Source organism: Sceloporus occidentalis, unplaced genomic scaffold (assembly GCF_023333645.1).
Source record: "Sceloporus occidentalis isolate IW3139 unplaced genomic scaffold, rSceOcc1.0.p SCAF_308, whole genome shotgun sequence".
In the NCBI taxonomy this organism is placed as follows: Eukaryota; Metazoa; Chordata; class Lepidosauria; order Squamata; family Phrynosomatidae; genus Sceloporus; species Sceloporus occidentalis.
Window position 1 is genome coordinate 50,874 of NW_028317288.1, and position 144,179 is coordinate 195,052.

The window sequence follows — 144,179 nt, forward strand, 5'->3', positions numbered from 1 at the left end:
ACGTTCTGCTTTTACATTCCGGCTTTATTACCACATCTGCCCCCCTCACCAAAAACATCTGGGCTTCATGTGAATGTATGCGTGCATTCTTATTTATTCAGCGCTTTACATGATAATAAAAGGCAGGTGCGATAAGGACTGTAGATATAAATCGGCCCCATCCGGCCCCCCTCTAGTCGCCCGTTTCTTTTGCTGTAAAGACTCAACTTGTCGTTGGTCTTGTCTTAGATTCAGGAGCCGTATGTCTATCCCATGCATGTTTAATAACCTCACTGTATTACCCTCTACCACTTCTGCCGGGAGGCTATTCCACACATCTACCACCCTCTTGGTAAAGTAAAACGACTAGATCGAACTAAATGGTTCTAATTTGCCAGCAGGTTTCTAGGCTCAACAAAATGTATCAACCTCATATATCTGTGCAAAGTGACACACGGCTCGGTAACATGTTCACTGCGGTTACCGTGTAACACATAAGGAATATGTTACAATGTCCCGGACACCGATACAGCCGTAGTTTCTAGAAATAGTTACGTAGTTATATAGGCTGAGAAAAGACCTGCGTCCATCAAAGTTCAGCCTTTCCTATATCTGTTAATTTGTTGCTGTTGATCCAAAATAACCCGGTTAAGGGGGTATCAGACACTCCATGGGTTGGAGATAGTTACACTCCGATTGTATTTTAACGTGAATTAGTCAAAGCTCTCTTTTATTTTTGTTCAGGGTAAGTGAATGGAAGGGGTTAATAGAGCTTTATCTCGTATTCCTCCCGTGTATAAAATCTTTTCATTGTGCATTTTTGGGGCTGAATCGTTCCTTTGCCCTTCAGCAACGTCTTCAGAGGTCTTCTGTGCCTTCAAAGCCTAAATGCCCCCGGCCGGGGTCCGGGCAGGTGGCCGTCGGTGTAACGAGGTCACCAGGATTGATAGGACCTCGCGAAGCCTCTCAGATGCCACCATCTCTACAGTGCAAATCAGAATTGATTTCCTCGCTCCGGCTTTTCTTCTCGTCCTCTGGATTTTCTTTACAAGTCCGGCTCAATTCCTTCTCATTAACGGCCTCCATGCAAATGGCGCCGGCGCCTGTCGATACCCATAATTAATCCTGCAGGAAATAACCCGACCCGTCCGATGAGGTTTAGCCGCGGTTAGATACACGGCCGCGAAGGGTCGATACTCCGTGTTACACAAAGCCAGGTGGATCAGTCGATGGCTTCTTTTTTTTTTTTTAGCGCATTCGTTAGGTGAAAAGGGCAGGAAAACATCATTTAATGCGCCGACTGCAACAATTTGATGGTTTAACCCTTTGATTCCATCCATAAGAACAGGAGATGTCGGCACTTTACCTTTCCACAGGGAGCAGAATGAGGAGCGGCCGCCGCGCGGCCCGGAGCGCTTTTGTATTTCGCTTCTTTAGGCAACAAATATAAATTGTTCGCTTTTTGGATATAAAAGGAAGAGCGCGGTCGGCATTCTGTCTGCCCGCCGGATTCTGATGTAAATACTTTGTATCCTACTCTTGCCATCTGATTTTGTAACCCATATGTTGCCATTGCAGAGGTTTAACAGTGTCATATATTTGCCGCAGGAGACAGGGTTCTGGGTCTGTGCCCCGGGCCGTGGATTAAAGTGGCACAGCAGCGCCAACGTAGCGTGTCAGAGCGCCAGCCTGGGGTCTATTCACTAAAAGGGAGAGCTGCCAGGAGAGTTCTGGTTTTAACTCTTTTACTATTCATTATGAAGGCCGTCACTAGCAAAAAGGGTTGAGCAGGCCCTGCATAATGCATACTTCAAATCACTGATTTACCTACACATTATACAGGGGGGCAGCTCGCTGATTTAACTATACATTTTACAGGAGCCCGCTCACTGATTTACCTATACATTATACAGGGAGCCGGCTCACTGATTTATCTATACATTATACAGGGCTGGCCAAGCACTTCCTGCTAGAGAAGGTCATTGGGGCTGAACATAATGAAGCATTCCTAACATCTCTCCCTTTAGTGAATAGACCCCTGTCTGGTTTTTGTGGCAGGAAAATGCTCTCCTTTAGATCAATGGAAGCGCTTTTTGAACAGGTGTGGGGGGGAGGGGGGAGTCACTGGTGGTGAGTGAAGTGCACACTCGCAAGCAGGGAGTGTGTTCAGCCAATGCATTTGTGTATGAAGAAGAAGCTGAGAGACAGAGGGCAATCTAAAAATGGGGGGATTAATTACTCCCTTCATGCGTTTGCAAAGGGGAAATGTTTATTTAAAGGGGCACAGCTGACCCTGACCTACAGAGTCCTTTAATAATCGCACCCCCTATATCTCTACCCTCCTATGCAAATACCCCCTAACTGCCCTCTTCGGTCCTCTCACGACCTGCGCCTCTCTGCTACCTTCATTACCCCTTCTCACTCCCGTATTCAGGATTTGCCCCGTGCTGCACCCCTTCTCACTCCCGTATTCAGGATTTGCCCCGTGCTGCACCCCTTCTCTTGAATTCCCTTCCCCATCAGACCTTCTCCCTCGTACCCAAACTTCAAAAGCTCTCTGAGAAGCATACACCCTTTCTTCCTATCACTCGCAGCCAGCATCCTGTCTAAACCATCTGAACCTCGACAGCTCATCCCCATCCAAGCCATCCTTCCTGCTGTTTAACTTCACCCTCATCAGACTAGGCCATCTCTCCCCCCTCACCTCTGCTCTCCCGCCATGGCCATCTCTCCCCCCTCACCTCTGCTCTCCCGCCATGGCCATCTCTCCCCCCTCACCTCTGCTCTCCCGCCATGGCCATCTCTCCCCCCTCACCTCTGCTCTCCCGCCATGGCCATCTCTCACCCCTCACCTCTGCTCTCCCGCCATGGCCATCTCTCCCCCCTCACCTCTGCTCTCCCGCCATGGCCATCTCTCCCCCCTCACCTCTGCTCTCCCGCCATGGCCATCTCTCCCCCCTCACCTCTGCTCTCCCGCCATGGCCATCTCTCCCCCCTCACCTCTGCTCTTCCGCCATGGCCATCTCTCCCCCCCTCACCTCTGCTCTCCCGCCATGGCCATCTCTCCCCCCCTCACCTCTGCTCTCCCGCCATGGCCATCTCTCCCCCCTCACCTCTGCTCTCCCGCCATGGCCATCTCTCCCCCCTCACCTCTGCTCTCCCGCCATGGCCATCTCTCCCCCTCACCTCTGCTCTCCCGCCATGGCCATCTCTCCCCCCTCACCTCTGCTCTCCCGCCATGGCCATCTCTCCCCCCTCACCTCTGCTCTCCCGCCATGGCCATCTCTCCCACCTCACCTCTGCTCTCCCCCCATGGCCATCTCTCCCCCCTCACCTCTACTCTCCCGCCATGGTCATCTCTTCCCTCCCACAGCTCCCGTCTCCCACCACGGGCATCATCACAATTCTCTTTTGTAAACACGGGGAGCACTAACTGTACTTATGATTGGTCCATGGGAATTGTCAGTCATTTTGGGTGGGGCTTAACGCCAAGGTGCAATGTGACTGCACTAGCAGCATTAGGCTCCGCCCAGCGACTCCTGCAGTCACAAATGAGAGATCTATGAGAGCTGCGGCTTTAGAAACATCTTACATACAACAGCTAAACACCCTGAAAAATCTAGTAAAAGGTGTTTTTGTGATTAAACTTTCAGAGGAAATAATAAAATGACACCAGCCGGGGTTTGTTTGTAGTGAATGCAGTGGAACCGCTGCTTTAACTAGGAGCTGTTGCCGTAGTTTGGCGCATGTACCGCGGCCCCCCGAATAAAACGCGCGTCGCCGTCCGATAGGCGATTAAATACGCGGCGGGTCCTGCAATTTGTTTCTGTAACAAAATGTCTCTTTTATAAAGTGCTGCTGTCTCCGAGCGAACGGGTTTCGCGTTAGTCAATAGAGTTTAGTCTTTTGTAACCAAACGCTGCGTTCTATCGACAGGAGTGGGGGGCTCCCGGGATGACAAATGAAAGACCCCGCGTGAATAACGATGGCTTTTCTGCAGAGCGGGATGGCGGACGCCGAATGCTAAATGAACACAGATTAAAAGCCATCGATTTCTCCTACTCATTAAGAGCTCTTCTTCAGACCCAGGAGGGTTCAGGACGCTCACCTGAGTCAACCCTGAGAAGCGAGAGGATACTCATCCCGTCCGTAATTACTGCAAGTGTCAGCGACCTAGAACCTCGCTCTGCTCTAGAACCTAGAACCCTGCTCCTTCCACAACAATCATCATGAGCATAACCCCCAGCGCTGTATACAGTAATATAACCCCCCAGCACTGTATACAGTAATATAACACCCAGCGCTGTATACAGTAATATAACCCCAACGCTGTATACAGTAATATAACCCCAACGCTGTATACAGTAATATAACCCCCAGCACTGTATACAGTAATATAACCCCCAGCGCTGTATACAGTAATATAACCCCCAGCGCTGTATACAGTAATATAACCTCCAGTGCTGTATACAGTAATATAACCCCCAGTGCTGTATACAGTAATATAACCCCCCCAGCGCTGTATACAGTAATATAACCCCCCAGCGCTGTATACAGTAATATAACCCCCAGCGCTGTATACAGTAATATAACCCCCAGTGCTGTATACAGTAATATAACCCCCAGCGCTGTATACAGTAATATAACCCCCAGCGCTGTATACAGTAATATAACCCCCAGTGCTGTATACAGTAATATAACCCCCAGCGCTGTATACAGTAATATAACCCCCAGCGCTGTATACAGTAATATAACCCCCAGTGCTGTATACAGTCATATAACCCCCAGTGCTGTATACAGTAATATAACCCCCAGCGCTGTATACAGTAATATAACCCCCAGTGCTGTATACAGTCATATAACCCCCAGTGCTGTATACAGTCATATAACCCCCAGTGCTGTATACAGTAATATAATAAATGGCTGATATGCAGCTGTTTGAAAACTTTATATTATGGGGCAAAAACTACAACTGGGGTTAAAAAGCCATCAGTGGAATATTTATGAAAAGGTATTTTTAATCTGATAGGAGGAATAAAATAATTTGATGGGATATATAGTATGAGACGGACCTCAGTCGCATCTTCCATCTTTTTCTCCTTTAACCTTTTGTCTTCTAAGTGTGTTGGAGAATCAGATACTCTACTTGTTTCTTCCAAGCCTTATATAAGTATCGGTGCTCAGGGTACAGGTAATCCAGGCCTCTTGAGGTACAAAGATACCCCCCAGGTCCCAAGGGGCACCCAGGGCTCTTTGGTGGACGTGTTGGCCCTGCGAAGCTGCGTTAATGCCGTGGGGTTCTAATTATTTAGGGTATTTTATTGTGGAAGCTGCGCCTCGTCTTTATATCTGCCAGTTTCCTACATGCGCGGTTACAATATACAGCGGAGAAGAGGCCCCTGTACGTCCTTCGGGGGCCGCCATGTATCACTAAACAGTTTCATTGTCCCCAAAAATTGAATAACACCCGAGAGACCCCCAAAAGACCCCCCCCCCCCCCCCCCAGCGATCAGTCCAGACTCCGAAGACGCTCTGCGGTGCCGCATGGGGGCCGCGTACATTCTGTGTCCGGAAAGCAGTTCATTTCGGTGCAAACCCATAACACAAATCTCCAAACGAGAATGAAAGTAACAGCGATCGGCACGACGACAGAATAGAGTCTTTTCAGAGCTTTAATTACCAACCGACACTTAGAGAAAAGGTGATTTATAAAACGCTGGCTCGGCAATGGAGCCGAACGAATGGTTAATTGATCCGGGGGGCGAGCCGTGGGGAACATTATTCACTCGCGCTGATTTATCAAAGTATTTAAGAGACCCGCAGAGACAATGTTCTGCTCCCCCGGGGGCCGGGACCGCCGTGTGCGCAATGCGTTTAGGGTTTAGTGATAAACTGCGAGTTCTGGCAGCTTCAGTAACAATAATCTTTATATCTCCGCACAGCGCCGAGTACATCCCTGTCAGGCAAGGCAGATGTTGCTGTGAAAGCCGTGGATTGTGGAGGGATATCGAAAACGCGAGGGTCCTCACCACTCGGGGCCGCAAGGGTAAAGCCGAAAGCTTGTGTGGGAGCTGGGAGACACGGGGTTACTACTCCCTCCGTTCACCCCTCCTTTTGTTTCAATTACCCCTACTACTCCTTTAGATTGTAAGCTCACCGCTCCCAACAGGAACTTTGTATAAAAGTACCATAAGGCTAGATTGTAAGCTCACGGGCCCAAGTGCGTAATACATAAAAGATAATAATAATAATGATTGCACCCAGTTAAAAGCGGCCAAGGAAGGAGAGTTCAGGTCAGGACGAGAAACGCGTTAAAGTTTCATGGGATGTTTGCGAGATTTGAGTCCTCGGCGGATGTGACTTCCGGTTCCTGTCACGTGACAGTCGAGCCGTTTCAGCCGCAGCAGGACAGCCGCGTTCGAGCTTCAGCTTTTCAGGGGCGGATGGCACACGGCGGACCTTCTGTGGAGAGAAGACTTTAATCGGCGGATGGTTCCCCTTGGCTTGCGCAAGTCTCAACGAGCCACATCTGCCGTCTGACTCGGTCATTTTGGTTTGTCCTTTGCCACGTTCTGGCAGAAAGGAACCGGTGGAACTCAACTGTCAGAATGTGAGGATCAGAGAACAGTGAAACGTCAGCCGTCTAACATCAACTGTCAGATCAGATCGTGAGACGGCTGATGTTTCACTAATTCCCTGATCCTCACAATCTGACAGTTGATGTTAGACGGCTGATGTTTCACTATTGCCTGAGCCTAACATCAACTGTCAGATCGTGAGGATCAGGGAACAGTGAAACACCAACTGTCCGAGTCACAGGAGTAGACAGTGGTGCCTGTGTGTTCCTGACACATGTGTGTTGCGTGTTTGTTACACGGGTTTGTTCACCGTGTGTGACACGCGGGATTTGGGAAAGTGATGTTTAGAGAAGGTGTCTGCGAGTGACAGACTTCAGGGATTATTCGCCGTGAGACAGACGGCCTCTCGGTTTTATTCCCGGCCGGGGAGAGAGAGCGTCTCTCACATTCAATCACATTTCCTCTCCGAGAGATTAGAGAGACAGAGCGAGCGGCCATTGAGCGAGAGCTCGTGTCTCTCAGCCAGCACCCCTGGGGTCTCCATCGGAGGCCACGTCCCAGGCCCCCTAATTACTCCGCGAGAGAGACGTGTAGCCGTCCGCCGGACACGTGAGCGCGGCCACCATCGCTGGAGAGAGACAGGCGCTGGCTTCTGTGTATAAATCCTGCTGGGAGGTTTATTGACAGTGATGGGCAGGAAGGTGAGACCCAATTACAGCGGGATCAATGCCCGGGGGGGGGGGCCGGAGTGGACAGCTTCCACGCGCCTCTCCCCAACGAGAACGCTCAATAACCCGCCAATGCGCCACGCCGCTTTATTAACCCCGTCTGGTCTGCATCACAGCAAAAAAAAAGCACAAGAGGCTCTGAATTGAGAAAATGCAATATGTTTGTGTCGTCGACAAAGTGTCAGCTCTTGTGGCCGAGACACGATGTGTCTCCGATCACAAGTTACCCCGGGCACGCAAAAACCCTGGGGATGGATCAATCACACACAGAGCCTGCAAGAGTAGTGCAGCCAGGCTCCTTATACCTGCAGTGGCGGTACTATTGAAACACGCACATATTTGTGCCCCGGGCAGGCAAGTTGGCCACCCTTTCCTGACCTCTTAATGTCTTTGCCACCTTCTGTCTGTTAATCTGTTGCAGTGTTTCTGTTGCCCTGCAGGTGGCAGCACCTTTACACACTTACCCCCTGTTACCCCTCTGGTTCGGGCATCCCCTGTTCTTACACCACGTGGATTGCACATAATGCGGCCGGTCATTGCTGGCCGGCGGATCGGGAGGCGACTACAACCTAGTCTGATAATTTCACGAGCATTGGGAATGAGTCCTGCCCCGATCCACATCTGCCCTGTCTACCCCTCCTTGTGGCAAGCGGCCTGCTGACAAGGATTCTGGGCAATCATACGTGGCCCCCATAGCTTACTGCCGCCGGACTGCACCGGCCCTTGGGGCCCTCCACATTATATTATTTGACTAATCCCTGAGGGCCACCTTGGGGCATTAGGGTCTGTTCTGATTCTGGAGTGTGGCCCGTGGCCCTTGCAGAGGTGGAAACCTCTGTCACGCTCTGCCTCCTGAGAGACATTTCCACCTGAAGAAAGGACCTCTGAGGCCTCGAAACGGACCATAAATTTATATAGTTGTTTTACATTCACTTTATTAAAGCCGTTACGTGGCAACGTGTCCCCTGAAGCCCCCCAGCCTCAGACCCCACAACCTCTGCAGCAAGAACCATGGGAATAACGGGTCTCACAACATCACATCTCATTACAGTCCTGAGCCTCACTATAGATACACAATAACCTCTACCGCCCGGTGACCAGACACAGTACAGACTACGCCAGCCTCTCACACGCGGCTCAGTAATACGATACCTGGGTACAGCGTGGTGAGCGGGGCAGATCCAATAATATATCCAGCAACGGGCGACCCATAATCCCCGGCCTCATGTGGCCCCTGGTATGCTCTGTACCCCGTAAACAGAACTGGCTGCGTGGCACAGGGGAGGGGCTGCTGGTGGAATCGATAATGTGGCTGCTGGAAGTGGAACGAGTTTTATACAAAAACAGGGACAGACTGGCCCCCGGGGGCCGTGGGTGGACATCCATGAACCGGGGCACGGATATCCAGAACCAGGCAACATCGCACAGAACCGGGCCACGGACAGGAAACAAACCCCTATTAAAGTGGCCCCCTATGACCATCCTATATGTAGGGTCCGGGCAGTGGACACGGAGCGCCGGGGCCCCCGGGAGCCGTCACCGCGCAGGCAGATGATTTCCCGCCCATTGTTTTATATGCTTTGTGACGGCCGCTGCTGACACCGATTAACGGCCACGGCTGCCGCTCCCACGCGCCACAAATCTTCACCGCTGATAATTACGACGTCTTTCTGCTTTTAATGAAGTTGTTTTTTTCTTTCCTCCACACATTTTTTATGCCTCCTCCACGTTGCGCGTAACTGGGGGGGGGGGGGGGGCTTTTATACATCAAACACAAATACCCCTGAAAATACCTTCATTTGAGAACGGATCAGGATGGTGATGGTGGTACAGCATAACTCCCATCCTACTGAGTCAGACATTGACATGGTACAGCATAACTCCCATCCTACTTAGCCAGACATTGACATGGTACAGCATAACTCCCATCCTACTGAGCCAGACATTGACATGGTACAGCATAACTCCCATCCTACTGAGCCAGACATTGACATGGTACAGCATAACTCCCATCACTATACACTGAGCCAAACATTGATGGTTTAGGCCACTGCCCCCCACCCCGGTACTGCGTTGTGGGGTTCAGGGTCACTCTGGGTTACTGCTGCAGGCCGTGCATGGGGGGGCAGGAGAGATTAACCCTTTAGTTACTGGCATACCTGAGAACTTTCTGAATGAGCTGTCACTGAGTTTGAAATATTAACCCTTTTTTATCCCATTGTGACTCTCCATATGTGTTACCCAAAGGGCACTAATACCGGTCGTCATGGAAACCTTGACTTGTCTTATTTAAAGATACACTTAATTGAGTTACCTGCATTAAAGCAGGGATATCACCCATAACATAATGGGAGCCAAATCACTGATCCCAGCGAGGAGGAATAGGAAGGGGTCAAACTGTGTGAGAACCTGCCCCGAGACCCAAAGACTGGGGCAAAACCCCCAAACTCCAGGGTAAACCCTGACAGTTCCCAGGTACGGTTACTTGGCTGGGTTTTACTTCTATTTGGACTCCCTGGAATAAGTGAAGGTCCCACGGCAGGTAAATAAAGCAGCCAATCGTAACAGCCCTTTCCTCACCGGCCGGTCACCGCCTGGAGGGTTCCAGGAGCCCAGACCATCCAGATACTCTCATTGGTCAGGACGGTGCTGGGAAGCTGAGGTTACTGGGTGTTAAATCCACGCAATGAACGCACTCGACACATGGAGGGCAGAGTGTGTACGGGGAGGAAAGAGGATTCCATCTGAAGAAGAGACCTCTGAGCTTCCGAAAGCATATTTACATCTATTTTTTTATTGGCTCAAAAACTTTAGGATGGCTGAGCATATAGGAGTTGGTGTGCCAGAAGGTGGTGAGGAGGGTGAACAGCCACCTGTAGGGTAAAGTATTGCCCTGATAATACCCCCTGCTGCCCCCGGGGCCCCCAACCAGCAGGAAGAAATACTATTCATATAATTCCTTTTATTTCACATAAAAAGAGACAAAACAGTGAAAAACAAACAATATTTAATCTTTTTATTATCATCATATTTTTGGTTTCTTTTTTTTAACCCCTGAGCACCACAATCCGGCTTCACCTAATGCCCCGGATCAATCATAAAGAAAAAATAAATTTAACAGACGGGTGGCGTGGCGGGTTCCACGGTGCGGGCCGGACGCGGCTTTCTAACCGTATTCCGGGGAAATTCCTGCCTTTTTTAACAGATTATCCACAGATTATATTTGAAACCTTTAGCTAGAAGCAGATGATGAAAGTCTCCTCGGCCAATCAGGGCGAGGATTACTGCGGGGTCCGCGTGCATGCGCTGGAAAAGAATTCATGACCGATATTTTTTTTAAAAAACGGACTTACTGTTAAAAGTCATAAATCATTTTTTTTCCTCACTCCCTAATCTAACGATTTTTGGTAAAATTGAAAAAATTTTGATTTAATAGCAAAAAAAAAAAAAAATGAATCTAAGAATTCAAAGTTCTGAGGAAAAATATTTGTATATTTTTTGGACTCTCCGATAGAGAGTTTGGAATTAACACCGTTAGATTTTTCTTGGAAACGGCCAATCAGACAATGCGTACGAGGACCGCGCGGGACGCCATCTTGTGATTTCTATTCGCCGCGGAGGCGCACAGTCCGGGACCTGCGACGCGGCATAAAAAAAAAATAAAGAAACGAAGCCCAAAATGGCGCTAAATTCTACAAGCAAAGCCCAGCAAAAGAAAAAGTCTATAGAAGGGTTAAAAAATACAAATAATAATAATTACACCATTTATAAGTCTTTTTTCCCCGTAATTTCGTGAAGTAACCGCATCTTTAAGCTCAAAAGCAAAAGACGTCTTCATTCGTGGAACCGGCCAACATTACGTGGTAAGCGCCCATTTTGTGCCAGTTTATGCCCCAGGTCTGTGATTGGCTGGCTCCTTGCCCTTATGTGGTAAGTTCATGAGAAGTCCGGGGCAGGGGGAGGGGAAATGAGGTAAAATGGTTGAAGTCCACACTTTATATCCGTCGGGGCACACGGGGGGGGCATGAAGGGAGATGCCCACCGTGCAATCGGGTTTTCTTACAGGTCCAAATGGGTTCCGCCCCCATCCGTGGTCCAAAAACCCACCCCAAGTGTCACAAAGTTACACAATCAGCTCACGGTCGGCGGATCTTTCACCCTGCGGGGAACGCGAGGCCCCCGAACACTGTATGAAAATAGAATGTATGTTTTTATCTTTATGTTTAGATATGTGGGATGTTTCCGTACATTGGGGGAAGACATTCTCCATCGCGATGTTCACTTCCTGTCTTGCTGCAGCCTCCTCGCTCATAGAGTGTGCATTAAACGCGACAGGAAATGCCTTCCCCCTGTGCTTTTCAGAGATCTTCATGCTCTGGTGAGGTAGAGAAACGTGTACATGGTTCCGCTGCGATCGATGACCGGATTCCGGTGACACCGGAGGAGGCTGGAGAGTCACGATCACAGCTCAGAGGGAGCGATGGATTTCATTTTGTCATTACAGCAGATGCAGACCTTCCAACTGTCCCGCTTTGCGCAGGACAGTCCCAATTTTGCCACGTTATCTCGCTGAGCTCTCTGTCCCACTTTTCAGGAGAGAGGTACGGCTTGGCGGGATTGAGTGACAGTTTGAGTGACACTTAACCTCCCAAGCTCCGCCCCCCCCAACATCTCGATTTGCTGAGGGGTAGAGGTCAAAATGCTAGAGTATGAAGCAGATTAACTTTGGCAGTTCTGTCATTTTAGTCTTTTCTCTGAAGATTGAATCACCTAAAAAAACAAAACCTTTGAGAAGTTTTTTGTTGTTGTTTCTATAGCAACAGCCTATCAGTGACTGCTTTTGTGTCACATGGCAATTAGGTGTTCCTGGCAAAAATTTTGAATGAGGCAAAATCTTACATAATTAAAGAACTATTTCTGGGAAGGGTCAGCATGAGGAACGCGGCAGAGGAGGTGAATTATAACTGGTGCAGGACTCCAGTACACGGTTCAGACCAAAATGTTCATGACATCATCTTCCGCCTCTTGGAATAAAATTACTCTCCGGTTTACAGAATTTGATATAATTATAAATATATGCTAATGAGGTAGACGTAACCTTAAATATTCTCTAAACTCTGAACCAACCGGGCGACCCTTTCGTTTCCGTTACCGAGCGAGATACGGGCAGAGGGACCCGATGGGGACGCGTGAGGTAAATCCAGGCTCTGGAAGATGCAGCAGGATCCTTTGGCAATGAGAGGGCTAAAAACAGAATTTATGTTTAAAAAAATAAGTATTTTGGGGTGGATTGGGGTTAATTCTAAAAATAGAATTTCCTGTTATTTTGGGAGCGCTGTTTCTTTGTCCAGCCCCCAACAGCGTACCTCAGTACACTTCCTGCACACGCTCAGTACGACTCCCATTCTAGTCAAAGGGCGCTGAGCTCCTATGAACTCAAAGGGGGCAACAGCAGCAGCCAATCACACGGCAGAACGCTACGTGACTTAAATAGGAGTCGTACTGATCGTGTGCAGGAAGTGTACTGAGGTATGCTCCTCGCATTCAGTAGCGGCAGCCGGGGGAGGAGTTACATCAGACGGAAGTCTTATTTTCTATAGAAGTTTGGGGACTAAACAGCTCTTTTACTCATTTCCGAGGTATTTAGGCATTGCCGTTAATTTCCTGTCATGATAACCCGTTTTGGTGCGGGGAGTGCGGTCGCCTCCCTCCAGCTCCGTTTAAGGCTGGCGCGATTCTTTGGTAACTTCCACCAACTCTCAACACGATAAACCAAAGTCACAAGATGAATCCTGCTTGAGAAGAGGTGACTTTGAAACAAAAAGAACGCGTTTCGATCTCCCCAACACGGTTCAATAAATTAACTCTTTGGTAAATAGCTACATATTGTGAGCCCCCCAGTTTGGTAGACGGGTGGGAGACGGTGGGGAACGCGGGGGTCCCAACACCCCCTCCCTTTAGAAAGCATGCTGGGGTGACTGTGCGCTGGGCAGAGGTATTTGCCCCCGGGGTACGCCCCAGACGGCTGGTGTAGAGGTAGGATGGCGTGGATTTACGTGGATTGCGATGAGCAGGCAGTCCGCCCTCCTAGCCCCTGCGCGGCTTCTCATTCTACATTCAATGGCTGCTCTCAGGGTGCCCTCCAAGAAGAACTGGACCCGCTCTGTCTGAAGGAGGCTGCGGAGGGGCCGGTAAGTCTCAACCCCCCCCTGCCGGTGGGAGCGGAGGCCGCGCATGTTCACGGGGAGGAGCTGGGGGAAGTGTGCGCTCGCGGTGATGAGGAGAGCGGCTGGTTCGCTGTTGAAGGCGGAGTGGACCGGCCCGGGTTGCTGCTGGATCCGGTGGGTCTGCGAGCGACCAGAACGCCTGCAAAATAAAGGGGGGGCACATTAAATGGCGGCCGTCACCATCACGGCACTACAGATAAATCTAGCGGGCACCAGGGGCACTCCTGCCGGCCAGCGCCGTATTCTATTCAGAGACAGTCCTGCGCGCCCGGGGGCCACAGCCCCGTCGGAATTATATTATTTCTTCATGAAATAGTTCTGCGCTTTCTACCATTTTCTTGACTTTTGAGTCTTACGCCAATAACCCCGCGAGTGCGGGGGGAGGGGGCGAGAGTCGTTCCGGCCCCCCGGACGGTTAACGACCGAGTCCTAATTACCAGATAGATAAAGAACAGAAAAAAGCCAAATGAAGGAATATCGACGAATCGGCCGCAATCCGAACACAGAGAAGATTAGCTAAAGATCCGCAGAGCTACCCGTTACCATGGCAACACGGCAAAGAGAAGTTTAACAAATAAACCCACCCGGTTATTATTTAAGGGGTTCCACGGGTGACGCGATCTGCCCCCCGAGTACTCAGCAGAGTTTTCTAGGGCCCGGGACGCGGTCCAATCATAATGCAGCAGCCGCGCTGTAATAGGATGGAAGCTTTAAGCCCCTCCCAGCAGGAGCGACAAACCCTCCTCGGCGACTTATCTTTAGCAACAGCCGTGTAACTGCGCCTGGGGGTCCCGGGACGGACACCTTAATCAGTCGTTGGTCTCGTCTTAGATTCAGGAGCCGTATGTCTATCCCATGCATGTTTAATACCCTCACTGTATTACCCTCTACCACCTCTGCTGGGAGGCTGTTTCACTTATCCACCACCCTCTCAGTCTGCCTCACCCTCTCTGGGTTACTTATAATGGGTATTTTTCTTTTAAAACCGGTGCAGATGGAGCTGCTGGCGGCGGGAGGGTCTGTACCTGCGTAGACGACTCCATTAATCTCGATGGACATGTTGATGCTGCTGATGTCGGTGGCTGACAGGCTCATCGCTGCATCTGGTCTGTCATCTGTAGAGAGAGACGGGAAACCATCACCCAGACTGTCTCTACGCGACCCGCCGCTCTGTCTCTACGCGACCCGCCGCTCTATCTCTACCCGCCCCGCCGCTCTGTCTCTACGCGACCCGCCGCTCTATCTCTACCCGCCCCGCCGCTCTGTCTCTACGCGACCCGCCGCTCTGTCTCTACGCGACCCGCCGCTCTGTCTCTACGCGACCCGCCGCTCTGTCTCTACCCGACCCCCCCGTCTGTCTCTACCCGACCCGCCGCTCTGTCTCTACCCGACCCCCCCGTCTGTCTCTACCCGACCCGCCGCTCTGTCTCTACCCGACCCCCCGTCTGTCTCTACCCGACCCCCCCGTCTGTCTCTACCCGACCCGCCGCTCTGTCTCTACCCGACCCCCCCGTCTGTCTCTACCCGACCCGCCGCTCTGTCTCTACCCGACCCGCCGCTCTGTCTCTACCCGACCCGCCGCTCTGTCTCTACCCGACCACCCGTCTGTCTCTACCCGACCCCCCGTCTGTCTCTACCTGACCCCCCCTTCTGTCTCTACCCGACCTGCCGCTCTGTCTCTACCCGCCCCGCCGCTCTGTCTCTACGCGACCCGCCGCTCTGTCTCTACCCGACCCGCCGCTCTGTCTCTACCCGACCCGCCGCTCTGTCTCTACCCGACCACCCGTCTGTCTCTACCCGACCCCCCGTCTGTCTCTACCTGACCCCCCCTTCTGTCTCTACCCGACCTGCCGCTCTGTCTCTACCCGCCCCGCCGCTCTGTCTCTACGCGACCCGCCGCTCTGTCTCTACCCGACCCCCCGTCTGTCTCTACCCGACCTGCCGCTCTGTCTCTACCCGACCCCCCGTCTGTCTCTACCTGACCCCCCCTTCTGTCTCTACCCGACCTGCCGCTCTGTCTCTACCCGACCCGCCGCTCTGTCTCTACCCGACCCCCCGTCTGTCTCTACCCGACCCCCCCGTCTGTCTCTACCTGACCCCCCCTTCTGTCTCTACCCGACCTGCCGCTCTGTCTCTACCCGACCCGCCGCTCTGTCTCTACCCGACCCCCCCATCTGTCTCTACCCGACCCGCCGCTCTGTCTCTACCCTACGCCCCCCGTCTGTCTCTACCTGACCCCCCGTCTGTCTCTACCCGACCCCCCCATCTGTCTCTACCCGACCCCCCGTCTGTCTCTACCCGACCCCCCCCGTCTCTACCCGACCCCCCCCCCGTCTCTACCCGACCCCCCCGTCTGTCTCTACCCGACCCCCCCGTCTGTCTCTCTACCTCGGCCGTTGATCTTGATGTTCATGGGCAGCTGGGCAGCCATGGTGAGCAGGTTCTGCTGCAGCGCATGTTGCATGAGCCGTTGCTGCTCCTCCGCCATCAGCGCCATCTTCTTCTCCGGAGGCTCACCGGACTCCAGCTTTTCCCGAAGCTGCTCCAGGGCCGCGGCCTGCATGGCGTGAACCGCTTGGGCCGCCGCCGCGTGGGGGCCGGGGAGACTCACCGGGACGCCTATCCTGTGCGGGTTGGCGGCCGGCAGGAGACCGTCCTCTGCGAGAGAAAAACGAGACTCAGAACTGTTATTATTAGGATTATTACTCTGTTATTATTAGAACTATTACTCTATTAGAATTATTACTCTGTTATTATTGGAATTATTACTCTATTAGAATTATTACTCTGTTATCATTAGAATTATTATTGTTATTATTATTAGGATTATTACTCTGTTATTAGAATTATTACTGTTTTTATTATTAGTTCTAATAGTAATTACAGAGTAATAATCCTAATAATAAAAACAGTAATAATTCTAATAACAGAGTAATAGCCCTAATAATAACAATAATAATTCTAATAATAACATAGTAATAATTCTAATAATTATAACAGAGTAATAATTCTAATAGAGTAATAATTCTAATAACAGAGTAATAATTCTAATAGAGTAATAATTCCAAAAGGTAAATTAAAACTCCTTTCCAGCTGTTTTTTTTGCTCTGTTAACCCGGGGGGCACCGAGTGGCAGCCGGTGCTGTACCCTCCACAGGGCTGGAGTGAGACAGAGCCAGTTACCACTTCTGCCGGTTAGCGGGTCGCTGTCTCCTGTACAGATACTTACTGCGTGCGGAGCGTGAAGGCCGCGCTGGTTATGGACGTGTTTTTATTACTGTTATTATTATTACTGTTAGAATTATTACTCTGTTATTAGAATTATTAGTTATAATTATTACTGTTATTAATATTACTGTTATTAGAATTATTACTCGGTTATTATTACTCTGTTGTTATTATTATTATTGGAATTATTACTCTGTTATTCGAATTATTACTCTGTTATTATTATTAGAATTATTACTCTGTTATTATTATTATTAGAATTATTACTCTGTTATTATTATTAGAATTATTACTCTGTTATTATTATTAGAATTATTACTCTGTTATTATTATTAGAATTATTACTCTGTTGTTATTATTATTATTGGAATTATTACTGTATTAGAATTATTACTCCGTTATTATTATTACTGTTATTAGAATAATTACTCTGTTGTTACTCCGTGACACTCACCCTTCTTGATGGCGAGGATGTGGCTGATCTGCCCCCCGTTGTGTGTTGAGGCCGAGAGGGAGGCCATGTTGATTTTGGGGGACGTCAGGACGCTCGGGGTCCCCACCGGGGAGTAACTGAAGAGCCCGGAGCCAAAGCTCTGCCTCCTGCCTTCCCGCCGGTTGCTGTCGATGGCGGCCTGGAGCTCTCCGGGGGAGCTGAGACCCCGCTTTTCACACTCGTAGGGGTAGAGATACTTCATATATCTGCAGGGGGAGGCGTGATGACATCAGAGGGGTCTCAGGCTGTATGATGACATCATATCTACACACGTAAACAGTGACGGCTGCCCATCTGGTCTGCCGTGGAGGGTTTTTTGCCTGATTAATCGAATCCCTCACATGTCGTGTTACCTCCACTAGTCGGCCGTTCCAGGTATCTACTACCCTTCCTCCCATTACCCCTCTTTGGGCTCCTTTATTTAAAATTAAAACTCCTTTCCTCCTGTTTTTTTGCTCCGTTGACATATTTGCGCAGAATACCCCGTCTGCATTTAAAAGACGAGCCCCCTGAGCAGTGGACCCTCCCTGGAGCCCGTTAACCCTCTGACCCGGGGGGCACCGCGTGGCAGCCGGCGCTGTACCCTCCACACAAAGGGCTGGTCGTGGAGTGAGACAGAGCCAGTTACCACTTCTGCCGGTAAGCGGGTCGCTGTCTCCTGTACAGATACTTACTGCGTGCGGAGCGTGAAGGCCGCGCTGGTTATGGACGTGGGAAGACTGAGGCCTTTGGTGATCTCCCGCCAGATCTTCTTGTTGATCACCTCCACCAGGCCGCCCTTCTCCGTCACCAGCCGGTACAGCGAGTAAAGGTCCAGGACCTGCTTGGCCATGATGGGGATTCGGTTCACCGGCGTCCCTGGAAGACATAACGGCCGGAAGCGGTCAGCGCGGAGAGTAACCGGGGACGGGCAAACATGGCGGCGTCTCTATGGCAACCACACAACGAGCTCCACGGAACATCACCCCCCCCCGTATCCGGGGGCATCTACAGCGGGGTCGCGCTGCCATGTTTTGGGGTACATGGAGAACTCCCACAATCCTCAGCATCCCCAGCGGAGTCTGCTAGGTCTGGGCCTTGTGTACTCAGCGATGCGGGGATCTCCCGGGACTCACGCGGAACTTGGCTGCTGGGGGGTCCGTCGGGAAACAGGGTTCATGTACAAGACCCCAAACCCGAGGCTCTCGGGATAATATTACGGGCACCGGACCCCCAAACCCGAGGCTCTCGGGAGAATATTACGGGCACCGGACCCCCAAACCCGAGGCTCTCGGGAGAATATTACGGGCACCGGACCCCGAGACCCTCACTGCGAGTTTTCCTCTGTCTCCCGTCACATTCTGTGTTTTTATATTTTCAGCACCCTGGGGGGCCGGTTTCTCCGGTGGTTTAATTTTTAACCCTGTGACGTGCGGGGGGGGTTGGTTCAGGGCCCGGGGTTAAACGACCCGTCAGCCTCTGACCTCTCGAGAAATAACGAGACGCCGATTAATTCCTTTCGCTCTCTCGATGCTTACACCACGAAACAACCCCCCCCTCCTCATGTTTTATGTGTCAATTAACCCGGATAATCTCTGCCGGAAGGCGGATCCCTGTCTGTCTTCATAAAGCTCTCTGACCCCAGATAATTAACCTCTGTTTTGCCTTTCGAGTTTTATTTTGTCGGGCTGGATTTATGAGGACGGAAGATCAATACCCTGCGGGATTTACACGTCTAGAAGGAGAACGGACAACCCTAAGTACTGTGTTTTCAGAGGGTGGTAGATAAGTGGAACAGTCTCCCGGCAGAGGTGGTAGAGGGTAATACAGTGAGGGTATTAAACATGCATGGGATAGGCATACGGCTCCTGAATCTAGGTATCCCATAATAATCACAGATCATCCTCCTGATTCTGGAAGTTGTGGCCCCGGGGGGAGGGGGGGCTCCCAGGAGCCGCTCATGAAGGGGCCGGGAATGAGACATAATGGATACTCCGGCCCTGGAGAGAAGGGAAGCTGCAGCCTTGCGGGTCTGTAATCGCCGCCCCGTTACCGGCCCTCCGGGGCAGAAAGCTCGCCCGCGTTATCTGATCGTCCCTACTGGGTCATGGGAAGAATGCGAAGAAATGGAATATTCCGCCCCCCCCCGCGCATGGAGCAGATGGTCCGGTCCTTTCATCCCTTTTATTGGCCAACATTGAAAAAGGTCTCGGAGGTCTCCTCTTCACACGGAACGCCGGTTACAGCCCAATAAAGTGGATCAACTTCAAAGAGCACAAACTGACAACACCGAGCGGCAAACCGTTTCCACAGCTGGCCGGGGAATTTTCTCATCGGTTTTTTATACTTTTTATAGCCTTTTTTGTCCCCCCCCCAAAAAAAAACCCCAACTCAATACAGACATTTTACTGTAAATCAGACAGCAGAGGAGAGACGGAGAGAAGAGCGGGACTGGGAGAGGAGGGAATACAGAGGAAGTCAGAGAAACCCAGAAACCGCCGGCAGATCGGCCCCCATCCGGCCCCCGTCCAGCCTCCTTAATCAGTCGTTTGTCTCGTCTTAGATTCAGGAGCCGTCTGTCTATCCCATGCATGTTTAATACCCTCGCTGTATTACCCTCTACCACCTCTGCTGGGAGGCTGCTCCACTTATCCACCACCCTCTCAGTAAAGGCATTTTTAAGGTATAGAAACGTACGGATAGAGGCGGACGGGGATTTTACATCCTGCAGATATGAAGCCATGAAACAGAAATCCTTTGGCTTCCAGTTCGTTGGTGTAAACAGACAGATTGCAAGCTCTTGGGTACGTTTTTGAGAGCCTAGCCCAGGAAGCCCCTTTGCTCCCCCGTTTTCGGCTGGACGTCGTCCTTTAACTTCGTGAAGGGAGGATTTATGTGGCTTCAGGCGGAGATAAAGGAGATGAAAGCCCCGGCTTTGTTTAAAGAGAATGCGAAGCCGTTAATAACCGGCGGGGGCCGATCTGCTAAGGACTGCGCTGGATCCGCGCGCCCCCCCCCCGCTCATCGATCCCTTTTGTTAGCGTGATTTATAGGAAGCGCCGACAGCGACCAATCAAACGAAGCAGATTATTTGATACAAAAACCTCGCTGAGAGCAGCAGGTGGGGGCAAAACACTTACCCCGCGAACAAAAGCCCCGCTCGGGGGTACTGGGGGTATTGACAGGACATTCATTACCACCCCCCCCAGGTGATGGATGGAGGCAAATTAAACCTGTTTAACAACCACGAGCCTCCAATGGCTGCTTCTTCTTACACCCTTCAGCCGCCAGAGTGACCGCAGGGCATTAAGGGGTTAAAAGAGCGGATTAACCCCTCTACTGCCAGCTGTAGCCTCCACCATGAAACTCCTACAATCCTCAGCCGGCCCTTACGAGTGACGGATGGGCCGCTGAGACTGGATTAACATGCGCGGAATCACATTCGGGTTACAGACCGTTTACCAAAACCAAGACCCCCAAACTGAGTGCTGCGCCCGTAATAAATCCCCGACTCACCGCTAGGCGTTTATCGGCAGCGACGTCACAACGAGAGACCGTAACCCCAAAACTAGAGCGTCGGAGGCTGAGATGGGATGGAAGGAGGTTTCACGGTACTGAGAGGGTGGTGGATAAGTGGAACAGCCTCCCAGCAGAGGTGGTAGAGGGTAATACAGTGAGGGGATTAAACATGCATGGGATAGACATACGGCTCCTGAATCTAAGACGAGATGAGATCGCTCTGCGCATGAACAAGGAAACTTTCTAACGTGCTGCAGGGGCCACAGCTTTGCCCTCATTACAGGAGTCACGTTGATAGATTGCGAGCTCCTGTGCGCAGGGTCCTCCTCACCTATTGTTATGTTATATACTACTTGTTCTGTCCTGTGCCCCCATTGTACGGCGCTGCGGAGTATGATGGCGATATATAAACAATAAATCCTAATAATAGCTGTATTGGCTGACCGAGGAGCTGTAGAGTGCAAGCTTTTGGGACCTCTCCGGTCTCTTGCTCAGGCATTCCCGCCCAGCCTCAGGGTAGTTGGCGGGTTCTCCATTTCGAGGGTCTCGGAGTGGATCTAGCGCGTGGTCACATGATGAACGCACCAATCACGCGTCTCGTCCTGACGGCCATGTCTAAGGAGCCATTCTGGTGCAAAGAGGGAAAAGTGCTGTTGTCATAGCAACCCCCTGGGGTATTCCCGTCTAGGATTCCGCTTTCCACGGGCACCGAGGTTTGCGGGTGAGGAGCCGGCCGTTTAACCCCTTGGCTGCCCACGGTTTCCGTGCACGCCATCGCTGGACGCACCCCCGCGCTCCGGACCCCCGCGCTCCGTGCGCACAGTGGGCGAGATGCGCGTCCCGTGTTATTACCGGTGTGTAATGGCCACTAATCCAAAGAGGGGCCGCCGGACCCCCGGTCGATGCCTGCTAATAGCCTGCAGCCCGGCATTAATCTCGCCTGACAGGCGGCTCAGACAGATGGGAGTTGGGAGGATGAAATCATTTAGTGTCTGCGGCAGTGCCCCGTATTAACTCCTTCATCGCTGAGCGTCCTCTGCCCGGCCCCCAGGGGCCTAATTGTGAAGCAGCGCCCTCTATAACACAGAGAGCAGCGGCCGGATCTGCGTCTCTCCCTCGCTTTACGACCTCGCGCAGACCCCGGGGCTCAATAATCCGGAGTCAGGACCCCCAATATCTCCCTCTCTCAGGCATTTACTCCACTTCTCAGATATACTTTACTGACAGGGTAGTTGATTTGTGGAACAGCCTCCCAGCAGAGGTGGTAGAGGGTATTAAACACGCATGGGATAGACATCCGGCTCCTGAATCTAAGACGAGACCAACGACTGATTAAGGAGGAGAAACAGGCGACTAGCCGGGGGCCGGATGGGGCCGATCTGCCAGCGGGTGGAGATTTGCCCCGGTTTCTTATTCCCGGAGAGATTTGGTAACAAAGATTTCCCCCAAATTACCGAATCCTCAGGAATATTATTATCAGGGAACGAATCGTAAAATATTTAGAAAAACTCCGATACAAAACGTCAAATTTCCGGGTTTTTTATGAAAAGAACCCCTTTAAAGTTAAAATAATTGCTACATTTCTGTTTGAAGGGAGTTGGTAATTCCTGATACGGTTATTCCTCCCCGTCAGAGCAAAGCGTATGTCTGGCTGCCCACCCACTCCTCCTATGGGCTCTTGACAAGCCGTGATTAATGTATCGGAAGGTCGGAGGTCAGTCGTGGGATGTTGACCCCTCCACCCACCTAACCGGCCGAGGTGACCCCTGACAGCGAGGAGGAGGCCGCCACGAGACCCCCCCCCCCCCCCGTGAGACCCCCGTCACGCCACGAGACCCCCCTTCAAATCCTCCTCTCAACGTGTTAATCCTGCAATATGTGGGGCTGTTTAACCTGTTCATTGCCAGAGTCCCCTATCAGCACGTAACCCGCTGTGGCTTCCCAGGAACCGCGGTCACAAGAGCTGACACTCATATCCAAAAGAAATGAAATCATTCTGGATGATTCTCAATAAGCCGCATCCGCTACAACGTTTAACCCTTCAGCTGCCAACGCAGCGATTATATATATATATATTTATATAGCGACCCGCCGCCCCCCCGCGGGCAGCCAGATCCGGCCAATCACACAACTCCTGCGTGAAATTAGTGAATCGGTTATCGGGGGTACTTCATACCCTTATGCACAGTGCTCAGTGTGGAGTTATCACCATGGAAACCATTGGAATGCTCCTGCTGATTAGCCGCGCTGGTTAATAGTGAGTGTGGATGCGCTACACCCGATGCGGGCGCCATCTCTGCCAGTCCCACCTGCCGGGGCCTCGGACGTACGCAGACATGTCTGCTCTGATACCGGGCCCCGGGGACAGAAGGAATGCATCAGCTTCCCGAAAACACCGGAAGGCCCCCCCCTCCCCAGTACCGGCGAGTAACAGCGGGACTGCCCCTCGAACAAACCTTCATTAACCCTTTCAGCCGCTGCAAGTGCGGCTACCGACCAGCCTCCCTCCTGTGCCTGTGCGACTGGGCAGCCAATTACTACCCCTAAGTGACACCCATCTGAACTATAAGAAACCAGAACCGCATGCAGATCGGCCCCATCCGGCCCCCGTCTAGTCGCCCGTTTCTCCCGCTGTAACGATTCAAACCTTAATCAGTCGTTGGTCTCGTCTTAGATTCAGGAGCCGTATGTCTACCCCATGCATGTTTACAACCCTCACTGTATTACCCTCTACCACCTCTGCTGGGAGGCTGCTCCACTTATCTATTACCCTCTCAGTGAAGTAAAGCTGTGAAAACAAACATCACATCGTCTCCAGCTGTTTGAATGTCTGCAGCTTGGGGTTTAGAAATGCCCCCCCCCCAGTTGCTGGTCCAAAGTCACGGCGTCTGTGTAAGTCCCGGGGGCCGGGGGGCTCCTCGCAGGGTGGTGACACATTCCGGGGTGATCATTTCGCACGGCCCGGCAGTTTGGCCCCCGGGGGTAACACCAACGCTCCAGTTTGCTCACAAAGCCTCCTTTTTGGTCTCGCGGGGAGGTGCTATTCCCCCCCCCCCCCCGGGTCTCTGGGGCAATAAACGGGCCACAGGGGAGGGTATCAGAGTCTGGCAGCCGAGGCGCAGAGAGAACGTCAGCTCTGCGGCCCAGTATCACATAACAGAGCCACACCACAACGTGCCCGCTAAACCAGCGCAGCTCCACGCGGTGGGGGCCCCGCGACTTAACGGACGCCATTACCGGGGAGTGGGGGGGTATTAGGGGGGTCAGTGAGGCATTTAGTGAGACACAGTACCCCATTGTACAGCGCTGCGGAATATGATGGCGCTATAAAAACAATCAACAATAATACAATCAGCGGGGTAACAGAACAGCCCTGAAAGCGACTGGGGAGGAATAACTTAGGTTAAAAGATAAACCCTGTTTAACCCTTAGAAGGACAGCAGTGGGAGAGGGTTAAGTTGGCATTGGCCCGTATACGTGACAGCCGTCCGCTAACACAGAGACTGGCGCTTCCTGAGCGCTCGCCCGGTAACTTCCTCCCGAATCAATGCTATCGGCGGGGCCGGAGTCTGTAATATCGCGGCTCTCCAGCATTATCGTCCGCCGATTGCCGTCCCCTCCATTGACTCTCTGCCTGGAGGGCCGGGGGGGCCGGTGATTTATATCGTGGAGCTGAGACAGAGAGGAAAATTAGACAGCTTGGCTTAATTAGTGCCCTTATCTGGGAGCGCAAGACAGAGACGACTTAATTAGCTCTGGATTGAGAGATAATGAAGTGAATCCTCCCGCTGCCCCCCCATTAACCCCTTCGCCCTAAAAGCCCCGGCGCACACATACCCCCTAGTCAAAGAGCTGGATTATCTCCAACATATAGTGTAGCACAGTACACGGGCCACAGACGGACAGCGAGCGTTACATGATCTCACAGGAGCCGGCATTCCAGCACACATTGTACAGCGCTGCGGAGTATGACGGCGATATATAAATAATAACACACATTGTACAGCGCTGCGGAGTATGACGGCGATATATAAATAATAACACACATTGTACAGCGCTGCGGAGTATGACGGCGATATATAAATAATAACACACATTGTACAGCGCTGCGGAGTATGACGGCGATATATAAATAATAATAACACACATTGTACAGCGCTGCGGAGTATGACTGCGATATATAAATAACACACATTGTACAGCGCTGCGGAGTATGACGGCGATATATAAATAATAATAACACACATTGTACAGCGCTGCGGAGTATGACGGTGATATATAAATAATAATAACACATTGTACAGCGCTGGGGAGTATGACTGCGATATATAAATAACACACATTGTACAGCGCTGCGGAGTATGACGGCGATATATAAATAATAATAACACACATTGTACAGCGCTGCGGAGTATGACGGCGATATATAAATAATAATAACACACATTGTACAGCGCTGCGGAGTATGACGGTGATATATAAATAATAATAACACATTGTACAGCGCTGCGGAGTATGATGGCGATATATAAATAATAATAACACACATTGTACAGCGCTGCGGAGTATGACGGCGATATATAAATAATAATAACACACATTGTACAGCGCTGCGGAGTATGATGGCGATATATAAATAATAATAACACACATTGTACAACGCTGCGGAATATGACGGCGATATATAAATAATAATAATAACACACATTGTACAGCGCTGCGGAGTATGATGGCGATATATAATAATAATTACACATTGTACAGCGCTGCAGAGTATGATGGCGATATATAATAATAATTACACATTGTACAGCGCTGCGGAGTATGATGGCGATATATAAATAATAATAACACACATTGTACAGCGCTGCGGAGTATGATGGCGATATATAATAATAATTACACATTGTACAGCGCTGCGGAGTATGATGGCGATATATATAATAATAATTACACATTGTACAGCGCTGCGGAGTATGATGGCGATATATAATAATTACACATTGTACAGCGCTATGGTATAGGTGTTGCAGTGCAATGCTTTTGCTGGTTGATCCACTATTGGCATTCGGTCAAGAGCCGAATCCTCTGGGTCACGGGGGCGGGGTCTTGACACGCCCCGCTCCCCGCCCATTTTCCCTGTAAATAGGGGTGTGTCCCGCTGCCGTCAGTGGGCAGTCCTGGCCGCGTCCTGCAAGGGAAGGCTCTGGGTAGATGGAGCCCAGAAGTTCCCAGGTATGACTATTGGTTTGCGCAAGAATTTACCTTTTCCCGTAATCCCCTGCGCCCACACGGTGCCCACAACCCCCCCCCGTTCTCCGAGGGGCAGATGACACCCGAAGGGCCGTCTGCCCCCCAGCTTTATTCCTCTTGACATTAAATGACAGGCAGTGGCGGCTGCGGAGTGCAGAAAAGCTGATTTGGGCCAAATAAGAAGACAGAGTGGAAATCGATGAGCGATTGATTTTCCTGCGGATGGAGCGGCGATCGTTACTTCTGTCAATTGGCTTCATTAGAGCTTTTTGGCACCCCAGAGACATGTAAAAAGTGGGGGGGTGCAGAGGGGGTTAATGCCACGTAACCGGGGCAACTGCCTTACGTCACCGGAACCCATTGGCAGATCGGCCCCATCCGGCCCCCGTCTAGTTGCCCGTTTCTCCTGCTGTAACGACTCAAACCTTAATCAGTCGTCGGTCTTGTCTTAGATTCAGGAGCCGTATGTCTATCCCACGCATGTTTAATTCCCTCACTGTATTACCCTCTACCACCTCTGCTGGGAGACTGTTCCACCTATCCACTACACTCTCAGTAAAGTAAAACTTCCTTACATTCCATCTCAGTCTCTGACCCTCTAGTGTTAGATTCGGGACTCTTGTAACTTTTCTCCTCCTTGGATATAAACCCCCCTCCTGTCTTTTGTTAGACCCCTTTGCGTGTTTGCGGGGTGGGTGTTGTGCGGACAGTGCCCCGACACCCAGCGGACCCCCGACACCCCAAGCAATCAAAGTTCATTTTAATTTAACATCATGAAGGACCCCCCCAAAGAGTTTAGTGATTAAACGCCATGTGAGGTGCTACTCCTTCTACACCCCCAGATGATGACATATCTGCCAAGAGTCCCTGTTAAGTTTTCACAGTCCCTCTTTCTGCCCCAAACGCCCGTCCCACTTTTTCCTCCCCGATGCCTCCCTTTCCTCCCAGATGCCTCCCTTTCCTCCTAGATGCCCCCCTTTCCTCACCGATGACCCCCCGATGCCCCTCTTTCCTCCCCAATGCCCCCCTTTCCTCCCCGGTGCCCCTCTTTCCTCCCCGGTGCCCCTCTTTTCTCAGATCTCTGAATGGCGTGTGCTGAGTATATGAGCCTCGGCTCCCGGCCTCCGTCTTTCTGTTAATTAGCAGAACGTTAACCTCTGGCCGCGGTTGATCTGGTTATCGAGCCGCGCGTTCATTAATCCGGACGGCGGGGCCGTAATGAATGAGCTCTGCAGCATGCGCGCATCTCACCGACTTTCTAATTGTTCCAGGCAGCTAGTGGAGAGGGGGGAGAAGCACGGACTCCACGGGGAGGTCAGAGGTTAAAGTGTTTATCGAGTGCTGGATCCGCCTAATCATTCGCCGGCAGCTCGTTACACAAACCGTCAGGCTAATCGCTCTGCACTCGGCTCGTATTACCCCCAACGGGCAAGAGGGCAAAACTCGCTTTACCAGAACACCATGCGCAGCATTACAAGGGGCAACAATTCGTAACTGCCCCAGGATGTGCACCAAGGAACACCAGGATGCATTTTTATTGGACAGCCGTAAGAGGTGCCAATAACATGCAGCCAATAGACAGTGCCAGCCGCCCGCTCTGCACCTCCTCCTCCTTCTGGGCGCCAGGATATGATGTCATATGGTGCTCTGGCTTATAGGGAAGTTGGCGCCTGGGGATTAGCCAGTAGACAGGAAGTTCTCCAACCAGGGGCCGTGTAGGGACACCAAGCACCTGCCGGGGGCACGGAGCTGGAACGGGTTCTCCCTCCATCCTTCCTCCTCTATGTCAGCAAACAAGCGCATGCAGCAGAGATATGGTTCCTCTGGGGCCGGCTCAGTCTCTGATTGGATGGGAAGTGGCGGCCAATAGGCAACAAGGGCATTCTGGGACTTTGGGTGGCATCTATTTAATGGACATTGGTGACAGCTCTAGGAAAATTCCACTAACGAATGCGGGAGGGGGGTACGATATCAAACCATTTCATGTCTCAAAGGGACATTTTCAGGGTGCCTGTGAGGCCCAAACTACGTTACGTTCATATAGCGCCGGCAGATTCCGTAGCGCTGTTACATTACATTTATTTATATGGCGCCGGCAGATTCCGTAGCGCTGTTACATTACATTTATTTATATAGCGCCGGCATATTCCGTAGCGATGTTACATTACATTTATTTATATAGCGCCGGCAGATTCCGTAGCGCCGTTACATTACATTTATTTATATAGCGCCGGCAGATTCCGTAGCGCTGTTACATTACATTTATTTATATAGCGCCGGCAGATTCCGTAGCGCTGTTACATTACATTTATTTATATGGCACCGGCAGATTCCGTAGCGATGTTACATTACATTTATTTATATGGCGCCGGCAGATTCCGTAGCGCTGTTACATTACATTTATTTATATGGCGCCGGCAGATTCCGTAGCGCTGTTACATTACATTTATTTATATGGCGCCGGCATATTCCGTAGCGCGGTTACAACAGGGGAGGCTGAATATGAACAAAAATTAAAACTGACAATATCCAATTAAAAGATTAACACCCGGTAAGCCAGAGCGGGGGAAGAAGGAGACGAGGTCTCTGATCCTAGGAGCTTACAATCAATTAATTCGGGTTTCCTGCCTACAATGGGTGTTGCCGTCCTCATCCCTTAAAGGGACAGTAATGCCAATATTTCTCCATTTTTGTCCCTTTTAATAACCTTTTTACCCCTTGTTGTTGCTGTCTAGTCGGGAAAGGGTTAACGGTGATACCTGCGCTGTTTTATCTCCTTTATGTTTGATGATCTCGAGGCCAATCGGAAGTTTGATCAAAGTCCAATAATTATGATATCACCAGTTCCACCATCCAATCAGCTTCCAGCAGCTGAAGATAAAGCGCTGTGTATGGCTGGAAGCCCCGAGGCGCGCATGTCCTCAACGTGCGAAAACACTCAAATACAATGAAAACGAGTAAAAAATCCCTTCGCAGATCTAAAGAAATAAATATACACGAGACAAACATCAGGGGGCTGTCCTGGTGACCCATTCTCAGGGTCTCGGGGTAAATGGGCCGATTGTCGGGGTTTTTACCCCAGTCTCGGGGTGAATGGGGCAGAATCTCAGGATTCCCGGTCTGGAGCCGACTCCTTTATATTCTCCTCGGATTTAATGATGTCTGAGCGTCCCGATTGGGCCTTTTCTCCCTGCTATATCACAGCTGGAATCCCTGCTTGAACACAGGTGACTCCATTCCGAGTATCTTGTCGGCCGCCATTAGCGAGTCGCTGCAATAGGGTCTGTGTGATGGGCCATTGAAGGGTTAATATGAGGAGTCTGGGGGTCCTAGGATCTGGACCCCATGTCCGGTGTGAGGAGCGGTGGCTGCCCCATAAACGCTTAACCCTTTGTGTCCCAGCTCTGTTTCCTTTTCCATTCACAGAATAGAGAATGGACGGGAAACAGTAAATAGAAACCCCCCGCGGGGCAATAAAGCGCAGCTCGCCGTGAGAATCAGGAAATACCCCTGTATTCACAATGCGCAGGGGGCAGATAGTGATCTGGAGCCAATCATATAGCCCCCCCCCGTTACACCCTAACCCCAGGGGTGTATTCTGTGGGGCACATTGGGGGATTTGCCGGGTGTTGCTCCTCACGGTGTCTGTAAGGGTTAATAGAATGGAATGCTATTAGTTCAGCATGTACAGGGTTAAACGCGGCCTTTGGGAATTATCTTCCGTTTCCTGGTTTTCGGGGTCCGTCTCCCCTCCCCCGCGCTGATCGGTACCCGGCCCGAGTCCCCCTTCTTTGTCAGGGATCAGTCTGTTAGAAACCTTCAAATATCTACATGGGGCTTTTTCTACTTTACAGAAAGGGTAGTAGATACCTGGAATAGACTTCCAGGGGAGGTAGTAAAGGGAAGTGTTACCCCCGCGATGTGTCTTATTTTGTTGCCTCGTTCCTCCTGAATTTGATTTCTTTATTTTTTTTTATCCGGGTGAATGCGCCCCCCCCCCCCCCCGCAGAGACCACGGCGGGCTCCAGCAGGCACCTTGTTGAGTAGGCTGTAATCAGACTCCCATTACTCTCAACCAGCAGGTAAAAGCCGCAGCCAAAGGGGCCCGAGTGTGAGAAGGCTGCGACGCGTGATGGCTCCTGTTACACGGGATGAGAAGCCCCGCGCGCGGTACACGGGATGAGAAGCCGCGCATGTTACATGTGATGACGCGGGATCCTTTGCATGGCTGTTTGCTAAACAAATACGTTCAAGAAAAAGTCAACACAGAGCTTACGAGGCGGGATTAGGCGGCTGGTATGGGGGGGATCCCGGCCGGTATGGGGGGGATCCTGGCCGGTATGGGGGGGATCCTCCGGCTGGTGTGGGGGGGATCCTCCGGCTGATATGGGGGGTATCCCGGCCGGTATTGGGGGGATCCTCCGGCTGGTATGGGGGGGTATCCCGGCTGGTATGGGGGGGATCCTCCGGCTGGTGTGGGGGGTATCCTCCGGCTGGTATGGGGGGATCCTGGCCGGTATGGGGGGGATCCTCCGGCTGGTATGGGGGGGATCCTGGCCGGTATGGGGGGGATCCTCCGGCTGGTGTGGGGGGGATCCTCCGGCTGATATGGGGGGTATCCCGGCCGGTATTGGGGGGATCCTCCGGCTGGTATGGGGGGGATCCCGGCCGGTATGGGGGGATCCTGGCCGGTATGGGGGGGATCCTGGCCGGTATGGGGGGGATCCTCCGGCTGGTGTGGGGGGGGGATCCTCCGGCTGGTATGGGGGGTATCCCGGCCGGTATGGGGGGTATCCTCCGGCTGGTATGGGGGGGTATCCCGGCTGGTATGGGGGGGATCCTCCGGCTGGTGTGGGGGGTATCCTCCGGCTGGTATGGGGGGTATCCCGGCTGGTATGGGGGGTATCCCGGCTGGTATGGGGGGGTATCCCGGCCGGTATGGGGGGGATCCTCCGGCTGGTATGGGGTATCCCGTGGTGTAAACTCCCCCGGGGCAAAAGCGACTGTTAGTGACACAATACAAAGGGAAACAATGGTCGTTATGGAAACAAACACATTGGAAACGTTCCCTTACTCTCCAATACCTGCCAAGCGTCCCTGTTATCGTGGCTAGTGCCTCTCCCAACATCCTGATGCCCCCCTCTCCCCCCTGATGCCCCTCTCTCCTCCCCTGATGCCCCTCTTTTCTAGGAGGTCAGAGTGTTTGCTGGGTATGAGGGTCGCCCCGATAATGTGTATAGAATCTACAGCGTTATACATTAAATGCCACGTGGTATATTCATGGGTTGGGCTGTACGGGGTGTACTGGGCTGTATTGGGGTGTACTGGGGTGTACTGGGGTGTACTGGGCTGTACGGGGTGTACTGGGCTGTACGGGGTGTATTGGGGTGTACTGGGCTGTACGGGGTGTACTGGGGTGTACGGGGTGTACTGGGCTGTACGGGGTGTATTGGGGTGTACTGGGCTGTACGGGGTGTACTGGGGTGTACTGGGCTGTACGGGGTGTACTGGGCTGTATGGGGTGTATTGGGGTGTACTGGGCTGTATTGGGGTGTACTGGGGTGTACTGGGCTGTACGGGGTGTACTGGGCTGTACGGGGTGTATTGGGGTGTACTGGGCTGTACGGGGTGTACTGGGGTGTACGGGGTGTACTGGGCTGTACGGGGTGTATTGGGGTGTACTGGGCTGTACGGGGTGTACTGGGGTGTACTGGGCTGTACGGGGTGTACTGGGCTGTATGGGGTGTATTGGGGTGTACTGGGCTGTATTGGGGTGTACTGGGCTGTACTGGTATCCAGACGCTGGGTGTAGTAGGTTTCCCAGTCTGTCGGCCGTCAGATCTCCGGAGTGTCAATCACAGGGAAACGATACATTAACTAGAAACGGCCCCAGACAGAGCCGAGGGGCCGAGGTTGGTCCTCTTCACTTCCCATTCTGTTTCCTCTCTGTGGGGGATTAGAGGGGAGGAATAACCCACCGTGTCACTCAGAATCCACGTTTCCATCTTGAAAAGGAATTTGCTTTTCTTTAGATATCTCAGGGAATTTTCTATTTTCTGGGTCATTACATTTTTAGATCATATATATTTTTTTTTCTAATTTTATATTTAAATTTATATTTTATTTTATGTTTTTTTATATTATTTATATTTTATTTTATGTTTTTTTATATTATTTATATTTGTTTTATTTTTATGTTCTATATATTATTTATTTTCATATTATATAATACCGTATTTTAGATTATTTTATATATTTTTTTATTTTAGATTATAAAAGTACATACAGGTTAGGTGCCATGGTTCCTTTAAATCCTAACAGCCCATCGGAAGCTCTCGCTGTATCAGCCTCCCAGCAGAGGTGGTAGAGAGTATTAAACATGCACGGAACAGACATACGGCTCCTGAATCTAAGACGAGAGCAATGCGGAGATGGGGGGGGGGTGCGGAGATGGGGTTGTGGGGGTCTCCATCACAATTAAGTGACATGAGATACAGATTTAGGCAGAATTGTAAAAATGTGTAAATTACAGAAAAGATTCATTCCTTGTCTTTAATCAGATTATATCGGGTTTCGTCGGCCACTCACAGCACAAAGAAGTGTTCACTGCGCCCGCCATGTGCCCCAGACCCCGGGCAGGGGGGCTTCCGGAGGTCAATCAGCACCAGGTGTAGGGGGGGGGCGAAGGGGCCACTCCTTGTATAGAACATTAGAGATCTGCACCCACCGGGGGTTAAAGCAGCGGTGCACGGTATATATATATATATATATATATATATATATATATAAATAGGGGGGCGGGGGGGAGGGGTCAGACGAGGACATCACCCCACGCTGCACATCGCAATATCTCCGGGGGGGTAAGAGAGAGACGTTAAAATCCAGAAAGAGATAAAGGCAGGAGGGACCAGTTACCCAGCAGAGGTGGTAGAGGCTAATACAACCTGGGAGGATGCGCCTTGCAACAACAACTCTCCTCAAAGCAATTATTATACTCAGATCAGATGCTCACGAGCACCTTCCCTTACCCCGTACGGGGGTGATTATACCCCGAGGCACCTCCTCTCACGGCGCAGCGGCCCCCGCGTGGCCCGGCAATCTAACCTCTTGTTATAGTGAGTGACCCCGGACCCTGTATAAAGAGGCCCTGTTAAATGTCCGTGGCTGACCGTTGGACCGTGCGGAGCGTATCGGTGAGACGCACAAACAGTGTGTGTCGGGGGGGGGGTGATGACACACGGGGGGGGGGGGGGGTTGTGTTATTGGGACAGGTGTGTGGCCCCGATTGTGCACACAATACAACAACACTAACATCCGACTGCACATCCTGGTCCCCGGCGGCTTGTGCAAACAGCCCCGAGAGAAGGGCCGCGCACGCCCGCGATGACAGAACTGCCCCACGTCTCCCGCGTCCATCCAGCAAACGGCAGCCATTAACCCCCGCAGGGCACCAGCGGGCTTAACTGCCCCCCAAACCAAAGGAGGTTTCCAGTGCAGGCAGATACTGACAACCTGGCTCCTGTTAGGGCAAACCTGGCAAGGGCCACGAGGGTATCTCCCAGCCAGAGAGTCCTGTGTGGCCCCCCTGAGCAGGGGGAGCCCCCGGCCGAGACCCCCGTTATCCTGTGACTGGGATCTGATGTACAGCGGGGTAAGGGTTAAAAGCGCCGAATGCGATGGGTTAGAAAGGAATTCAATCTGTCGGCGGAATATAAACGATCTCCGAACGTTCTATTTCTTTACTGAGAGAGTGGTGAATGCGTGGAACGGCCTTCCGGCAGAGGTTAATCCAGGGAGGGGAACACTGTAGGAGACACTCACCCCTCTTCTGCATGAAGCTGAAGAGATCGTCCAGGAACTCCTTGCGTTTGGGGTCATCGTCGAGCTCGTAAAGCTGCGAAATAAAGGAGAAAAATGCAATTTACTTTTCAGGCAAAACATCTCAAAAAAAGGGGCAAAAAAGCGGCACCATCGAGAAAACAGAAATCTCTAATAAACGGAACTCTCGCATTTTTAGAATCACTAACCGCACTGATGATCCAACTACCCGCACAGGTGGTTTTATTAAAATGCCCATCACTCGGGGTTCCCACAACATGCTGATGAATTCATCTTTTTTTTTGGTAAAAGTACAAAAATAAAGGGTTTTATTAACAGAGAGAATGATGATGAATAATGAGGCTCTAGAACTGATATAAACAGCAGGGAGGAGGTTGGCGGAGGGCGCGGGGTGTAAGCGGCAGGGAGGCGGTTGGCGGAGGGCGCGGGGTGTAAGCGGCAGGGAGGTTGGCGGAGGGTGCGGGGTGTAAGCGGCAGGGAGGTTGGCGGAGGGCGCGGGGTGTAAGCGGCAGGGAGGTTGGCGGAGGGTGCGGGGTGTAAGCGGCAGGGAGGCGGTTGGCGGAGGGCGCGGGGTGTAAGCGGCAGGGAGGTTGGCGGAGGGCGCGGGGTGTAAGCGGCAGGGAGGCGGTTGGCGGAGGGCGCGGGGTGTAAGCGGCAGGGAGGCGGAGGGCGGAGGGCGCGGGGTGTAAGCGGCAGGGAGGCGGTTGGCGGAGGGCGTGGGGTGTAAGCGGCAGGGAGGTTGGCGGAGGGCGCGGGGTGTAAGCGGCAGGGAAGCGGTTGGCGGAGGGCGCGGGGTGTAAGCGGCAGGGAGGTTGGCGGAGGGCGCGGGGTGTAAGCGGCAGGGAAGCGGTTGGCGGAGGGCGCGGGGTGTAAGCGGCAGGGAGGTTGGCGGAGGGCGCGGGGTGTAAGCGGCAGGGAAGCGGTTGGCGGAGGGCGCGGGTGTGTAAGCGGCAGGGAGGTTGGCGGAGGGCGCGGGGTGTAAGCGGCAGGGAAGCGGTTGGCGGAGGGCGCGGGGTGTAAGCGGCAGGGAGGTTGGCGGAGGGCGCGGGGTGTAAGCGGCAGGGAGGTTGGCGGAGGGCGCGGGGTGTAAGCGGCAGGGAAGTGGTTGGCGGAGGGCGCGGGGTGTAAGCGGCAGGGAGGTTGGCGGAGGGCGCGGGGTGTAAGCGGCAGGGAGGTTGGCGGAGGGCGCGGGGTGTAAGCGGCAGGGAGGTTGGCGGAGGGCGCGGGGTGTAAGCGGCAGGGAGGTTGGCGGAGGGCGCGGGGTGTAAGCGGCAGGGAGGTTGGCGGAGGGCGCGGGGTGTAAGCGGCAGGGAAGTGGTTGGCGGAGGGCGCGGGGTGTAAGCGGCAGGGAGGCGGTTGGCGGAGGGCGCGGGGTGTAAGCGGCAGGGAGGTTGGCGGAGGGTGCGGGGTGTAAGCGGCAGGGAGGTTGGCGGAGGGCGCGGGGTGTAAGCGGCAGGGAGGTTGGCGGAGGGCGCGGGGTGTAAGCGGCAGGGAGGTTGGCGGAGGGTGCGGGGTGTAAGCGGCAGGGAGGCGGTTGGCGGAGGGCGTGGGGTGTAAGCGGCAGGGAGGTTGGCGGAGGGCGCGGGGTGTAAGCGGCAGGGAAGTGGTTGGCGGAGGGCGCGGGGTGTAAGCGGCAGGGAGGTTGGCGGAGGGCGCGGGGTGTAAGCGGCAGGGAAGTGGTTGGCGGAGGGCGCGGGGTGTAAGCGGCAGGGAAGTGGTTGGCGGAGGGCGCGGGGTGTAAGCGGCAGGGAGGCGGTTGGCGGAGGGTGCGGGGTGTAAGCGGCAGGGAGGTTGGCGGAGGGTGCGGGGTGTAAGCGGCAGGGAGGTTGGCGGAGGGTGCGGGGTGTAAGCGGCAGGGAAGCGGTTGGCGGAGGGCGCGGGGTGTAAGCGGCAGGGAGGTTGGCGGAGGGCGCGGGGTGTAAGCGGCAGGGAGGCGGTTGGCGGAGGGCGCGGGGTGTAAGCGGCAGGGAGGTTGGCGGAGGGCGCGGGGTGTAAGCGGCAGGGAGGTTGGCGGAGGGCGCGGGGTGTAAGCGGCAGGGAGGTTGGCGGAGGGCGCGGGGTGTAAGCGGCAGGGAGGTTGGCGGAGGGCGCGGGGTGTAAGCGGCAGGGAGGCGGTTGGCGGAGGGCGCGGGGTGTAAGCGGCAGGGAGGTTGGCGGAGGGTGCGCCGCAGTAATTATCAGGCCGCAGACGGTAACGATGTTATGAAACACGGAGCGGAACAATAATTTCTGGGTCAAGAGGCCCTTCGATCGCCACGACAACCGAGACGCCGAGATCAATGGATTCAGAGGAAGCCGAGGTGCGAAAAGGGGGGGGGCAACACCACATTAACCCTTCAGAGCCGGCTGCATTCTGACTCCGTTCCTCCATAGACTTTCATTAGTCAGAGAGTCTGCCTAGGTGATTAAGACTGAGTCATTCTATTGCCCCCCCAGGCAGTATGATAAGGAGTCGGGGGGTTTAGTAGATTGGGGTCAGATAACAGAGCGAGAATCATACAAACGGCTGATCTGCAGCTGCCTGAAAACTTTATATTATGGGGCAAAAACCACAACTGGGGTAAAAGAGAGAAAAGGTATATTTTTGCTGCGAGGAATGAGATAATTTGGGGAGATTAACGCAGATTGGGGGGGGGGGGCATTAAAATGATGATTTGATGACCCCGCTGTTATAATGCAGGGTATCTGGCGGGTATGAAGTGCAAGCTCCCGGGGGCAGATCACGGATAACGCTTCATATATGTGACACCTGTCACCGGCTGGGGGGGGGGATTAACCCGTTCAGCGCCGGGGCTCCCGCCGACGTCCAATTAGATCAGAAAATCGAAGGTTTCTCTCGGCAAACGTTTCATAAAACACTCGGCGGGAGAAATCCGATGCAGCGAAGCGATCATTACGGCGATCAGATATTTATTCCGCTCTCTTACCCCACCGCAGGGGAGGACCGGGGGAAGCGTCAGCTCTGCGGAACACGGGGGGGAGGGGGGTCAAACTTTATAGGGGAAAATTGATGAATTATGTAATGTTCTCAGCAGGAAGGATCAGTAACCCCTTCAGTGCCGGATCTCAGCTGTATTGTGTTTATTCCATTTTGCAACAATGTAACAAGTTAATAACTATTGTTATTATAAAGTTTTACTTTACTGAGAGGGTAGTAGATTAGTGGAACAGCCTCCCAGCAGAAGTGGTAGAGGGTAATACAGTGAGGGGATTAAACATGCATGGGATAGACATATGAGACCAACGACTGATTAAGGTTTGAGTCGTTAGAGCAGGAGTAATGGGGGCCGGATGGGGCCGATCTGCCGGCGGGTGGGATGTATAGCGGAGGAGAACGCGTTGAAGCCTCCTCTGCCGTGAAACGGTTAAAGCTGAGGCCGTCTTCCTGCTTTGAATGCAGGCAAATTGCCCCAACATCCAGAACCAGAGAAAAGCCCCCCCCCCCCCCCCCCCCCCGCCGGGCGCCCCGGGATTTGCAAATCAAATCTTATCGTCCAAGAGAAAGAAGCTGCGTAACAGGAATGCCTGTGGAGTCACGGGGGAGTCGGCACCAGGGCACCTGCCACTGATTTCATATTCAAATAAGGTGGGGGGGCATCGCACGATCCCGCCGTGATCTCAGAGACTCGTTATTACGGGATCATCCAGTGATCGGGGTGAACGCGGCAGATTCTCGGGGCTTTTACCCCAATCTCAGCATCTGCCTATCCGAGCGCCCCGATTGGGGCTTTTCTCCCTGCTTTATCACAGCTGGAATCCCTGCTTGAATACAGGTGACTCCATTTGGAATCTCTCTACCTCCTGACCAGCAATACTGCCCCTGCCGGCCCGAGGGGCCAAACGCAGCCTGTCTCAGGGCTGACGCTAATATATAATAAGACTAAGCAGCTGCTTTGGCCCCGGGGGGCCCTTATTGGAAGACGCGGCACAAATCCCTTAGAAGTAACGCTTATTCTTTGGAACAGGCGGGGCCCTTGGATATCTTCAGGGCCCCTAAAGACATAGAGCTGCCCTTTCTGGTCCATATATTATTGAGTCTATGTCTCCGCAGTGCGGCAGCTCCATGTATTTAGCACTCCTGTAAAACCCCCATTAGATCCAGGCTGGGGGAGGGGGGTTTATGATGCCCAGACAGGGCAGTCTCTCCAGCCCCAGCCCCCCATTTATAGCCCTCTTTGGGGGATAAAACAGGGTATTTACAGCCGGTCCTGTCAGTGTTGGGACAGCTGTTAAAATTCCTTCCTGATACCCCCTCCCCTCCCCCACCACTGGGATTCTCATACTGGGATCCATTAAACTGATGATGGCAGGGAGCAGGCTTATTCCTCCCCGAGGTGCCACCGGCTTAATATTCTGGGGTGTTCCCTCTGCGCCCCAACGTCCTGTAAAATGCTGTCAATGACCGCTGAACGGAGGCTCAGTAGTCGGGGGAGGCCACTGTTGTATTAGCCGCCGACAGCTTCATCAATTGAGTCTGGACCATCTCTCCTGGGAGGATAGCTCACGTGTGGACTAACTCTCCCACCCAAAACTTTACACATTTTAAAAGCTTTACAGGTAAAATGCTGCACGCTGTACACCTCACCTCCTGTAAGGAAACAGGAAGTGCTCATCTGAGCACGTGCAACAAAGAACTGCTTCCCCCGTGATGCTGAAAAACGCTTTCTTATTTATTACATAGAAAGCAGTTATTCTGTAAATACCGGGGCGGAAAACCATTAGAGGTTTCTGCAGCAGACTTCAAAACTGCCCTGTATGGTCCTACCCAACCCAGCAGTAATTACCCTGCAGTGAAGGGGTTAAAGACTTCATTATATATTAAACATATTAAAAGGCCGCGCCGGCACGTATGTTCAGGAAATGACACGACATTAATTATTCACGGGGAGAGGAGAGCATCACGTGGAGGGAGCTTCGCGGTCTCGTGGGGCAGGGAGAGCGAGGGGGGTTACAGGAAGGGGGTAAATTAGAGGATGGGGCATGTGAGAGGGTAGAAGCAGAGAACAGGTGAGGAGGAAATATAGTTCTGGTAATTCCCGCTTTGGGTCTCACCCCTTAATCTAACCCCACACTCGCCCGTCTGCCCCTTCTCCCCACACTCGCCCATCTGCCCCTTCACACCACCCTAACCCCACACTCGCCCGTCTGCCCCTTCTCCCCACACTCGCCCGTCTGCCCCTTCTCCCCACACTCGCCCGTCTGCCCCTTCTCCCCACACTCGCCCGTCTGCCCCTTCACACCACCCTAACCCCACACTCACCCCTCTGCCCCTTCTCCCCACCCTAACCCCACACTCGCCCGTCTGCCCCTTCTCCCCACACTCGCCCGTCTGCCCCTTCTCCCCACACTCGCCCGTCTGCCCCTTCTCCCCACACTCGCCCGTCTGCCCCTTCTCCCCACACTCGCCCGTCTTCCCCTTCACACCACCCTAACCCCACCCTCGCCCCTCTGCCCCTTCTCCCCACCCTAACCCCACACTCGCCCGTCTGCCCCTTCTCCCCACCCTAACCCCACACTCGCCCATCTGCCCCTTCTCATCACCCTAACCCACCTGCCCCTTTCCCTGCCTCCAAGTCAAGTGATGCCCCAGCAGGAGTCACTGGCAGACTCCCAGAACCCTCCAGCAGATCAGCCCCACTGTATTAGCCTCTACCTCTTCTGCTGGGAGGCTGTTCCATACATCTACCAACTTCTTAGTAATGTAAAAGTGCACGCTGGGAAATGGGGTGAAAACAGCAAAACCCGCTAATTTCATTTCATTACAAGGACCAGCCCGTGTCCCACATCTCAGCAGCCTGCAAAGCCTGACCCCCCCCTGAAGCTGTAAGGGTTAAGCCGGCTGTGTGGGTGCCGGGGTGGCAGGGCGGCTGTGCCGGGTAGTAGTAGTAGTGTGTGTGTGTGGCAGGTTATGTAACAACGAGGCAGCGCATGCAGCTTGCGGAGTCGCATTGTCCCCGGCGTGAACCTTGGACGAGCTCCAGGCCCGGCGTGTGCGAGGGATTCCCCCTCCTGTGCAATCTCATGGCGGAGATCCAGCCGACGGGAAAGTGACGAGTGCGTGCGCGGCATCGCCACCAAGCCGCCGCCGCTGCCTGCCAACTCTGCAGAGTCTTACTCAATGTGCCAGAGCAATCCGGGGAAGACTCAGAATGTGCAAAGAATTACACTGCATTATTCCCGCGCACGCTCATCACTAACTCACTGCATAATTCCCGCGCACACTCATCGCTAACTCACTGCATAATTCCCGCACACGCTCATCACTAACTCACTGCATAATTCCCGCGCACACTCATCGCTAACTCACTGCATAATTCCAGCGCACACTCATCGCTAACTCACTGCATAATTCCCGCGCACACTCATCGCTAACTCACTGCATAATTCCCGCGCACGCTCATCACTAACTCACTGCATAATTCCAGCGCACACTCATCGTTAACTCACTGTGAATTCCTGCGCACACTCATCGCTAACTCACTGCATAATTCCCGCGCACACTCATCGCTAACTCACTGCATAATTCCCGCGCACGCTCATCACTAACTCACTGCATAATTCCCGCGCACGCTTATCACTAACTCACTGCATAATTCCCGCGCACACTCATCGCTAACTCACTGCATAATTCCAGCGCACACTCATCGCTAACTCACTGCATAATTCCAGCGCACACTCATCGCTAACTCACTGCATAATTCCAGCGCACACTCATCGCTAACTCACTGCATAATTCCCGCGCACGCTCATCACTAACTCACTGCATAATTCCCGCGCACGCTCATCACTAACTCACTGCATAATTCCAGCGCACACTCATCGCTAACTCACTGCATAATTCCAGCGCACACTCATCGCTAACTCACTGCATAATTCCCGCGCACGCTCATCACTAACTCACTGCATAATTCCCGCACACACTCATCGCTAACTCACTGCATAATTCCCGCGCACACTCATATCTAACTCACTGCATAATTCCAGCGCACACTCATCGCTAACTCACTGCATAATTCCAGCGCACACTCATCGCTAACTCACTGCATTATTCCAGCGCACACTCATCGCTAACTCACTGCATAATTCCCGCGCACACTCATATCTAACTCACTGCATAATTCCAGCGCACGCTCATCACTAACTCACTGCATAATTCCCGCGCACACTCATCGCTAACTCACTGCATAATTCCCGCGCACACTCATATCTAACTCACTGCATAATTCCAGCGCACACTCATCGCTAACTCACTGCATAATTCCAGCGCACACTCATCGCTAACTCACTGCATAATTCCCGCGCACGCTCATCACTAACTCACTGCATAATTCCCGCGCACACTCATCGCTAACTCACTGCATAATTCCCGCGCACACTCATATCTAACTCACTGCATAATTCCAGCGCACACTCATCGCTAACTCACTGCATAATTCCAGCGCACACTCATCGCTAACTCACTGCATTATTCCAGCGCACACTCATCGCTAACTCACTGCATAATTCCCGCGCACACTCATATCTAACTCACTGCATAATTCCAGCGCACGCTCATCACTAACTCACTGCATAATTCCCGCGCACACTCATCGCTAACTCACTGCATAATTCCAGCGCACACTCATCGCTAACTCACTGCATAATTCCAGCGCACACTCATCGCTAACTCACTGCATAATTCCCGCGCACGCTCATCACTAACTCACTGCATAATTCCCGCGCACACTCATCGCTAACTCACTGCATAATTCCCGCGCACACTCATATCTAACTCACTGCATAATTCCAGCGCACACTCATCGCTAACTCACTGCATAATTCCAGCGCACACTCATCGCTAACTCACTGCATAATTCCCGCGCACACTCATCACTAACTCACTGCATAATTCCAGCGCACACTCATCGCTAACTCACTGCATAATTCCCGCGCACACTCATCACTAACTCACTGCATAATTCCAGCGCACACTCATCGCTAACTCACTGCATAATTCCCGCGCACGCTCATCACTAACTCACTGCATAATTCCCGCGCACACTCATCGCTAACTCACTGCATAATTCCCGCGCACACTCATATCTAACTCACTGCATAATTCCAGCGCACACTCATCGCTAACTCACTGCATAATTCCAGCGCACACTCATCGCTAACTCACTGCATTATTCCAGCGCACACTCATCGCTAACTCACTGCATAATTCCCGCGCACACTCATATCTAACTCACTGCATAATTCCAGCGCACGCTCATCACTAACTCACTGCATAATTCCCGCGCACACTCATCGCTAACTCACTGCATAATTCCAGCGCACACTCATCGCTAACTCACTGCATAATTCCAGCGCACACTCATCGCTAACTCACTGCATAATTCCCGCGCACGCTCATCACTAACTCACTGCATAATTCCCGCGCACACTCATCGCTAACTCACTGCATAATTCCCGCGCACACTCATATCTAACTCACTGCATAATTCCAGCGCACACTCATCGCTAACTCACTGCATAATTCCAGCGCACACTCATCGCTAACTCACTGCATAATTCCCGCGCACACTCATCACTAACTCACTGCATAATTCCAGCGCACACTCATCGCTAACTCACTGCATAATTCCCGCGCACACTCATCGCTAACTCACTGCATAATTCCCGCGCACACTCATCACTAACTCACTGCATAATTCCCGCGCACACTCATATCTAACTCACTGCATAATTCCAGCGCACGCTCATCACTAACTCACTGCATAATTCCCGCGCACACTCATCGCTAACTCACTGCATAATTCCCGCGCACACTCATATCTAACTCACTGCATAATTCCAGCGCACACTCATCGCTAACTCACTGCATAATTCCAGCGCACACTCATCGCTAACTCACTGCATAATTCCCGCGCACACTCATCACTAACTCACTGCATAATTCCAGCGCACACTCATCGCTAACTCACTGCATAATTCCCGCGCACACTCATCGCTAACTCACTGCATAATTCCCGCGCACACTCATCACTAACTCACTGCATAATTCCAGCGCACACTCATCGCTAACTCACTGCATAATTCCAGCGCACACTCATCGCTAACTCACTGCATAATTCCCGCGCACACTCATCACTAACTCACTGCATAATTCCAGCGCACACTCATCGCTAACTCACTGCATAATTCCCGCGCACACTCATCGCTAACTCACTGCATAATTCCCGCGCACACTCATCACTAACTCACTGCATAATTCCAGCGCACACTCATCGCTAACTCACTGCATAATTCCAGCGCACACTCATCGCTAACTCACTGCATAATTCCCGCGCACACTCATCACTAACTCACTGCATAATTCCCGCGCACACTCATCGCTAACTCACTGCATAATTCCCGCGCACACTCATATCTAACTCACTGCATAATTCCAGCGCACACTCATCGCTAACTCACTGCATAATTCCAGCGCACACTCATCGCTAACTCACTGCATTATTCCAGCGCACACTCATCGCTAACTCACTGCATAATTCCCGCGCACACTCATATCTAACTCACTGCATAATTCCAGCGCACGCTCATCACTAACTCACTGCATAATTCCCGCGCACACTCATCGCTAACTCACTGCATAATTCCCGCGCACACTCATATCTAACTCACTGCATAATTCCAGCGCACACTCATCGCTAACTCACTGCATAATTCCAGCGCACACTCATCGCTAACTCACTGCATAATTCCCGCGCACGCTCATCACTAACTCACTGCATAATTCCCGCGCACACTCATCGCTAACTCACTGCATAATTCCCGCGCACACTCATATCTAACTCACTGCATAATTCCAGCGCACACTCATCGCTAACTCACTGCATAATTCCAGCGCACACTCATCGCTAACTCACTGCATTATTCCAGCGCACACTCATCGCTAACTCACTGCATAATTCCCGCGCACACTCATATCTAACTCACTGCATAATTCCAGCGCACGCTCATCACTAACTCACTGCATAATTCCCGCGCACACTCATCGCTAACTCACTGCATAATTCCAGCGCACACTCATCGCTAACTCACTGCATAATTCCAGCGCACACTCATCGCTAACTCACTGCATAATTCCCGCGCACGCTCATCACTAACTCACTGCATAATTCCCGCGCACACTCATCGCTAACTCACTGCATAATTCCCGCGCACACTCATATCTAACTCACTGCATAATTCCAGCGCACACTCATCGCTAACTCACTGCATAATTCCAGCGCACACTCATCGCTAACTCACTGCATAATTCCCGCGCACACTCATCACTAACTCACTGCATAATTCCAGCGCACACTCATCGCTAACTCACTGCATAATTCCCGCGCACACTCATCGCTAACTCACTGCATAATTCCCGCGCACACTCATCACTAACTCACTGCATAATTCCAGCGCACACTCATCGCTAACTCACTGCATAATTCCCGCGCACACTCATATCTAACTCACTGCATAATTCCCGCGCACACTCATATCTAACTCACTGCATAATTCCAGCGCACGCTCATCACTAACTCACTGCATAATTCCCGCGCACGCTCATCACTAACTCACTGCATAATTCCAGCGCACACTCATCGCTAACTCACTGCATAATTCCAGCGCACACTCATCGCTAACTCACTGCATAATTCCCGCGCACGCTCATCACTAACTCACTGCATAATTCCCGCGCACACTCATCGCTAACTCACTGCATAATTCCCGCGCACACTCATATCTAACTCACTGCATAATTCCAGCGCACACTCATCGCTAACTCACTGCATAATTCCAGCGCACACTCATCGCTAACTCACTGCATAATTCCCGCGCACACTCATATCTAACTCACTGCATAATTCCAGCGCACACTCATCGCTAACTCACTGCATAATTCCAGCGCACACTCATCGCTAACTCACTGCATTATTCCAGCGCACACTCATCGCTAACTCACTGCATAATTCCCGCGCACACTCATATCTAACTCACTGCATAATTCCAGCGCACGCTCATCACTAACTCACTGCATAATTCCCGCGCACACTCATCGCTAACTCACTGCATAATTCCCGCGCACACTCATATCTAACTCACTGCATAATTCCAGCGCACACTCATCGCTAACTCACTGCATAATTCCAGCGCACACTCATCGCTAACTCACTGCATAATTCCCGCGCACGCTCATCACTAACTCACTGCATAATTCCCGCGCACACTCATCGCTAACTCACTGCATAATTCCCGCGCACACTCATATCTAACTCACTGCATAATTCCAGCGCACACTCATCGCTAACTCACTGCATAATTCCAGCGCACACTCATCGCTAACTCACTGCATTATTCCAGCGCACACTCATCGCTAACTCACTGCATAATTCCCGCGCACACTCATATCTAACTCACTGCATAATTCCAGCGCACGCTCATCACTAACTCACTGCATAATTCCCGCGCACACTCATCGCTAACTCACTGCATAATTCCAGCGCACACTCATCGCTAACTCACTGCATAATTCCAGCGCACACTCATCGCTAACTCACTGCATAATTCCCGCGCACGCTCATCACTAACTCACTGCATAATTCCCGCGCACACTCATCGCTAACTCACTGCATAATTCCCGCGCACACTCATATCTAACTCACTGCATAATTCCAGCGCACACTCATCGCTAACTCACTGCATAATTCCAGCGCACACTCATCGCTAACTCACTGCATAATTCCCGCGCACACTCATCACTAACTCACTGCATAATTCCAGCGCACACTCATCGCTAACTCACTGCATAATTCCCGCGCACACTCATCACTAACTCACTGCATAATTCCAGCGCACACTCATCGCTAACTCACTGCATAATTCCCGCGCACGCTCATCACTAACTCACTGCATAATTCCCGCGCACACTCATCGCTAACTCACTGCATAATTCCCGCGCACACTCATATCTAACTCACTGCATAATTCCAGCGCACACTCATCGCTAACTCACTGCATAATTCCAGCGCACACTCATCGCTAACTCACTGCATTATTCCAGCGCACACTCATCGCTAACTCACTGCATAATTCCCGCGCACACTCATATCTAACTCACTGCATAATTCCAGCGCACGCTCATCACTAACTCACTGCATAATTCCCGCGCACACTCATCGCTAACTCACTGCATAATTCCAGCGCACACTCATCGCTAACTCACTGCATAATTCCAGCGCACACTCATCGCTAACTCACTGCATAATTCCCGCGCACGCTCATCACTAACTCACTGCATAATTCCAGCGCACACTCATCGCTAACTCACTGCATAATTCCAGCGCACACTCATCGCTAACTCACTGCATAATTCCCGCGCACACTCATCACTAACTCACTGCATAATTCCAGCGCACACTCATCGCTAACTCACTGCATAATTCCCGCGCACACTCATCGCTAACTCACTGCATAATTCCCGCGCACACTCATCACTAACTCACTGCATAATTCCCGCGCACACTCATATCTAACTCACTGCATAATTCCAGCGCACGCTCATCACTAACTCACTGCATAATTCCCGCGCACACTCATCGCTAACTCACTGCATAATTCCCGCGCACACTCATATCTAACTCACTGCATAATTCCAGCGCACACTCATCGCTAACTCACTGCATAATTCCAGCGCACACTCATCGCTAACTCACTGCATAATTCCCGCGCACACTCATCACTAACTCACTGCATAATTCCAGCGCACACTCATCGCTAACTCACTGCATAATTCCCGCGCACACTCATCGCTAACTCACTGCATAATTCCCGCGCACACTCATCACTAACTCACTGCATAATTCCAGCGCACACTCATCGCTAACTCACTGCATAATTCCAGCGCACACTCATCGCTAACTCACTGCATAATTCCCGCGCACACTCATCACTAACTCACTGCATAATTCCAGCGCACACTCATCGCTAACTCACTGCATAATTCCCGCGCACACTCATCGCTAACTCACTGCATAATTCCCGCGCACACTCATCACTAACTCACTGCATAATTCCAGCGCACACTCATCGCTGACTCACTGCATAATTCCAGCGCACACTCATCGCTAACTCACTGCATAATTCCCGCGCACACTCATCACTAACTCACTGCATAATTCCCGCGCACACTCATCGCTAACTCACTGCATAATTCCCGCGCACACTCATCGCTAACTCACTGCATAATTCCAGCGCACACTCATCGCTAACTCACTGCATAATTCCAGCGCACACTCATCGCTAACTCACTGCATAATTCCTGCGCACACTCATCACTAACTCACTGCATAATTCCCGGCGCACGCTCATCACTAACTCACTGCATAATTCCCGCGCACACTCATCGCTAACTCACTGCATAATTCCCGCGCACACTCATCGCTAACTCACTGCATAATTCCAGCGCACACTCATCGCTAACTCACTGCATAATTCCAGCGCACACTCATCGCTAACTCACTGCATAATTCCCGCGCACACTCATCACTAACTCACTGCATAATTCCCGCGCATGCATGTAACACACACCAGGTTCCCAGAACACGGAGCTGTCGGCAGAACTGTCTGCGGTGACCTCACCAGCTGTGAAATCTGAAATAAATCACTAAACAAACTTGCACTTTTTGGCCAAGCGCTGCGGAAACGTTTACACGCGATATCCCGGGACTATCACGCTGCAAGCTGCCGGCCGGCTGCCCCCCCGTCTGCAGATATTCTGCCCCCCCCTGTCTGCGGATATTCTGCCCCCCCCTGTCTGCGGATATTCTGCCCCCCCCCGTCTGCGGATATTCTGCCCCCCCCGTCTGCGGATATTCTGCCCCCCCCCGTCTGCAGATATTCTGCCCCCCCCGTCTGCGGATATTCTGCCCCCCCCTGTCTGCGGATATTCTGCCCCCCCCCGTCTGCGGATATTTCTCCCTGCTGCCCCGGAGAGGGATGACGAGGCAGAATGTTTTGACAGAGGATCTGAAGCGTGCGGAGTCTGCAGAGCCGTTGCTGTCTGCGGGGTTTCCGGGGCAGGGAGCCGGCGAGCGCGCGACATTCGGCAGGAGCCCGTACACCGCAAGGGGCAATAACTTCGGGGCAAACGATCGGAGGGGCTTACACTGAACTCAGAAGCTCCTCCGCCCCCTGTTTAATGCCGCGCTCCTCTGTTCTCCCCCATTTAATGCCGCGCTCCTCCGCTCTCCTTCCATTTATTGCCGCGTTCCACCGCTCTCCCCATTTAATGCCGCGCTCCTCCGCTCTCCCCCGTTTAATGCTGCGCTCCTCCGCTCTCCCCTGTTTAATGCCGCGCTCCTCCGCTCTCCCCGTTTAATGCCGTGCTCCTCCTCTCTCCCCGTTTAATACCGCACTCCGCCACTCTCCCCGTTTAATTCCGCACTCCTCCGCTCTCCCCGTTTAATCCCGCGCTCCTCCGCTCTCCCCGTTTAATTCCGCGCTCCTCCGCTCTCCCCGTTTAATCCCGCGCTCCTCCGCTCTCCCCGTTTAATCCCGCGCTCCTCCGCTCTCCCCGTTTTCTCCTCCAAGAAACGCGTCGGCGATTCACGCATAAATCACAGCGATTGGTCGGATATTATTACAGACATCGAAAAACTTCTTTACAAAAGAAAACTTTTGGGGCGGCCCCCATCCAGCATTTAAAGGGTTAACACACACATTTAAAAGGGGCAATAAATGCGGGAGGGCGAGTGCAGAGATTATTCACTAAACCTCCCCGGAAATGGAATTTAAGCAACAAAGATCCCAACCCCCCCCCCCCCCCCGCCGAGAGAAATGAGAGAGAACGGGTGTTTGATTTGGAGGGAGTCTTGCAATTGCCCCTTTAGCCCCCAGGGGCAGAGAGCGCGGCTTCCGGGAAGCCCTTCCCTGTGATGTATGTGAGAGCCCCCCGGGGGCATCGGGGCGACACCGGCTGAGTCACGGCAGCACCATCTGCTCTCCCCGCCGCGCTTCCTCTTATTACCCCCCTGATATCACCTGCAAACATTTACAGGGGCAAGACCGGGCGGCGCAGGTGCAATTACCGTCCCGTCACATTCTACCCTTTGTTAAGCACAACAGACCCCCCCCAGGGCAAAAGAGCCACCCTGTGTGTGCAGGACTCATCAAAAGAAACCCCTTGGGGAGGCAGCTACTGAGCCCACCGGGTCACTTCGCTACAAGTCACCTCACAGGGGCATCATGGGGGGGGGGGCTCATTGTACTGCGCTGCAGAATATGATAGCGATACATCCACCAATAAATAATAATTCCTCCCCGTTTCTCCTGCTGTAACGACTCAAACCTTAATCAGTCGTTGGTCTCGTCTTAGATTCAGGAGCCGTATGTCTATCCCATGCATGTTTAATACCCTCGCTGTATTTCCCTCTACCACCTCTGCTGGGAGGCTGTTCCACTTATCTACCACCCTCTCAGTAAAGTACAATTTCCTTCCATCCCATCTCAGCCTCCAGTCCTCCAATTATTATTCCAGGTATTTAAATGTCAGGATTACCCTTCGGAGTATCAGATATTTTGTATCTCCTGCTGGAAATGAACGGGTTAATTGATGCCCCCCCCACATTTAAAGTACATGAAGCAACAAGAAATGCAGAGAATTATAAAGTTTATGGGAGATGTTTATCGGTCAGACATTCCTGGAAGGATCAATTAGTCCTCCCCAGTGTCCTGAGCAAGAAACAACAAGAGACCCCCCATCACAACCCCCCCCCCCGAGTGGAGCGCCCAGGAATTCGGAAAAAGGGAATCATCCGCTTCATGCGTCTGAGTGTTCGATGGATCCGGGGTACGCTGCGTTACGGGGGCCGAACGGGTGAAAGGCCCTTTAGGTAAGAGCCCCGGGGCCACACGCTTACCAAAAGGGTCTTTGAACGTTTCCCCTCGGGGTCATCTCCCTGTCACCCTCCCCGTTACCCCGTCACTTCACTGTTACCCCGTCACCTCCCTGTCACCCTCCCCGTTACCTCCCTGTCACCCTCCCCGTTACCCCGTCACTTCACTGTTACCCCATCATCTCCCTGTCACCCTCCCCGTTACCCTGTCACTTCACTGTTACCCCGTCACCTCCCTGTCACCCTCCCCGTTACCCAGTCACTTCACTGTTACCCCGTCACCTCCCTGTCACCCTCCCCGTTACCCCGTCACTTCACTGTTACCCCGTCATCTCCCTGTCACCCTCCCCGTTACCCCGTCACTTCACTGTTACCCCGTCACCTCCCTGTCACCCTCCCCGTTACCCAGTCACTTCACTGTTACCCCGTCACCTCCCTGTCACCCTCCCCGTTACCTCCCTGTCACCCTCCCCGTTACCCCGTCACTTCACTGTTACCCCGTCATCTCCCTGTCACCCTCCCCGTTACCCCGTCACTTCACTGTTACCCCGTTACCTCCCTGTCACCCTCCCCGTTACCCCGTCACTTCACTGTTACCCCGTCATCTCCCTGTCACCCTCCCCGTTACCCCGTCACTTCACTGTTACCCTGTCACCTCCCTGTCACCCTCCCCGTTACCCAGTCACTTCACTGTTACCCCGTCACCTCCCTGTCACCCTCCCCGTTACCCCGTCACTTCACTGTTACCCCGTCATCTCCCTGTCACCCTCCCCGTTACCCCGTCACTTCACTGTTACCCCGTCACCTCCCTGTCACCCTCCCCGTTACCTCCCTGTCACCCTCCCCGTTACCCCGTCACTTCACTGTTACCCCGTCATCTCCCTGTCACCCTCCCCGTTACCCCCGTCACTTCACTGTTACCCCGTCACCTCCCTGTCACCCTCCCCGTTACCCCGTCACTTCACTGTTACCCCGTCATCTCCCTGTCACCCTCCCCGTTACCCCGTCACTTCACTGTTACCCCGTCACCTCCCTGTCACCCTCCCCGTTACCCAGTCACTTCACTGTTACCCCGTCATCTCCCTGTCACCCTCCCCGTTACCTCCCTGTCACCCTCCCCGTTACCCCGTCACTTCACTGTTACCCCGTCATCTCCCTGTCACCCTCCCCGTTACCCCGTCACTTCACTGTTACCCCCGTTACCTCCCTGTCACCCTCCCCGTTACCCCGTCACTTCACTGTTACCCCGTCATCTCCCTGTCACCCTCCCCGTTACCCCGTCACTTCACTGTTACCCTGTCACCCTCCCCGTTACCCAGTCACTTCACTGTTACCCCGTCACCTCCCTGTCACCCTCCCCGTTACCCCGTCACTTCACTGTTACCCCGTCATCTCCCTGTCACCCTCCCCGTTACCCCGTCACTTCACTGTTACCCCGTCACCTCCCTGTCACCCTCCCCGTTACCTCCCTGTCACCCTCCCCGTTACCCCGTCACTTCACTGTTACCCCGTCATCTCCCTGTCACCCTCCCCGTTACCCCGTCACTTCACTGTTACCCCGTCATCTCCCTGTCACCCTCCCCGTTACTTCACTGTTACCCCGTCATCTCCCTGTCACCCTCCCCGTTACCCCGTCACTTCACTGTTACCCTGTCACCTCCCTGTCACCCTCCCCGTTACCCAGTCACTTCACTGTTACCCCGTCACCTCCCTGTCACCCTCCCCGTTACCCCGTCACTTCACTGTTACCCCCGTCATCTCCCTGTCACCCTCCCCGTTACCCCGTCACTTCACTGTTACCCCCGTCACCTCCCTGTCACCCTCCCCGTTACCTCCCTGTCACCCTCCCCGTTACCCCGTCACTTCACTGTTACCCCATCATCTCCCTGTCACCCTCCCCGTTACCCCGTCACTTCACTGTTACCCCGTCATCTCCCTGTCACCCTCCCCGTTACCCCGTCACTTCACTGTTACCCCGTCACTTCCCTGTCACCCTCCCCGTTACCTCCCTGTCACCCTCCCCGTTACCCCGTCACTTCACTGTTACCCCGTCATCTCCCTGTCACCCTCCCCGTTACCCCGTCACTTCACTGTTACCCCCGTTACCTCCCTGTCACCCTCCCCGTTACCCCCGTCACTTCACTGTTACCCCGTCATCTCCCTGTCACCCTCCCCGTTACCCCGTCACTTCACTGTTACCCTGTCACCTCCCTGTCACCCTCCCCGTTACCCAGTCACTTCACTGTTACCCCGTCACCTCCCTGTCACCCTCCCCGTTACCCCGTCACTTCACTGTTACCCCGTCATCTCCCTGTCACCCTCCCCGTTACCCCGTCACTTCACTGTTACCCCGTCACCTCCCTGTCACCCTCCCCGTTACCTCCCTGTCACCCTCCCCGTTACCCCGTCACTTCACTGTTACCCCGTCATCTCCCTGTCACCCTCCCCGTTACCCCGTCACTTCACTGTTACCCCGTCATCTCCCTGTCACCCTCCCCGTTACCCCGTCACTTCACTGTTACCCCGTCATCTCCCTGTCACCCTCCCCGTTACCCCGTCACTTCACTGTTACCCTGTCACCCTCCCCGTTACCCAGTCACTTCACTGTTACCCCGTCACCTCCCTGTCACCCTCCCCGTTACCCCGTCACTTCACTGTTACCCCGTCATCTCCCTGTCACCCTCCCCGTTACCCCGTCACTTCACTGTTACCCCGTCATCTCCCTGTCACCCTCCCCGTTACCCCGTCACTTCACTGTTACCCCGTCACCTCCCTGTCACCTCCCCGTCACCTCACCACCTTGTCAGATCTGGGACTGAACGCGGCCGGGAATAACGTCCGGTTAGAGTGTAAACTCTGAGTGCCAAACATACAGTAACAGAGGGTTGGGCCCATGAGCTTACAATCTATCATATGGAGGCCTCAGACGTGCGCTCTGCCCCTTAATGCATGCATACAGCGCAGGCGGCCATCAGAGACCCCGGGGGGGGGGGGGGGTCTTTATTACCATCTGTTTCTTACATTCTTTTACCCCCCCCCCCCCCCGTCTGCCCCGAGGCAACAACTTCCCATAAACACAGAGAACAGGAGGAGCGACTCGTTCCCGGCCACTGAGGGTTAAAGCGGCCATGAACAGGTGTGAGCCCCTCATCTATTACCCCTGACCTAAAATAACAAGGTCCCCTGACAGTGCAGGGAGGGGTCAGAGGTCGTCTTTCAAGTGGTGGCCTGATGAGGCCTGTTATTTAAATTCAAAACCCGGACATTCTCTTTAATTACCCCGAGGGGGAGGGGCAAGAGGGGCATCACACTGCAGCCAGCGACATATTTACCCTCCGCGCCGCCCATGGAGTGACAGGATATGACATCATCACGCAGCGCCTTCCAATGCAGTCTGTGCTGAGCCTGCGCAACCTCCATGGCGGCCCCTAACCTGCTCTGTCAGCTCTGGGCCCCGTAATCTCACTGTATTAGCTTCTACCACTTCTGCTGGGAGGCTGCTCCACTCATCTACCACCCACTCAGCAAAGTCACATTTATACCTTATGTGAAGTTTTGTTTTTGGTGAAATCTCCTCTTAAATTGATGGCCTATTTTACCCCTGCAGGGCTGTGGTCTGGGGCAGATGCAAAACCCGCGGAAAGAATAACTGCCCCTGCCCTAAACTCCCCGGAGCAAATCAGCCCCAACAGCAATGGGGAGGAATAATCACGCCGATCCTGAGAACAGGAAGTTAATCTGACTGCTGCTCCCGCGCCGTTTGCTTATCTTCATATGTAAACAGGTCCCAACGTAACAGCCCCACGGCGGGCGATGCAGCGGGGTACGTGGTGCTGCGGCGGGGTAGCTGGTGTAGCCCCCCGGGGTATCGGGTGCTGTGGCGGGGTATCTGGTGCTGTGGCGGGGTATCTGGTGTAGCCCCCCGGGGTATCTGGTGCTGTGGCGGGGTATCTGGTGTAGCCCCCCGGGGTATCTGGTGCTGTGGCGGGGTATCTGGTGTAGCCCCCCGGGGTATCTGGTGCTGTGGCGGGGTATCTGGTGTAGCCCCCCTGGGGTATCTGGTGCTGTGGCGGGGTATCTGGCGCTGTGGCGGGGTATCTGGTGCTGTGGCGGGGTATCTGGTGTAGCCCCCCGGGGTATCTGGTGCTGTGGCGGGGTATCTGGTGCTGTGGCGGGGGTATCTGGTGTAGCCCCCCGGGGTATCTGGTGCTGTGGCGGGGTATCTGGTGCTGTGGCGGGGTATCTGGTGTAGCCCCCCAGGGTATCTGGTGCTGTGGCGGGGTATCTGGTGCTGTGGCGGGGTATCTGGTGTAGCCCCCCAGGGTATCTGGTGCTGTGGCGGGGTATCTGGTGTAGCCCCCCGGGCCGCGCTCCATATCCTAACCTTATAAACACGGGATTAACCCTCTCCTGGCCATGCTGCTTGATATCAAACCCGTCCCCAGAGACGGAGGATCCCAAGGGCAAAGTCATCGAGCTTTTATTGCCCCTATCTGCCCCAATTAGTAAATCCAGCTTTTATAGAGTACATTGTGTACAGAGCGGGGCAAAGTCTACCCGCCGCCGCCGCAATCCGCTCCCTAATCAGCCGGATCACAAATAGCGTCCATAGATCCGCTCGGGTTTAACCCTTCCAGCTACACTCAGCACCAAGCACATCATCGGCACATTCCTTATAGAATGTCTGCATTCACACCAACATTCTACGGGGCTCAACACAAAGAGAGGGGGAGAGGAGAGAGAGGGGGGAGTAAAGAGAGAGAGGATGGAGAGAGACTGGGAGAGAAGAGAGAGGGGGGAGAGAAGAGAGAGATGATGGAGAGAGACTGGGAGAGAAGAGAGAGATGATGGAGAGAGAAAAGAAGGGATGAGAGAGAGAGACGGGGATGGGAGAGAGGAGAGGGGGTGGGAGAAAGAGGAGAGAGGGGATGAGGTAGAGATGGGGAGAAAAGAGAGGGGATGGGTGAGAGAAAGGGGAGAGAGGAGAGACGGGGAGAGAGGAGAGAGAATCTGCCACCCGCTCAGTAACTCTGCTCTACCCCTTGTTTTGAAACATTGACTTTTCGCCAACACCCTAAGAAACTCTCGAATCCGTCAGTAACCATGGAAACTCGGCGTCCGGATTGTCTCCTCGGAAGATTCCGTAGTTTCCGGTAACTTCTCCGCCGGTGCCCCGTCTGCTCGGCAGAAACGGTTAACTGGGCATTTTTACAGATTTTACGGGATTTTATTTTATATATTTGACCGGGAGGTTTAACCCCTTCCTGCCCTGACTCCTGCCCGGGGGGGGGGGGATTTTCTGACCTTGTAAAGCTGTAAGTGTCAGAATTCCAATTTAACGAAATTCCACGTTAATAAAGTTAATGTTTACTTTATCCGCTGCTATTAACCCCTCGTTACACCGGCGGAGAGCCGGGAGAAGACAGAGAGGAGAACAGAGAGAGAAGGGCACAGGCTGCTGACTGGGCCTGAACAACACACCTAACACTGATTGCAAGCTCTTCCGCCCACTGACTGTCTCCTACTGACGTATCAGAGATATCGGGGGAGGGAGCTCCTCGGTTCCGTGGCTGTACGGGCCGCTCCCCTAAAAGACCAGCTCTTTTGGCACAAATGAGTGTAAGACGCATGGACTGACTTACCAGAAGAGGTGGTCAACAAGCAAGGAAAGATGAGGGGGGGTAACAAATTCCACGTACCAACCAAACGTACGAGAGGCTGAAACCCCCAACTCCCACAATCCCCAGGCAGCCAGGGCAGCTGCAGTTCATAGGTACGCTGCCCATATTCTGGCTTTTCTGCACTTCCTGGGATCACCTGATACATCATCTGCCCCGGAGCTCACCCCCCCACCCTGATTAAATACCCCCCCCCCACTGCAGCGCTTAATATTTAACATCATTTATAGACCCCTCATTAATAAACGCTGATCTCTCCATCCCTGCAGATCATTAAACCCACAGCCCGGGGGCAGCGGGGCAACTGGGGGGGCAGCGGGGCAACTGGGGGCGTTCTGTTACTTACTGCTGGGGGTACAGTCTGCGATTTGATCCTCACATTGGCAGGGCAGACAGTACAGAGACCCAGAACCCACCAGCAGATCGGCCCAATCCGGCCCCCGTCTAGTCGCCCGTTTCTCCTGCTGTAAAGACTCAAACCTTAATCAGTCGTTGAACTTCTGCTGGGAGGCTGCTCCACTTATCTACCACCCTCTCAGTAAAGTAAAGGTTACTACGTGTGGCTTTTGAACGCGTAACAGAAATCCTAGAGACGCTGCTTCAGGACTAACAACAGGGGCCAAAAAAAGAGGATTTGGGGCAAAATCAGTCCTATCACCATAGCAAACCAACCGAACCATGATGGTGACAGCATAAACCTGCACCAAACCACTTTTTTGTGCTCAAGCAACTTTTGGTGGCCCCCGGGGGCCATTGGCTGGAGAGCTCAGATATGGCCTTTCCGTGTCCATGCGCCGTCAGTGCTCGCTTAGGGGCATCCCTCCTGAAGTGACGGCGTATGCTGGCGATATACAAATCAACACACTGAGCCGTGAGGAAAATTAATGGGGAATCTATGGGTTTTGGGGCCAGAGTGGCCGGGGGTGTCGGGAGGGGGGGTGTCGGGGCCCCCGGGGGGTGATCGGGGCGGCTTCTGTTATCGGACTGGTAGCGGTGCTGCAGGGGCTGCGCATGCGCGCGATCCGTCTCCGGCAGCGCTGGGTTACTGTCGGCCGCTCTCCAGCGTTGGCCGCTTTCCACGCAGTTCTGGCAAAACACCAAAAGCTTTGACTTTCTAGGAAATCCCTCGGCGGCTGCCAGAGACGGCAACGCGGCGGTAACCCCCGGCAACCGGGCCGCTCCGAGGATCCCCCCATACTCATTCCATCCCAACAAGAGACTTCTGAGGTCTCCGAGGGTTGCGTAACTTTACACCTCTGTCAAAGTAAAGGTTTTAACGGAAGACTTTATTATTCCGGGGGAAGTGCCGATAGCACCGGCATATACCGGCTCTGTGTAACTGCCCCAGCGCCTCGCACCGGCATATACCGGCTCTGTGTAACTGCCCCAGCGCCTCGCACCGGCATATACCGGCTCTGTGTAACTGCCCCAGCGCCTCGCACCGGCATATACCGGCTCTGTGTAACTGCCCCAGCGCCTCGCACCGGCATATACCGGCTCTGTGTAACTGCCCCAGTGACTCGCACCGGCCGTTACCCCCGGTGCCCCCCCCGCACCCCCCTATATAAAAAGGGTCTAAAAGTGGTCTTGTCTCCATGGCAACTAAGGGAAGGGCGGGCAGACGGGCACCAGAGCAGCTGCCCATACATTGTGCCCATTAAGCTGACGGGTGACACGCACATGAGTAACGTCACGCGTGTTGCGGACACGTGGCAGCTGTTTTCGTGGCAGCTGTGCGGCGGATGCATGCGTGGCGCGTCTCATGTGATCAGAAGTAAAGTGAGGACCTGCTCGCCCTGCACAGGCCCCCGTCAGATGAGAAAGATTCCACCCCTGCCGGAGGGCCGCTCCACGCACCCACTGCCTGCATTAGTGTGCACGCGCGGCTGCGTTTAAAGGAACTGATGCGGTTTTGGGGGATTTTGTTTCACTTTGGGCTCCGGGGAGACATTTGCTGGAAGACGCAGCCCCCCCGGATAAACAGAGAGAAGGGGATTCAGGACCCCCCCCCCGAGTTACCCCCGACCCCCCAAAAGTGACACAAAGAGATGACCCCAAACAAAGAGTCACTTCCCAGACTCCAGGGCCTTATTTACTAAACTCGCTCACCCTGCCTCAACCTTTAACCTCCGCCTGACTCTTCCTCAGGTAGAAAATGCCCCGGGGGCAAAAAGAGCTTCCAGTAACAACCAGTAATTTAACAACAGCAGGGGGGGATTAATGGGGAGGAATAATCCAGCATAATGCTGAGAACAAGACGTTGATAGTCCAGCCGCAGTGCTCTCGCGTGTGACAGTCCGGCGGCTGCGCTCTCGCGTGTGACAGTCCGGCGGCTGCGCTCTCGCGTGTGACAGTCCGGCGGCTGCGCTCTCGCGTGTGACAGTCACTGCTGCTGCGCTCTCGTGTGTGACAGTCCGGCGGCTGCGCTCTCGCGTGTGACAGTCCGGCGGCTGCGCTCCTCGCGTGTGACAGTCCGGCGGCTGCGCTCTCGCGTGTGACAGTCCGGCTGCTGCGCTCTCGCGTGTGACAGTCCGGCTGCTGCGCTCTCGTGTGTGACAGTCCGGCGGCTGCGCTCTCGCGTGTGACAGTCCGGCTGCTGCGCTCTCGCGTGTGACAGTCCGGAGAGGGACCCCTGTGGCGCCTGCGCGACTCACAACCAGCAGCAATGGGTTAATGCATTCACTCTGGACATGAATTCTGGCCATTCTGGGGTTAAAGGGTAATATGGGGTGGTATGGAGGGGTAATTATACCCTGTCGGTGGGGGCAGGGAATTTAATACCCCCCATCCGTGGCACACTTGACGTCAGATGACCAAATCTTGATATTTGGGGTGTTCTGGTGATGAACAGGTTAATTGTGGTAACCCCCCTGGGGCAGATTGAGGAGGCGCGCGGGGAATGCCCCCCGGGGTTATCGGCGGGGGGCCGTGGGCAGGTGTCGCGCTGCGTGCGTCGGGGAGGAAATCCTCGCACGCTTCCTCTGTGCTGGACGGGGGCCAGAAAAACACATGGAGAGCAGGAGCCGCCGAGTCACAGCGCGGCTCCACAGACCACGAGATCGCAGCGTCTCGTAGAGTGTAAGCTCACGTGTGCAGGGCAGGAACTTTGTATAAAAGTGCCATAAGGCTAGAGTGCAAGCTCACGTGTGCAAAGCGTGTATTCACAAACAGATCAAACACGCTTCCCCTTATTTCACAGGAAAAAAAGAGACCGGAATCTAACACGAGAGCGTCAGAGACGGAACGGGAGGAAATTACTTTACTGAGAGGGTGGTGGACTAGTGGAACAGTCTCCCAGCAGAGGGGGTAGAGGTAATACAGTGAGGGGGGTTTAAACGAGTTATTATTCCAGGAGTCAGTTATAATGAGTGAATCTGATGGGATCTTGTGGTCTGGCTCAACACAACTAAAAGCAAAATAAACCAGCTGGACAGCCAACATTTTTACGACTTTCAGTATATTTCATCATTTCTGTCGTTATTATTTTTATTATATTATTATTACCGTATATATTATTATATATTATTATTAAATTATTACATATTATTTTTATTATATTATTATCTTATTATTACCGTATATATTATTATTATTATATTATTATATATTATTATTATATATTATTTTTATTATATTATATATTATTATTATTATCACGACGGATACGTTCCCATCACCCGCATCCGAGAGGAAATACAAAGTACCCAAAAAACGGGGAGGTTGGCACGTAATCTGTGTAAGACACATGCTAGGTGTAGAGTGTCAGCTCTTCAGGTTCAAATGATCCATGCCATGTCTGACTTTCCGGGTCCTTTGGGGAGACACCCCCCCCCCCCCGAAGTGGGCTTTATTCTAGTTAACCCGTTCTGTGCCAGAGCCAAGGCGTGTCCGGACTGAAGGGGTTAAACAGGAATGTCGGTGGGGAGGGGGTGGCGTGACATCATGGGATTTAATAGAGAATGCGTGCAGGGGGGGTGGGGAATGCGGCTCATATGCTGAGGGAATTATTTATGGTTTAGCTGATACTTGTCAGCTACCAGTTAAATTCTTCACATTGCCCACAGCAGGAGGGCCGGTGGGGGGAAGGGCAGCAGATAGCCCAGGTGGGGTAAATGCAGGTCGGGGCCCCGGAGCCCCTATGGCACGGTATAGACAGCAAAGCGTTTACTTGCCAATTAGGGGTTTTTGGGTTTTAAAAAAAAAAAGTCAATTTTGTCAAATAATTATAAAATTTAGGAACTGAGCCGTTTTAAGTGAAATCCCCAGAATTCTATATAAAACAAGCAAAAGAAAGTTTAGAATTTCTGGTATTTTAAGGGTTAATCTGCAGATTATTCTAAATAATAATTACATTTAAAAAAAAAAAAGAATAAATTATCCTCCAAAAATTCACATTTTCTTCCCAATTTTGTTCATTATATAAATAAAGGGAAATTTCAAAAGCTTTCATTTTTTGCTTTTTCGTACATTGGAGAACCGCGCTGACTTCTGATGTCACTTCCTGTATCATGTCTGCGTTTCGATGCATCATCTCGGAGAACTGTGCTATCTGATGTCACTTCCTGTATCGTGGATGATTTCTATACATCATAGCCGAGATCCATGCTGATATCTGATGTCACTTCCTGTATTGTGGATGTGTTTCGATACATCATATCCGAGATCCGCGCTGATTTCTGATGTCACTTCCTGTATGGTGGATGTGTTTTGATACATCATATCCCAGATCCTGCTCAACTGACCTCTTCTACTGGGAGGCGGGGCCGGGGCGTCTCGCTGGTATCTCAGATAACTCCTCAAGGGGGCAATCAGACAGCTGTCCTCTTTAAATTATAACCCAGAACCCGGGCGGCAGATCGGCCCCATCCGGCCCCCGTCTAGTCGCCCGTTTCTCCTGCTGTAAAGACTCAAACCTTAATCAGTCGTTGGTCTCGTCTTAGATTCAGGAGCCGGATGTCTATCCCATGCATGTTTAATACGGGGAGGTCTCGGAGGTCTCTGTGGTCTCGGGGGGGGGGGGGGGGGGGGGGCACTCATTTGCTGTCACATTAAAGGCTTTTATCAGGTTCATTCGGCCTCTTCCTAGAGACATTTCCTTTCTGCACCTCGGCTAACGGCAGAGGAAGCGAATAATCCACGTTTACGGCTCCCAATAAAGCGAAGGCGTGAGACGGGGGCCACGGGTGGGGGTCGTCAGGGTGATAGGCGTGAGCTGGGAGGGCACGGGTGGGGGTCGTCAGGGTGATAGGCGTGAGATGGGGGGGCGTGAGGGTGATACGCGAGACTGGGGGCTGAGGGTGATAGGTGTGGGGGCTTAGAGTGATGGGTGTGGGCAGGGGGGCCCGGGTGGGGAGGTGATAGGCGTGAGACGGGGGGCCGCGGGTGGGGGCTGAGGGTGATAGGTGTGGGCAGGGGGCCGCGGTGGCCGAACACATGTCCAGATCAGTCACGCGGTGTCCCCCCCCGGCAGAGCTGATCCCTCCTCTCTGTTACATACAGGAATGTGTACAGCGCTACGCAATCTGCAGGCGCTACATAAATAAATCTTCCTCCCAGAACGCAGCCCGGATCATCCGGGGAATCCGCTGAACGCGGCCGAGAACGTTATTTATTCATCCGTATATCGCCGTCATATCCTGCGGCGCCGTACAACGGGATTTCACATTGTAACGACGATATACGCATTTATCTATACATTATACAGAGGCAGGTCACTGATTTATCTATACATTATACAGGGGCCGGTCACTGATTTATCTATACATTATACAGGGGCCGGTCACTGATTTATCTATACATTATACAGGGGCCGGTCACTGATTTATCTATACATTATACAGGGGCCGGTCACTGATTTATCTATACATTATACAGGGGCCGGTCACTGATTTATCTATACATTATACAGGGGCCGGTCACTGATTTATCTGTACATTATACAGGGGCCGGTCACTGATTTATCTGTACATTATACAGGGGCCGGTCACTGATTTATCTATACATTATACAGGGGCCGGTCACTGATTTATCTATACATTATACAGGGGGCCGGTCACTGATTTATCTATACATTATACAGGGGCCGGTCACTGATTTATCTATACATTATACAGGGGCCGGTCACTGATTTATCTATACATTATACAGGGGCCGGTCACTGATTTATCTGTACATTATACAGGGGCCGGTCACTGATTTATCTGTACATTATACAGGGGCCGGTCACTGATTTATCTATACATTATACAGGGGGCCGGTCACTGATTTATCTATACATTATACAGGGGCCGGTCACTGATTTATCTATACATTATACAGGGGCCGGTCACTGATTTATCTATACATTATACAGGGCCGGTCACTGATTTATCTATACATTATACAGGGGCCGGTCACTGATTTATCTATACATTATACAGGGGCCGGTCACTGATTTATCTATACATTATACAGGGGCCGGTCACTGATTTATCTATACATTACACAGGGGGCCGGTCACTGATTTATCTATACATTACACAGGGGCCGGTCACTGATTTATCTATACATTATACAGGGGGCCGGTCACTGATTTATCTATACATTATACAGGGGCCGGTCACTGATTTATCTGTACATTATACAGGGGCCGGTCACTGATTTATCTATACATTATACAGGGGCCGGTCACTGATTTATCTATACATTACACAGGGGGCCGGTCACTGATTTATCTATACATTACACAGGGGCCGGTCACTGATTTATCTATACATTATACAGGGGCCGGTCACTGATTTATCTATACATTATACAGGGGCCGGTCACTGATTTATCTATACATTATACAGGGGCCGGTCACTGATTTATCTATACATTATACAGGGGCCGGTCACTGATTTATCTATACATTATACAGGGGCCGGTCACTGATTTATCTATACATTATACAGGGGGGCCGGCTCACTGATTTAACTATACATTATACAGGGGGCCGGACACTGATTTATCTATACATTATACAGGGGGCCGGTCACTGATTTATCTATACATTATACAGGGGCCGGTCACTGATTTATCTATACATTATACAGAGGCAGGTCACTGATTTATCTATACATTATACAGGGGCCGGTCACTGATTTATCTGTACATTATACAGGGGCCGGTCACTGATTTATCTGTACATTATACAGGGGCCGGTCACTGATTTATCTATACATTATACAGGGGCCGGTCACTGATTTATCTATACATTATACAGAGGCAGGTCACTGATTTATCTATACATTACACAGGGGCCGGTCACTGATTATCTATACATTATACAGGGGCCGGTCACTGATTTATCTATACATTATACAGAGGCAGGTCACTGATTATCTATACATTATACAGGGGGCAGGTCACTGATTTATCTGTACATTATACAGGGGGCCGGTCACTGATTTATCTATACATTATACAGGGGGGCCGGTCACTGATTTATCTATACCGTCTGACCATTACTAACGCTCCTCTCTGTTGTCTCTTGCACAGGAACATACTTTGAATTCTTTGTTTTTCCTCCCCTTTGTGAGCAGGTTTAGTAAACATGCAGGTCCTGCTCCAAACAATGACCTTTGGTGACCTTTCAGGCCACAGAGCCACCCACGGCAACGCCTTAACCCTTTCAGGTTACTACAACCTTATTAACAGCTTTAAACAGACAGACACTATATCCGGTACATATACTGCCCCGAGAGCTCCGTATACTGCCCCGAGCGCTCCGTATACTGCCCCGAGAGCTCCGTATACTGCCCCGAGCGCTCCGTATACTGCCCCGAGCGCTCCGTATACTGCCCCGAGCGCGTCCGTATACTGCCCCCGAGCGCTCCGTATACTGCCCCGAGCGCTCCGTATACTGCCCCGAGCGCTCCGTATACTGCCCCGAGCGCTCCGTATACTGCCCCGAGCGCTCCGTATACTTGATATAAGCTTGGCACGTGGTGCAGATTTTTGTCGCCATGTCCTCAGCAAGTGAAGAGTTAACAATGCAGGTTTACTTTTCTTCCATCATAAGAGTTCATTTTAAAACTATTACCCCCCCATCCTGCCCCTGCCCACCCCGGCCCACCACCGACACCTGTAACAACAGCAGCACCGGGGGGGGACACACGCCGCCAACCCATGCACTGGCAGCACACGCTTCCCACGCGGCATCACTCTTATCATTGTTAGTTTATAGTATAGTTCTGACACAGTCCGTGGCGCTGCACAACAGAGTGACCCCCGCGGCCGAGACAGACAAGGAGAGCCAAACCCGAGACTGCTGCAAACCGTAATCATCTCGTCTTAGATTCAGGAGCCGTATGTCTACCCATGCATGTTTAATACCCTCACTGTATTACCTCTACCACTTCTGCTGGGAGGCTGTTCTACTTATCCACTACCCTCTCAGTAAAGTAAAACTTCCTTCCATCTCAGTCTCTGTGCTTTGAAGGATTCATCTCCTTCTCCTCCGAATCTGCGCTGTTTGCCCTTTAGTGTTTTAGGATAAAACAGATTTCCAAGACTAAAATCCTCATCATCCCTCATCCATCTAATGATCTCTCTCTGGGGCAATAAAGACAGGAGGGGGGGGTCTGGTCTGGACAAGATCCACAAATGGTTACCCCCGCCATGTAATGCCACCCTCAGGCACCCACAAGGGTAAAAAGAATGTCAGTGCGATTTGGGTCCCCTATAAAGCTCATTTGTTGAGGGTTAGAGATACCGTCTCTGCGGGGTGTGGGATTTACCAGAAAGCCCTTAACCACATCCCTTTAAACCCCTCTAATTGCTCCGTAACGCGGCTGCAGCCCCCCGAGACACTCGGGGGATTAGGGGCCCGCAGGTGCCAAACAAGCAGAGCCATCTAGCTGCAGCAACTCGGCCCTCCGGCCCGTGGAGAGCAGACCTCGCGGTTACTATTTGCGTCGGTCTCTGACGTTCTGCTTCCACTTCTTCCTCCCCATTTTTCACGCCTGCGACACCTTTATACCCCCCTCCGCGTCACGGTGAGAGGTTACTGACACGGTTGCCCCCTCTCTCTGCACCCGGGGCAGATCTTTAAATGAGGCTTAAGAAGCCGACCCCCGACGGGGTAATAACCGATAAAGCGAGGGGCACAGAGGGCAGAAGCTGCCGGCACGTTCCGGAATGGAGGCAAATACCGGCAATGAGCGGCTGCACACGCTCCCCATCCGCCTGCGGCCGCCGGAAGCCTCTGATACGTTCTGATACCGGCCCCCCGCAGTCACTTCACGCGATCGAAGCCCCCGAAGAGGTTTGCTGAGTCATCATTTCTCGTTTCCGCTAAACGGACCGATTGAGTGAGAATGTGGCCGGCGACGCGCGAGCGTCCCTGCTGCCGGGGCCCCCTGATTTACATATAATATATATAATAGCTTTCAAACAAACGATTCCTGGGCTACTGATGGAATATTCTGGCTACTTAGTGAAAAAACATAGAACTTACCCCAAAACCAGCAGACGCAGAGACCCCGACCACAGCCAAATAATATGTATCAAGATGGTCCGCCTACCTGCTTAAACTGTTCCTCGTAGGTCCATTCGTGATGCCCCGGGTTCTCATTGGGCGAGACAGTTTGTGACTGGCCCTGGGGCAGTTCATCGGGATTTGGGGGGACCGACCCTAGGCGGCCCGTCTCGAGGAGAACCGGGCTGCTGTAAGCCTGAGGACATCTCGCCATCGTCCCTCCTCGCCTTCCTCCTCATCCATCTCTCATCGTCGTAATCGTCCCCCTCGTCCCCCTCGCTCCTGTTTCTTGTCTCGTCCTCCTCCGATCTCTGAAGGGCCGTCCGTTGGAATATAAGAGGGGGCCGGAGCTGGGTCACTCCGGGGCCGGTTATGGTTGTACCAGCGGTGGCTGAACTTGAGGGAGAAGTGGCCGCCGCGGCCGCCGCCGCCCTCACACGCGGCCTGGTACTGCCGTATGGCGAGCGCCTGCTGCTGGATCCGTGACTCCACCATAGAGGCAGCTCCCGGTCCTTCTCCTGCCTCATCTTCTCCTCCAGGGCGAGACGCGCCGCTTGCTGCCGCTGCAGGTTCTCCATGACGGCCTCCAGCCTCATCCCACCAGCCGCCGCCACCAGCAGAGACCGCCTGAGAAGTCTGCGAGGGACGGGGTGCGGGGAAAGGGGACGAGTGGTGGGAAGAAGTGGAAACGAGAAGGGAAGGGAGAGATTGGGAGAAGAGAAGGGTCAGTCTGCTAGAGGCAGAGGGGAAAGTTGGGGGCAGAAGTGGGGGCGAAGAAAGGAGAACAGACCAAGAGATCGGGAATTTGGAGTTAGAGGGGCAGTAAAACGCGGGGGCAAGAAGGGAGGGTAGAAACAGATTGAAAGTGGAGAGGAGTCAGAGGTTTGGGGGCAGCAGGCAGATGACACCGCGGTGGGAGAAAGTAACACGTTGGGGGAGGAAAGGAGACAAGAAACAAATAAACGAACAAACAGCAAGAGAGGAGAACGAACACCAATTACGGGAAAACGAGCCACAGAAATCCGTATTAGCATAAAAATGATAAAATATATTAATGGGGTGAAAAAAAACGGAAGAAAGAAACGAGAAAAGAGAAGTAAAAATAGATAGAGGAAGAAGAGGAAGCAGAGGAAAAGAGAAAAGGAAAGGCGTCGGGGGAGGGGGAAAAACAAAGAGGTTATTACAATACAGAGTATACCAGCCTCACACATCATCACCTGTCTGCACATATCAGCGCCGAGCGCACCACCTGTCTCCGAGTACTGAGTGTGCACTCACACTGCATCGATCTACTTTCCTCTGTACAGTACATACAGACATTTAAACATTTACAGCCACAGAAAAATCCTCGTCACAAAAACGTTTTGGGTGATTTTGGGTCACAATCGCGTTTCTTGCCCCGCGGGTAACAAGCTGCGCATCGATTGGCTATCCGGGCTGCACCCCCTGCAGATAGAATTCTATTTATATTTATACCGGAAACGGCCAATTTCTGTACAATTTCATCAGGAAATCGAGTGAGCTCCGCAGTATTATTAATTATGATGTATTATTAATCATTATTATTTATTATTATTTTTAATTATTATTGTTATAGATCAGATCCTATTCGGGGAAAAAAGGATAGAAAAATCGTTTTTTAAAAAAAAAGTTATTTTGCATCTTTCAATTTGTAATTTTAGGGAAACTATAGAAATCCTGTTGTAATAATAATGTTGTTTTAAGCTTTTGAATATTGCAAATAAAAATAAAATTCACCATGTCCTGTATTTTTTTTTTATTTTTTTTAAATGCATCTTAAAAATTGTGGAATTATTCTATATGGCTAATAAAAAAACTAGGGTTTAAGATTTGTGCAGGATTTCAGACGCTTTTGGGTTAGAAAATATATTATCAGTTAATCTTTATTTAAATAGCGCCAACTGATTCAGTATAATTTTTTTAAATCTTGTTATTATTTTTTTTCTGAATGCTAAAAAAAAATGCAAATCCCCCAATTATCTAAATCCCAGGTTTACATTTTTTTTTTTAAAGAAATAAGGATTAATAGAAATGTTGAACCCAAATATTGGAATTTCACACAAAAATATAATTATTCTTACGAAATTTGGAAATTACGGAAAAAGGGACCAAAAAATGTCTTCCCGGCTGAAACCTTTTTTTTTTTTAACATTCCGATATTTAATTTTAATAATTTATCTAACAATCAGTGTGGGGGGAGGGGCGTTAATGTTTTCTGGCCGTTGTGATTCGTTATTGGAGCGCAGGCAGTTAGCGCGGTGATTTACGGTAATCGCCCGCTATGTAGACAAATGTCAGCTCCTCGGTTCGCTTGACCTCATTGTTGTCAAAGTTGTAACAAGTCGGACAAGTTTTAGATTTAAGTAAAATGTAGATATATCAGACCTCCCCCCTCCCCCACCCACGTTCAAAAAATAAGGAACAATTTCTAAAGAAAACAGGCTTTTTTTTAATATATATATAGAATTTGGGGCGGTTCTGAATCTTTCCACTCTCCGCGGTGAGGAAGGGGTTAATCCGCGTGCTAACCTTTCGTTTTTCATTTTGGGTCTGGAAATGCAAAAAAAAATAAATTGATATTAACTTCCATTTAATTTGGAAAAAAAAGTGGGGGCCGGTTTACCGGATTCCCCCAAATCGGGACTCCCCTGGGGGGGGCATGTTCCCCGTGATCCATTCCGTGTGATCCGCCCGGATCCCGTAAAGAGACACGACGGAGCGTCGCCATCTGTAACGAGCGCTAACGAGGCTCTAACAGAGAGGAAGCGGGGGCTCGGACTCTCCAGCCCCCGACACCTCGTTTAACCAACGCCATCCCGTGAGATTCACTAAAATACACGAGTGGCATTTACCCGCAAAAAATCCGACTTTTGGGGCTTTTTATAAGCAAAATCTTTCTCTGGTCTAAGGAACCAGCGTTGGCGTTTCTCGGGCTCCATTTCTGGGGCATTTGGGGCATTTTGGGGGATAATTTCAGCTCATCTGCCCCTTCTTATCGATGGTTCTGATGACAGCGGAACCTCAAGGTTATTCTTGGCTTTCATCACACGGAATATTGCGATATTGACCAATGAGGAAAACGCGTTAACAAATTCTAACAGCAATGAAAGGGTTAATCACAGGCGTATTCCGGACAACCAACGGATTTTGCGGTTAAAATGAAATCGTAATCCCCGCTCTGTCTCCGATGATGTCGTCGTTACTAATAAAAAGTCACTGGATTTTAATAGTATTTGACTTATTTCATTAGGAGACTCTTTTTTTTTTTATTTAGAGGAATTTTTCATTTCAGGAGAACGAAGTCTGAGGTCCTTTTTGATGCTGTTTGAATATTTCCTGAATTTAAAAGCTGATTTCCAAATCTCATTGAATCCCAAATTAAATGCTTCCTTTGGTAAAAATGATAAATTACGCAAGTGGTAAAATCCATGCAAAATACAGAATTTCTGTTTTTAGGGGTCGTTTATCGGGAGCCTTTTTTTAAAAAAAAATGTAACCAAAAAACAGTGTCTCAAAATGATACTTAGTGACGCCCGCATTTATTATATTATTGATTATTGTATGCTTATTAATTATATTGTTGTTCACTTATCAATTATTACATCACTTATATCACATATCAAGTATCATATTGCTTATTAGTTATTTTATCACTTATCGATTATTATATTTTGTATTACTTATTATATTCCTGATCACTTATTATATTACTTATCAATTATTACATCGCTTATCACTTATACTCACTTATCAGTTATTACGAGTTTATCGCAATTATTATATCTCTGTTCACTTATTACATTCATTATTGATTATTATCTTTTATTTATATTTCTGATCACTTATATTGCTTGTCGGTTATTATATTATTATTATTATATTGCTGATCACTTATTACTATTATACCGCTGATCACTTATTATATCACTTATTATATTGCTGATCACTTATTATATCACTTATTATATTGCTGATCACGTATTATTATCATACCGCTGATCACTTATTATATTGCTGATCACTTATTATTATTATAGTGCTGATTACTTATTATATCACTTATTAATATATTGCTGATCACTTATTATTATTATACCGCTGATCACTTATTATATTGCTGATCACTTATTATTATTATACCGCTGATTACGTATTATATCACTTATTATTATATTGCTGATCACTTAATATTATTATACTGCTGATTACTTATTATATCACTTATAATTTATTATATTGCTGATCACGTATTATTATTATACCGCTGATCACTTATTATATTGCTGATCACTTATTATATCACTTATCATTATATTGCTGATCACTTATTATTATTATACTGCTGATTACTTATTATATCACTTATAATTTATTATATTGCTGATCACGTATTATTATTATACCGCTGATCACTTATTATATTGCTGATCACTTATATCACTTATCATTATATTGCTGATCACTTATTATTATTATACTGCTGATTACTTATTATATCACTTATAATTTATTATATTGCTGATCACTTATTATTATTATTCCGCTGATTACTTATTATGTCAGTTATTAATTATTATATTGCTGATCACTTATTATATAACTTATTAATTATTATAGAGATGATCAGATGTCTCAAACAGAACCGATCTCCTTGATGTTAAACCCGTTACGCCGTGAAGAAGTAAGATATGAGGTAAAAGGAACTAACATTATGAAAGGCATTTAACACTTTGCTGCCTGGCACTAACCCACCGTTCTGTGAAGCGCAGCCGCCGTGGACTGGGTTGGAAGGAACATTTGTCCCAAATTTTGGAATTTTAAGTTTCGTTACATTTCCCGTCCTGGATTCTACACCCGGGAATTTTGCGGTTTGTTTCGTGATCGTGATATCGGACATGCGGGAATATGCATTAATCGGTGGGTAGTAGTTTTAGGGCTCTGTCGCTATGGTAAGAGCAGAGACGGTAAAAACCCTGCCGAGCTCCCCGTTCCTGACCCTGTTCTAGAGCTCACGGGCGAGTTTACTACTAAGAAGTAAATATATAAACGCGGCGAGAGGGCGAGAGGGGGTTAGTTACCTATTACTAAAGTGACTGGATCTCTAATCATTCCCAAACCAACATACCGGGTTTAACCCTTTCACACTCTGCCTCAGATATACACACAGCCCTTTGAAAAGCTGGCATGGGGGGCAATGTGGCACCCCCTGGCTGGGAAACAGTTAAAGGGCCGCTCATTACACTCCTGGTTGACTCAAATTTTAAATAAAAACGACTTTTACAAATAAAACCAAAAGTCTGAATTTCGTGTAAATGAGCTGGGAGCGCGGAGTTCCCAGGCTGGGACAGAGGGGTCCGTGGACCGATGACACGCACCGTGCCCCCATCTGATGGCTTTTTGCCCCCGGCAGATGCCCTTGGGCTACAGGATCGTTTAAAGGGACAGCAGACAGCATGCTTCGTGTTACAATGTTACACGATTGTGTTTAAAAATAAAACTATTCTATAAATACACGAGATCCACGATATCAGCCCCACGGGGGGGGGGGGGGTATCAGGGCTGGGGAGTTACACGCATGCAGGGGGGGCAACAACACAATCTAACCCAACAGAGGCCGATTAACCCCATTAATGCCCCTCCAGGGTCCCCCGGGGGTCCACTTACCAGGGCAGACTTGCTGGCCAGGCTGGTGTTCTCAGCCATGCCGGAGAGATCTTCCTCCCGGGCTGCGATCCGCGGAGCTTCCTCTCCAATAACTCAGCCGACAGCCCCAGCCTTATCCCTGCACGGAGGGTCTGCCCCGGCCCCGCATCCAGCCGGACCCCTGCCCCGGAGCCGCGGACGGATTCTGCCCTCTGCCTCTCCCCTCTCTCTCTCTCTCTCCTCTCTGTCTCTCTCTGCCTCCCCTCTCTCTCTCTCTCTCCTCTCTGTCTCTCTCTGCCTCCCCTCTCTCTCTCTCTCTCCTCTCTGTCTCTCTCTCCTCTCTGTCTCTCTCCTCTCTGTCTCTCTCTCTGTCTCTCTGTCTCTCCTCTCTGTCTCTCTGTCTCTCTCCTCTCTGTCTCTCTCTCTGTCTCTCTCTGTCTCTCCTCTCTGTCTCTCTGTCTCTCTCCTCTCTGTCTCTCTGTCTCTCTCTATCGCTCCTTTTTTTTGCTCTATTTTCTTTTTTCTTTTTTTTTTTGCAACAAGTGTTAAGCAGGCTGAGTGACCCTGGGAGTGAGCGATCTGCCCCCTCTGCTCCGATTTGCTACCAGATTGTCACAGGGAGTGATATATGGAGAGGGCAGGGTTAGTGACAGCCCAGGGAGAGAGACAGACAGACAGAGACAGACACACACACAGAGAGAGAGAGACAGAGAGTGATGAGAGAGACAGGGAGAGACAGAGAGAGGAGAGAGACAGACAGAGAGAGAGAGGGAGAGACAGAGAGAGAGAGACAGACAGAGAGAGAGAGGGAGAGACAGAGAGAGAGAGAGACAGACAGAGAGAGAGAGGGAGAGACAGAGGGATGAGAGAGAGAGAGAGACAGAGAGGGATGAGAGAGACAGACAGAGAGAGAGAGACACACACACAGAGAGAGAGAGACAGAGAGGGATGAGAGAGACAGGGAGAGACAGAGAGAGGAGAGAGACAGACAGAGAGAGAGAGGGAGAGACAGAGAGAGAGAGAGACAGACAGAGAGAGAGAGGGAGAGACAGAGAGAGAGAGAGAGAGACAGACAGAGAGAGAGAGGGAGAGACAGAGGGATGAGAGAGAGAGAGAGACAGAGAGGGATGAGAGAGACAGACAGAGAGAGAGAGACACACACACAGAGAGAGAGAGACAGAGAGGGATGAGAGAGACAGGGAGAGACAGAGAGAGGAGAGAGACAGACAGAGAGAGAGAGGGAGAGACAGAGAGAGAGAGAGACAGACAGAGAGAGAGAGGGAGAGACAGAGGGATGAGAGAGAGAGAGAGACAGAGAGGGATGAGAGAGACAGACAGAGAGAGAGAGATAGAGAGACAGAGACAGAGAGGGATGAGAGAGAGAGAAAGAGAGAGACAGACACACAGAGAGAGAGAGAGACAGTGAGAGACCTGCAACCCATCAGGGAGATCACACACATGCAATAACCCCTTCACTGCCATATATAAATATATATATAATGTTTTAATGTTTTAATATATATATTTATTATTTTATGTTTTTGTTGTATTTTCGTTTTTGTTCATTTCTGTTTTTTTTTAAAAAAATATTTTAATATATTTCTAATAATATCTGGGTTTGTTATTTATTTGTATTTATTTTTTGTTGTTTGTTCCAGTTTTTGTCATTTTTTGGTGTGAATCCAGCGGTCGGTTACTTTCCGGTTGTTTCTCTTTAATGAAAATGTTACTTTTTTGTTAGAAATACTCGGAGGGAGCAAAAATCCTGCTTTTAAAAAAATATTTCCAAAGGAAATTTAAAGACCACCCAACATCCCCCCCCCCCCCGCTGTCGGGACCGGCGTTTGGGACGCATTGATGAGAAATATTGAGCCGTCGAATCCCCGCATTCTGCGTTTTTCACAATTAAGGGAAATTAGGGTGGAAAAAAATTTCTCATTTCCAGGAAAACCGATTTTAATGACCCAAAAAATGCTATCAGTCTTGAAGCAGCAGCCGTAACCCTTTGTGTGCTGGCGCTTTATTGCATTGACGCCAATATATTGATCATTGGTTATCTCCTGTTGTACAGCGCTGTGGAGTATGATGGTGCTATATAAAAGGATAAGTCATAATCATGGGAAGCATTACAAGGTACTCGTAGGGTTAATGAGTGATTGACATGTGGAAACATGTATGCAAATTCCGCATGTAACAAACACCCGGCGCTCGGAGGCCCTCACACGCCAAGGGCCCGACACATGCGCCACTTCCGAGGGGTAATTCCGCCACCGTATATTATTGAAGCCATCGTACAGCGCTACGGAACATGAAGGCGCTATATGAAACAACACGTGATGAGAATAACCGGCCATTATCTGTCAGAGATATAAGTTCATACAGGTTCCGGGTGTAAGGCGCACGCCGTGTCCCCCTTCTGCCTCCAAGGGGCATTTAAGGCCAATAGGGCCCCTAGGGCAGCTGCACGATGTTCTGATACAGAATTGCCACCTCGGCTCAGGGGCAGAAGGGCCGGCGACGTATTAATGCGGGTTTGTTAAATTACTACACGAGGGGCCGGGACCCTGATTTCTGGAGACCCCCGCAGGAGAGACAGACAGATCAGTAGCGAGAGCTGCCAGACGCACACACAGGGGCCGACAGCTTGTGTTAGCGATACTGACGCTAATGACGCTTTAATGAGACGGCCCCTGAACCCCGCGCAGGTTCACGGCCTCCCGGACGGACTGCTCCAGGTGCGCAGGTCACCGCCGGCACACGCACGGTTAACCCAAATGAAAGGTTTGCTACCGGCAGCCAGACAGTGGGGGCAGTGGGGGGGGGGGGTAATGGGGCAGTGGGGGGGGGGCAGGGGCGGCCATCACTCAAACATCTGTGTTTTTATGGCTTCTGACTCGTTTCATCTCTTTATCTTCTTCCTAAACACCAGACAGGACCCTGCAAGCCCCTCGCCGCTGTCTGCCCCCCCACGCCGCCTGTCTACCCCACACCCACCCGGACCCCCCCACACCGCCCATCTGCCCCCCCCCGTGCCGTCCGTCTACCCCACAACCACCCGGCCCCCCGCGCCGCCCGCCTGGCACTGAGCTGGTTAACAGCGCCCGTCCGATTAAATACACTCGGCCCCGCCAGCCGGGCAAATAACGGTTAAAGAAGATCCCTGCGTAATATTGTAGTGGGAGCTGCCACGGGGTATTAGATCAGCGACACGGAATGTGGGGGCAGCGAGACTAATTAATGCCCCTCCTTACGCCAGCATTTAATAAGGTTTTGGCCCCGCGTGCCTGCGCAGACCCTCGAACTAAGACGTCCGGACCCGAGCGAGAAAAAGAGATGTAACGAGGCTGTATTTTACTAAGAGGGTAGTGTGTAAGTAGAACAGCCTCCCAGCAGAGGTGGTAGAGGGTAATACAGTGAGGGGATTAAACATGCATGGGACAGACATATGGCTCCTGAATCTAAGACGAGACTGGTTAAGGTTTGAGTCGTTACAGATGGGGGCCGGCTGGGGCCGCCAGTCGGCGGATGATTAATGTATTACAGACAGATTGTTTAATCAGCAGTGATTATTAGAGAGTCGTTACAAAGATCAGAGGTGGGTCCGAGATTAGATATTAAAGCCGAGAGATTAGCAGATGTCAGGATGCGAGAGCGCAGGAAACAACGGCCCTCGCGTGCGACACCCGGACAGGGGCGGGACTCGGAGTGACAGCGAGCAGGGACGCTTTCTTAGGGAAGGGTTAATAGATTATTATTGAGTTTCAGCGACTCAAACCTTAATCAGTCGTTGGTCTCGTCTTAGATTCAGGAGCCGTATGTCTATCCCATGCATGTTTAATACCCTCGCTGTATTACCCTCTACCACCTCTGCTGGGAGGCTGCTCCACTTATCTACCTCCCTCTCAGTAAAGTAAACCAGCTGGTTCCCAGGTACTCGGCTTCTCAGATAAATAGGTGCAGATCCACAGTTAGGGGGTTAGGTGACTAACTAACCAGAAAACCAGGGGTTAACCCTGCGTAGATTCCGTAACAATGTTATGAGGCTGCGATTTCTCCCCGTCCCGGGGTAATAATAACGCCCGGAGCGATCGTGATATCCCGCGGTGACGCACATCAGCAGAGATGTCATTATTAGCATCTGGAAGTGATAACGCGGGGCAATTAAATGTCTGTCGCACTCAGGAGACGCCTGGCGGGGGCAGATACTGACACCTAGAGGGCACAAAGCTCATTGACTTGGGCGTCAGGAATGGGTTAAAATAATAACTTTATTCTAATTAATAAGAATGATGGATATCCGTGTATCAGCCGACTTCCGGGTAAAAAAGCATGAATTTTATTTAAATGTCAAATTATATAGAATATTAATAATACTACAAATAACTCTATTAATATTACTATTATTATTATTATTTTAATAATATTACTAATTATATCTATATATATAATAAAATTATTGTATTAATATTTAAATTATTAGTGTCATTAATTATATTACAAATATTTTTATAATTTATTACATTAGTGTTAAAATTGCTATAATTGTGTTATTATTATTTATATATCACCGTCATACTCCGCAGCGCTGTACAATGTGTGTTATTTATATATCGCCGTCATACTCCGCAGCGCTGTACAATGTGTTATTATTATTATTTATATATCGCCGTCATACTCCGCAGCGCTGTACAATGTGTGTTATTATTATATATATCGCCGTCATACTCCGCAGCGCTGTACAATGTGTGTTATTATTTATATATCGCCGTCATACTCCGCAGCGCTGTACAATGTACAAATGTTATCCTATAACTTGTAACCTCCGGCGCCTGCGCTGCCCGACGACTAGCATGGCTACCGGGGCTAATATTTCACGCGTCGCAGGACCGGCTCATTGTGGGGAAAACAGGAGAGAGTTTAAAATCCGAGGACATTTTTAAAGCTTTATTTATGCAGTAGGGTACCTAGCGGGGGGCGGCAGGAAGAGCAGGAGGAAAAGTGACAGAGAAAGGGTAGGAAAATATTCAGTGAGAGTGGATTAGTAAGTGTGTGAGAGTGATGGGTGTTATGCTGTAGTTTATGCTGAATGTTTGTGAATGAGTGTGTGTGTGATAGCATGGATGTGTTAGTGTGTGTGTGTGTGTGTGGGGTAGCATGGCATAGGGAGGCTGTAATCACATTCCTACCATGCCCAGGTTCCAGCATGTACTGGCTGCCTGGGCATGATAGGAGTGTGATTGCTGTTAGCAATTATATATATTACTTAGTAATTATATATATATAAATATCGTTGTTGATTTTTTTGTTTAATTTTGGTGTGTTAACCACTTTTATTAAAAGTAAGTAACACACCAAAATTGGACAGAAAAAAGCAATAATATTAATATATATGATTGCTAATCGCAATCACACTCTATCATGCTAAGCCAGCCAGTACATGCTGGAATCTGGGTATGCCTGGGCAAGATATGATTGTGATTGCTGTTAATCAATATGTATATATATATATATTAATATTGTTATTGATTGTTTTGTCTTATTATGGTGTTACTTACTTTTAATAAAAGGGTCATTTTCGGTTTTGGCCAAGTCAATGCTTGGTTTCGGTTTTGGTCCAGAATTTTCATTTCTGCTAAATAGTAATACTAAGCAAGACACTGAAGCGGTAGGCCTACACCACATTAATGTTTGGCTTAGTATATAGTGATTGGGGTTATGCTGCATTTTTGTCAATGTCTGGCTCAATGTATAGTGATAGGTGTTATGCTGTACCACTGTCAGTGCGTGCCTCAGTATATAATGATAACAGTTATCCTATACCAGCGTCAATGTCTGCCTCAGTATATATAGTGATAGGTGTTATGCTGTACCCCGTCAATGTCTTCCTTAGTATATAGTGATAGGTGTTATGCTGTACCCCGTCGATGTCTTCCTTAGTATATAGTGATAGGTGTTATGCTGTACCCCGTCAATGTCTTCCTTAGTATATAGTGATAGGTGTTATGCTGTACCCCGTCGATGTCTTCCTTAGTATATAGTGATAGGTGTTATGCTGTACCCCGTCGATGTCTTCCTTAGTATATAGTGATAGGTGTTATGCTGTACCCCGTCGATGTCTTCCTTAGTATATAGTGATAGGTGTTATGCTGTACCCCGTCGATGTCTTCCTTAGTATATAGTGATAGGTGTTATGCTGTACCCCGTCAATGTCTTCCTTAGTATATAGTGATAGGTGTTATGCTGTACCCCGTCAATGTCTTCCTTAGTATATAGTGATAGGTGTTATGCTGTACCCCGTCGATGTCTTCCTTAGTATATAGTGATAGGTGTTATGCTGTACCCCGTCGATGTCTTCCTTAGTATATAGTGATAGGTGTTATGCTGTACCCTGTCAATGTCTTCCTTAGTATATAGTGATAGGTGTTATGCTGTACCCCGTCGATGTCTTCCTTAGTATATAGTGATAGGTGTTATGCTGTACCCCGTCAATGTCTTCCTTAGTATATAATGATAGGTGTTATGCTGTAGCCCCGTCAATGTTTGCCTAATGGTAAAAACTATGCAGTTTTAATGAGTGTGTGTGGGGGGTGCCACATACAGGATCCGCCCCAGGTGCCAAATACTCTAGGTACGCCCCTGTATTTATGAGATTTCAGCAAATTCCCGCAGAAGCTGGTGGAAGGATATGATGCTTCGGGGGGCTGGAAGTGACATCATAAATCCGTAGAAACAGAACTTTTAAGCGATTTTGTAGATTTTTAATGACATTTTAGATTACTGATGGAGTCGGGTAAAAATATTCACCCATATTTACAAAAAATGACGGAAGGGAGCAAAAATGATATAATTTCCACCCTTGTGGGTCATGTTGGTCACGTGACCGCTCGTTGGTTTCCGCCATTTCCCCCCCTTTTTTCACCCCATTCTAACCAGAGAATTTATTAAGATCGGAATTTAATAAATTAACTCGTCTAGGGGGATTTTTATAAAAACGCAGACCGCGAGAAAAACTTTTAACTTAAAACAAAAAAAAAGTATATTTTTAAATATAACTTTTTTTTTTGAGGGGGGGGGGCAGTGCCTTGAAATCGGAGGCGTCCGGTCTCTGTGATTTGGGAAGCTGCCGGGTGTCAGACGATCGGATCCCCCGCTAATTTTGCAAGCGGCTAAAAGTCGTTTATTTGGGAAAAAATAAATAGAAAATGATGATACGCCGGAGTCCTGGAGGGAGTTTTTGGCCCCCGCGGGCCGCTCGCGTTGACATTAAAACTATCGACACTCTGCCGAGAGAAGCATGTAAAGATCCCTCACGCTAATGTTATTTAGCGGCGATATTTCCGTAATAAAAGGAATCGACCCGGCGGGGAAAATAAGCCGTCGGGGATTTGATTTTCTAATTTGAAGGGAATACTTATTTACTTCCAGCGGCTCGGCCATCGGATTTTCATTACGCCGCCGCTCGCCGGGACTCCGGCTCTTATCGACGGAGCTGCTGACATCAGCTGTGTTAGTGCGGACACAGATTACTCACACTCAGCGCGCGCTAATGGCCGCCGGGGCCGCTCGTGCGCACCGATTGGCTCCCCCGACGCTAACAACGGCTATAAATCTCCTGGCCTTCCCGGCGCATGCATTAGACATTAAAGCGATGTATATGCGAACGTATAGCGAGGACGCCGGACACTTACTAATGCGCGTGGGAACCGGCTCCACAGGACTCCGCGGGCTGCCCGCCCGCCGCCGCATTAACCCTTTCACTGAACTTAACCCCCCCCCCCAATTAAACTCTTTAGTTTGTGAAATTATGTGAAATGCATCCATTTGTGCCATTGGGCTCCAGAACGCGTTGGGATTTCCATCGTATATCCCTGGGATCTGCCCCCTGCGGGACCAACAGCCAGCACCCCAAATAGATCACTGATCCCGGGCGGCTCTGATGTAAAGACAGCCTGCTAGATTGTCAGCTCCTGTAAGCCGACAATAACAACACACATTGTACAGCGCTGCGGAGTATGACGGCGATATATAAATAATAATAACACAGATTGTACAGCGCTGCGGAGTATGACGGCGATATATAAATAATAATAACACATTGTACAGCGCTGCGGAGTATGACGGCGATATATAAATAATAATAACACATTGTACAGCGCTGCGGAGTATGACGGCGATATATAAATAATAATAACACACATTGTACAGCGCTGCGGAGTATGACGGCGATATATAAATAATAATAACACATTGTACAGCGCTGCGGAGTATGACAGCGATATATAAATAATAATAACACACATTGCACAGCGCTGCGGAGTATGACGGCGATATATAAATAATAACACACATTGTACAGCGCTGCGGAGTATGACGGCGATATATAAATAATAATAACAACACACATTGTACAGCGCTGGGGAGTATGACGGCGATATATAAATAATAATAACACACATTGTACAGCGCTGCGGAGTATGACAGCGATATATAAATAATAATAACACACATTGTACAGCGCTGCGGAGTATGACAGCGATATATAAATAATAATAACACACATTGTACAGCGCTGCGGAGTATGACGGCGATATATAAATAATAATAATAACACACATTGTACAGCGCTGCAGAGTATGACAGCGATATATAAATAATAACACACATTGTACAGCGCTGCGGAGTATGACGGCGATATATAAATAATAATAATAACACATTGTACAGCGCTGCGGAGTATGACGGCGATATATAAATAATAATAATAACACACATTGTACAGCGCTGCGGAGTATGACGGTGATATATAAATAATAATAACACACATTGTACATTGCTGCGGAGTATGACGGCGATATATTAATAATAATAACACACATTGTACAGCGCTGCGGAATATGACGGCGATATATAAATAATAATAACACATTGTACAGCGCTGCGGAGTATGACAGCGATATATAAATAATAACACATTGTACAGCGCTGCGGAGTATGACGGCGATATATAAATAATAATAACACACATTGTACAGCGCTGCGGAGTATGACGGCGATATATAAATAATAATAACACATTGTACAGCGCTGCGGAGTATGACGGCGATATATAAATAATAATAATAACACATTGTACAGCGCTGCGGAGTATGACGGCGATATATAATAATAATTACACACATTGTACAGCGCTGCGGAGTATGACGGCGATATATAAATAATAATAATAACACATTGTACAGCGCTGCGGAGTATGACGGCGATATATAATAATAATTACACACATTGTACAGCGCTGCGGAGTATGACGGCGATATATAAATAAGATTCATCCCTCGATGCTGATTACAGAATGGTCTGCGGTGCCATCTAGTGGCTGATCTGGGGTAGGACACGTAACAGTTTTGTTGAAGTTTAGGCCTCTTTGCACCGCGGGGTCGAACTCCAGGCTCCGAGGTTAATGCAAAGACCTTGATATTCATGCATGGCCCACCTATGCTCAAGCAGGGACAGCAGTGCAGGCAATGTATAGAATCTGAAAATGTTATTTAATTTTACATAGAAACCTGATCCATCCGGCCCCCGTCTAGTCGCCCGTTTCTCCTGCTGTAACGACTCAAACCTTAATCAGTCGTTGGTCTCGTCTTAGATTCAGGAGCCGTATGTCTATCCCACGCATGTTTATTCCCCTCGCTGTATTACCCTCTACCACTTCTGCTGGGAGGCTGTTCCACTTATCTATCACCTTTGCTTTGTTAGCGGCTGAAGGTTCTGCAGTGTAACGCAGGCGATCGCTGGCAGGAATCGGTTCCCGCTGACATAAAGGAGACTGCTTTCTGCCCCGTGCGTGGAGAGTCTCTTAATACCCCACGCAACTCTCAGCCAATCAGGTTCATCGCAGCTGCCCTGACCGTATAGAGAAAGAAAATCCCATTGTGTTGCTTAATACGGGGTCTCCGCCCCCCTCCTCCGAGGATCCCCCCTGCGCTGTCTGGAAAGCTCTATGAATGAAAAGCCCCCCCCGGCAGATCTGCGGATTAAATGATGATGTCATTGTCGCAGCCCCCATAACCAAGACCCCCTATTCCTTCTATTGGTTTCTGTCTCCGAGCCGTTTCCAGGTCCTCGCCCTTAAACCCCACCCCGTTTCAATACAAGAACTCGGCGACCGCCTGACGCTGTGCACACGATCACTCCTATCACTCAGAGTTACAAAGACACAGAGCGGATTTTCTGAATTTTTATTTGATTTAAAAATAGAATTGGGGGTAAAAGGGGTTTTTCTTCCATTAGAAAACGGGGGGGGGGGGTCTCCGGGATTTGGCATGAGGTGGCGGCTGGCGGAGCCGCGCATGCGGGAGACGTCAGAGGTGACCCCAGAAACTCCTGCCCTGGCCACGTGATGCGGTAACTGCCCCCCACAGAGGCAATACTCGCCCTTCTAAATCAATAACTACTTTAACGCCCTGGAGACCCTCGTGAGCCAATAGGAAGTCTTCACACACGTTGGATTCAGGCGCTGCCAAGCAACGGGACACCCAAAGGGTTAAAGGTCAGATCCATGTTAACCCCAAATATCCCTTTAAAGCTCCGCCCCGGGTGGGACGTCTGATTGAAGCCGCAGTTCCACCGGCTCTGCGGGATTTAACCCTTTCAGAACTGAACGCAGCTTTAGACTCGGCTGGAAGCGTTAATTATTACGAGAGACGCGAGGAGGACGCGGCCGCCACTAAGCGAACACGCGCCGCCTGCAGTCACGCTTCCGGCATCCGAATGGCCTCGGACGGAGGGGCAGTTTCGCTCTTTGTTGCCAGTGGCAACGGGTACATTCCACAAAGTCACGCGGGAGATCCGTGCAGATGGCGGGCGGCAAACGGTGTTTACGGACAGACAGCAGTCAGAGGAACGCGTCGGCTCCCAGATGTATGCGGAGCAGGAACGGGGGCGTGGAGGGCAATCAGTGTACCTCTACGACCCCCAAAATATTAAGAGATTACAGCCGGGGGGCTTAAAGCTGCCGTTCCACCCAGTACTGCTGGATGCCCAAACCTTTCCTAGACTTTTGTCGGGAACTCTTAATAGTCACGTGACACAGAAGCAGGCTCCGATAGGCTGCGGTCCAAGAAAAAGCTTCTTAAAAGTCAGCGCCGGCAAGCGGGACGACAGCTTTAATGCGAGCCAACGGCCGCTACGTCTTCAGGCTGAGGAGAACTCCCATCATGCTCAGGCACAGCGGCAGCAACACCCCACACTGTGGTGCAAAGATCTGCTTATGGCAGCCGTGGGGAGGAAAAAGCAGCGACCTCCCTAATGATCTCACTCTCAACCCGCACGGAATACGGGGAAAAAAACCCCAAAAGTGCCCGCTTTCTGCCCGAAGCAGCGGCCGGCGCTGAGAAGTCCGCGAGTTACTCGGATCGTTCCGCACAAAAAAACAAAACCAAGGAAAAAGAGATTTCCCCAGATAAACCGCGATTGGGGGCTTTACGATAATTACATTTTTTGTTAACTTTTTTCTACGGACCGGATGGATTTTAACTCTTTGTGTAGCCAACGAATGAGGGGCGGGGGGGGGGGGGGTAGTGTTGTTGCCTTCTCCATTTATTGAGGACAGTTGGGGTCCGACTCGCTAAGTCCGCCCTTCTGTAGTGAGGAGGTGGAGGAGTCCGATGATGTCACTCTGTGCACTTAACCCGTTCATTGCCGGCTCACTGTACATGACGGCGAAGAAGGGTTATAGAGTCTGCAGCAGGAAGGCAGAGCGAGCGGGGGGCCGCGGACGGTTAGAAGACCCCCAGCTCGGTCAGGTAGGTGTTGGCCTCCAGCAGCAGCCCCCGGGCGTAGACGCGGATCGTGTAGAAGAAGGTGAGGAAGTCCTGAGTGCCGAAGAACGTGTCGGACAAAGCGAAGCCCAGCGTGGAGGGGATGAAGCCGCGGCCGTACTCCACCATCCACGTGCCGGCGCTCCACTGCACAGACGTGGCCTCCCCCGCCGCGTGCACGATGGTGTCTCCTGCAGAGAGAGGGGGGGGGGAGATACGTTACCGATAGCTCTCTGTTTAGTGGATGAAGCCCACGTCACTGGCGGCGCCCCCTGAATGGCTGTCTCTGCACGGGACCCCCAATGCACCCACCTGGGTAAAAAATCTCGCTCTTGGTGGTGCCTTCCTTCCACTGACGGAACGTTCCGGAGAGAATGGTGTCCGAGATCTCTGCCCAGTAGCGGCCTGGAAACCAGAGGACAAAAATACGTCAGCGCAGCCTCCGCCGAGAGCCCCCCCCAGAACATGCGCGGCCTCCGCCGAGAGCCCCCCCAGAACATGCGCGGCCTCCGCCGAGAGCCCCCCCAGAACATGCGCGGCCTCCGCCGAGAGCCCCCCCAGAACATGCGCGGCCTCCGCCGAGAGCCCCCCCAGAACATGCGCGGACGTTAACAGGCTCCAGAACCGCAGCACTTACAGGCAGGTTCCTCAGCGCACCGGAACCAAATCCCACGCAGCGAATAACGGAACGGAGGAGAAGAGAGAATCTAACGCTTCATGGAGCAAAAGCGGAGACGGGATGGAAGGAAGTTTTACTTTACTGAGAGGGTGGTAGATAAGTGGAACAGCCTCCCAGCAGAGGTGGTAGAGCGTAATACAGTGAGGGTATTAAACATGCGTGGGATAGACATACGGCTCCTGAATCTAAGACGAGACCAACGACTGATTAAGGTTTGAGTCGTTACAGCAGGAGAAGCGGGCGACCAGACGGGGGCCGGATGGGGCCGATCTCAGAAATGCAGGCAGATTAGGGAAGGACTCCGACCTTTAACCCCGAACCGGTAAATAGAAGACGAGGGGGACGCGGCCCGGATCGCCTGGCACTGGAACCCAATATATACACGGCCTACGGGGGAGGGCAGCTGGGGCACCATCCCAAACCATTCTTCTTCCCCGCAGGTACTGGGGGGGGGCATCTAGTCTGCCGTTACTGGGGTAATAATACTTCCGGCAGGGGCATTCCTGGAGCCGTCTCTGAGACCCACCCTCCAGGGGTAACAGGTAGAAAAAGGCTGCCCCCCTTATAGGTAGAATCAGGTAGACCCCCGTGCTACAATTTGGGGGCTGTTTGGCTCGTTGCCCTCACCCCTCTTACTACAACCAAATCTACCCCGTCACAGATCTACTGAGCGGGGCCGCCACGTACCGAGGGCACGGAGAACGCCGATTGGTTGAAGCCGTCTCAGCGACAAACCCACAGGCAGAAATAAAATACACCGTCCGCCCGTCCGCGACGGGGTCTAACCACCCCAATCTATAGAGTCACCGTATGTGGCCCCTCCGCCGGGAAGCGGGGCCCTCACTCACCTGAGTGGCCGCTCGTGTCCACGGCCGTCCCGAACAGCAGCACGTACTCGGTGAGGGAGGCGTGGAGGAGGCACATGGAGCCCATCCAGCCCCCGGCGTTCACAAACACCCACTGCAGGTCCTCGTCCGGCAGGATGTGCCCCGGGTGCTTCCTCCGCAGCTCCGTGATCATCTTGGAAAAGGCCACCTCGTAATCCAAACCTGGGGGGACGGGGCGAAAAAAGGGGGTCAGGGGGGGCGCAGAGAAAAGGGGGTCAGGCAATACTAGACGCTCTGCGGGCAATAAGGGCAGCACAAGTGTGTCACTACCCCCAAGGACTGAGGTAAATACCCCCGGACAGTGCCAGTTCGAACAAACATGCGTTAATGCCCCATGAAACTTGTCAGTGCGCCCCCCACGGGAGTGGTAAATGCCCCCCCGGGCAGCCCCCGGACTCACCCGAGTACTCCTTGGCCAGCATGGCGATCTCCTCCCGGCTGAACTCGTAGGACTTGTTGCTGAGCCAGGCCTGCAGCAGGTGCACCGTCCCGGCCAGCATGGCCAGCAGCACGGCGGCCCAGAGCATGCGGGAGGAGCAGCACACCATGTCTGGACCGGAGAGCAAAGAGCCGGCACGCAGGGTGACACAGGCCCGCTTCCTACTGCAGCATGCAACACAGACCAATAGCGTGCGAGGAGCCAACCCAACGACCAATCACATCGGGACGTTGACTACGACGCCTCGGGGGGCGGACCACAGATCGCCTGACAGTACAGAGTGCATGGTGTGTGTATAGCCAGTGACAGGTCGATGGGCGGAGAAAGAGGCGGGTCCAGGGAATCACCTAACAGAGCAGAGAACGATGGATCTGCAGCGAACGGCCGAGAGATGATGGGCGGAGCCACGGCTACCTTGCACCATAGAGAAAGCGTCTGTAAGGCTATGAGGGGATGGAGAGCTAAGGGGGCGTGGATAAATCTCAAAACACTGAATTAAGGGCTGTATTCGCTAAGCTGTGATACGTGCGCGATGGTCACTTTTGCCAGTTATCCCGGTTCAGCTAGGAAATTCCCTGTCATCGGCAGTGTCCCAACAACCTGGCAGCCCTGTCAGTGAAGCGTGTTACCGCATGCCTTCCAAGCCTCGCTTTACTGTACTGCCTAGTGCGAGTCCCTTTGCGGCCAGAGCGAGGCTTGGAACGCACGAGACCGGAAGTAATCACTTCCTGGATCTTTGGCATGGAGTCAGCAGAGCCGGGGACAGCCGCCGCCTTCCAGCCCAGCGGTACCTGAGCCGCCCCGCCCGCTCCCCCCGTACCATTGCACCGGCTGAGCATGATGAGATTTCCCTTCATCAGCGGCTCTAGTTCCAGAATCCATGCACTCTGTATTATAGCTGCTATGGACGCAGCCTCTAGCCTTGGCTTGGTGGGAGTTGGTTTCCACTGAAGCTGCAGCACCAGAAGCTATACTCAGATCGGTTAACCCCGTGAGCGCTTCCTGGCAGTATACTGGGGGACGCGGACCCCGTTACTTACCCTGCACCGTGAGCGCAGGTGTAAAGCTCCCCGGCGTCTTATAATCACTCGCGCCCCGTGTGATGTATTTCCTAGGCTTGTGATGATATCAATGCTTGAGTCGCGTATCTGAGACCCCCGAGGTTCCCTGAAAATCCATTTCAAAGCGTTTCCTTTAATATACCGGTCGGTGCTTCCTTTCCCCCCGAAACCTCGCAAAGCCGGGCCAGACCGATAGCTGTCAGACTCTGATGATTGCGGTGTCTAGAGCTCTGGTGGGTTAGGCAGAAGCTGCAGCGATGGAGAGAAGTTTCTGATTACCTCCTGCTTTCTGTGATTCTGATAGAAACCCAGAACCCGACGACAGATCGGCCCCCATTACCCCTTCTGTAACGACTCACACCTTAATCAGTCGTTGGTCTCGTCTTAGATTCAGGAGCCGTATGTCTACCCCATGCATGTTTAATACCCTCGCTGTATTACCCTCTACCACCTCTTGCTGGGAGTCTGTTCCATTTATCTACCACCCTCTCAGACATTGTGCTTTTGTATTGCAGAACATCAGCACGTTCGGTATAACCCGCTGCGTGATGAATGGGTGCTGGTGTCTGCCCATCGCATGAGGCGGCCGTGGCAGGGTCAGGTGGAGAAACCTCCGGAGGAAAACATTCCCAGACGTGATCCGGGTAACCCGCTGTGCCCAGGGGCCAAGAGAGCCGGCGGGGAGGTAGGTGGACGCCTCACGGTATCGCCGCAGGTGGTGATGCTCCGAGGTCATCCTAGGACTGGTCAGGGAGTCCGGCGTGTTCTGCGGAGCGTCCGTCCGAAAGAAGAGTCGCTTTAATGTAAAACTATCTAATAAATGGGAAATTGATTAAAAGGGAATCTCCCACCCCAATTATTTTTAATATATTTATTATTGATATCGTGTTTTCAGGCAGCTGCATATCAGCCATTTGTAAGATTCTCGCTCTGTTGTCTGACCCCCGATCTACTAAACACCCAACTCCTTATACTGCCTGTGGGGAACAATAGAACGGCTCGGTCTTAGTCACCCAGTCGGACTCTCTGTTTAATGAAAGTCTATGGAGGAACGGACTTCATTAGCATCGCCATAAAGCGTCAGCTCAGTGTGGGGTTTTATAAATAAAGTAGAAACATTGAGAAGTCTGCGGCGGGTGAAGTAACTGCGGCGTCTCTCGTTGTCTCTCCTGTGAGGTGAATCCGGAATATTCCGGGACGTTTGTCTTTGAAAATGATTTTCCAGCTTTACAGCCGGATGCCCCAGAGCCAGGTAAGGGTCTGTGCAGTGAGTATACTGTAGGGGAGGAGGAGAGGTCTGTGCAGTGAGTATACTGTAGGGGAGGAGGAGAGGTCTGTGCAGTGAGTATACTGTAGGGGAGGAGGAGAGGTCTGTGCAGTGAGTATACTGTAGGGGAGGAGGAGAGGTCTGTGCAGTGAGTATACTGTAGGGAGGGGAGGAGAGGTCTGTGCAGTGAGTATACTGTAGGGAGGAGAGGAGAGGTCTTATCCAGCATTCAGTATCTCTCATAGTGTTAGTAAATAATAATAATACTCCCCCCCCCCCATCTCCCAGGTCCCAGCGAGCACCCGCTGCTGCAAGCGAAGTCTGCCCAAGGGATCTGGTAATTGTTCCTAAACTTTGAGGCTGTCAGAATCTCCCAGCATGCTCTCTGCTCCCCGGTCCCAGCAGCAGGTGACAGCCGCACAGGGGGAGACGTTCCGCTGCTGATTATACCAAATGCTGGGATTTGATGTCAGTTTATTAACTGCGAGTTCTTGCCCCGCATGCCCCTGAGCCTGGTGACCGCGTTCTCCTCCTGTCTCCGCAGCCAGGTCATGTGCTTCCACCCCTGGTCGGACATTACTCTTCCGCTGATGTCCTCGCAGGAGATCCGCGTGGTGATTGACAAGTGGGCAGAGATCATGGAAGATTTGGGGGCCACGTACCCTTGGGTTCAGGTGAGGCTGCGCATGGTGGCTTCACATTGTAGACAAATGTAATGTCATCCTCCTTGAGGGCGTTGAAGGTAAAATGGGACAAATTGCTTTAAGGAATGGTGGTAGCTACACGGATTGGACTTCCAGCAGGAGTGGTAGCACAGGGCTGTCCAGCTCCCTTCCTCAAGGTCCAAAAGTTTTTCTATATGAGAGCCTGGCAGGGCTGTGGCCCTTGTAGACAGGACTGTGGACAACAAAGGAAGCAAGAAGGAACCTTACATATAGTACAAGGCATGCACTCGGCACACGCGGCGGCGGTAAGTATAGCGGACCCCGCCAGCGGATAATTATTTACGTCTTTCTGTTCCCCCCTTTAGATCTTTGAGAATAAAGGCGCCATGATGGGCTGCTCCAACCCCCACCCGCACTGCCAGGTGAGCGTCCGCCAGCCCTGGGCACTGAGTCTTTTAACCCTTCTCAAAAGAAATAATTGCCATTCTTCATTTTATTTAAGAATTTGTAGGGATCCCGTTGTGTTTGTATTCCGTGCGCACTTTGCGCTGCTGTTCAGAGACACCTTCATTGCGTGCGGCCGTGACATAAAACACAGAGACGGGCATGGCGGGGATATAGAACATCTGCGTACGAGATTATTCCTAATTCAGATTCTTCCCGCAGTGTAGGACTGGAATACGACAGGTTAATGACATTCTTTGCCGAGAAAAAGTGAGCCGTCCCCGGGTGGAATCGAACCCCCGACTCTTGGTCAACAGCCAAACTTTGTAACCAATCGCACCATAGAGAAAAATGTCTGCTTTAAGAGGAGGCAGTGAGATTCCCCCCCCACCCCGTTATACCTCGTGGTGCTGTACGCGGGAGCCGCCATCTTGCTGCCCCGTCACGGGGTATAAATCGCCCGTCACCCTGAGGTATCTGTGATAATAGCGTTACGGAGGGAGCTGCGCGGCTGGACACAATCTCTAGCGCTAGAGGCTCATGCGCCGTCCACTAAAACAACGCAGGGAGAGAACAGGAAGCGGCTTACAACTTCCTGCCGGGCTGGCGGGAGGATCTTGGGAAACGGAGGGGAATTTGCATGGAATAAGTGTGAAAACGTCACTTTTCTGACTGGGCCTGACTTCGCTCTCCTCTGTAGATCTGGGCCAGTAACTTCCTTCCTAACGAAGCCCAGATAGAGGACAGAACGCAGAGGGGCTACCTGGACGAGCACGGAGTCCCCATGTTACTGGAGTACGGGAGGCTGGAGGAAAAGCGCAGGGTGAGTGGAGGAAGGGAGAGGGACCCGCGTCGGGGGGTGGAGGGGGTTGGGGAGTGGTGTGTATCGGAGGGTCGAGGGCTGCGTTTGGATTATTTTAGAGGGTTTCTCGTGTCGGGTTTTGGGGTTTCTCGGTAACGTGTGACAGCTCTCCTCCCGTCAAGGAGCGCGTGGTGCTGGATAACGAGCACTGGTTGGTGGTTGTTCCTTACTGGGCCGTCTGGCCGTTCCAGACTCTTCTCCTGCCCCGTCGGCACGTCACCCGCCTGCAGGACCTGAGCGACGCAGAGAGAGACAGTGAGTGCCCGGCCTGCCCCCTCCGAGACCCCGGGCCTGCCCCCTCCGAGACCCCGGGCCTGCCCCCTCCGAGACCCCGGGCCTGCCCCCTCCGAGACCCCGGGCCTGCCCCCTCCGAGACCCCGGGCCTGCCCCCTCCGAGACCCCGGGCCTGCCCCCTCCGAGACCTCCGTCCGCTAAGCTTTGTTTATTGCCCTGTATGGGGCTAGGACTGCTAAGTGCAGACTTTGTCTTATTGTCCTTCGCAGGCCTGGCCTCCATCATGAAGCGCCTTCTCTCTAAATACGACAATTTGTTTGACATCTCCTTCCCGTACTCGATGGGCTGGCACGGTATGTAAACGGGCCGCGGGGGCCACACGCACCGGGTTATGGAGCACGCTTTTCTTGCTCGTTTAGTGGATGGGAGCTCAGCGGCGTTTAGTATATACAGAATACTTCAGCGGAAGCGGAGCCATGTGTCTATCCCACTCTACCACTTCTGCTGGGAGGCTGTTCCCCTTATCTACCACCCTCTCAGTAAAGTAAAACTTTACTCAGTCTCTGACCCTCTAGTGTTCGATTCCGGTTGTAACTTTTCTCCTCCTTTGAAATAAATTCCCGTCCTTTAACCCCCTTTATATATCTAAATGCCCCCCCTCCCCCAAGCTGGACCTATTGAGACCCCTCAGTCTCTCCTGATAATGTTTATCCTGCAGACCGTTTCAGTCGCCTCGTCTGACTTCTCCCCAGAACTGTCACAGTACTCTAGGTGAGGTCTGACATCGGGTCCGGGCCGCCTCTCTCTCTCTCTCTCTCTCTCTCTCTCACTCACTCTCACTCACTCTCACTCTCACATGTCGCGCGGGCCGTCTCTCTGCCGCGGTCTGACTTCCGCTGTGGTTTTCCAGGGGCTCCCACCGGCTCCCATCTCTCTGATGACTGCAGCCACTGGCAGCTGCATGCGCATTACTTCCCCCCGCTCCTGCGCTCGGCCACTGTGCGCAAGTTCATGGTGGGATACGAGATGTTGGCTCAGGCGCAGAGAGACCTCACTGCAGAGCAGGTGAGTGTGCACTGCGGGGGCAGAATGCGCAGACTTGGACACACATGCACTGGGGCAGCTTAGTGAGGGGGCAATTCAGGTCTGTAGCGTATCACACACTTCGTGGGGGACGAGACGGCTGAATGCGGGAGCGCAATAGGGTGACAATAAGTGTGAGTGTGCGTGTTACCATGGAAACGCCCCCGCTGTCCGTAGGTGTCAGTCTCGTCCCGGCAGGTGCTGCCCTTTTCCGGATGGTTCTGCAAAATACTTGCTGACTGACGAATAAATAGTTTGTCGCTGTGGATTAATGGGTTAATGAATGGTTTTGGAGTAACTCTAGGAATATTGCGATGTAAATGCAATGTGTTTTTGGGACTCACGTGACCTCCTTTCCTCGCAGGCGGCCGAGCGTCTCCGGAGCCTCCCCGAGGAACATTACAAGCTGAGAGATTTGGGGGCATCGTCGGTGAAGTGAGATTGCGGGGGGAACCTGCGCCGATGGGTCTTTTTGAGTGGATTTTGCGCTGACTCCGGCACTGGATCCCGGCACGATCGCTCCCGCCGACCAGAAACAGCAGAGCGCGGCGCAGTCTAACAATGAAATGTTTGATTCTCTCGCCCGCAGCGTCTCTGCGGGGGCCGAGCCGGCCCGATAACCGTGAAAACCGGAGAGAAATCACTAGACTCGCGCTTGGATTCGTGCAAATTTTAAATGTAACAAAACTATCCAATTTCGATAATTCATACGAATCGCTGGGAATGAGGAACAAAGGAAATTAAGCAAATTATAATGAAACGGAGAGTTTTGACTTTTTTTCTCACCCCCCCCCCCCCCCGTCTCGCTGCCTTCTCCTCCGATGGCTTCCGTGTCCCGTCTCCTTTCCCGCAGCGCCGCTTCTCCTTTTGTATCTTCTGCTTTCCTCCTCCTCTTCTCCCCGCATTAGCCGGTCCTCCTCCGGGCACACCCTGTCCTCTGATTGGAGGAATGTTGAGAAAGCTGTCTGTGGCCCCGCCCCTTTTGTGGAAGTTCTCCAAGGGGCCAGAATAATGCAGACCGACGCGGGGAGAAAGAGACGGCTCCACGAATCCGTCTTCCTTGTTCTAAGAGCGCGAGTGACGATGAAAAGGCCTTAAAACGAAATTAGTTGTCGGAAAGCAAATGGAACAAAAACATTAGGAATAGGTGAGGTGTAAGGATGGAGCGGGGGCAGGGCGGGGGCTGCCACGGAGGGCGCTGTATACAGTAATATAACCCCCCAGCGCTGTATACAGTAATAACCCCCAGCGCTGTATACAGTAATATAACCCCCAGCGCTGTATACAGTAATATAACCCCCCAGCACTGTATACAGTAATATAGCCCCAGCGCTGTATACAGTAATATAGCCCCAGCGCTGTATACAGTAATATAACCCCCAGCGCTGTATACAGTAATATAACCCCCAGCGCTGTATACAGTAATATAACCCCCAGCGCTGTATACAGTAATATAACCCCCAGCGCTGTATACAGTAATATAACCCCAGTGCTGTATACAGTAATATAACCCCCCAGCGCTGTATACAGTAATATAACCCCCAGCGCTGTATACAGTAATATAACCCCCAGCGCTGTATACAGTAATAACCCCCAGCGCTGTATACAGTAATATAACCCCCAGCGCTGTATACAGTAATATAACCCCCAGCGCTGTATACAGTAATATAACCCCCAGCGCTGTATACAGTAATATAACCCCCAGCGCTGTATACAGTAATATAGCCCCCCAGCACTGTATACAGTAATATAACCCCAGCGCTGTATACAGTAATATAACCCCCAGCGCTGTATACAGTAATATAACCCCCAGCGCTGTATACAGTAATAACCCCCAGCGCTGTATACAGTAATATAACCCCCAGCGCTGTATACAGTAATATAACCCCCAGCGCTGTATACAGTAATATAACCCCCCAGCACTGTATACAGTAATATAACCCCAGTGCTGTATACAGTAATATAACCCCCAGCGCTGTATACAGTAATATAACCCCCAGCGCTGTATACAGTAATAACCCCCAGCGCTGTATACAGTAATATAACCCCCAGCGCTGTATACAGTAATATAACCCCCAGCGCTGTATACAGTAATATAACCCCCAGCGCTGTATACAGTAATAACCCCACCAATGCTGTATGTTTTTACTATTCAGGCAGTCCAGCTGGGTGATTGAGACCGAGCCATTCTAGTGTTCCCCTCAGGCAGTATGATGAGGAGTCGGGGTGTTTAGTAGATGGGGGATCAGATAACAGAACGATATAAATGTCTGATATGGGGCCGGTGGGAGTAGAAAGACGGTTTCTGGTTGGGGAAGGTGGCGGTGACAGCCTGTGGAGCCGGTTCTCGGCTTGAGTGCGGTTTCCTTAGTGACCGCGGTTCTCTCCAGGGGGTTTCTGGGGTTGTTCTCGGGGTGAGCAGATCAACGGCTGCTCCGGGGATTAGATAAGAAGTGATTCTGGTGCAAGGTTTGAAGAGCCGTTCTGGAATATTCTCCCAGTGATACGGTCACTTTTTATACTTAACCCCTTATATTTTTATATGTGAACTTCAGACTGTTACAGGGTCACCGTACCCAAGGCTGGGTCCCCCTGTTTGAGGGCTGAGGAATCACCAGTCAGTCCCTCATACGGATCGCACTCAGCTATCCACGGATCATCCAGACCACCATTCGTAGCAAACCAAGAAGAACTCTCTTTATTACAAACACACAGAACTTATATACAATCTCAATGCAATGTGTACCGAACCCAACCCCCAATCCCATCACTCACATCCCATCACAAATCCCATCAGTATACAGGGGATGTATCAGGTGAGGGGATTACAGAATACAATGGGTTCCCCCACCTGTGTTATCCCCCCTGTAGTGCGGGTGCCGGCGGGGCAGACAGGGCTGTGCTGGCTGATTAAGAGCCCCAGCCAGATTATAGGATCGTCTCCTTGAAGGCTGGAGCTGAAGCCACATCAGTCTCTGGGCCGGTTACACAATAAACACAATATAATATATTACCGGGTCACGGTATACGGAACCGGACACAAAAGCGCTCCATGACCCGGCTAAACTTCATATGACACATGAGCCAGCTAGCCTGGCCCTGTCACAGATCTCCCCCTTGACCAACGGTCCGGCAGACCAGGCAGATCCACACGGGTCTGCTGCAGGCTGTCCGAGTGGACAAAGTTCACAGGTGCAGGCCTTAGTTCATGGCCCCCTTTGTCAGAATCATCCATGGAAGGTGGGCCAGGGCCCTGGTTGCCCAAAAGGATAGTCAGTAGTCCTCTGTGAATTGGAGGACGGTCCCAGCTCAGCCGGGGGCACATGGCTATCCCCCTCACCGGGGTAACAGGGGCACGTGGAGACTCTTGCTCCCTAGTCTTGGGAACTGAGTCTGGGGCAGCTGCCAGGCCAGGGTGGTTGCATGGAAGGAAAGCCCTGCTGATCGGACCTGGGGCATTCGGGGGAACCAGGGAAACACGTAGAGGTAGTAAGCGAGGCCTCTACTGGGACACTGGAGTGACCTAGGGGACACTCTGGGACAGGAACAGGTGCCCTTACAGGGTTATTGGGCGAGCTAAGCAGCTCTGCGGGGTACTCAGGGGACCCAGGGGAATACTCCGGGGCAGGGACAGGTGCCAATACTGGACCACCGGGAGGGTTAAGCAGACCCTCGATCTTCCTCTCTGGGACAGGTGCCTCTGCCTGGGCACGGGGAGAGTCAGAGGAACACTCTGGGACAGTGACCTGGGCTTCTAGGAGGACACTTGGGGAACCAGGGATCACTTCGGAGAACACAGGGATAGGAACCAGGGCCTGCGCCAGGCTACTGAGAGGACCCAGGGAACTCGGCAGCCCCTCTGGCGTCCTCGCTAGGTTAGGGAATGGTGCCTCTACCGGGTCACCGGGGACTTCAGTGGGAACCTCTGGGGCAGTGACCCGGACTTCTCCCAGGACACTCGGGAAATCAGGGGGACAGTCTGGGGCACTGGCTTCTACAGGCATAGCTAGGGGTTTGGTGAGGGGGGTTGTGCCACTTACTCGGGCGGTGGGGACAGTCATCTCTTCTGCCGGGGTAGAGCAGCCAGGGTTGTTGGTGAGGACTTGGGTCGGAGCTTTTGGCTTCCTCCTCCGCTTCTTCTTGCTGGTGAGGACCTCGGTTCTTCTCGCCAGGGCAGGGGCCGAGGAGTAGGTGAAGAGGACCTCGGTCCCACTCCCGCAAGTTGTAGTACCATGCTCCCAGTCTCCTTGTAACTCCTGGAGCTCCACTCTCCGCAGCAATTCTTTATAGTCCCTCTCGAGCTGCCATTCCTCTTGGACCAGGCAATCCATAACAGCCTCCAGCTCGGTGGGAATAGCATAAACCAGGACTTCTGCACGGTTGTCCCAGATTGTATCCCTGCGGTACTGGCAGGGGCTTCCGAAGGACGAGTCAAATTGGAAGGCATCATATATCAGTCCTGGGTCGACAGGGCTATACAGCATCAGAGGGTCGCTGTGGTCTTCACCTGCTAACTGCTGGGAGAATCCCTGGTAGCGGCTCTGGAGGTCGAGCTCTGCATATATGAGACCCCTCAATTCGTCTTCCCACTCCGGCAACGGGTTCTCCCCCAGGAGTGGAAGTCGTAGATCCCACATTGTCCAGTACTGTGCCCAGTACGTTTCAAAGTGGGGATGGGAGAAATCATCCCTCCAGTCTGCGGGCGCAGACTCTAACTGCCTCTGCTGGTGTTCCAGCTCACACACCTCGGCTGTAACCCGGTCTGTCTCATCCTCTGGTTCTCGGAAGGGTTGGATATCCTGGTATGATATTTTGGTGTTCTGTTCCCCTAGTCTGGGAGATACAGACCCACTCTGGCTCAGTTCCTGGTGACACATTTTAATCACCGTCGTCACTTGCTCCGATGTAGCCCCTCCTGGGTACAGGGATAGGTGCCATAGAATGTTCTTTTGTAGAGCACTCAGTCCGAGGCTCTCCTCTGGGGCATCCTGGTGCCGGTCCATCTCTCTGCAGTCCGCAATCAGAGTAGCCTTTCCTTTGCTACAAACCTCCAGGAGCTCTCTCGGTGTCTCTCGTCTGCAATCCCAGTTGGTGGTTTGGATTTCACCCAAGTCGTGGGATTCTTCCCACCGCTGCCAACCAATGTTACAGGGTCACCGTACCCAAGGCTGGGTCCCCCTGTTTGAGGGCTGAGGAATCACCAGTCAGTCCCTCATACGGATCGCACTCAGCTATCCACGGATCATCCAGACCACCATTCGTAGTAAACCAAGAAGAACTCTCTTTATTACAAACACACAGAATTTATATACAATCTCAATGCAATGTGTACCGAACCCAACCCCCAATCCCATCAGCCACATCCCATCAGTATACAGGGGATGTATCAGGTGAGGGGATTAAGGGATACAATGGGTTCCCCACCTGTGTTATCCCCCCTGTAGTGCGGGGGCCGTCTGGGCAGACAGGGCTGTGCTGGCTGATTAAGAGCCCCAGCCAGATTATAGGATCGTCTCTTTGAAGGCTGGGGCTGAATCCACATCAGTCTCTGGGCCGGTTACACAATAAACACAATATAATATATTACCGGGTCACGGTATACGGAACCGGACACAAAAGTGCTCCGTGACCCGGCTAAACTTCATATGACATATGAGCCAGCAAGCCTGGCCCTGTCACACAGAGCCATATCTTGAATGACTCTGATTGGGTGGACACAGTTTGTACTCCGCCACTGCGGGTGTTGGAAGAGGTGATCGGTGCCGGTCAGTGCATTCTGCAGTTTGCCCACTAGGTGTCACTGTGTCTGCAGGTCACTGATCATTAAAGGGACCCTGTCATTCTTTCGATGATATAACCTCAGGGAAGGTAGGAGGCAGTCCGTGGCAGAGCCAGCATTGTGTACTCAATCCCTTACCCTCCCCCACACTTCCAAACGCTGCCTGAACCAATCAGGAACAAACAGCAACTTAATAACAACAGAGAGATAACTTAATGGGGAGGAAAAATCCTACAGATCCTGCACACTGACAGATGAGAATGCTGAACCTGTGTATACCTCCCAAGTGTCCTGGTTTGGGCATTATGGGCATTGTTGTCCCTGTAAATAAAGAAGATGCCTTCATCTGGGATCATGTGACCTGGGAATGGGGTCCGATACAAAGCGGCGACCACGTCCGCAGTGTCAGAGAAGCCGAGGGGTGAACACGACTGATTTACACGCGAGGATGGTTACTATGGTGACTGCTCCACTTTTAGTATTTTGCACAGTAGTTGCTTAAAGTGCCTTTTCAGAAAGGGACCTCTGAGGTTTCAAAAGATTCTGCATCTTAGTTTACAGTCTTTACTGACAGCTTCCAAACCCATCGCTCCGGCTGCACAAAACAAGCTGCCCACTAGATGGCGCGGCCAGGTTACGTTTCGAGGAGCGCTGCTCCTTCTTCAGCCAGCTACGCAGATGAACCTCTAGGACGGGTCAGTACAGCTGCCTGTGTTACCTACATCATACCTGCCAAGTGTCCTTGTTTACTTTGGCCAGTCCCTCCATACAGGAAGAGGGATGAGAGTCAAGCGGCGGTACACGTTCGGCCTTACGCTGCACTCTTACGCTCTCCCAGCATGCAGCTAAAGCTCAGGATCGGCCCCACGAGCCGCCAAAATAGTAAATGGGAGTGATGATGGGGCACTCGCCCACCAAGCATTTGCCCGCTTTGCCCATTGGCCAGTCGGGGCCTGTCTCCATTCCCCCTAAGTGTCTCTGTTTAGCTTGGCCAGTCCCTCTCTGTGTGGGGGTGTCGTGTATGTATGTAATTGTAAGCATGTGATATGTTGGTTGATGAGGTGGAGCCTCCCGTGTATCTTATTTGTGGCGGCACTTTAGGGCTCCCGATCTCTACAAACCATTGCAGAAGAAACGTTCCTGCGGTGTACTGGAGGCCCCGGGGCCGAATGGCGGCCATCTTTCTTGGCCCCAGTGCGCCGCGCTCTGCCTCCGGTGCCGGTCTCGCCAGACGCACTGCGCTCTGCAGGGAAGCTTCGTGTCAATGAGCCGGGATTGGAGTGGATGCTCCGGCCGTGGATGAGCTGATCGCCCGTTAGGGGCACTTGCCGCAGATGTTTAGTTATTCGCTCGCGGCTCGGAGTGATGGGAGCCTTCAGTACAGTCTAGCAAGAGTTAAAATGGGCAATATTAACCCTATGGAATATAGTATTGTGACGGCCGGGGTTAATCAGTGCCGTCCATAATAACTGTTAGTACCATTCGGGGTTAATAGGAGCCGCGTAAATCACTTAATGTTTGAGTTCTGTATTTACTTTCTATATCTGTTTATTGCCTGCGCCTCGCTCTCCCTCCCATCCATGTGCCACGTGCTCTGCCCACGGACGCCGGCCCCTCGTGGCCCGGACACCCTGCAGATCCCCGTCCGCTGGGACCGCTCTAGGAGACGCACGCCGGTTATCTCGCGCTCCGTCCCGTCCGCTTGCATGGATTTTCCAATTGGTATTGGGGGCCGGTGGTCCGGCAGCGTCCGGGATTCTGAGCCAGAAGCAGCCACTTAGCGGCCGGCGTTCATCGGCTGAATTCACAATGAACGGGGGTCCCGGACACAAAGAGCCTCCAAACGTTTACACTTTTATACCCCGACTGGCCGCAGACGGCAGAATATTAATCGGTAAAGAGGCGTTTTCATTCACAGCCTGTCCGCGGAATCTTCTGGGGGATCTGAGCCCAAAATACACATTCATTAAATGAATAACCCCGGAGATCGACGGCAGGAGACCTTTAACCCTCAACAGTCTGTAACGGAGACAAAGCAGAAGCAACAAGCTACTGGGCCGTGTGCCCTCTTACATCACTGATGCCCCTCTTCCCTCCCCTGCCCCCCTTTCCTCTCCTGACGGCCCGCTTTCCTCCCTTGATGCTTTGGCCCCAGTTTTGGTAGATCGGGGGAGGGGTTTAGGGGGTAGTTATTTAAGGGGTTGTGACACGAGGTTGAGAAGCATTTTGTAGCCCCCTTACCCCATGTTGTTTGCCCTCCCTGTTTGTTGCATTGGGTTGGGGTATTTCTGCTGTCACAGCCGGGGGGTAGATGCTTGGGGGGGGTATTTGTCCGGTAGGTGCCTCAGGTTTGAGTATCTTGTCCGTCCCGGCGTGGCGGCTCCGCGTTTGCCTCGCAGGCTTTATGGTTTTGGTTAATTATTTACGTTTATTGATGTTATTTATTATATTTATGTGTTTGGTTTGGTGGTCTTTGCCCCTTTAACGAGGGGTCGGGCCTAAGGCTGCGTGGCAATGACTGGGTTAATAAATACAATCCAAGTTTCCGGTGTCTGCCGTTATTGGATGGGGGTCCGGCCCAGAGATCGAGGGGGCTTCAGTCAGCATTAATCAGGACACGGGTTTGTAGTTGGCTAAGATCCCAAACCTATTCCAGGAACCCTGCCAGCTCTTTAGTAACTTCTAAGCGGCCAATTAATGAGCTGGCAGAGTTCCCAGAAAAAGTCAGGAACTTGGCCAACCGGTCAGCCTGCTTTTTATGTCTTTCCTTTTCTCTCGTTAGGGGTTAAGTGGTTCTTCTCACAGCACCGGTTGTGTTGATGGAGTCATTTCTGCCTTAAATGAATTTGGGCTGAGAACAGCAACCAGCGTGACTACCAGTTGGCCAACTTCCCAGACTTATTCCAGGAACTCGGCCAGCTCATGAATTGTGAGGAGCAGTGAATTTCTCTGATACAGAACCCTCGTTTAATCCGGATCAGTGAATCGACCCCATGCTTCCATGGCTCCGGGGTCACATCTTAAACCCTTTTTTAAATCCATTGACTGTTCTACTTTTTTGCCCCCAGATTATGTTTTAGAGAAAGCAGGAGACGGGGCGGTAGAGAAACAGAAGAGAAAAAGCGGACGCCTTCGGAATCGGGGCTCTGAATTTGCTCCGAATTTGTCAGTTTTCACTGTTTTCATATTATTTATACTATATACTCTGGGTTTAAGAAAAGGAGAGGAAGACACGTGGGGCTGAGAGGTCATGTGGGCAGTGTCCTCAGATCTGTAGTTTTTGCATTTTGTGGATGTCATTTTATTTTACTGATATAAGTGGAACAGCCTCCCAGCAGAGGTGGTAGAGGGTAATACAGTGAGGGTATTAAACATGCATGGGATAGACCTGTCTTCTCCTGATCTCTCTCCATCTCTCATGTCCCGGATCACCAGCTGCTTGTCTACTATTTCTTCATGGATGTCACAACACTACCTGAAACTTAATCTTTCTAAAACGGAACTCATTATCTTCCCTCCCTCCATCTCCACTCCACTACCTGAATTCTCTATCACCATTAACAACACAACAATCTCTCCTACTAACCAGGCCCGATGCCTTGGGGTCATCCTTGACTCAAACCTCTCCTTCATCCCTCACATTCAGTCCCTCGCCAGATCCTGCCGCCTGCACCTAAAAAACATCTCTCGTATCCGCCCATTCCTCACCCAAGAATCCACAAAAACACTGCTTCATTCCCTTATCATTTCCCGTCTTGACTACTGCAACACTCTTCTGGTTGGCACTCCACTGTCTCGACTCTCTCCACTACAGTCTATCCTTAATGCCGCTGCTAGGCTCATCTTCCTTGCACGTCGCTCCTCTTCTGCTTCCCCCCTCTGTGAAACCCTCCACTGGCTCCCAATTACCTTTAGAATTAAATTTAAGATCCTGGTACTGACATATAAGGCCATCCATAATACTGCCCCCCCCAACACTGCCCCCCCATAACACTGATCCTCCGTACATTTCTGACCTCATTAGCAAATACTCTCCTACTCGATCCCTACGTTCCTCCCATGGGCTGAGGCTCTCCTCCTCACTCATCACCTCTTCCTTTTCCCGTCTACAAGATTTCACTCGAGCTGCCCCCATATCTCTGGAATCTCCCCCCGAACCTTCAGCTTTCACCCTCCCTCCCGACATTCAAGAAACATCTAAAAACCCACTTCTTCAGAGAAGCCGCACCATCTTAGCTGCTAGAACTTCCTTGTCATCGATACAACCCCCACACTACCTCTCACCCGTCACTGATACCCCCTACAATACCTCTCACCCTTTCTCTATGCCTTATGTTTGTCACCCCATTTCCCTCTAGATTGTAAGCTTGCGAGCCGGGCTCTCTCCACCAAATGTATCGGTTTGTCTTAGTCTGTCAATTCTTGTCTTGTCATATCCCTTGAATTTATGTATTGTATTAAGCGCTGCGTAAACTGTTGGCGCTATATAAATAAAGGATAATAATAATAATAATAATAATAGACATACGGCTCCTGAATCTAAGACGAGACCAACGACTGATTAAGCTTTGAGTCGTTACAGCAGGAGAAACGGCCGACTAGACGGGGGCCGGATGGGGCCGATCTGCTGGCAGAGTCTGGGTTTTGATGGTAAAAAGAAGGCAATAAAAGAAGATTTTTCTTGTGTTAATTTAGGCTGATGTCATAACCTAACATTTCCAGGGTATTTGGGACGATTACTTTTTTTTTTTTTTTAGACCGTCTCTCCTCTTATCTAGAAAAAGTTTCCACCCTCTCCAAAATCTGCCCCAAATGGATCTGTGTTCTAAGTGCTCCCCGCGGAAGCCTCAGCCGGTCAGCCGGTGCCGGCAACAACTACTACCGTTACCGCGAGGCAGGGGGCTGGATTTTTGTGAAAACGTGCCCCGGACTATGAGTGTGGAGCGCGACCTCCAAGTATGAGGCTTATCGGCCACGAAGCCCGCGGATGGAGTGACGAGAGTCTTGTGCATTACTATTTATTGATTTCTATAGCGCCGTCATATTCCGCAGCGCAGTACAAGCTGCCCAGATGCCGCGTTCCTCCGTAGTGTTAAAGGGCCGGTTCTGGATCTTCAAATGCACCCCGGGTAATAAAACAGCGGCGAGCCCCGGTCTCTGTATAAATCATCAGCAGACATGGATCCTCGTGAATCAGAACAGAATCAGTGATTTAGACCCGGGCTCTCCAACGGCGGCAGGGCGTGCGCCGGACCCCCGGCCAGCGATGAAAGCTTTGGATCCGTCCCCCCAACATCTTTGAATCATTGAAAAGCGGTTACCGTGGGAAGAGATTAAACAGATTTCTTCCTAATGGGATCCTGACGGCAGCAATAAACGCGGCCCCGGCGGACGGCGCGGTAATGATGAGCTGTTAAGGCCTCTAATGATGCATTTTTATGCTCTAATTAGGAATGAGATGGTTGACCCGCGGGGGGCTTCGCGCGCCTCCTCTCCCCGGCCTCACATCCAGGGCGGCCCAGCTGGCAGCAGAGGATAAAAACTGTGAGATTTACCAAAAAACAGCGATTTAAACGCCTCGGGAGGAGGCAACGCGGCAGCGACTTAAACGCCCGCAATGGAGGACTCTTCTGGGGCAAATTCATTCATTCCCTAAAATCCCCCAAACCAGAGCCATTTATTTACTGCCGTGTCAGACGAGGATTTTTTCAAACATTTTCATAAATTGTGATTATTCAGGAGCGGAGACGGTCAGGGGGAGTCAGAGCCGGACTGCGGATGGGAAGCAGTCCTGCCGCTTTAAGGCCTGCGGCCACCATTCACAACGAAGACCTCAGAGGTCCCTTCTTCAGATGTCAGCTGATATTACTCTACATTTTACACTGAAAGCATCTCAAAAGTCACCGACCAATATAGCAAAGCAAGAAGTCCCATGAGAAAAAATAACCCCCCCCCAGCGCTGTTTAATCTCATTTTCCCCAATAACCCCCCCTTTATCTGCAGACCTGGAGCCGCCGTTGCTGTCAGTCATGTGATATTTTGGGTTTCTTTCCCGGCTCAAACCCCACACTGAGCTGATGCTTTATGGCGATGCTAATGAAGTCCGTTCCTCCATAGACTTTCATTAGTCAGAGTCCGGCTAGGTCATTAAGACCAAGGCATTGTATTGTTCCCCGCAGGCAGTAGGATAATGGGGGGGGGGGGTTTGTATCTAGTAAATTGGGCTCAGATAAAAATGTTTTCTGCATTAACTCTCCGCACCCCAGTAAAGCCGCGTCTCCCGGATACTGAGAGTTAGTGTGCGTTCAGCACAATGTATTAATAAATCTCATCCCACTCACCGGCAGGGAGTGCCGAGAATCCCACGCAGCTCGAGTCCAAACGCTGCAGCAAATCTCACTTTAATAAATCACGCATTTTCTGTTACCTTTATTATTTATAATAACCCTTTCCTTGCCATACACAGGACAAATACATCAAGGGTGACAAATACGCCCCCCCCAGCACCCAAGCCCCCTCACATCCCACAGCACGTTACAGACTGGACACGGAATAAACCCATGTAATGCAGCCTACATAATAATATATATGTAAGTCCCGCTGAACACAGGACAGTTGGGAGGTGTATATTTCTGTGGTTTAGCGAGCCGTTAAATACATCAGACTTTGCCGATGACGACTAGAGAAGCAATTATTATAAACTTTGTAGTTAAATAGTTAAATAATTATTATTAAATGATGTATTTTGTATTATTATTAGTTTTATTATTAAATGATTATGATTAACATATTTATTTCGTGTTGTTATAATTATTAGTTTTATTCGTATTATTAGTTTTGTTTTTGCAAAGTGTTACAATGTTTAAGAATTATTATTTCATCCAGAATTGCGGCGGCGTCGTCGGCATCTGGTTGGAGTTACGGCGTCGGGGCGGCGGATTCATTTTATGTGATTATACTCAATTCCGCACTCCTTATTTTCCAATTAGTGAGGCTGACTCACCGAATCAACCAATATACATAAAAAAACCCTGCAGCGTTCTGTACAATTTGGGCTATATTCACGTGATTTGAGTAACCAGCGACGGCAACGACTCCAAACCGCGATCCTGCTGGGAAAAATTCCAAAAATTTGGGAAAGCGATTGTTTTCCTTTATTCCTTCTTAAAATGAGACCGTAAATTTGTTAACGATCAGATTTTGCCTGAGCGGAAAACAAAAATCATCACTTCCATTGGGTGATAATCTAAGGTTTACTTGAATTAACCACTTCATTGCTGGAAAGAAGAAAAAACAACCCATTCATTTACAGAAAATCAATATTTCAGAACAATTCTATATTTTTTTCCAGTTAACCTAAAGTTCTGGTTAATTAGTTTTTTGGGTTTTTTTTACTAATTAATTATTTCTTTTTTTTAAAATATTTCAATATTAATTGGAAAAAAAGACGGTAAAATTAGAAAATTCCGGAGATAAAAAATTTCCATTCATTCTAAACAGTTTGTTCATAGAGTGAGAAGAACGGCGGCTTCCAGGGCCTCAGAAGTCTCTTCTTCAGACGTAAGAGCTCTTCGCGAGGGACTTCCGAGGTCCTGAAAGCTGCTGCCACTCAAACTGCTGAAACCTCGGAGCTCTCACGAGGGCGTCCGAGGCTTGGACGGAATGGAAGGAAGTGTTACTTTATCCTCTACCACTTCTGCTGGGAGGCTGTTCCACTTATCTACCACCATCTCATTAAAGTAAAAAAATAAATATGAAAAATGTAAAAATCTATTCATGTAAAATTCAGGGAACTTTTCTCCACGATCCACAGACTGGAAGCTTCTGGCCAGAGCCCCGGCGGATACCAGACTCCGATTCCCATCTGGATCCCGTTTAGATTCCCAGCTGTTATTTGTGAAGACGTTTTGTTAAAGTCTCTCACGCGCCGATCGGGGCGACCTCACCTAATTGGAACCGGGAATCTCCAGCCTCGCCGCGGCCATCCGCCAGGAAAACACACGTTTCCGGAATAATATCCTTCCTGGTGGGTTTTGGGATAAAGCCAGACCATAAACTAACAGATCCATTACCCCCGGAACATGCATAACATAATCTTAAAAGACACGAGAAAGAGCCCTACCTGTGTATTAAATCAATCAATAAATAAATAATTACCCGGGGGGGGGCAATAATATAACAGGAATGATCCGATCGCTCGAGGAGACAGAAACATGCGGGGGACGAGTTTATCTCCTCAATCATGTTTTTAGTTAGTTTGTTTTTTTAATGTGTTTAGTTTTTATTACTATAGTTTTATTTCGATTCCGTCACATTTCCCCTCCCCCTTCTCTCATGTTTCCTTAATATAAAAATATATATCATAATTCCAAAATATGTCCCGTTCTAAATAAAATAATTATCTCTCAAAATGTATGTAATAAAGTTTTTTTTGATAAAGTATAAACATTAAATATTTGGCAAATATATAATAAAAGATCCATTGAATAATTTTATAAATAAATGAGTGAAATCTTCCATTCAATAAACGGAGAAATCAGTACATTAGATTATTAGTAAATCGATAAATGGATACATTTTGAGTCATTTTGTCAACCCTGCCATTGGACAGCCTGATGCCCCATTCACCAGCGGGATTTACCCCTGCCGGGGCGAAAGGGCCGTGACGTAGGGGATCCGTCCTTGGTCCTCGAGGACTAGGTTTTTGTGACGTATCTCCCACATCAAAGGGGTTTAATTATTGTTCCCATTTGTTTTAATTTCCAAACCTCTCTGACTAACCAACAACCCCTCAACCCATGTTTGACTTTGTGCCCTACTGCGGGGTATTTGTGTAACTGAGGGGGGCATTTAGAAGAATAATGGGGTTATTTACCCCGTTTAATTTATAAAGCCATTTCCTGCTGTTTCTATACACATTATCGGGGCTTTTAGGGCTGTAGAACCCTGCGATCCCCTCATACCCAGCAAACATTCTGACCTCCTAGAAAAGAGGGGCATCAGGGGGGAGGAGAGAGGGGCATCAGGGGGGAGAGAGGGGCATCAGGGGAAAAAAAATGTGAGGTACAGGGGAGGAAAGAGGAGTGCAGGGGGTTTGGGGCCCAAAGAAAGACTGGATAAACTAAACAGGGACACATGGCAGGTACGTGACAGAGAGAGAGAGGCCGCCGCATGGACAGTCTCCAGTAATGTAGGAGATAAACTGAAGATTTAACCCTTTCCTGTCCACCTCCCACCATTTTTTAAAATTTCTAGCAACAGAATTAAAAAATATTAAAATATTTTGCTGTTTTTTTTTTTGGTTTTTTTTTTACCCCAGTTGTAGTTTTTGCCCCGTAATCTATTATTTCCAGGCCGCTGCGTTTGTACGCATGGGGTATTTACGTTTGGTGCAGCGCCACCAGCCACCCTCCCAGCACCATCTTCCTTACTGCTGAGCGCCAGGAAATGACATCATATCCTGTTGCTCCGCCTTTCAGCGACATGTGTTACCGGGCGGAAAGAACTATGGAGGCCATTGACACATTAATGGCAGAACAGAGATGTATTGTTCTAGTCCATGGGGGTTAACAGTCCTCCTGCTGCCACCCAGTGGGGCAGATCACCCTCCTGGGCAATCCGGTCACAATGGGGTCCCACTGCTCAATGGGCCGGATACGGGGGGGTCTTTGAGGCTGCGTCTCCATAGACTGTGCTGAGCACAGGGTTATGACATCATATCCCGAGGCTCTGTGTCTTAAAGGCACGGCGCGCCTATTAATGTGCTGCGCATGCCAAACGAGGAGGGGACAGCAGGATAAGTCGACACATCGCTGGCTGATGGGCCTGTTGTGGCGTCAGAGATCTCCCTGTTAACCTCCTCATTATCAGGGGGGCTACGGTTGAGGACAGTTGGCTCCCTGTTGCCGTCACCATGAACTTGTGTGTGAACCGCGTTGGGTGACGCGCATGCCTTTTTCCTCCTCCGCAGCCTGCGGTGACACATTATTCATATATTCACGTATGTTCCAGACGGATTCACGTCACGCAGGAAGCGTGTTTCCCAGACGTGCTCGAAACGCGCCTCTCGAATCCTCAATCGGGGAGAAATAATTGACATTCAAACAAACAAAAAAAAAATGCCAAGTTTAAATCGAGACGATGGCGGCCATAAATATTCAGGACTGTGCCTGACGTGGAGACGTTTCGCGGATCCTCCATTAACGCGAAGGACGATTAGAGGTTCTGCCGCAGACCGCTTTCTTTGTACGTTTTTACGGCTCTGAACTCGTGGTTTTTACGGGGATCTATTAATCCAGACAGCGCGGCATCCATTAGCGTTCAGCTGATTAGCAGCCAGGTGGATAAAAAGACGGGGGGGGGGCATAAAGCCGGCGTCTGTCGCCAACAGAATATACCCCAGGCCGGGGCCGGTCTATGGGGTTATAAACCGAGCCGCTGGAATATAATCTACACTCAGCAGAGAAATATTGGCACAGCATGCGGAAACGGAGCCCCCCCGGAGAATCTGCCCCTTCACCCCGAGACTGGGATAAAACCCCGGAGAATCTGCCCCTTCACCCCCAGACTGGGGTAAAAACCCAGAGAATCTGCCCCTTCACCCTGAGACTGGGGTAAAACCCCGGAGAATCTGCCCCTTCACCCTGAGACTGGGGTAAAACCCCGGAGAATCTGCCCCTTCACCCTGAGCCTGGGGTAAAACCCTGGAGAATCTGCCCCAACACCCTGAGACTGGGGTAAAACCCCTGAGAATCTGCCCCTTTACCCTGAGACTGGGGTAAAAACCCCCGGAGAATCTGCGCCTTCACTCCGAGACTGGGGTAAAACCCCAGAGAATCTGCCCCTTCACCCCCAGACTGGGGTAAACCCCCGGAGAATCTGCGCCTTCACCCTCAGACTGGGGTAAAACCCCGGAGAATCTGCGCCTTCACCCCCAGACTGGGGTAAAACCCCGGAGAATCTGCCCATTCGCTTTGAGATTGCACGGATAGGGGCAATAAATATTTCCGTGCTGGGGCAACATATATATTTCTGGGTCGGGGCAATAAATATTTCCTTGGGGCTTTATTATTATTAAAATCATGGAGCTTACAGAATAAAATAAACCAGAAACCCCGTTATGTGTATCCTATGGGAGCAGCTCGGGATCCGCAGGATTATTCCTCCCCATTTAGTTATCTTCCTTCTACTGTTAAGTTGCTGATTGGTTCAGACGGCCTTTGTAAGGGTGGGGGATGGGGGAAGAAATTCAGGAGGGGAAATTGATGAGATAATACTGTCTCTGCCACCGGCTGCCACCGGCTGCCACCAGTCTCGGCCCCCAGCGATCGGCAGTGTTAATAAAGCCGCGATGGCGCCAGTTCCCATTGGATGCGGCGTTTCCCGGATCCGGGGCCCGCGTGGATCTTTACCATGTGATTGGTTTATGGTTTTAATCGGTTCGGAGATTATAAAATAATCTGAATATAAAACGTTAAAAGCCCATTTTCAATTAACCCCGACCAGGTGTCCGCAAAAATTATAAAAGCCGTAAAAACCGCCATTTAAACGGCAAATATAAAAACAATACGGGGTTTTATTAATCTTTGGCAAAATTTCATATATTCCTGGAAAAATTTCCTGCGTTTTATAAACAAACATTTCTTTTGTAAAATCTGCTTCAGTTATAAAATGTTTTAATGAGTCCTTCCTACTGTGTGATCCCTCCCGGCAATGAATGGGTTAAATAGCTTAATTGCTATGTAGAATAATTATTTCCGGAAATTCCACGTGGGTTTAGCAGCGAGCGGCCCCCCTGTATAATGTATAGATAAATCAGTGACCGGCCCCCTGTATAATGTATAGATAAATCAGTGACCGGCCCCCTGTATAATGTATAGATAAATCAGTGACCGGCCCCCCTGTATAATGTATAGATAAATCAGTGACCGGCCCCTGTATAATGTATAGATAAATCAGTGACCGGGCCCTGTATAATGTATAGATAAATCAGTGACCTGCCCCCTGTATAATGTATAGATAAATCAGTGACTGACCCCTGTATAATGTATAGATAAATCAGTGACCGGCCCCTGTATAATGTATAGATAATTCAGCGAGTGAGTGTTAAACTTTCTTACTGTTTTATTGATTAAGTCAAAACTGGGTAAAAAAAGTAATATTTTTATTATTATTAAATTTTATTGTTATTATTATTTATATTGTTTAATTAGTATTTCATTATTATCATTGTTGTTTTTATTGTATTACTATTGTTTTTTATTATCATTAGTAGTAGTATTTTTATTGGTTTTAATTATTATTATTATTATTATGGCTTTTTATTATTATTTATTGTATTATTATTTGTAGTAGTAGCAGTAGTCTTTATTATTATTATGATTATTATTATTAGTAGTATTTTTATTATTCTTATTATTAATAATTGTAGTATTGTTAATATTATTATTAAACACTGAATGTTGAGTCAGCAGGCAGAGAAGCGGGGGTAATGCAGGTTGTGCGCAGGGTCTGTGAGGAGGGAAATGATGCTTGAAGCTCTATATACCGTATTTGCTCGATTATAAGATTTATTTGAAAAATACCCCTCGTCTTATAAGCCGACCTCAAATAGAGGTTTAACTATAAGACTAAGCTCCAGATTCCCCGCAGCGCTGCAGGAGACCCGGATCCCCCTCTTTGGCACTGACGGCACATGACCTTCCGGTGCTTATTCATAGAAGCCCTGGCGGATGTGCCGGCAGCAGCAGAGGTTGTCTACGTGCATCTCACAGACGCCCGTCGGCTGAGAGAGAGTAGGATCCCCGCAGCACTGCTGGGGATCTGGCATATAAGGGGGTATAAGGCGGATCTAGGGGCAAAGTGGCATATCAGGCAGGCAAAGTGGCATATATGGGTTATAAGGCATATCTGGGGGCAGAGTGGCATATAGGGGGGTATAAGGCATATCAGGGGGCAGATTGGCAAATAGGAGGGGAATAAGGCATATCTAAGGGAAAAGTGGCATACCAGGGAGGCAGAGTGGCATATAGGGGGCATAAGGCATATCAGGGTAAGAGTGGTATATTAGGGAGGCAGAGTGGCATCCTCTACTGCACCTCGGACAGCACCCTATACAGCACCTCGGACAGCACCCTATACAGCACTGCGGACAGCACCCTATACAGCACTGCGGACAGCACCCTATACAGCAATGCGGACAGCACCCTATACAGCACCTCGGACAGCACCCTATACAGCACCTCGGACAGCACCCTCTACAGCACCGCGGACAGCACCCTATACAGCACCGCGGACAGCAACCATGCAGCCCCTAAACAGCACCTTGGAGCGCACCCTGAACATCCCCCGAGACAGCCCTCAGGACAGCCCCTTGGACAGGCTGGATGCAGCTTGCAGCTACTGAATACAATGTGTGAAATTATCGGCAAATACCCCGCACCATCTGCTCGGGGGTTATAAGCAGGTTCTGCCCCTATAATCAGGCGGCTTTAATGACTGCATACAGTATCCCGGTCCCTGATAAAACTCCAAGTTACCCCTGGGGGGGGTAATACCCCAATATAGTCTCCCTGATGAGCCTGAGATAAACTCTCTGCCTCCGTACTTACGTGTGTAAGTACACCGGGCTGAGGAGTTCAGGCAGCTCAGGCTGTCAGCAAGGGGTTAAATGGGGGTCCTGCTGGGATAAGATGGAGGGAATAATGAGGATCACACAGAAAGATACCAATCGCGGCAAATATTCCCAACAACTCCCATCAATGCAGCCGGATCACTTCACGCATTATTTGTATTTCTCATATTTTTGGCCGTTAAAGGGACGGAGGATGCTGGGCGACCGGACTTAACCAACCAGCCCCTATTTCATTCGTCCGCCCACCATGAAAACTGTTTGTTTTCTAGCGGGGGTTAATAAGGGGTTAACGCAGGATCCCTTTAAATGGAAATGAACCAAATAGATCATTTCTAAGCGGTCATTTCAAAAATGTATATTTTCACATGACGGAGGATTCTCTGGAATGGGGTGTTTTCGGGCATCACTCAGGCCGTGCCTTCTGAGAGGGGAAACGAGGCCCTGACGGTGGTCGAGCCCATAGGCCGCACTCCAATTTTAGTAAAATAGTTATTTTTAACTACGCCATATTTTTAACTACGGGATTTGTGCAGCTAGGCAATAAAGGTGAGATCTGCTGACGCCGTAACGCGTATGAGCTTACAATCTATTCACGGACAATGGGTTTATCTGTTACTGATGTTTGCTATAATAGTGGAGGGCTGGGGCATCTCTTCAGCATCTAGGGGTCAAATGCTGACTTTGGATGATGGGAGTTAAAGTCTTCAGATGCTACAGGGTCCTCTCCTCGTACTCCGCTCATTGAGCTGCGTCATGTAACGCGTTTATTGCATCATGGCGGCTCAATGTATACATCTGACTCCCGCGGGGGGATCACACAGTATAACGGAGGGGGGGGTTAATCGTAAAGCCTTGGAGTCCCCTTAGAAGATTCCGCGGCAGGGGATGTCCTTCTGCTCTATGTAAAGCTATTCATGCAGAAATCCCACGGAGGGCAGACCGAGACGCGGGGGCCACTGGGTAAACGGGACCCGCGGGTTGTCGGGGTAACATGAGTGATGTGTAGGAAGCGATGAGCCCGCAGAGGCTTCTGATCGCTCTCTTCCATCTGTCAGCACGTTAGGCGATGGCAAGTCGTGCAGGGACTCAGGATTTAAGATGCTGAGCTAACAAACAACAACGTGTGTTCGTGGCCAGCGGCATTTAAATACCATCCCGCGGGACGTGAGAAAGCCGCGGTGAACGTGGGCTCCGGATAGTTGGGTGGTATAGTTGAGATCACTTAAAGACTAGAGTTTTTAATGTAGTTGCCACAGCAGAAGCTCATTGCGGCCTCTATGGTACAGCCGGTATTATGAAGGCCCTTGTGTTGCGGATGTCTAGTTATCTGTTATCTCTGTTATCCGTTATCTGTTATCTCTGTTATCTCTTATCTCTGTTATCCGTTATCCGTTATCTCTGTTATCTCTTATGTCTGTTATCTGTTATCTCTGTTATCTATCTCTGTTATCTCTTATCTCTGTTATCTATCTCTGTTATCTCTTATCTCTGTTATCTGTTATCTCTGTTATCTCTTATCTCTGTTATCTCTTATCTCTGTTATCTCTGTTATCTCTTATCTCTGTTATCTCTTATCTCTGTTATCTCTGTTATCTCTTATCTCTGTTATCTCTTATGTCTGTTATCTGTTATCTCTGTTATCTGTTATCTCTGTTATCTCTTATCTCTGTTATCTGTTATCTCTGTTATCTGTTATCTCTGTTATCTCTTATCTCTGTTATCTCTTATCTCTGTTATCTGTTATCTCTGGTAACATTGTTTCCTTCCCTTTGATATCAGCCGATGTTTTACACAAATAACGTAATCATGTTTATAAATCAGTTATTGGGAAGTGAAATGCGTCAGTTCAATCACTTTGGGGTCTGTAGCAGGAATAGACTCCCCTTGCAGACACCGCTAACCTGGGAGCAGCAGTGGAGGCACAGAGGTCGGGAATCCGACGTTCCGTACCACGGCGAGAAAAGTCAGACGGCCCAGAGGTCGGGGCAGGTAGGCAGGCACAGGTCGGGGCAGTTAGGAAGGCACAGGTCGGGACAGGTAGGCAGGCACAGGTCGGGGCAGGTAGTGAGAATCGTAGTCAGCAAATAATCCAGATGCCAAAAACCAAAGGCAAGAAAATACAAAAGGAAAAACGCGTTGGAGGTGGGTTAAGGGTAACAGCGGTTAAGTAAACACTTGAGCTGGGGCAGTAGAACGCCCAATCAGTAAGGAGTTAGTTTAGTGCCTTTTTATTATGACATAGCTAATGGATGATGTGAGCGCCCCCCTCGCACGTTATTTCCCTGTTTTGTATTATTATTATTTGATGTTAATATAGTGTGTGGGGGGGTAATATCAGACGAGGACGTGCTCGTTCACATGCGCATGCCCTCACCTGAAACTTTAAAGCCAAAGGCACTCGCAGACCCTCGCAAACAGTTTGCATATTAGTCGCTCTAACACTCAGTGGGGTAACTGGGCTTTTTTATGAGTGTGTTAAAAAAAGTAGAGGCCAGGATCACTAAATATATTATAAAATTAACATTAAAATTTTTTTCTTTTAAAGGTTTGTCGTGGGTCGTGTGCTCGGGGTGGAAAATCAGACTAGGTTTGGGGTCTCCCTAGAGCGGACTTGCCCAGGGTCCCATTATATTTAAAGACGGCCCTGTGTATGAACGTCATAAACACTGTTTAGCTGACACGTCCCTATAAACTCAAAACCGATGCTGAGAACTTCAAGAAAGAAAAAAAATCCGTGGTTTAATTTTGGAAAAAAATATAAAAAGACATAAAATGTTTCTGTGTAGTTTCATTTTTTAAATGTCTTTTCATAAATTGATCATAAAATAAGCGCAGAATTCGCTGCTTACAATGAAACGTCTATAACGCGGAATGGATTGCTGCTCTGCACAAAATCTTATTATCCGTCTGTCTAATTTAGCGCTCTCGACAGGGTTTTTTTTCCTGGTTGCAAAATAATATAATGTCTTGAAATCAATAAGAATAAATATCTCCAATTTTTGCCTCCGGTAACTTAATGCAAATATTATAAGAGAAATAAGGAAATTGATGATGTTTTTCTCAATTTAATTCTCTAGAAATTGGATTTTTTTTTTTACTTCTGTTTTTTTTTTTTTCTCACTTTATAATGAGATAAACCAATAAAATGTTTTTAAGATCAGATATATTTCTCCATTAACATCAAAATTAAATAAGCCGTATATAACCGCCAGAGCGCATCAAAGCATGTTTGGAAATAATTAGCCGGGTTTAAAAAAAAAAGCAATTCCGGTGCGAAATGCGGAGCAGTTGCCGTGGAAACCTATTTAATATTCTTAAATTGCTTCAAAAGTTCTTTTGTACCAGAATTACTTTACAAATATGACTTGGAAATGGGGTTATTTATATATATAAAAAAAAAAAAACTCTGGCCAAAAGTTGGAATTATTTAATAAGATATTATATTGGTTGCTACGGCGATAAGACCACTTTTTAGTTGTCTCAGAACTTTTTATATACGCTAATAATAATCTATTTTCAATGAATCCCAACTTTTCGGGCACGGAAGGAAAGGATTTCTTCATAGCTCGGTACTGCCACCACTTCATTTTCAAGTTTTCCTGGATAGCTGCCAACTGTCTTTGAATAGAGCAGACAGTCCTTTTATCACGAATGTTGGCACAGTTCCACCAGTTCGTTACCTGAATCAGCCCCTGAGCTCGGGTAATAAACAGTGGAGACGGGGCATTCTATCTGCACTTTAATTCCTCACAATCCTCAGAAAGTAAAACCTACGCCAGATCGGAGTTGATAAAGATGTCTCAGCTCCCCCGATACATTTTTCAGGGAATGCTTAATTGTCACGTGACACCAAAACAGACAATTGATAGGTTATTGCCGTGGAATGTCAATAATCTTTTGTCTCTGTGTTAATTTTATGTGATTAAATATTCAGAGGGGGAATAAAACACATTTACAGATTTGGTAATGTTAAATTAATTAAAGCTACTGTTCCACTTACATGACTGATCTGCTCCTAGGAAGGGCAATTAATGTTTAGTCTAAATGAAACAGCCCCGGAGACCGCCTATTGTTTGCAGATTCTATAAGGGTCTCATAACCGAGGATTAAATTTCTTCCAACTTCTCTGAACTGGCATTAAAATAAATAATTTGTGATCGTGGAAATCAGAGAAATTCCTCTCACTCAGTAAATAATGTCTAAAGCTGCAACAAAGTATACAGTAATAACCCCCCCAGCGCTGTATACAGTAATAACCCCCCCAGCGCTGTATACAGTAATAACCCCCCCAGCGCTGTATACAGTAATAACCCCCCCAGCGCTGTATACAGTAATAACCCCCCCAGCGCTGTATACAGCAATATAACCCCCCAGCGCTGTATACAGTAATAACCCCCCCAGCGCTGTATACAGTAATAACCCCCCCAGCGCTGTATACAGTAATAACCCCCCCCAGCGCTGTATATAGTAATAACCCCCCCAGCGCTGCATACAGCAATATAAACCCCCAGCGCTGTATACAGTAATAACCCCCCCAGCGCTGTATACAGTAATAACTCCCCCAGCGCTGTATATAGTAATATAACCCCCAGCGCTGTATACAGTAATATAACCCCCCCAGCGCTGTATACAGTAATATAACCCCCAGCGCTGTATACAGTAATATAACCCCCCAGCGCTGTATACAGTAATATAACCCCAGCGCTGTATACAGTAATATAACCCCCCAGCGCTGTATACAGTAATAACCCCCCAGTGCTGTATACAGTAATATTACCCCCAGCGCTGTATACAGTAATATAACCCCCCAGCGCTGTATACAGTAATATAACCCCCAGCGCCCAGTGGGCCACTTCATCAGAATTGTATACGTGCGCGGGCCGCACTCATTTTTCACTGTGACAAAAAATATGGCCTTTAATAAAATATGCAGATTAAAATAAAGTAAAATGACACAAAACCTTTACTCTTCCTCTCACTGATTTCTGGGCCTTGAAAGTTTTGCGACTACAAATTCAGGATTCCCTAGATTTATTCTAGGGATGAACTAAAATGAAAATTCTGGACCAAAACATTCAGGGTTCACTTAGCCAAAACCGAAAATGACCCCCACCTTTAAAAAGAATAATAAAAACTCACATGTTTAATAAAAGTAGGTAACACACAATTGGACAAAATTAGCAATATGACTTGGCATGATAGGAGTGTGATTGCTAACAGCAATCACACTCCTATCATACCCAGGCAACCAGTAAATGCTGGTACCTAGGCATGATGGGACTGTGCTCGCTGTGATTGCTGTTAGCAATCACACTCCTATCATGCCAAGTCAGCCAGTACATGCTGGTACAGGGTGGCTGTAAGTGCAGACCCCATACTGCTGGCAGCATCACTACACAAAGGGGGGCAGCTGGCCAGGTTTCAGCATGTACTGGCTGACTTGGCATGATAGGAGTGTGATTGCTAACAGCAATCACAGTCCCATCATGCCTAGGTTCCAGCACTTACACATCCATGCTATCACACACACACACACTCATTTATTCATATAATCATTCATTCACAGATTCATTCCCTCAATCACACACACTCATTCAAACACCCTCCCTACCCCCTTACCTGCACTGCAGCTCCTCGATGCCGCTCACAGACTTCAGCAGGGGGCGCGGCCTCCCTCTGCCTTCTCTGCTAAAGCACAGAGGAAGTAGGATGTCACGTGATCTCCGCTTCCTCTGTGCAGTCCAGAAGACCCTCCCACAAGTAAGTAGCAGGGCTTGAGGTGCGGCTCGCGTAAGATCGGTTGCCCTGGCTGCCGATCTTACGCGGGCCGCACCTCGAGGTCTCGCGGGCCGCATGTTGGACGCCCCTGCCTTATTTAAAAAAATAAAAAAACGGAAAAAAGATTTCGGGCGGCCCCTTGGCTTGGGCCCCCCTGCCGCCCGGGCCCGGTCGCAGTCGCGACCCCTGCGACCCCGGTAGTTCCGCCACTGGAGGGGATTACAGAATACAATGGGTTCCCCCACCTGTGTTATCCCCCCTGTAGTGCAGGGGCCGGCGGGGCAGACAGGGCTGTGTTGGCTGATTAAGAGCCCCAGCCGGGTTACCTGATTGTTCCTTTGAAGGCTGGAGCTGCAGCCACATTCAGTCTCTGGGCCGGTTACACAATAAACACAATATAATATATTACCGGGTCACGGGATACGGAACCGGACACAGAAGCGCTCCGTGACCCGGCTACACTTCATATGAAAATATGAGCCGGCTAGCCTGGCCCTGTCACAATGTCGTCCTCCTTTGCACTCAGCCCACCTCAGCCCAGTAGCGGGTCGCTATTGTATATATGTTTAAAGTTATATCAGTATAGAAAAAGGCTCCAGGCACTCAAGGGTTCCATCAGGCAGATTTATTGAAGGAGAAAGACAACAACGTTTCGACCTCACGATGAGGTCTTTATAAAGTTATTTCAGTGACTGGTCCTGTATAATGTACCCTTACGAAAAATTACTGCAGTTTTTCTGAAGTAATACTGCTGTTTTTTGGACATGAAAAAACTGCAATACTGCACATTTACTGCACTTTTTTTTTTTTATATTGCAAACCTACAGTTGTGCTTCAATGTGCTGCAGCTTTATTGCATTTGTACTTCCGTACAAAAATAACTGCAGTACAGTGAAGTACAAATGCAGTAAATGTGCAGTATTGCAGTTTTTTCATGTCCAAAAAACAGCAGTATTACTTCAGAAAAAACTGCAGTAATTTTTTTGTAAGGGTATAGTTAAATCAGTGAGCTGGTCCCCTGTATAATGTATAGATAAATCAGTGACTGGCCCCTTTATAATGTATAGATAAATCAGTGACCGGCCCCTGTATAATGTATAGATAAATCAGTGACCGGCCCCCTGTATAATGTATAGATAAATCAGTGTCCGGCCCCCTGTATAATGTATAGATAAATCAGTGACCGGCCCCCTGTATAATGTATGGATAAATCAGTGACCGTCCCCTGTATAATGTATAGATAAATCAGTGACCGGCCCCCTGTATAATGTATAGATAAATCAGTGACCGGCCCCCTGTATAATGTATAGATAAATCAGTGACCGGCCCCCTGTATAATGTATGGATAAATCAGTGACCGGCCCCCTGTATAATGTATGGATAAATCAGTGACCGGCCCCCTGTATAATGTATAGATAAATCAGTGACCGGCCCCCTGTATAATGTAAAGATAAATCAGTGACCGGCCCCTGTATAATGTATAGATAAATCAGTGACCGGCCCCCTGTATAATGTATGGATAAATCAGTGACCGGCCCCCTGTATAATGTATAGATAAATCAGTGACCGGCCCCCTGTATAATGTAAAGATAAATCAGTGACCGGCGCGCGCTCTGTTATGAGGCAGGATCTCGGTGCGTTGCGCTCTGCTCTCCGCGTGATTTATCGGCACTCGAGTCGTAATCTCGGGTTTTATAGTAAAATTAACGCTTATGTTTTCTTTTTTTAGCGAACGGCGAATGTTAAAAGCGGGAGATTAATAAAAAGCCGTAAAGAGCTCGTAAAAACGCCCGTCACCCCGAGCCGGAGACGCTTAAACTGAACATTTCCGAGGGTTTGTTTTACGAGGCGTTAGCGCGCGGCCCTTCAGACAGGCGCTCCGTATTCCAGCGGCGGCTTAGAGCGCTTCCGAGTATCATTCATTTATTACTTCATGTTTTCATGGAAAATGGGATAGATTTTGAGAATAAAGTGATGTTCAGATAAATGCGAATCCGGGATGAAGATGGCGTCGGCCTCGTGAGAACGGACTTTATATTTATACATTTCAAAGCAGGACCAAAATAATTCTCCAGGGAGGGAGCCGGGATTCAGCGCGCTTCATTAGGATGAAAAGACGCTCGTCAAATAAAACAAATTCTTACATGACTGTTGTAGCTTCAATTTTCCGGGCTAGGCTTAACCCCCCATTAACCCCAATAATGACCCCGCAGTCCATAGAATATGGATAAGAAAAGGCCACAGCCGATTTTATTTATTATTGTCATGGGTAATATGTAATATATGGGTAGTCATTGTCCCGCCAAAACCTGAAACAATAAACATCGGTGCGTTACCAAGGACAATGACTCAAAACACCAACATGTAAATATACACAATAAACACAATGACCACACCAAGCCTGCCAAGGAATCCAGGTACCAGAACCAAATACCACTTAAGGAAGGGCAGGGCCGGCCTTTGGGGTGTGCGACCTGTGCGACCGCACAGGGCGCCACACTCCAGGGGGCGCCGCCGCGGAGTCCTCCTCCTCCTCCGCTGCCGCCGCAGGATCTGCTGCCGCCCCCTCTGCACCTAAATGAAAACATTGTTGGTTTTTTTGTTGTTTTTTTTTTAACTTTATTTAACATCCTCCATGTTAAATAAAGTTTTTTTTTACTTTATTTAACATGGAGGATGTTAAATAAAGTTAAAAAAAACAACAACAAAAAAACCCAACAATGTTTTCATTTATGTCCCGGGCAGGGGCGCCGAGCGGTTGCTCGTGAAGTTCTCAGCAACCGCTTGACGCCCCTTACTCTCCGTGACTCCGTTGCGGTGCCGGGATCTCATGTTGAGTGCCGGCAGGGGCAGAGGGGGTAGTTTGAAGGGGCAAAGGGGGGGTAGTTTGAAGGGGCAGAGGGGGGGTAGTTTGAAGGGGCAGAGGGGGGGTAGTTTGAAGGGGCAGAGGGGGGTAGTTTGAAGGGACAGGGGGGTAGTTTGAAGGGACAGGGGGGTAGTTTGAAGGGGCAGAGGGGGGTAGTTTGAAGGGGCAGGGGGGTAGTTTGAAGGGGCAGAGGGGGGTAGTTTCAAGGCACAGGGGGGGTAGTTTGAAGGGGCAGAGGGGGGGTAGTGAGGGGGGGCGCCAGAGGAGTAGTTCGCACAGGACGCCGGAACACCTAAGGCCGGCTCTGAGGAAGGGACCCGGATGCCCCCACCCTGACCTGAGGTTCCCAGCACTGACAGCCAAGAACCCCCAACTGGTTACCAACCATTCACTTACCACCACATTAACCCCCTGGATACCGGGCAAGCTGCTGCCCCACAGACTGTGACAAACGACACAAACCAACCAACAAAATAAAGGGAGGGAGGGTGGGACTCGCAACCAGGTAAACTGACCACAAGAATGGTTCCTGAGCCCGGGAAAGCAGCCACTTATATAATCTTCCCCCAACTCCACCCCCGCCAAAAAAGCCTACCCCTCCTCCGCACAACAGTCAGGGCTCACTATAGCCCATGCTGGCCACCCCGTGGGCATCATTCTCAAGGAAGAATTATTTGGGAATTAAAAGAGGCAGACACAACAAAAAGTGACAAGTTAGCAAAAACAATAAAGTTATCTATTTAACATTATATCAAAAAGAAATAAAAAGAACCCCAACAAGTTTCTAAGTTGCTGATTGCTGGTGATTGGTTCAGGCATCCATTGTAAGGGTGGGGGAGGGGAGACAACTTCAGGACAGGCAGTTGATCAGATAATGCTGCCTCTGCCACAGGCTGCCACCCAGGGCCACCATCAGAGGGCACGACCATTACAGTTGTGAGGGGCCCAGCTCTCCTCGGGGGAACAAAGTCTTCCTCCATTTAATAAAAAAAGTATCCACTGTTTGAAAGAAATGCTCATGTCTGGTAGTGGAAGGAGTTAATTGTCTGAGACTGCTCATGTCTGGTAATGGAGGGGTTAATTGTCTGAGACTGCTCATATCTGGTAATGGGGGGTTAAATGTCTGAGACTGCTCATGTCTGGTAATGGAGGGGTTAATTGTCTGAGACTGCTCATGTCTGTTAATGGAGGGAGTTATTTGCAGGTGTCCCAAGAGTGCTCCGGAGGGCCATAGAGAATATAGGGATATTAAGTAGAAGAAATTGGGTACCGAATAGCTATTTACCTAAATAAAGGGTTAATAGTAACAGTAATCAGCGGGGTATTTAGGTTTTTAGCTGCCCTGTTTGGGGCAGACAAGGTGGTCGGGGATCCCATACGGCGGAGGCAGTTAGTTAAGGAGTCAAATTGCAGGGCGGTTCACAACCTGATAAAACCACATCGGCAGGGTGACCTAGCTGGGCAGGTGATGGGAGTAGTCACAGGGGGCGTCACAGGGGGCAGCACAGGGGGGGGGTCGATCGTCAGGGGAGATCAGAGGATCTCTTCCACCGACCCACAGCCCCCAACGTCCACAAAACCAGATTGTCAAGTGGCAGCCTGAAGAAGGAGCCTCCAGAGATCTGGGGTCAGCGAGGAGCAGTCTGCGGGGCCACGCGTGTCTTCACACTACGGGAAGTCTTATCAGGCCTCAGACCCAAAGGGGTTTATTCACTAAACAATGAGTCAGTCAAACTGTGTTTCTCATGAGATATTTCTTAGCTTAGTCTCTGGACTTTTCTCGGGATCGGGAGATATTTTCTCGTCGTTGCGATTCTCTGCGGGAATCAAACGCACCGGATTTACCGTCTCACGGCTTTTAAGATCAAACACCCCGTTATCTTCATCCATCTTGCCCACAAACCCCGTCCCTCGCGCTCCGAGACGTCTCAGATAATCTCGCCGTCATTCCTGACTCGCTATTAAAACATTAAATGCTGAAAAATCGGGGCTAGGTTAACTAAGTGCTGGTCAGCCCTGATCCCTTTTACGTGATATCACATTTTTATGTAAATGCGTAGCTGCCAACATTCCCAAAGTTGCCAAGACAGCCTCGGAAACTGAGCTGATGCCGCAGCAAACATCCCTTTTGTTGCATCCACCGGCAGCGTAGCGTGTCAGGGAATTGGTTGCGAGCTTTTTGTTGGGTTACAGACAGAAGTTCTCTGTAACGATGTCAAAAACAAAAGCACTTAGTAACACGTATCTTTACAGCGTCCCCATATGCAAATTAGGTTCCTGTGGTAGAGACACCAGCCGTGCCCACCAGGTTCTTCTAAATGGGAGGAGGAAGAGTAACCCTTTTCAAGGGGTATTCCAGAAAGTAGTAGGGCGAGGCCGGGAGGCAGAGAAAAGAAGGTACAACTAACAGGATCCTCCAGACACATTATTATTATTATTACTACTATTATATACTACACTCCGGCCGTATAACTAATCCCGTCCTTATAACCCGTTATATCCCTGTATATTCCTCATATTATATATTATATACTCTCCGGCCGTATAACTAATCCCATCCTTATAACCCGTTATATCCCTGTATATTCCTCATATTATATATTATATACTCTCCGGCCGTATAACTAATCCCGTCCTTATAACCCGTTATATCCTGTATATTCCTCATATTATATATTATATACTCTCCGGCCGTATAACTAATCCCGTCCTTATAACCCGTTATATCCCTGTATATTCCTCATATTATATATTACATACTCTCCGGCCGTATAACTAATCCCGTCCTTATAACGCGTTATATCCTGTATATTCCTCATATTATATACTCTCCGGCAGTATAACTAATCCCGTCCTTATAAACCGTTATATCCTGTATATTCCTCATATTATATATTATATACTCTCCGGCCGTATAACTAATCCCGTCCTTATAACTCGTTATATCCCTGTATATTCCTCATATTATATATTATATACTCTCCGGCCGTATAACTAATGCCGTCCTTATAACCCGTTATCTCCTGTATATTCCTCATATTATATATTATATACTCTCCGGCCGTATAACTAATCCCGTCCTTATAACCCGTTATATCCCTGTATATTCCTCATATTATATATTACATACTCTCCGGCCGTATAACTAATCCCGTCCTTATAACCCGTTATATCCCTGTATATTCCTCATATTATATATTATATACACTCCGGCCGTATAACTAATCCCATCCTTATAACTCGTTATATCCCTGTATATTCCTCATATTATATATTATATACTCTCCGGTATGTATAACTAATCCCGTCCTTATAAACCGTTATATCCCTGTATATTGCTCATATAATATATTATATACTCTCCGGCCGTATAACTAATCCCGTCCTTATAACCCGTTATCTCCTGTATATTCCTCATATTATATATTATATACTCTCCACCCGTATAACTAATCCTGTCCTTATAACCCGTTATATCCCTGTATATTCCTCATATTATATATTGTATATTCTCCGGCCGTATAACTAATCCCGTCCTTATAACCCGTTATATCCCTGTATATTCCTCATATTATATATTATATACTCTGCGGCAGTATAACTAATCCCGTCCTTATAACTCGTTATATCCCTGTATATTCCTCATATTATATACTCTCCGGCCGTATAACTAATCCCGTCCATATAACTCGTTATATCCTGTATATTCCTCATATTATATATTATATACTCTCCGGCCGTATAACTAATCCCGTCCTCATAACCCGTTATATCCCTGTATATTCCTCATATTATATATTATATACTCTCCGCCCGTATAACTAATCCTGTCCTTATAACCCGTTATATCCCTATATATTCCTCATATTATATATTATATACTCTCCAGCCGTATAACTAATCCTGTCCTTATAACCCGTTATATCCTGTATATTCCTCATATTATATATTATATACTCTCCGGCCGTATAACTAATCCCGTCCTTATAACCCGTTATATCCCTGTATATTCCTCATATTATATATTATATACTCTCCAGCCGTATAACTAATCCTGTCCTTATAACCCGTTATATCCTGTATATTCCTCATATTATATATTATACACTCTCCGGCCGTATAACTAATCCCGTCCTTATAACCCGTTATATCCCTGTTTATTCCTCATATTATATATTATACACTCTCCGGCCGTATAACTAATCCAGTCCTTATAACCCGTTATATCCCTGTATATACCTCATATTATATATTACATACTCTCCGGCGGTATAATTAATCCCGTCCTTATAACCCGTTATCTCCTGTATATTCCTCATATTATATATTATATACTCTCCGGCCGTATAACTAATCCCGTCCATATAACCCGTTATATCCTGTATATTCCTCATATTATATATTATATACTCTCCACCCGTATAACTAATCCTGTCCTTATAACCCGTTATATCCCTGTATATTCCTCATATTATATATTATATACTCTCCATCCCGTATAACTAATCCCGTCCTTATAACCCGTTATATCCCTGTATATTCCTCATATTATATATTATATACTCTGCGGCAGTATAACTAATCCCGTTCTTATAACTCGTTATATCCCTGTATATTCCTCATATTATATATTATATACTCTCCGGCCGTATAACTAATCCCATCCATATAACCCGTTATATCCTGTATATTCCTCATATTATATATTATATACTCTCCACCCGTATAACTAATCCTGTCCTTATAACCTGTTATATCCCTGTATATTCCTCATATTATATATTGTATATTCTCCGGCCGTATAACTAATCCCGTCCTTATAACCCGTTATATCCCTGTATATTCCTCATATTATATATTATATACTCTCCCCCCGTATAACTAATCCTGTCCTTATAACCCGTTCTATCCCTGTATATTCCTCATATTATATATTATATACTCTCCGGCCGTATAACTAATCCCGTCTTTATAACCCGTTATATCCCTGTATATTCCTCATATTATATATTATATACTCTCCAGCCGTATAACTAATCCCGTCCTTATAACCTGTTATATCCTGTATAATCCTCATATTATATATTATATACTCTCCCCCCCGTATAACTAATCCTGTCCTTATAAACCGTTATATTCCTGTATATTCCTCATATTATATATTATATACTCTCCGGCCGTATAACTAATCCCGTCTTTATAACCCGTTATATCCCTGTATATTCCTCATATTATATATTATATACTCTCCAGCCGTATAACTAATCCCGTCCTTATAACCTGTTATATCCTGTATAATCCTCATATTATATATTATATACTCTCCCCCCCGTATAACTAATCCTGTCCTTATAAACCGTTATATCCCTGTATATTCCTCATATTATATATTATATACTCTCCGGCCGTATAACTAATCCCGTCCTTATAACCTGTTATATCCTGTATATTCCTCATATTATATATTATATACTCTCCGGCCGTATAACTAATCCCGTCCTTATAACCTGTTATATCCTGTATATTTCATCAGTCAGAGCATTGTATCATCTCATGGAACGTTCCCAAACTTTGTGGAATAAATGCCGGGATTGGCTTCTTGCTGGAGGCAGAGCTCACGCGTTACCGTCTGTCCTCCAGGGTTCTCCGGGGAGAGTCTGGACTCAGTGCCCGGAACATGTTTTATTCATACACAGACTCCCAGAGCTGGAAAGACCCACAAGTGTTGAGAACGAATAATATTTGGTTCATATTAACGGCCGCTTTCTGGGGATTGGCTCAGCTGTACGTTAAATGTATAAGAGAACTGCGGCTCCTAGGTCATCACCCAATGACACCATGTATGTGTTATTAGCATTCCGTGATGTCATGGCGAGATGCTTGGTGGACATTTACAAAGGGAATTATTTACGCCATTCCACCATGAAACCCTGGGGTAACAGCAGACAAAGAAATTAACTCGATCGCTGCCAATTAGTTCTATGATGCGAAACGTTCTAGAAAAAGCTTTAGACGGACAGGAATCCCCCGAGGCGTCCGGCGGAGACCCCGAGCACGAGGGGCTTCACTCCATACGCTAATTCAGGGAAAAAGAAAACCGCATCAATCGGAGGAACTCCGTCTGGCATCTTCATTAAAAACAAACGGCTCCCGTTCGGGGCAACGGGGAGGAATTCCGCCCTAAATTTTATGCATAATATGAGTTTTTATGATGCCGATCGTTCCAAATTACCCCTAATTAGCCGTCTTTACAATCTGTTTGTGCTGCCAGATAAGCAGAGGAGACGGGACGCGCGGCGGGGGATTCACGGCAGCGCCGGTGGCAGACGATTCCTCCTCAACTCGGATAACCCTTCCCCCGCAGCGATTCCACATTATGTTTGGATACAATATTCTTCTGCTAATATTTGGGGGAAAATACACATTTTACTAAAAATATGGGTTTGTTTATGGATAATGGTGCCAAATTGCATTAAAGGGGCAATCCGGCTATTATATTCACTTTAAAAACGTAACAGAGATATAATGTAAATAAATATTACTTTACTGAGAAGGTAGTGCATAAGTGGAACAGCCTCTCAGCGGAGGTGGTAGAGTCTAATACAGTGAGGGGATTTAAACATGCATGGGATAAACGTATTATTAAGGTTTGGTGACAAGACGGGGGCCAGATGGGGCCGATCTGCCGGCAGGTTCTGGGTTCGGGATAAGAATATGTTTTCTGTGAGCGCGGTTACCGTGGCAGCGATGGATGCGTTTTGGGGATAATAGTAGAATTTATCGTTTTCCTGCACTGGGAGATAATGTGTAACAGGTGCTGCAGATACTCATACAAATCGAGGTGATTTCTCTCGGTTTCGGATTAATGTTAAATTGCCGTATTTTTGCCATCAAAGTCTAATTTTACCTGGAAATCAAACGTTGTCGTGTTTGTTGAGCATTTTTGCCCCAGTGAGATTGTGGAAGGATTTTAAGGACAAATCGAGCAGAATTCTGAGTATTCGGTCCGCGGGGATTATTATCTGCATCGCCCAACGTGGGGTTTCCAGGGAAATATGATTGTTACAGAACGATATCTGCCAAGTTTTTACCCCAAATGCAGGGTCTTAGGGTAAAGGGGCAGATTCTGGGATCACACAGTCTGGATTCTCATCTGATCTCATGATATGTGAGCATCCCGATTGGTGCTTTTCTTCCTACTATATCACAGCTGGAACCCCTGCTTCAATACAGGTGACTTCATTCAGAATATCTTCACAACTCATGGTTTCCATAAGGAAGGGGTTATATTACTGTATACAGCGCTGGGGGGGTTATATTACTGTATACAGCGCTGGGGGTTATATTACTGTATACAGCGCTGGGGGTTATATTACTGTATACAGCGCTGGGGGTTATATTACTGTATACAGCGCGGGGTTATATTACTGTATACAGCACTGGGGGGTTATTACTGTATACAGCGCTGGGGGTTATATTACTGTATACAGCGCTGGGGGGTTATATTACTGTATACAGCGCTGGGGGTTATATTACTGTATACAGCGCTGGGGGTTATATTACTGTATACAGCGCTGGGGGGTTATATTACTGTATACAGCGCTGGGGGTTATATTACTGTATACAGCGCTGGGGGTTATATTACTGTATACAGCGCTGGGGGTTATATTACCGTATACAGCACTGGGGGTTATATTACTGTATACAGCACTGGGGGTTATATTACTGTATACAGCACTGGGGGGTTATATTACTGTATACAGCACTGGGGGGTTATATTACCGTATACAGCGCGGGGTTATATTACCGTATACAGCACTGGGGGTTATATTACTGTATACAGCGCTGGGGGTTATATTACCGTATACAGCACTGGGGGTTATATTACTGTATACAGCGCTGGGGGGTTATATTACTGTATACAGCACTGGGGGGTTATATTACCGTATACAGCGCGGGGTTATATTACCGTATACAGCACTGGGGGTTATATTACTGTATACAGCGCTGGGGGTTATATTACTGTATACAGCGCTGGGGGTTATATTACCGTATACAGCACTGGGGGTTATATTACTGTATACAGCGCTGGGGGGTTATATTACTGTATACAGCACTGGGGGTTATATTACTGTATACAGCGCTGGGGGTTATATTACTGTATACAGTGCTGGGGTTATATTACTGTATACAGTGCTGGGGGTTATATTACTGTATACAGCGCTGGGGGTTATATTACTGTATACAGCGCTGGGGGGTTATATTACTGTATACAGCACCGGGGGTTATTACTGTATACAGCGCTGGGGGGTTATATTACTGTATACAGCGCTGGGGGTTATATTATTGTATACAGCGCTGGGGGGGTTATATTACTGTATACAGCGCTGGGGGGTTATATTACTGTATACAGCGCTGGGGGTTATTACTGTATACAGCGCTGGGGGTTATATTACTGTATACAGCGCTGGGGGGTTATATTACTGTATACAGCACTGGGGGGTTATATTACTGTATACAGCGCTGGGGGGTTATATTACTGTATACAGTGCTGGGGGTTATATTACTGTATATTACTGTATACAGCGCTGGGGTAATAAGCACATAGAGCGTATGTGAGGGTAACAGGACTTTCTATTGGCTGAAGGACGATATTTGGATCAAACGCACCGTTTACAGACAGGTGCTTCACTGCCGTTATTTCACACGGTAAACCCCCCATCGTTAACGTTTATCCCGAGAGCCGTGGGCCGCAGCGCCCCTCTGATTACAGACGAGGCCGGACTCTCCACATCAGACGCAAAACATCCAGATCTGGCTTTTGTCAGCGATTCCAATGCGTGTTTTTGATTAAGCGTTTCTCTTTCATGTTCCGCTCCGCGGCTCTCGTATCGCTTTTACTGTGCGTGCCGTGTTGTTGATGTCGCCCATTCCCCCTTTTTGTCTTTTCTATCGTTTTATTCCCCGTGTTTTCGTCGAGCTTTGACGTTTTCATGCGTCGGCTGACATGTGCGAGACAGACTCCTCGGCACAGAACCCCAGAGGCGGCCTTTAAAGCCCCTTTATATTTTTATCTATTTGTAACCTGAAATACTGCACGGAGAACACATGCCGGGTAATGAGGTGAGAAGGCGTGAGAGGGAGGAACGCCGGCCTGGAACGAGAGGAACAGGACTGGCCGCCTCGCGCCTACTAAACCTCTTGTTTTATGTAAGATACACACATCCGTTATCCATAAACCTGGAGACAACGAGACACGAAATAAAACGTTTTACAAGATTAAAACGAGTAACGGAGACGATGACTCAACGGACCAAGCTGGGGCGGCCCGAGCCGCTTCTTCAGACTCTCGAGAGACAGAAAACCAACGGAGACGTCCAATACGACCAAGAACCTCATCTGATTGGGTCATGTGGTTCTGATCCGATACATCGTGGATCATGAGCCGGTGGGGAGGTGGAGTTGTGATGTTCTGTTGGTGTTTCATGTGATTGAAGATGGTAACAAAGTAACAAAGTAAGAACCTTGCTGTGTAACCTCACTGATCCTGAAGAACCTGATCCACGGTGACTCATCATGGCGTTCCCATTGGTTGTTCATAACAATTCATATAAATTACACCTGGAAAATGCTATCTTTGTTGTTTTATCCCCAATATTTATAAATCAAATAAAACAGGAATCAAAATTGGATTTCACGTCAACTGGGTCTAAATACAAAAAGGTTGGACGTGAGCCAAGAGTATTCTTCTGGCCGTCACACCACGTGTGTGACCTCAGAACCAGGGAGGGGCGGCTATGGAGTACTAGATAGATTAGGATCAAGATCAGAGACAGCAAGAGCTTTCTTGTGACATTATGGGTTAAAGAAACAAGAAACATAGAACCTTCCGACACATACAGGAGCCGTATGTCTATCCCGCGCATGTTTAATACCCTCACTGTATTACCCTCTACCACTTCTGCTGGGAGGCTGTTTTTTGCTCTCTTTTTGTTCATTGCTAAATCACTTTAAGGAGTAATCCATGTTTGCTGTTAGTTGGACCCGAAATACCTGAGATGTTGCCTCTGGGGGTATCGAAATTAGAAAGAAAAACTCCAGGGAGTTGGGTGGGTTTTGGTAACCTTGTCATGTATTAGAACTTAGTTTTTAAATAAACAGCAGAAGGAGAAGATTATGGGGAGGAATAAACCTCAGCAGCTGATCCCAGAAGTCCATAATTTCGCAGCTTCCGCCCATGCTGAATGCCCTACTCTATTCTAGTATAAAACACCCAAAAGTAGAGCAGTAACCGTAAAACAGGTCACCGGGGGGTCTCCATCGCGTGTTCCGGGGTAGACATACAGAATTAACTCATAAGGCTCCAGTTATCTTTTAAATGATAGATTGCAAGCCTTTTGGAACAGAAATGAATCTTTAGCATCTTTAGTTTTTTAAAAACGTGCCTCTGCTGTAAGATGGAACGGGGGTGGGGGTCTTCTGGCCCCCGCCGGTCTCTGTCCCCCTCTTAGCATCACGTCCGCTGTCCGGTACGTCAATCATTCAATATATATATATATATATAGTTATTCTCAGCAGCTATATTTTAATACCGGCCCCAAATCTCCCATACGGCGCTTTTTGTGTAAACATACGGCAGGTAATTATCCCGGGGGAGGATAACGCCGGCTCTTAGGGCTCTTTGAGTCATCAGATGGCGGAGAAGTTGAGCGGAGACCCCCGTTTAGCAAACCCAGCGTAACAAAGACAGACATAAAGGAGACGTTCCCCCCGCAGCCGCAATAAACGCTTTCATTTGCTTAGAAATATGAAATTATAGATTTTGGGAAATGGTAGCGCGGTGGGCGGCTCGCAGTCACCCCTCTCGCCCATAGGTGGCGCTGTGTATCCGCGTTGGCGTCTGCGGGCCGCTGCAAATATTTGGGGAGAAACAAAGTTAAAAAAAGAAAGCGCAATGCATGAAATGAGGCATGATTTGTGAATATTTTAACTCCCCGGGAGTTGGTGTTAAGCAGGAGCCTCTGTGTTTATTTCTTTTGGGAGACGATTTCTTCTCTCTCAGTAAATTAACCGCCCCCCCTTTACTCTCCGGGGAACCTTTTCCTTCCCCAAATCCAATTTTGTTTGCTTGTTATGCGCCAGAAGGAACACTGACTGCGCACCAAGTGCCCCTCTTTAATATGTCCAGTCCGTCTCTGTTACAGGGTCACCGTACCCAAGGCTGGGTCCCCCTGTTTGAGGGCTGAGGAATCACCAGTCAGTCCCTCATACGGATCGCACTCAGCTATCCCCGGATCATCCAGACCACCATTCGTAGTAAACCAAGAAGAACTCTCTTTATTACAAACACACAGAACTTATATACAATCTCAATGCAATGTGTACCGAACCCAACCCCCACTCCCATCAGCCACATCCCATCACAAATCCCATCAGTATACAGGGGATGTATCAGGTGAGGGGATTACAGAATACAATGGGTTCCCCCACCTGTGTTATCCCCCCTGTAGTGCGGGTGCCGTCTGGGCAGACAGGGCTGTGTTGGCTGATTAAGAGCCCCAGCCAGATTATAGGATTGTCTCTGAAGGCTGGGGCTGAATCCACATCAGTCTCTGGGCCGGTTACACAATAAACACAATATAATATATTACCGGGTCACAGTATACAGAACCGGACACAAAAGTGCTCCGTGACCCGGCTAAACTTCATATGACACATGAGCCAGCTAGCCTGGCCCTGTCACAGATCTCCCCCTTGACCAACGGTCCGGCAGACCAGGCAGATCCACACGGGTCTGCTGCAGGCTGTCCGAGTGGACAAAGTTCAAAGGTGCAGGCCTTAGTTCATGGCCCCCTTTGTCAGAATCATCCATTGAAGGTGGGCCAGGGCCCTGGTTGCCCAAAAGGATAGTCAGTAGTCCTCTGTGAATTGGAGGTCGGTCCCAGCTCAGCCGGGGGCACATGGCTATCCCCCTCACCGGGGTAACAGGGGCACGTGGGGACTCTTGCTCCCTAGTCTTGGGAACTGAGTCTGGGGCAGCTGCCAGGCCAGGGTGGTTGCATGGAAGGAAAACCCTGCTGATCGGGCCGGGGGCACTCGGGGAACCAGGGAAACACGTAGAGGTAGTAAGCGAGGCCTCTACCGGGACACAGGAGTGACCTAGGGGACACTCTGGGACAGGAACAGGTGCCCTTACAGGGTTATTGGGCGAGCTAAGCAGCTCTGCGGGGTACTCAGGGGACCCAGGGGAATACTCCGGGGCAGGGACAGGTGCCAATACTGGACCACCGGGAGGGTTAAGCAGACCCTCGATCTTCCTCTCTGGGACAAGTGCCTCTGCCTGGGCACGGGGAGAGTCAGAGGAACACTCTGGGACAGTGACATGGGCTTCTAGGAGGACACTTCGGGAACCAGGGATCACTTCGGAGAACACAGGGATAGGAACCAGGGCCTGCGCCAGGCTACTGAGAGAACCCAGGGAACTCGGCAGCCCCTCTGGCGTCCTCGCTAGGTTAGGGAACGGTGCCTCTACCGGGTCACCGGGGACTTCAGTGGGAACCTCTGGGGCAGTGACCCGGACTTCTCCCAGGACACTCGGGAAATCAGGGGGACAATCTGGGGCCCTGGCTTCTACGAGCATAGATAAGGGTTTGGTGAGGGGGATTGTGCCACTTACTCGGGCGGTGGGGACAGTCATCTCTTCTGCCGGGGTAGAGCAGCCAGGGTTGTTGGTGGGGACATGGGTCGGAGCTTTTGGCTTCCTCCTCCGCTTCTTTTTGCTGGCGAGGACCTCGGTTCTTCTCACCAGGGCAGGGGCCGAGGAGTAGGTGAAGAGGACCTCGGTCCCACTCCCGCAAGTTGTAGTACCATGCTCCCAGTCTCCTTGTAACTCCTGGAGCTCCACTCTCCGCAGCAATTCTTTATAGTCCCTCTCGAGCTGCCATTCCTCTTGGACCAGGCAATCCATAACAGCCTCCAGCTCGGGGGGAATAGCATAAACCAGGACTTCTGCACGGTTGTCCCAGATTGTATCCCTGCGGTACTGGCAGGGGCTTCCGAAGGACGAGTCAAATTGGAAGGCATCATATATCAGTCCTGGGTCGACGGGGCTATACAGCATCAGAGGGTCGCTGTGGTCTTCACCTGCTAACTGCTGGGAGAATCCCTGGTAGCGGCTCTGGAGGTCGAGTTCTGCATATATGAGACCTCTCAATTCTTCTTCCCACTCCGGCAACGGGTTCTCCCCCAGGAGTGGAACTCGTAGATCCCACATTGTCCAGTACTGTGCCCAGTACGTTTCAAAGTGGGGATGGGAGAAATCATCCCTCCAGTCTGCAGGCGCAGACTCTAACTGCCATTGCTGGTGTTCCAGCTCACACACCTCGGCTGTAACCCGGTCTGTCTCATCCTGTGGTTCTCGGAAGGGTTGGATATCCTGGTATGATATTTTGGGGGTCTGTTCCCCTAGTCTGGGAGATACAGACCCACTCTGGCTCAGTTCCCGGTGACACATTTCAATCACCGTCATCACTTGCTCCGATGTAGCCCCTCCTGGGTACAGGGATAAGTGCCATAGAATGTTCTTTTGTAGAGCACTCAGTCCGAGGCTCTCCTCTGGGGCATCCTGGTGCCGGTCCATCTCCCTGCAGTCCGCAATCAGAGTAGCCTTTCCTTTGCTACAAACCTCCAGGAGCTCTCTCGGTGTCTCTCGTCTGCAATCCCAGTTGGTGGTTTGGATTTCACCCAAGTCGTGGGATTCTTCCCACCGCTGCCAACCAATGTTACAGGGTCACCGTACCCAAGGCTGGGTCCCCCTGTTTGAGGGCTGAGGAATCACCAGTCAGTCCCTCGTACGGATAGCACTCAGCTATCCACGGATCATCCAGACCACCATTCGTAGTAAACCAAGAAGAACTCTCTTTATTACAAACACACAGAACTTATATACAATCTCAATGCAATGTGTACCGAACCCAACCCCCACTCCCATCAGCCACATCCCATCACAAATCCCATCAGTATACAGGGGATGTATCAGGTGAGGGGATTACAGAATACAATGGGTTCCCCCACCTGTGTTATCCCCCCTGTAGTGCGGGTGCCGTCTGGGCAGACAGGGCTGTGTTGGCTGATTAAGAGCCCCAGCCAGATTATAGGATTGTCTCTGAAGGCTGGGGCTGAATCCACATCAGTCTCTGGGCCGGTTACACAATAAACACAATATAATATATTACCGGGTCACAGTATACAGAACCGGACACAAAAGTGCTCCGTGACCCAGCTAAACTTCATATGACACATGAGCCAGCTAGCCTGGCCCTGTCACAGTCTCACAAATCCCTCTGCCCCTCTTTCCTCCCCTGTATCCCTCTCTCCTCCCATCATACCACTCTTTCCTCCCCCTGATGCCCTCCTTTCTTCCTCTTTACCCCTTACTCCTCCCCTGATGCTCCTCTCTCCTTCCCTGATGCCCCTCTCCCCCCTGATGCCCCCTCTCCTGCCCTGATGCCCCTCTTTCCTCGCCCGATGCCCCCTCTCCCCTCCCCTGATGCCCCCTCTTTTCTAGGAGGTTTGCTGGGTATGAGGGGATCGCAGGGTTCTACAGCCCTAAAAGCCCCGATAATGTGTATAGAAACAGCAGGAAACGGCGTTATATACTAAACGTGGTAAATTAACCCATTATTCTTCTAAATGCCCCCCTCAGTTACACAAATACCCTGCAATAGGGCATAAAGTCACATAAAGCATCTGGGTAATGCCCTGCTCCATAGACATTGGGGCAATTGAACCTCTCCTAATTGATTGTAAGCTCCTGGGACGCTCTCTTCCTCTACTAGTCTGTCTACACATTTGTTAACGTTCTATTCTCCCCCCTGTAACACGCTACGGACTATGTTGGCTCCATATATGTGCACCGCGGGTTTATTCAGTGTTTTTCATTAATGTGTCGGGAAGGATGGCATCCAATTAATCGCGGCTTCTCCTGCTACCAGTGCCTCGCTGGGAGACTCTAATTGGGGGGAGATCACCGTTCGGGGGGCCGGTGGTCCTCAACTCGGACTAATTAGCCGACTGGCTTTATGCTTCCGTCGGCACTTCCAGGCACTTGGCTACTAATTAGCTGCGGGGGCTTCGTACATGCGCTGCCTGCACGCTGACCCTTCCGTGCATCGCCCCCCCAGCCCCTGCTTAGAAATTCCACGTTTCTGTTTAGCAGCATTAAACTCCGCGGCATTTAACCCCCAAAAACCTGCGCAGAAAAAACTCCTTTTTCACAACAAAGACTATTAGTGAAAGGTAAGAATAGAAGAAAAATGTCACGTGTTATTACATCACGAGAGGTCAGGTGACGTCGGTGACATCATTTCCATTTTCCAAATTTAGCTGTGACATCACAGGCCACAGAAAGCTCCATTTCTCATTTGCATATGTAGGTTCCCAACCCCAGCACTTCGAGAGCTGCAGTTCACCGGCTGGAACGGCTGGCATTCCGAGCGTAAGCCCAGGACTGTCCTGGCAAATCTGGGACTCTTGGCAGCTATGGATACGCAGGCACACTGATTGACCATACGCCATAGAATATGTTGGCGTTATACATGGTAATAAGAGGTGAGTCCGCAACCTCATCTCATTCAGTCAGCAGTCTGGCTGTATGAGATTAGAGAATAGCTGTCAGCGGTCTGGAATTAAGCAGGACAGTGCCTATCCCATGCATGTTTAATACTCACTGTATTACCCTCTACCACCTCTGCCGGGAGGCTGTTACATGAGGCACTGGCATAATATTCTCATCAGTCTCCAGTGATTGGCCCCCAAACCTTTTCTTTTATACGGCAGAGGAAATGCTTTATTTTTGGAGCGGGAGCAGATGTGGCGGGGGGCTCGTGATGCCGCGTCCGTCGGTGTCATTGAGACGGCTTTTGATGGCCCCTCAGTGATGCGGAGGCAGAGAGACACTTCATTAAGCGGATGAAGGCCGCGGCGCTGACAGCCGGGGAGAGGCAGCGGCTTTTACTGAAATTGCTTGGCGTCTGGTCCGCGGCTCGCCTGTCACGGGCGGACATGTCCCCGGCGCGGGAAGACGATCAGGCAGCTCCAGGGCTGGAGGACGCAACTAAGGTCACCAACCCCTGATCCAGGGTGTCCTCCGTCACCCCGAGGGGGTGAGTTTGGGGTAAACCCTTTGGGCCATTGTCTCTTAGAACATCAAACAGACCCCCCCCTCAATGCCCCTCCCTTGTTGCCCCTCTTTCCTACCACATGTCCCTTTTTTATCTCAGAAAATTTTTTAAGCCCTCAGATTTAATTGTTTGGGGCAGATTTTTCACCCCCCCCCCTTCTTTATGTCGGGATCCCTGGGGCACATTTACAGAGCTTTTGGTGTGGGGATGGCAGAAGTGAAAACGGGCAGAACCCAGATTGCAGCCCACGGGGGGGGGGGGGTCAGAATGGGCCGGAAAGGGCCCTCAACTGGGTGCCTAGCAGGCCTAGGCCTGGCGGCTTTTATTTGAAAGTCAGGGGCGGGGTTAATGGAGGGTATTTTAGGGGTGGGGCCATTGATTAGGTGCCAATTTTTTTTTTTGTTGTTGTCCCCCCTTTACTGCTCATTGTTTGTTCCTTTTCGTGGGGAAGCTTACCAGGTATCCAGGGGGTTAATGCTGCGGGGAGAGCATTTGGTGGGACTTGTGGCGGGAACCTCAGGTCTGGGTTTGTGTGTCCCGGTATGTCCTTCTGTGACAGGGCCGGGCTAGCTGGCTCATATGTTCGTGTGACGTGTAGCCGTGTCACGGAGCACTTTTGTGTCCGGTTCCGTATCCCGTGACCCGGTAATATATTATATTGTGTTTATTGTGTAACCGGCCCAGAGACTGATGTGGATTCAGCCCCAGCCTTCAAAGAGACGATCCTATAATCTGGCTGGGGCTCTTAATCAGCCAGCACAGCCCTGTCTGCCCAGACGGCCCCGCACTACAGGGGGGATAACACAGGTGGGGGAACCCATTGTATTCTGTAATCCCCTCACCTGATACATCCCCTGTATACTGATGGGATTTGTGATGGGATGTGGCTGATGGGAGTGGGGGTTGGGTTCGGTACACATTGCATTGAGATTGTATATAAATTCTGTGTGTTTGTAATAAAGAGAGTTCTTCTTGTTTTGCTACGAATGGTGGTCTGGATGATCCGTGGATAGCTGAGTGCGATCCGTATGAGGGACTGACTGGTGATTCCTCAGCCCTCAAACAGGGGGACCCAGCCTTGGGTACGGTGACCCTGTAACACCTTCCCAGTGTGAAACCTGGATAACTTGGGGGTTTTTCGTTATGTTAAATGGTTAATTTTTTGTTTATTTATCAGTTTCAGGTGGTTGCCCTGGTAACGCACCAATGTTTGGACTGAGTGGCGAAGGCTAACCTTGGTTGTTGTGTCTTCTTGGGAGGCCATCGCGGGAGTTGAGGCTTCCGCCGTCATGTGTATCTAACGAAGGGTTAAATAACCAGCACCTGAAAAGGATCGATATGTAAGTAATTAAATAATTTAACTCTTAATAGACTAGAAAAACGGCATTAAACACCCTCAGAGCTGATCAGAAATGACAGAAAACAAACGTGAAAAGTGCCGCGAATCGGAATAACGCGCCGGGGGAGGGGGGACGCGCTATGCGCTATATAAACAGTGGATCTCTTCTGGTTACAGCAGATTACTGCGCGTTTTATTGGATCGCCTCGCGATGCTCTGGATCTCGGCTGAAACAATTTGTGTTCCTTGTGAGTTCTTTGGCGATATTTCATTATTTACCCTGAATTACACGGGACGCTGGTGATGGTTTTATGATTTTTCTGTGTTTTTACAAATAGCTTCATGTCTATCGGCCGCAGTTATTAAGCAATAATTACTTCATTTCACCCTCACAATCAGTCATTCAGGCTTTTGACGGTTAACATTTTGCTGTGATGTCATAAATGAATAAAAAGGTGAAATCGACTTTAATGAATTTTGGCCGCTGCTCAGCTATGCAGAAGTTTCATTAAATCCCATTTTCTCTCCGACATTTAAATATAATCTGATTTACATCTGTCTCCTCGCTAATACCTGCCACGGCCAGAGCGCTGTATACAGTAATATACCCCCAGCGCTGTATATACAGTCACATACACCCCCAGCGCTGTATACAGTCATATAACCCCCCCCAGCGCTGTATACAGTAATATTACCCCAGCGCTGTATACAGTAATATAACCCCCAGCGCTGTATACAATAATATTACCACCCCAGCGCTGTATACAGTAATATAACCCCCCAGCGCTGTATACAGTAATATAACCACCCCAGCGCTGTATATACAGTAATATAACCCCCCAGCGCTGTATATACAGTAATATAACCCCCCAGCGCTGTATATACAGTAATATACCCCCCAGCGCTGTATATACAGTAATATACCCCCCAGCGCTGTATATACAGTAATATACCCCCCAGCGCTGTATATACAGTCACATACACCCCCAGCGCTGTATACAGTCATATAACCCCCCCAGCGCTGTATACAGTCATATAACCCCCCAGCGCTGTATACAGTCATATAACCCCCCAGCGCTGTATACAGTCATATAACCCCCCCCAGCGCTGTATACAGTAATAACTTGGTGATTAAGACCGAGCCATTCTATTGCCCCCCCAGGCAGTATGATAAGGAGTCGGGGGGGGGGGGTTAGTAGATCGGGGATCAGATAACAGAGCGAGAATCATACAAACGGCTGATATGCAGCTGCCTGAAAACTTTATATTATGGGGGCAAAAACTACAACTGGGGTAAAAAGATTACAGAGCGATATTTCTGGAAACTTCTGTTATTCTGATTCCCATTTATGAAGAAAAGAAGCGTTATTAACCTTTATGTGAGGATCTGGGACACATGATGCCTTTTCTGCCTCCATCGTTTTATTTCTGGTTTCCGTGGCGACATTATTACAGCGGCATTCAGATTAAAAACTTCCAAAATAAAAATGGAACAAACATAAGACGTACTGCGACGGAAGGAGAAGCGAGTCCTGTCCTGTGGAGCTTACAATCTAATAACCCGACGTTTATTCCCGTCACGTCTCGAATGGTCTTTGATACATTTTTAGCCGCTCGGTGACCTGGATCCCGCTGCTCCTGCGCGTCGCGGTGCGGATAATGAGGACACCCCGCGGTGCTGGTATCTCTCGTGGCTGTAAATCCCCTGCGTCCTGAGCCAGTATTTGGGGCTACGAAACATAAACAGAGAATTCGTGTAACAGTCGACTATTCCTCGCTCCCCGTCTCTCCTCCACATGCGCAGCGCGGCTGAACTTCACAAATTCCTACTTTCATTGAGAATTTAAAACTGGGAATAAGGACAGATGCAGAAGGAGGAGGGGGCCCTGATCCCGGGAGCTTACAATCTCCGTCTCGTTTCCGGTCCTGTACGGTATAATATAAGATGACAAATATTGTTATTCTTAATAGAACAAAGAGACGCACGAGGGCCGCTTCCTCGGTCTGCGTCCTCGGCTGCTGGAGGGGGTCGTTCTCTGGGTCTGTGCTGTCGCCCGTTTGTCTTTGATCTGCTCCGTTGGCGGGACGCGGAGGGGATCACTCGCTCCCGGGGTGTGTGTGTGTGTGTGTATATATATATATATATATATATATATATATATATATATATATATATTACAGGACTGACCTATAACGCACCTCGATGGAATAAAATTTACATTATTCGTTAGATTATTCCAGTGTATCATTCCAGTGCCGTGCGTTATTAGTGTATCACTCCAGTGCCGTGCGTTATTAGTGTATCATTCCATTGCCGTGCGTTATTCCAGTGTATCACTCCAGTGCCGTGCGTTATTACAGTGTATCACTCCAGTGCCGTGCGTTATTCCAGTGTATCACTCCAGTGCCGTGCGTTATTACAGTGTATCACTCCAGTGCCGTGCGTTATTAGTGTATCACTCCAGTGCCGTGCGTTATTAGTGTATCACTCCAGTGCCGTGCGTTATTAGTGTATCACTCCAGTGCCGTGCGTTATTACAGTGTATCACTCCAGTGCCGTGCGTTATTACAGTGTATCACTCCAGTGCCGTGCGTTATTAGTGTATCACTCCAGTGCCGTGCGTTATTAGTGTATCACTCCAGTGCCGTGTGTTATTACAGTGTATCACTCCAGTGCCGTGTGTTATTACAGTGTATCACTCCAGTGCCGTGCGTTATTAGTGTATCACTCCAGTGCCGTGTGTTATTACAGTGTATCACTCCAGAGCCGTGCGTTATTACAGTGTATCACTCCAGTGCCGTGTGTTATTACAGTGTATCACTCCAGAGCCGTGTGTTATTACAGTGTATCACTCCAGTGCCGTGTGTTATTACAGTGTATCACTCCAGTGCTATTCCAGTGTCTTTTTTCCAGTACTATGGACTAAACCTGCTAATAATAAATTGAGATCCTTTGATTCTCTGCGTGTTTGTACTGGAAGGGCAGTGATTGTGGCGCCTTGCAGCACATCCCGGAGGGAGAAAAACTTCCCCCCAAATGTAATACCGCATTTGCTCGATTATAAGACGACCCAAATCTGAATATTAATTTAGGAAAAAAAAGCCTGAATATAAGACGGCCCTATAGGAAAAAAGTTTTACCAGTAAATGTTAATTCATCCAAACTATTACATTTTTCAATAAAAGCTATGATTGAGAAAAATATTTTGGTTTTATTTCCAACCTGCCCCCCCAGTTATGCACATCTGCCCCAGAAATGCCTTATACCCCCTATATGCCACTGTGCCCCATGATATGCCTTTTAACCGCACCGGCACTGGTAACTCTGATCTCTGACAGCTGGGGAAGGTCTGCGCGATGGACGCAGACAACCCCCGTGTTACAGGGTCACCGTACCCAAGGCTGGGTCCCCCTGTTTGAGGGCTGAGGAATCACCAGTCAGTCCCTCATACGGATCGCACTCAGCTATCCACGGATCATCCAGACCACCATTCGTAGTAAAACAAGAACTTTATTTACAAACACACAGAACTTTATAAAATCTCAATTCAATGAACACCGAACCCAACCCCCAATCCCATCAGCCACATCCCATCACAAATCCCATCCCTCACATCCCATCACAAATAAACGGTTACACAATAAAACGTCTTATAAAATATTACCGGGTCACGGTATACGGAACCGGACACAAAAGCGCTCCGTGACCCGGCTTCATATGACACATGAGCCGGCTAGGCTGGCCCTGTCACACCCCCGCTACCAGCCACGCCTCCTTCCTGCTGCAGCGGAAGTTGTAGACATTTACACGCTGCCCCAGCTACGCAACTGGGGACTCAGAAGTACCGGTAAGTGGGGCTGGGGGGGGGTTGAGAGACAGGCAGATGCGGGGGATCTGGATCTTAGTCGTCTCATAGTCAGACCTATTTGAGGTCTGATTATAAGACGGCCCCGATTATAAGACGAGGGGTATTTTTCAGAAAAAAACCTTGTCTTATAATCGAGCAAATACGGTAATAATGATAAAAATAATAATTACAGCAATAATAAGAATTACAATAATAGTATTAATAATTACATTTCCAACTTCTCTTCCGATGTCTCCTATAAAAAACAACGGCTATAGATTTGAATTCTCGTGAAGCCATCGGATTGGACAAAAGTGACGGAAGAATTTCCATTGAAGAATTTAAGAATTGAAATTGGTTTTTCTTTTTTAATGAAGGTAAAAGACGTCCCTCCGCGCCGCCGGGAAGACGTTCTTTCTGATGTCTGGGAAACGAATGAATGAATCGAAGTTTCGCCTCCATTAAGGTTTCTTCGTTTCCTATAAAAAATATTTTCTGGAGGAAAAAGACAATGCTGGACTTAGATTTAATGGCCCGCCGGACGGCCCTTAATACATATGTTACCGGCTGTTAGAGGGCAGGAGACGTTACAGAATCACTAACTACATCTACGGCTCCTGTGACGGGAGGCAGGGCCTCCATGGGGCGAGCGGGGCAGGAGCCACGTGCTGAGGGGCCACACTTGAGCCCCCCCCAGCTCTCCTGTGGCTGGACGTGGCGTGAGCGCGGGGGGAGACCTCTATCTCTGCTCCAGGTCCCAAGATCCGGCCCACGGGGGCTGTTATTAATATGCTGCATTAAGGGCCGTTTTTCCGCTTTGAATTTAGCTGCCCCCCCCCCCCCCCCGCGTGCCGTTTCCCCAGTCATTCGTTGCCGGATTCCTGTGCTTGGTTACTTTTACCCCTTTTACCCTCCGGCTTTTCTTTTTACATCTTTCGCTTCTTCCAGCCGCCATCCTGCCACAAACTCCAATCCTGCAGCCACGTATCCCCCAAACACTGCCGCTGGTACCCCTGTACTTGTAGATGTTATATTGTACCGTGCTGTGGCATATGTCAGCACTTGATAATAATGGGATGCACTGGACACAGGGGTTTTCCGGTACGTTCTTAGACGATGATCAATGATATTTATTAATATGGAACCTTTTAGAAACAAAGTATCCAGAATTCCGCACAATCCAAACGACGTCATTCATCAAACTTTGGGGCAGAACAAAACTCGCCCGTTTAATGAACGGATTTTACACCGCGCTGTTTAATTGCTTTATTGGGGTGTTTTGCGATCGCGGCCTGAGAGACGCCCCAAAAACGCAGCTTTTCGGAGATAAACGTTTCCTTGCGTTTGGTGCGAGATCCCGGCCTTTATTAAAATGTTTCACGCGGTACTTAATATTCGGGGATTGCTTCCAGCAAAGCTTCTCCAATCCTTTAAACATGTCCTTATTAAATCAAAGTCTCTGAATGTTTAACCGCTAATTTATTATACGGGATTCGGCGGCGTACAAGACGGAGACAAAGAGAAACAGTTGGACGAGAGAACATTCACTTCATTTAGCTGAGAGGGTGATGGATAAGTGGAACAGCCTCCCAGCAGAGGTGGTAGAGGGTAATACAGTGAGGGGATTAAACACGCATGGGATAGACATACGGCTCCGGAATCTAAGACGAGACCAACGACTGATTAAGGTTTGAGTCTTTACAGCAGGAGAAACGGGCGACTTGACGGGGGCCGGATGGGGCCGATCTGCCGGCGGGTTCTGAGTTTCTATTAGAAGTTTTCTATACGTTTGTCATGAGTTGCCGGTCCGTGAGCTTTTATTTAAGTGGTTAGCGTGTTTGAGCAGGGCCCTCCTCTGTATGTCGAATTGTTGTTACATTCTACTTGTTTATCCATTGTACAGCACCACGGAATATGACGGCGCTATATATAGCGATTAAATAACAGGAGCCGGTAGCGCGTTTGGTTTCTGATTCCCAGCAGAGCTGAAGCTGCCGAGTGTCCCAAGTCTGAGGAAAGATCCGCGGAGGTTAAGGTTTCCCGGCCGGTCTCCGTCGGAGGGGTTAGAGAGCGCCGTGGAGCGTCTATGGCCTCCAGCGCTGCCAGGTATCCGAGGGACGGCTCGCCGCGCTCCTGTTCCGAAAATATATCGCTTCAAACAACCAGAAACCGCAGCGTCTTGGCGGGAAATTAACTTTCTCCAATCTATTCATCGATTCTTTTTAGATCTAAGATCTGGAAAGTCATTTATCTCCGGAACAAACGCCGCGTCTGGTAAAGGCGAGCGTTCGGCGGAGATGAATGATGCCTGCGGGGGCCAGCATGGACAGAGTGGGTCCTGGGTAGGGCCAGGCTTTGGCCCCATTGGGTAGATTGGGGGAGGGGTTTAGGGGGTAGTTGTGACAGGGCCAGGCTAGCTGGCTCATGTGTCATATGAAGTTTAGCCGGGTCACGGAGCACTTTTGTGCCCGGTTCTGTATACTGTGACCCGGTAATATATTATATTGTGTTTATTGTGTAACCGGCCCAGAGACTGATGTGGCTTCAGCTCCAGCCTTCAAAGAGACGATCCTATAATCTGGCTGGGGCTCTTAATCAGCCAGCACAGCCCTGTCTGCCCAGACGGCACCCGCACTACAGGGGGGATAACACAGGTGGGGGAACCCATTGTATTCTGTAATCCCCTCACCTGATACATCCCCTGTATACTGATGGGATTTGTGATGGGATGTGGCTGATGGGATTGGGGGTTGGGTTCGGTACACATTGCATTGAGATTGTATATAAGTTCTGTGTGTTTGTAATAAAGAGAGTTCTTCTTGGTTTACTGCGAATGGTGGTCTGGATGATCCGTGGATAGCTGAGTGCGATCCGTATGAGGGACTGACTGGTGATTCCTCAGCCCTCAAACAGGGGGACCCAGCCTTGGGTACGGTGACCCTGTAACAGTAGTTATTTAAGGTGTTGTGACACAAGGCTGAGGTGCATCTTGTAGCCCCCTTACCCCGTGTCGTTCCTCCCTCCCTTGGGGTATGTTGGGGTATTTCTGCTGTAACAGCTGGGGGGGGTTTAGATTACAGGCATCTAGGGTGTGTGAATGCTCTGGGGGGGCATGTGGCGGCGGGGGGGGGGGGGTCCCGGTCGGTGGTACCGGGAGCCTTAGGTTGGAGTATCTTGTCTGTCTCTGTGTGGCGGTTCAGCAGGCTTTGTTTTTTGTTAATTATTTACCTTTCTTGATGTTGTTTATTATATTTCTGTGTTTATTTTGTGGTCTTTGCCCCGTTAACGCAGTGAGGGGTCGGGCCTAAGTTTGCGTGGCAACGACTGGGTTAATAAATGAAACCCGGTGTCTGCCGTTATTGGGTTAAAGTAAATTGGGTGGGGGGGTCCAGCCCAGAGATAGAGGGGCTTCAGTCATATTTTGCCCCAAATAAAAAACGGGACTTTGGCTCGAGACGACCTTTAATGTCCACGATTTCCTTTTGTAAAAATATATATCTTTTTTTTTCCCGTCACTTTTCCTGACGAGGTTTGGATTTCGTATGTAAATAAGTAAGAAGAGGAGGGAGAGGCGGCCGAGGCGTCTGAGGCGTCTTCCTCTTCACGCCAATTAAGAGCGCAAAAAAAATCTTCGTTCTTCGTCTGAATATTCAGATCGTTCCGCATAATGAATGCAAATTATAGAGGAAGACGCGGTTTGTGGGTTTTTTTCCCAGCTGGGAGTGAAACGCATTTTACCTCCATTCTGCTTTCTTTTATGTTAATATAATATCCTGGATTTTCTCTCCTTTTGGGGGCCGACCCGTTCATTTGCGCGTCCTTTTGTATCATTTATATATTTTATTTTTTTTGCAGAACAATTCGCCAATTAAAACTTTGCCGTATTATAAAAAAAAATAAAGCAGCAGCAGAGGAGCCGCCGGGACATTCGTGTCGCCCAAAATATTTGTTTTTAATATAAAAACTGTATACAGTAATATAACCCCCAGCGCTGTATACAGTAATTTAACCCCCCAGCGCTGTATACAGTAATATAACCCCCAGCGCTGTATACAGTAATATAACCCCCAGCGCTGTATACAGTAATATAACCCCCAGCGCTGTATACAGTAATATAACCCCCCGCGCTGTATACAGTAATATAACCCCCAGCGCTGTATACAGTAATATAACCCCCCAGCGCTGTATACAGTAATATAACCCCCCAGCGCTGTATACAGTAATATAACCCCCAGCGCTGTATACAATAATATAACCCCCCAGTGCTGTATACAGTAATATAACCCCCTTTATCTGCAGACCTGGAGTCGCCGTTGCTGTCAGACATGTGATATTTTGGGTGACTTTCCCGGCTCACTGAGCTGATGCTTTAATGAATGCTAATGAAGTCCGTTCCTCCATAGACTTTTATTAGTGAGAGAGTCCTGTTAGGTGACTAAGACTGAGCCGTTGTATTATTCCCCACAGGCAGTATGATAAGGAGTCGCAGTGTTTAGTAGATCGGGGATCAGATAACAGAGCGAGAATCATACAAACGGCTGATATGCAACTGCCTGAAAACTTTATATTATGGGGGAAAAAACTACAACTGGGGGGGGGGGGAGTTGCTCCGTTATATTTTTAATATATTTGTAATAAAAAAGAAGTTTCCATTTAATGAGAATACGGAGGATCGGCTCCTTCACTTTTCTTCCTCAGAGACGGCTGTGAGACTGACCACAGGCG

The 144,179-nt window shown here is 49.8% G+C and overlaps 3 protein-coding genes across 3 annotated transcripts; 1 reads left to right on the forward strand and 2 right to left on the reverse strand.

The window, feature by feature from the left end:
• Positions 1 to 13,523: 13,523 nt before the first annotated feature.
• LOC149274945 (AT-rich interactive domain-containing protein 3A-like) lies at positions 13,524 to 65,504 on the reverse strand. Its single transcript, XM_089505073.1, has 8 exons — positions 65,154 to 65,504; positions 64,973 to 65,047; positions 33,806 to 33,878; positions 17,908 to 18,091; positions 17,195 to 17,439; positions 15,901 to 16,170; positions 14,538 to 14,627; positions 13,524 to 13,651 (listed from the first exon to the last, which is right to left on the reverse strand). Exons 1-8 carry the CDS (start codon positions 65,502 to 65,504, stop codon positions 13,524 to 13,526), a joined length of 1,416 nt encoding a protein of 471 aa, XP_089361199.1.
• Positions 65,505 to 82,370: 16,866 nt separating this feature from the next.
• LOC149274946 (sigma non-opioid intracellular receptor 1-like) lies at positions 82,371 to 84,523 on the reverse strand. Its single transcript, XM_089505077.1, has 4 exons — positions 84,376 to 84,523; positions 83,937 to 84,137; positions 82,722 to 82,814; positions 82,371 to 82,600 (listed from the first exon to the last, which is right to left on the reverse strand). Exons 1-4 carry the CDS (start codon positions 84,521 to 84,523, stop codon positions 82,371 to 82,373), a joined length of 672 nt encoding a protein of 223 aa, XP_089361203.1.
• LOC149274947 (galactose-1-phosphate uridylyltransferase-like) lies at positions 84,522 to 90,469 on the forward strand. The gene is made up of 12 exons (XM_089505074.1): positions 84,522 to 84,701; positions 85,003 to 85,201; positions 85,991 to 86,160; positions 86,652 to 86,727; positions 87,031 to 87,079; positions 87,287 to 87,416; positions 87,773 to 87,829; positions 88,552 to 88,674; positions 88,836 to 88,968; positions 89,217 to 89,300; positions 89,858 to 90,012; positions 90,395 to 90,469. The coding sequence occupies exons 1-12, from the start codon at positions 84,522 to 84,524 to the stop codon at positions 90,467 to 90,469; spliced, it is 1,431 nt and encodes a 476-aa protein (XP_089361200.1).
• The last annotated feature ends 53,710 nt before the right edge of the window (positions 90,470 to 144,179 follow it).

Bases quoted from the DNA above. Each gene is read 5' to 3' on its own strand.
- LOC149274947 (XM_089505074.1), top strand. From the start codon at position 84,522: ATGTCTGGACCGGAGAGCAAAGAGCCGGCACGCAGGGTGACACAGGCC. The intron at 89,301-89,857 runs GTATGTAAACGG...GTGGTTTTCCAG, and splicing joins GTACTCGATGGGCTGGCACG to GGGCTCCCACCGGCTCCCAT. The intron at 90,013-90,394 runs GTGAGTGTGCAC...CTTTCCTCGCAG, and splicing joins GAGACCTCACTGCAGAGCAG to GCGGCCGAGCGTCTCCGGAG.
- LOC149274946 (XM_089505077.1), bottom strand. From the start codon at position 84,523: ATGGTGTGCTGCTCCTCCCGCATGCTCTGGGCCGCCGTGCTGCTGGCC. The intron at 82,815-83,936 runs GTGAGTGAGGGC...TCTGGTTTCCAG, and splicing joins GGACACGAGCGGCCACTCAG to GCCGCTACTGGGCAGAGATC. The intron at 82,601-82,721 runs GTGGGTGCATTG...CTCTCTCTGCAG, and splicing joins GAGCGAGATTTTTTACCCAG to GAGACACCATCGTGCACGCG.
- LOC149274945 (XM_089505073.1), bottom strand. From the start codon at position 65,504: ATGGAGAACCTGCAGCGGCAGCAAGCGGCGCGTCTCGCCCTGGAGGAG. The intron at 33,879-64,972 runs GTAGGCGGACCA...TTTATTTCGCAG, and splicing joins ACGAGGAACAGTTTAAGCAG to CTTTACGAGCTCGACGATGA. The intron at 16,171-17,194 runs GTGAGTGTCACG...TTTCTCTCGCAG, and splicing joins CATCCTCGCCATCAAGAAGG to AGGACGGTCTCCTGCCGGCC.